Below are 119189 nucleotides of genomic sequence, written 5' to 3'. Positions count from 1 at the left end.
TGTCATATTAATTTTATGTCAGTAAAATTTAAAACGTTTTTCAAAATCTCCTGTACATGAAAAAGTCTACTTGGTCAGAGGGAATTATGCTGCACGTTAACAGATGACAACCACCAGAATCAGGAGGAATCATCCTCTGGAGAGGATGCGCTCACTGACAGCATCGTCAAGCCATGATTGCCTCATGACAGAGGTAAACACAGTGATGTCTGTGATACTGGTCAAATACTGGAAGTCACTCCGTAATGCCTCAGCAAAACCAATCGCACCTCTAGCAGCACGGTGACACTTCCTCAGGATTACAGTTACTCAAGTTGCCTGCGACTTGCTGTCACTTCTACTTTGCACATGATTATTTACGTCAGCCTTCTCATGAACCTGCAGGGAGACTCTTTTGTCTAAGCTTTGACCAGATAGGACATCCTGTTTTATTCAGCGCCAGACAAACATTCAGTTTCACTGCCATCGTACGCCCTGTTTGAGTTCATCCAAACTCAGAACTGTGTGACTTTAAACACAAAGGACATTTTAGTTTCACGCATGCCTTCCTGACAGCACCGCTTCATTTCACTGCACTATTCAAAGCAGCTGTTTGAAAGATTAGGAAGCATTGAGACATTTCTTTGCTGCATCATTACTGGCTAAAAATTTTAAATTCCAAATTGGAAACTGGGCTCAGTACTACATATGAATGACATACTTGCCAAAATATGTCATTGATATTTTAAGGCTGCTGAAAAAAACACTGCCTTTGCTGTAACGTTTTGTCAAAATATATCCAACAAATGAAAAACACCCACATCAAATCCATCTGTAAAGCACATTACCATACATTCTTAAAATAGCCTTGCATATTCACCAGAAAGAAAGAAAGAAAGACAAAAAACTGAAGGGTTGGCCCCGCCCCCTTTAACGCAACATTAGTTATAAAACTCTCCAGCACATGTGCAGTGACCCCCAGCTGCACATGTTCCTCCTCCCAGAATGAGATCATCAAGTTTGTCTCTTTGGTATTGTCTCAAGTTCAAGTTTGAACATTTTAGGGCTCAAACATTAGCATTAAATAATTCATTAAAAATGAAAAACATATTAAGAATATTTAGTTTAGTTTTACTTTGTCAGTAATCATTCAAATGATATCAAGCACATCACTAATGAGTTGCTGATACTTGAATTCAATGAAAAAAATGACACAAGTGCTCCATTCAAGATAAGAGGATTATCAGCCAAATGCATAAAAAGTAACGGAAAAAGTGCTGATAAGCACAAAAACCGGACAGTTTACTTTCATGAATATGTTAATGATGTGTTGCATCTTTGCTTAAAGGTTTACGATCATGTTTTACATGTAAAATGTGAAGTAATTTTAACTCGGGTGTAGTGATAGCTTCTTTTTTCACTGCCTGAAATTACAAATACTAAAAGTAAAAGTACCTTAAAACCACATTTGAGTGCATATGAGAAACGCATCGCGTTACTGTGCAAACTGTTAATCAGAAGCAGCTTTACAGACTCTCCTGTTATTATTGTAAGTACATAAAAAACGCTAAGCAAGAGCACGCAGGCGCGAACGCGCGTAAACAAAGCCTGATGCAGGATGCGCAGCGCAAACACGTGTATGGCCTGAACATTGCTACACAGCACATTTGTACGATTCCTCCCCGCAAAAAGGAGTTGCGACTTACGAGGAAAACCCTCCAGTTTCACTTTACGGGAGGAAGGGGAGTGGGTGCACAGAATCATTACACAGTTCCTAGAAAGAGATGCACCGAGTCGGGCGGGAGTCCCTGCTATGAGGAGAGATCGTCGCCGAGCTTATGAGCAGCACTCTGGTCTAACCCTCCAGCTTCGTGTGTCCGCTCCTGGGTGATTCCGGTGAAAACAAGAGAAGAAACATTTTGGGGGCAGGAAAGAAAAACTTCCATTTCCATCAAAATGCCCCATTCGGTTTCGTTCCTGTTGTATCAAACACGACCCCTCCTCTACTCGTCTCCCTTTCCCTCTGCACATTCCTGCACTAACAAAATAAAAACACTGCCGGATCCCCTAGTGTTGGAATCCCACTCCTCGGGCTGGATGTGGAGAAGAAAAGAAACCTTGTTTTCACGGTCGGGAGACAACAACAGAGGACACGAGCTCCGGAAACACCGACAGAGAGGGAAACATTTACAGTGACAGTATGAAACAATGAGGCATACTGCTAAACTATAAACAAACAGAAACAAATGCACGAAAGCGGCGATAGGCGCACATGTAGATTTCAACCACAGAGAAGTTACTTACGCATAAACTCCAAGCAGGCGAGACATTTCCCCAAAGCGAGCACAGACCCCTGCATGGACATTTCTCACACAGATTACAGATGCTTTTAACTAAGGGGGGTAAATCTAACAAGTTTTGCGTATGTTTAAACCGTTCATCCTGTCCCTGCAGCCCGGTCCTTCCACTCCAAAGTCCCTGCAGCTTCACAGCTTCATGAGCTCTCAGAAAGAGGATTGATTCGGGTCAGCGAAGTTTCCCAACCCCCTTACCCAGCAAAATAAATGGGCCAACACCGATGCCAGCCGCCTGCTGCTGGGGTGGCACTGGCTCTGCTGCCAGGGGATTGGTTATTCTGTGTGCTCGGTCAGTGGTGGGCACTGGGCCTGGGACAGAGAAGAACACAAGAGATGGAAGAAAGAAGAGAACGAATGGCACATGGAGACCTAGTTTGAGAGAGGCCTTGGATAGATTTGCAGAGTTGAGGTGGTTTGGGTCACTCAGGTTCGCTGCAGGGATTTTAGATCTGGAATTTGAGTCTTTGTGTTAAAGTCAGACTCCTACTCAAGTGCAAAAGCTTTAGCATCAAAATATTGTCAAAGTACCTAAAGATCTTAACTATTGATTCACTGTATATCACACTTTTATGTTGCAGCTGGAGTTTTATCTACACTGCTCAACAAATCATGGGAACATCACAGCACAATACAAAGTCAGTTACACTTCAAGGATAGCAGTGATTCCACATCACCTGCTTTGGTGCAAATCAAAGTGTCAACAACAGCAAAACTTGCATACCAGCTTCAGGTTTGAACCTGCCCCAGACATCACGAGCAACGGGTGAATCTGACTGAAAAAAGGAGGACACCACACCTCGTAGGGTAGCCACTCTGAAGCCATACTTTAAATCATTCTGCTTTATAATTCAATAAAAAAAAAAGGGGGCATAATTTATAAAAATTAACATAATATGGTGTTAAATAAGGTTTGAAACTGGTGACAAACTGTTGACCTATCAGAGTGCTCATAAATTGAATAAAAAGTCATTTTCCTAGAGACAATTTGGTTTCTCTTTAAAACAAAACAGTTAATCAAAGTGTTTTTTAAACCACCATCTGTAAAGGAAGTTAATTGAGGAAACAGGTGCTGGTGGATGATTGTGTAGCTTTAACAAAATATAAGTATTGTATCCTTCACAACTGCTGATATTACAGTTACTTTCCAGGCATGTAAAATCCTGAGTTTCACAAACCTGTATGCTGGGTTTTTGCTTCCAAGAAGCCTTTAAATTCGTGGAACCGGTATCCCAAACTAAAACCAGAGTCCTGGATTGTATTTCATGTCTCACAAGTATGTGAAAACAGCTCCACTCCCACACAACCCCAGTGCAGCCCTGTGCTGTTTTTTTTTAATCTAAAAGGCTGTTTAAGAAACCTCCCTTCCCAGCTGCAGGGGACAGAGCTGTCTTCACAGTTTTCGGGTCACGAGGTTTCTGCTTCTCGCCTATTTGACTTATCACTCTAGTGATCTGGTGAAAACAAAAGGTGACATAGGGTCACAGGGGACTGATAAGAAGAAAGAGGTCAACATCGTTGAGAGTTTCTTTTTATTGTTCAATGCATGGCCACACACATATACTGGTTTTCTTTTGCACAGTGCAAGATGGGACAGTCACTATGGAAATGGTGATGTAGATGGGGTACATTTTAGGAGTTTACAGGGGTCCCACCTTCCTCAGGGAAAAGCCAGCTAGCTCCTCTTTTCTTAGCCTCCACAACGACTAGCTACAACATGAGGCCAATCGGCTTCTAGCTACCCTCCTCACACTAACGTTACACCTCGATAAATAGATTCTAGGCTCCTTTTAATTTTCAGAACTGAAGGTTTGTTTACTTGATCCACGCACGACAGCAACCCCTTTCTTTTCCCTTAAACATTCTTGCATATATCATTCAGATTTAGCTTAGAAAAAGCAAAATAAACAACATCATTTGGGTACAAAAATAAAATCCAAATTAAAACCTTTAACAGGGCAACGCCTGTCATGTGTTTTTTTTTCCTTTTCTCATAATGAGATAGCACAATACATAAGTCACTGGTCACAAAAGTACACTGCAAATAAAGAAAAACAAAACCCCAAAAAAAAGCCACATAGGAAAGAAACCGCTCGCAGAGAAGTCTTCCTCAACCCTTCCTAGAGGCTGACGAGCTACGAGATGAGGGCTGGAAGCCTCGAGCGTCAGGTGAACAGAGCACGTTTTCTCTGTCTCGAAGCTGTCGTCATACAGCCTTGACTTTACAAAAAACACAGCCCCACCAGACTCGCACATTCTTGACCCTGCTTCTCAAATACAGACTGAAGGGAAAGGGGAAAAAGGGAACGGAAATCCAAACCACTGCTCTAAATATCTATATGGATTCAGCTTGAATGTGTTTGTGTGCTCGCCGTTTCTCTCAACACGTATGTACTCGTTTGCTAACATATACAGTGTATTCCTGGTTAGGGAGTGAACCAGGGGCACTTAAAATTGTGTAGCGTCATCCCGCCATTTCCTCACCCCGACCACTAGGGGTCACTCTTTATGTTTAGGATTAGGAGTGGGAGATCTGCTGTTTCTTATAGCGTCGTTTCGCCCGCCTTTCTCTTTTTTTAGTTACTTTAAAAAAAAAATTTTTTTAACTCCACTATTCACTTTTCCAACCCTCTAAGCTTTTTAACTCCTCGATCCAGCTTTCTTTTGAGTTGTTTTTTTGCCTTTGGAGACGCAGATACACACAGAGCAAAAGAGTGGGAGAAAGAGAGAGGGAGCAAGTGTTGTGATCGATCAGCTGTTCGCAGCGCCGACAGCTGCTCCCCTTTTGACCTCTCAGCCAATCTCCTTCCACTGACGGTAGAACTCCACGATGTTCTTCAGCTCCATGCCTGCTGAGCCAGCCGCCTGGATCGCCGCCTGGTGGAGACAAACGAGGCACGAAGATAAAAACAAAGTATTTTTCAAATTTGTACATTTTTAAGCTCAGTAGGCAGAACTTGTCCACAGTCTGCAAGCGGTGACAAAACTTGTCACCTTCTCAGACCAAAAATAAACTTCACCCACAGACCCAGTGAGTTAAACACACTCTTGCAAGACAGAGTTTTTCCCCTAAATGTTTGCTTCAAATATGCTGAACCCTTCACTTCTCATTTTAGTATTGCCCAGACTGAGGTAACATCCTATGTGCTTCCTGGATGCAGACTTTTTAATGCATTTCTTTACGTTATCATTTTTTTATGTTCTTTTTCTATTTTTTGTTCAGCTTTTGGTTTTCCTTTGTTTCCTGCACCACCTCTGCTCCATCTGTTAGCAGTGGTAGATGAGGTGAATGTGGGATGGTGGCTTTGAGGTCAAACTTTCCAGACATTTGTAGCAGATGCAACTATAGTATAAATCTTAGGTGACTTCCTTCTCGAATTACCGCATTCACAAGACTTTCAGAAAACTTGACCTCTGACTTGAGGTTGAGTTCACTGAGATTCAAATACATCCGAGATCTTTAGCAGATACACCTTTGGTATCAATTTGAAGCTCCTATGTCATTCTCGAGTTAACGCAATCACAAATGCCGCGTGCCTGCCCACAGAGGTGACGACAATAGCCTTTTATGGCTGAGCGGTAAAAATTACAACCAAGTCAGACTCCTTTGAAGCAGAAATATTTGAAAATTAGGAGTGACTCAAGATTTTTGCACAGTGCTGTACCTTGGAAAATACTGATCCGTGTTTAACAGTGATGAACACGAAGCAGTGAAGACGGCACTGAAGCCAAAAGAGCAGAAACTAAAGGTGGGAAAGCTCCTGAGTGCTCGTGTCTGTGAGATAAAACATACAGCGAGTTACTGACCTTCATCGCTGCTGACCGAGAGCAAAGCTCCTCTACTTCATGGCCTGTAAGAATGGTCACCATACCGGCTGTATCTTCATCTCCGTTGCTCTGGGAGACTGTTAGCTGACGGCAACTATCCACCATCTTGTACAGATGCCTAGAAACAAGAAAACTGGGTCAGTCAAGCTGGAAGTCATATTCACAGGAACAAATAAGGCGTCAGCAGAAGGGAAGTAGAGCTTACCAGGCTTCGATGTCCTGCCGCTTCAGCTTATCTCTCTCAAAACTTCGACCCGACTCCTTCTGGCAGCGGATGTATCTACAGAGGAAGAAAGAAATACGATTTAAAGAGAGTTTTTATTGAGAAATGTTTCATCTCACAACTTAACCCACCTGTTGCCTTTACGAAATTCAGACTCCAGGAAGCGGATTCCATCCCTCGCACCAGCATTTTCCTTCTTTAACCTGTCAAGTCCATCAATCACTAAAAGAAAAGGGGAGTCCAGATTAAACACCTGGGCAAACAGCAACTCCAGCGCTCAGAAGGTCTGGAGCTTGATTCTGACTCGTACGCTTTGAGCAGACGGCGAATCATAAATGAAGCTAGAACTGAGCTCATTTAATTGTTGTTGTATTTTGTCTCTCTGCGAGTCAGTGAACAGCGACGGGGAGTGCACGGGGGTGGTGCCAGGGGAATAATGTGCCGGCCAGAGATGATTTACTCCACGTGGAATGCAGGTATGCACCCAAACCAATCAGTGACTGGGTCACCCCAAACTGGCACATGTGACCGACTGCTGCTGTCTAGTGTCATTAGTCAGGAAGCAGCTCGGTACACACTAAATAAACCAGAGCTGTCATAACCACTAGTGAGGATTTTTTTTTTTTTAGGGCAACAAATAATTATAAAAGAATCAATTTCCTGTTAATAATCAGTTAATTGTTTTAGGCTAGAAGAAGTTATAAAATAGTGAAGATTGCTTGTAATGTTCAAGCGCCTCAAAAATAACAAGACAGGTGACCCAGGTGATTGATATATGCATTTTTTTTTCCTTCTTTTTTTTCTTTTTCTGCCCGTTCTGTTGGTTTTTGGTTTTTGCCCTTCTCCCCCGCCCCTCTTCTCAGCTGTTTCTCTTTCCCTCTTTCTTTCTCCCCTTCTTTCCCCCAGTCAAGTCTGTCCCATATTCAGTAAGTGAAAATAAAATAAACAATAAAAGGTGAATCAAATGGACCATTATGGCAAGGCTGGGATGGTCAATTTGGTAAAGTAAATCCGTTGGGCATCTTTCTTTGCCTTTAGACAACAATTCTGATGGCAAAAGAGCCAAACGGGACAGGCCAAAAAAAAACAAAAAACAAACAAACAAGACAAACCAGCAAATACTGATTTTAGAAGTTGTTTGAAATCTTAAATTGATTTTCACGGTGACTGATAATAGATTTATCAGTTTGTTTCAGCACCACTCATTCCTTTCACAATCTGTGTTACGTTACATGTTACAGCCTGGCTCTAAATTTATGTATTTATCACCTCAAAATTCTACATACAACATCCCATAATGACAAAGTGAAAAAGGTTTGCTTCATGTTGTTGCACACAGTGGCCTTTCTGTACAAAGTCTGTATGGGGAAATAAAAACTCGCCTCCATCTGTGACAAACTTGCCCACAAAAGGGGAAAAAAAGCAACAAGACTGTGTTGAAAATATGTTTAACCTCACTTAGTAAAGAAAGAAAAAAGAAAGAAGAAGAAAGAAAGAAGTGAGGCTTCATTTCCTAAAACTTAAATACATGTTTGCTTATAGAAAAACATGAACACACATCGACTTCTAAGTAAGGTAACACAGACTCTTCGTCTTCACCAACATGTGGATCAGTCGTGTTTATGAGCACAGTCACTATCACAGGCCCGTTTCTGAGCCACAAAAAATCCTCCTCTTAACTTTTGGACTTGATTAACTTTATTAATAACCAATTTAAACTTGCATGTTTGTGCCAATCAGGATTTTCTGCAGGTGTCACCAATATATAGTTTTAAATATGTATTTTCTGCCTAAAAATATTACATTAATACCAAAATATAAAAAGGGATCAGTTCTTTCCTGTATTCCCAGCCGTATGCAGGAATAATTTCCAATAATAACAATAAGAATAACTGAAATGAAAACAATCTAAAGCCATAAGAGAAACAGAAAATGGACGACTAGACTATTTTTAGTTAATTAGTTTTTGTTAAAATCTACGTTTGCCTGTTATCACATTTGAGATACTGACAAAGTCTGGGAAATTAACACTCAAAATACCTACAGCAGGTGAGGGAAAATATTTAAGACTTTGTTTATCGGTACAGAAAAAAAGGTTTCAACTCTTTCCCCCGTAAACACGACATCTGACAACCTTTTTGCTTTGGAAGCCTGAAAACTGGCAGAAACTGTTCAGTTCAGAAAAGAGAAACTAGGATTACCCCTACGAGGGATCTGAGAAGGAAAGCGTTAAGACAACCTGGTATTTTTCCTGCATAATCTTGGCCTCGGGTCCAATTCTAGCGGTGAGTAACATTGTGCGAATTTATGGAGAGGCTTTTAAGACTTATTTTTTTTATAAAGGGTTAGGTTCAGACTGATATTTTGCTCTGTCATCCTATAAAGCACAATCACTGAACAAGAGAAAGATCCCTGTAAATCCATTAATCCCCACCACCTATGTGGGGAAATGGTACAAACAGCGGCTGTGTACCGCTGTTCCAGACAAAAGATGCCACAGTGCACTGACCTGTTCGTGGGATGATGATGATAAAGCAACCGCTACCAGCCAGCTGCCGGATGAGGTTCAGATGCTGGCACAGAGCAGCTGTGTCTGGCACCAGGTAGGGAGACATGGATGACTGGGCTTTAGGCTGCTGAAGGCTGCCCTCTAGCTGTGACACCTCCAACTGCAAGGAGAGGACAGAAGAAAGGAACCCAACTCGTTATGATCTCTAATTAAATTAAGAAGCGTGTAGATTTTATTTTAACATGTATTGTAGTCAGTGATGGATGCTTGTAGTCTAATAAACAATGTCACTCCTTGCAAACTTTCTCTTCTCAAGATTTCTCCAATAAATTTTATGAACATTTTGTCACAGCTGATAAAAGATAATTACATTCTGATGACACTGGTGCACATGGCATTCGATATACTACATAATGTATTTACTATTGCTGCATGTCTCCCCCCGCCCCCTGTTGGTTACCTGTATATCACTAAGCTCTGTGGTCTGGCCTTACAAACTGGAAGCTACCAAACGTGAGCAGGAGGTTGTCTCTCATGGTCTCTCCTGCCTTCAGTTTGTTTTTGTATGATTTAGAGTCATTTCTGATGGACTCAGTGGTCATATTTTCACAACTTTATTTCTATTAGATTTAGATCTAATGTTTGTTTACGCCAGAGACAGGAAATCTGCAGCGGAGTGGTCGGAGTTGCTTCCTTTCTTCTTGTTAACTTTGGCCGGCCAATCAGGCTCATGTTTTATGTTAATGGTGGATTATTGTTAATTACAGCTGTTTTTTTCTTGGTTATCAACACTCTGGTTGATTATGTTGACCCTCTTTTGCAGTAAACCTTTCAGAACACTTTGTGTGTTTTTTTCATCACTAAAGAGGGAGGCTGTTCTCATATCCAGCACTTCTTAGAGACGCACACATTCTCTTTGAGCAGGTCCTATGATGCATAAGCAGCAGCAATACTCTCACTTGCAGACAGTTGTTTTTTAACCTAAAATGAAAACTTATTGATTAAACCAATCATTAACCAATTAGTAAACATCACCATTTCATGATTTGTTAATTGTAAAGAAACTATAATTAACTATATTTATAATACCATAATTAGTCATCAATTTACCGTGTATTAGGGATTGTTATAAAGCGATAACAACACAAAGAGTCAGGGGACAGTAACTAAAATAAAAACCTGTAGTCGAAGCTGGGCCATGTCCCTCATTAATCGATTACGACGAGCCTCCTCTTCAGCCTGGACAAACAAAAACAAACAAACAAAGAAAACGGGGTCAATATGTAAAAAAAAAACAAAAACAAAAAACATGTTGGGTTCCAGGTCATTATATATTTATTTTATAGGTCATAATAGAAAAACACGTACACAACACCACAGGTTTTTTAAAATTTTAAACTGTGTAATGACTAAAATGTCAATCACCATGCGAAACTGGGCCTTGGCCTGCTGCACCAGATTATCCTGTTTGGACTGACTAACGCTGGTGAAGATGCCCGCCTCTGGGTTAAAGTGCAGCACGTTGCCTTGGAGACTTGTCAGGAAGTGGCCGAAGCTGCGAATACAACACACTCGTACCACACACTGAAAGAAACACAAAGACAAAAAAAACAAAACAAAACTTTAATGACGCAAAGATTTAGAACTGAGGTTATCTGATTACACATTTAGACTCCACAGGAGTTTTACTCAAATATTTCCATCTCATTAAATAACTTATTTTGGTTCATCACACTCACACACACACACACACACACACACACACACACGTCCTCGATTCAAATCAACAGTCCAAAGTCTGGAAGTATTTAGGTCAGTATTACATGACACTATTTTTCTGTTAATCAACTATTAAGTAATGCTTTCAGCTCTAATTTCAATTACTGAGCTAATTTCATTAAATGTGTAAATCTTCTAAAATTAAACTCTTATTGCATTTTAAGTGATTAATAAAACCGAATCATGTTTTTGTCTGTATTTATTGTTTTTGTTTGTCTACATTTATTTTTGCAATCTTATGTTGCAATCTTTGTACACTGTACAATGACCATCCCCGCTGAATCTTTGTCTGTGATCTATGATGCATGGCTGCTCCCCTTGGTGGCGTAGTACATTGATCATGTTGATCATGATAACAGCAGGATGACATAACAACAAGCAAATAATCTGTGCTGCAACACCTCAAACTAGAATTTCTTCTTTGTTTTCTTAAATCCATTTCATATGTTGTTTTTTTCCTACAACATGTGTGGGTATTGTGTTGATTTTATGTTGTGCTCTCATTGGCTGGTTTGACAGACACAGGTCAAGGGAGCAGTTACATTGTCAGATGGTAATTCTGGATTCCTCATATTGTCTGAATTTTGTCCCTTTACAACATTTTGAACTTCTCTTTGTAGGACTGTTGTTTGGAGTCACGGCCAAAGATATCAACACCATTCTTTCACATGTGCCATCTTTTTCCCACAATAACCAAAATTTCAGTGTTTACCCAGCTCAAGACAATAAATCAGAGACAGACAATTTCCTTTTGTGCCTTCCAGTGTTTTAGCCTGCACTTAATATGATGTGCATGTATGAGTCTGAGTGCCTGTACCTCTTGTAGGGGACTGAGGGAGGGGTTGCGCCGGGAAAAGTCAAGGCGGCGGTGGGCTACACCAAGAGCAGGCAGGTGTCGCAGAGCCAGATCCTCAGGCAGCAGCAGACTCTGGACCAAATCCGGTCGCTCACACTCATTTAACAACTCTGTCACTTCAGCGTTCAGACTGAGCTCTGCAGCAAGAACACACAAATACAAATTAGTACCGTAAAAGTAGACTCAGAGCACACTCACCAGAGTGTTAAAGTCACACAGGGAGATAACTATTCAGTGCGAGAGCTGAGCGTTACACAGTATTGTCAGTAAAGTGAGTGTACAGTACAGGGATGAGATCAGAGCTCAGATGTAAGCACAACAAGAAAAATCACCTAATTGCATTGAAAATAATGTGTTGTTTTAATAACATGTTTCACCGTGGTGACACCCTCACAACACACCATTTGTTTTACTGCTTTACATCTCCTGAGCAACCAAGTGTTATTTGGTTTGTGTTTCCAAGAAATAATAATAATAAAGTTCAGCTTGAGAAAAAGTCATTTAAGAGATAATTAGGCTAAGAATAAAGAAATGCTCTTGAATGAGGCTCAGAGTGAATAGTAATATCTATAAGATCTAGATTTTAATCTTTAAGGACACAGGAGGAAAAAAATGCCAGAACCTGACTGCCGTTGAGACAAGCAGAAATCTCTGTGCAGTGCAGTAACTCACCAGCCTCGAGCAGCTTGCTGCCATCTGGTAGCAGGTTCAGCAGCACAGACAGTCGGTTCCACAGGCTTTGGGAACTCTGCAGAGAACACAGATGATCAGTTTGTGAAATACAATCCTGAAAAGCCAGCATTTCGTAAACAAAGCAGGAAAAATCTGTCACCTCACCTGCGCACACATGAGGATAATATCGGTATTTGTCCGTAGCCAGTCAAGAAACACCTTAACAACCTGGATTAACCCCTGATTGGTCATAATCTCCAGTTTCTCTAAGAGGGTTTTTTCACTATGTACTGACTCAGTGCTGTGTTGACTTCCTTCCGAATCAGAGTCCAAGTCTGGTGAATTAGGAAAAATGAGCCAAAAGACAAGCTTGATTAGAACACTGTGAACCCTCTGTGATCAGATGACTGAGCATCATAAAGGGAACACTGATTTTATGTTTTATATAAAACTAATGTTAAACATTACCATTTTCACTGGTTCCATTGGCAGTACCAGGGTTCATTTCACAGGGGGAATCTCCAGGAGGAGGAGGAGGAGGAGTCTCTTGGGAGGGGGGAGCTGAGCTGTCAGTAGGGGTTGGAATACTCGGGGAAGACGAAGCATGAGGCCTTAAAAGCATGTTACTGAATGTTGGCGCCAGGCGAAAGCATCTCTTAGCCTGGAAGAGCTGAGAAGACATGGCCTGCAGGTTACTGCTAATGCTGGAGTCACTGGACATGAGAGGCCCATTGGTGGTCGGAGGGGTGTCGGTGGTATCCCTCTCTCCTGCGTCTTCCTTTGGTTGGTCCTCATCTTCATCATCCTGGTGCTCCCGGGCGTGACCCTCTGAGTTTTCCGTGTCCTCTATGTCTTCTAGGTCTGAGCGAGACTCTTGACTGTTCATGTCTGAATCAGTTTCTACATCAAATGCTGTTCCTCCTTCCTCCTCCTCCTCAGAGCCGCTTCCCCAGCTGCCCTCCTCGCCCAAGGCATCTCTCTTGGGCTCCTTCTTCACAGATGACGAGTTGACTGGCGTTCCTGTTGTGGTCCCACCTGTTGAATCAGCACGGACCCCTCTTTCTTCATCGTCATCTTCTTCTTCTTCACTCTCGAAGCCTTCGCTCAAGTCACTTTCATCCTCTCCGTGACCGTCTTTGCGAGCACAGCGGCGACGGCGGAGTCGAGAAAGGCGGCTGTACTTCTTCTTCTGCCTCTGCTTCTCTTCGTTCATCTTGCGTTGTTCTTCTATGCTGCTGTGCTTGTTGGCTGCAACCCTTTCAGAGCCATCTTCATCCTTATCCTCCTCATCCTCTTGCTCCAGGGAACCATTTTGCAAAGGCCTTTCACCAGAGGGATCTGTCGGTGCAGCTGTCAGATCCTTCATGTCCAGATCGTCTAGATAGAGATAAAAACTGCATCTTAATTTCATTCAAGTTCTTTGAGGATGTTTCTCTGGAAAAAAAGAATTACTTTCAACTATATATTTCACTAAACAGTATGTTCAGTATCATTTTGAAACTTCTCCATCTGCCTTTTATGGCTGAGGGGTGTAAGGGTTTACCATTATAAATAAAAACTAAGACAATGTCTTAGGCATTAGGGCAGGATATCTGTTAGCACCTTCTTTATTTATAGCGTGTGATTAAAATAAGATGCAAAGACACGACTTCCTTCCTTTTCTTGGAGTTCTGTTATGTGCATAGTGTCAGTAGTTTTCATCACTTTATAACTGTTTGTTTCTGTCCTACTTTGTGCTGACATATACTGTGTCTGTTAACATGGGCAAATTCTCCATAATGCTGTCCTTATTTAGGTTTTTTAGTTTAGACTCTCAACATTAAAAAGGCTGAATAGTGCCAATGAGCTCCATTAAAGTTATACCCAACATTCATTGTTGGAACGGGGTGTGCGCACAAGCAACAAGGAGAGTACAAGGATGCAAACCCTGGTATGGTTTTAAAGAGTCAGGTTAAGTAACACATCATCATCATCATATATCGACACAGTCTCCAATGAATCTTAAAAAGTCCACATACTCATATAGCCAACAGTTCTTGATACTGTGCTGGTTTATGATGGTTTTTATAGCTAAGAAATAGCTTGCAGGTGCATTTTTATGCCTTTTTCCCAACATACAGGAAAAGAATACATTTCTCTTTCACCTGCAGCGTCAGTCTGAAGTGGAGGCACCTGACTCTCTGCTTCTTCCAGTTCAGCCTGAAGCCGGATGTTGACGTGGTTTACAAGGTGGGAGAAGAGGGCCAGAGTGAATGCTATGGATGCACTGTACTGCTTTGAACCTAAGGACAAAATACACAGAAACACTTAAATAAACACAAGAAAGATTTACTTCTATACCTCTAAAGTTCCAAGTAATTCAGTGCTTTAATAACTAAAACAAATTGAAAATGGTCTGTTTTGACAACAAAGGCTCAGGGTCGAAATTTCATTTTGGGAGCGAACACATCACACGTGCTCTGATTCATAGAGGACATACTGAAAACTTTTTGTTCACTTGTGGTGACGTAATGAAAAATGAATGAACATGAATTCCTTAGAACAGCTTAAATTACACAACCACCTACCTCCTCTCTTAAGGCTGTGCACTACCATCAGACATGTGACCACCATTTTGAAGATTAGGTTGTCAGGCAGCACAGGATAGGAGCTGTCACTGTGCTGCTGCTGCTCCTCCTCTTCCTCGCTAGGGGTGTGGTGAGCACCGCCATGTGTTGGCGGTGGCAGGTAGAACATCACCAAGTTGAAGTCTTCCAGCACCGACTGGCAGAGTGAAGTCAGCTCCGTTTCCATCAGGCTACATAAACCACACAAAATAAAGACTTACTGTAGAAACACGGTAAATGCACTTCAACAATTTAAAACTTCCAAGGATAACATTGATGGTATGTGAAAATATAGTTGTGGACACTGGTTGTACTTTGTGTACATACATTTGCAATCAAAAGTAGCTTTTATGCAAATATACAGTCTCTAAGAAAACAAACACCTCAAGAAGAAGATTTTATTACAGTAATATAATATTCATAGTTCCACTCTGGGTGTAACAGCCTATAGTTGCTCAAAACATATCAACAGATTACAGCATGAAATGGAAAACACACTTATATTTGACATTTAAATGATCTGTGCCACACTTTTGTTGACCATTTCCAAGAACAGTTGGGTGGCACATCACTATGAACTATGGGGTGGTTGCCTCCTTTCCTTTCATATTGGATGGTTCAGAGCATGCTCTGCTATAAAAGGCTGAAGCTCCTTTTCTTAGCACTTAGAAAATCTGAACAGCTCTGATTACGACCACTACACAGATACTTCCAGGTCATTTCAGTAAATTCCTTCCTAAGCAAAACTATCTGACCACTCATAGTGGAACAACAACAAGTGACAAGAACTCAAACTTTTAAAAAGGTGATTTTTAAAATAGTTTGTTTGCGTTTTGTTTGACCAGTCTTAAACATGCCACTTAATTACCTAAATTTACTAGAAATAAAAGCAAATTTAAAATCTTTTTTTCCTTTATTTTAATTTTAGACCTGGCCCAGACAGACCCTGCAGTAATCCTACAACTACATTTTACTCTTAGCCTGGAATCCAACAGATCTGTTTTCAAACTTTAGAATGTTAAATATTTAACTTGACTACCACGTCAGAGGGAAGATGCTATAAACAGATTTGTTAAATATTTACTACATATGAATGTAAAAAGCCTTTATCTGGCATAAACTGAAAGATAAACTGGTTAAGCATTAAAATACACAAAACCAAATGATTTATTTCCACTGTGGACTTTGATTCTAAAACAGTGTGGGTGCAGAGTCACAACACAAACACAAACCTGTTCTTGGGCTGCAGCAGGCTCTGCAGATACATGAAGCTCACCAGGAGCCGCTTAATGTCTTTCGACCTGCAAAAAAGGCCACAGCAAAAATGATCAACTACAGAGTATTAAACACAATAAAAGATCCATTTACTACTTCTATGTTTTGATAAAGAAAAATAAAATGAAATAAAAGCATTTTAAAATGAAAACATCAGTGGTTTTAGAAACATCTGACCTATGACCTCAGTAAAAACAGGAACATGGAAGAGAACATACATACTTTGTTTAATTTTAAATATGGTCATATTGTTTATTTTGTAAAATGTTCATATTGTCTATTCTTATTTAATTCACTTAATGTACAGAATTCTCCTGCTTGCTGCTTACATGCTACTACTGCACATTCACCTAATGTATATAATATATAATATTCTTCTCTCCCCCTTTTGCACAAGTCGAGGAGCGTGTCAGGTTACATTTCACTGCGTGTTATACTTGTATAACTGTGCATGTGACGAATAAAGAATCTTGAATACAAACTTCCAGCAATGTCATTAACAACACCTGTTCACAATATATTCAGCTCCACGCTTTTTAGATTTTGACTCTTACGTGAAAACACAGAGGGATTTAATATAGTACAAGCTGCTTACTGGTCATTTATGTACATGGAATAAGAACAACATTGTTCTCTGTCCAGGTGGGAAAACAATCTTAATCTTGTTTCCCCTCTTACTACCCCCCACCTACTCATTTTAAAACATTGTTCATTTTGTCTATATTTGTCTTTTATTCCAACTGATGCCTGTTACTTTTGTTTCTTCAACAATCTAATTTACCCAGTGGAATCATCAATCATTTAATATCATCTGGAGGGAGATGCTGCTTTATTTCACCAACTTTAGCGCATACGTGATTGAGACAGAGTGCACATAAAGCTGTTAATTAAGTGAAGCCCCAGTAGTCAACTGGGACTGGATTTAAATTACTCTGATGTAAGCAGACTGAAGTCAACATGTTTTACTATAGATACATTGTAAGCAAGCCAGTGAAGGCCATTAATAACACAAACACACACACACACACACACACACACAGAAAGAGGAAAAATTCCAACCAAGAAAAGTAAATTTACCAAAATTGACAAATTCCAGAGGGAAAATGTTTAGTACTACCACAGTAATAACACACTTCATAGACCACAATGACCCTTAAATAGTGTGTAAAACACTGCATGAAGTGTGACTGACTAGCTTTGTTGTAACCCAGCTTTAAAAGGTAGCCCGTGAATGTGCATCACCTTTGTCGAGAGGGAGACAACTTCTTCATTTCCTGTTTCTTTACTTGATGATACATCTTGGCAGCTTTGTCAAACAGGCGCTTCAGGTTGCCGTAGGCGCCCTCAAAGGGGGCATCTGATTGAATGCTGAGCACAGATTACATCTGTTAAGACTTACAACTATACGAGAGAAGTTAAAAACACTGCAAACGTATATAAACATGGCTCACCAGCGTAGGTAGTAGTAAGTTGCTTCAACATTGTAGAACTTGCTCCCTGCCAGTGTGCCCAGTTGGTTAAAAGGCATTCCTGTTGGCAGATAACCAACACAAACCAAGTCAGCATTTATTTTTGAGTTAGTACCCAGAAAACCATGGGGTAATGCTACATTTGTTAAAAAAATAAATTGTAAGTTTCTCAAATAATATTGTAATATAACCCAAAAAATCATTTGAAAAGAACAAGCGTATGTAGGTTTTTATGAAATATCCCAATATCTTTCAACCCTATAAAGTATGAATACAGCTGCATTTAATGTGAACAATGTCTATATAGAGAGGTGGTGGGAGGACATGTTCATAGCAAGTAAGTGATATTTACAGATGTCTTATTGTTTGTCAACTACAAGAAACAACAATTAACAGTTGTTCTCACAAGTATACTGACCACAAATCTTATTTTCCTGAATGAACTTAATGGTTCTTTTTGTATTAGTAGTATCAGTAAGTTTATAATTGTTGTTGTTGTTGTTGTTGTTGTTGTTGTGTACATAAAGAATCCAGTTAAATCAGTTTATCTACAGGCCTTTAAACAAACAAAAACAAAGCAGGAAAATGTTCAGCCGATGCACAATGCTAAGCTTCCCATTTTAACTAAAAAGGTGTTTATGCGCTCCATTTTGACAATAAACACACAAAAGTGTATTGACCTTCTGCGAAAGCGAGTAAGCACATTTCACAATTCTATACTTACAATATAAAAAAGAAAAACAAACAACCAAACCAAAACAACAACAACACTAAACTGGATTTAACATCTGTGTTGTTCTGGCAAGAAAAATAAAACTTTTAAATCACCCCACGTCCCTTCCATGCTGTGTAAGACCACGGGTATGGCAATACAGTACTGTTTGAAAAAACAAACAAACCAAACCCTACATTCTCATCACTCACCTACGTGTGGCATAACTGACAATGCCTGATGGTAAAACCTCTCCGCCAGCTGCTCAGCCTCCACTCCTGCAAGCTCGTTTTGGTAGCGCGCTGAGGAGAAAATGATTTTAAACATCACAGTTAAAGTAAGAAAAAAAAATGCAAATCTATATGATTACAGCATTGTGGCTGAAAAGGTCAAGACTGAAATTGATTATTTCAGAAATGTGCACAAACACAAAGACCTGGAATGGCTTCAGACAAACATGAGAAAAAAAACAAACAAAAACAGCTACAAAGTGAAACATCCTTCATTTTAATGCTACAGCATTCTCACAGTCTTACAAGGATGCTGGACTATCATAAACCAAACAGCTTGAAAACAGTGCCTCTAATAGAATCATGGATCACTGGTCATCCAGTATGAATTTCTTAATTTACAATTTTTACAGGTTTTAGGTTTTAGTCCAATATATTTAATGTGCTTTAAAGTTAATCAGTAATTTTGAAGGGAAATAGGTCATATGTTCTCACTGCAGGAGTCAAAGGTTAAGTGGTGCAGACATTTTTGACCCATACCTGTGGTTCACATAAGTCTAAACCAAGCAAACAGCCTTCAGCCAGCTATACTATATAACCGAGTCAAATTTTCCCACGCTGAATGACACTTGTTCTGTCTCACACCTCTGCAAGCCCGACAGATAGTTGAATTAATTACATATTCTATTATCTTATTATTACCTAGATCTCCAAGGTAGACCAGACAGCGATGACAGGCCATCTGTGCCCACTCCATCTCCTTGGGGGTGGCTGACACTGGTTTCTTTCGCCCTGTTGGGAACAATTACACAACACTTTTTTTTTTTTTTAAATCCATCCAATCCTTTTATCCAAAATGACTTTGACTTATGTAACAACACAGCAAGCTTAAATTCCAACACAGCAACAGGGTAGCACAGAGTCCAAATAAAAGAGCCGGGACCAGATACTCTTGAAGCATCTCTAACGTTAACATTCAAAACTAGTTTTGTTTAAGTTGGATAAGAAGAGGTGATTTACTCGGTAGCCAGGGGCTGGGTTGTGGCATCTTTGCAGTGTTTTTTCACAAAAATAAGAAATATCTTAGAGTCAAAAACAAGTACTTTTACAGAACAGACTATAAACCATCACCTTGCAGGAACATAAAACCTCTCTGGCTGTATTTCCCTGACAACAGGACTGTACAATTACAGTAACAAAAAACCCCAAAAACCTATATTAATGATTATCCATAATCATGAATATTTAATGTGATTAGTCTTTACGATTTCTGTCTTGGGCTTTTTAGTCTTCGTTTTTGACAGTAGAGTAGTCAGGAGTCCTTACCTTCACTACTGATTATTTGTTCAGTGAGTCTAAACTGCATTTAAATATCAGTAGCAAATGAGGTCAGAGTTTCTAGTTTCTAGTACAGGTAATGTATTACATAGATTAACTATCAATAAAGTTTCAACTATCTTCATCAAGTTTTTCCACAAGGACACCAGCTATACTGTCTACAGCAGACATTTACACTTTAAAAGAAGTGTTGTTGTTACAAATAACTCAGTTTTATTCAAGGGTGGTTTAAGGATCCTGAAACAGAAAGACAATTCATTTTATTTTTATGCCTTCATCTGAGAGTGTGAGAATGTGCTGGCTCATCTAACCTATCAGTGGATCTGTCACGTGGGTCCAGTCAATGCAATCCTGCAGCTCCAGCTGGTAATGTGACTGGATGTAGAGCAGCAGGTGTTGGTAGAAACCCACGCCGGCTATAAGGTGAGTTCTGTAGGCACACTCCAGAGCACTGCGACTGTGGATGTGCTGCAGTGAAAGAAAACCCAAATCAAAAGAGAAGTGAGGACTTTAGAGAAAGGAACAGTACACCAATGAGGGTGATCTGCATCAAAATAACAGGCAACTTAAAAAAGAAAATATAACTAATGTAAAATAGACAAGATTACAACTGGCAACTGTGTCGTGTTGTTATAAAGTTGAGTTTCAAGAAGATTTTAAATGTATAAAATAAATGTTTTATAATCCAACGATGCTCATATTAAACCAGCGTTAACCTGCAATAAAGGGTACGCAGGTTTAAAAGCTGAAATTGGCTGTGAACATGACACCAAGATTTCATCACCACAAACTAATTCAAGTATTGACACTATAAATATAGCATTTATTTCGTGTAGTCACCATGTCTGCAGTTTTATAGTGCTATGACAATGAACCAAAACAATAAAGTTGCAGACTGGACTGCTGAAAATGAATGCTTATTGTGAAATTATTATTCTCCTAAACGCTTTTGTGGTCACTGGCATGAATATAAAATAAATTGGAGAGTTCACCTTTTAAGTAAAAGCTGGATTAGCCAGGTAGCAACAGAAAACAAATGCGGTCAGTTTAATATATGCAGCAAGGCCATTTTTCCACAGCTGCAGGGACATTTACCTTCTTGTTGGTCTTGATAACCTGAATGACTTCATAGTAAACCTTTCTCCACAGCAGCTCCTCGGCCTTGCGGCCATAGTCCACTGGATGCAGAAACATCAGTTTCACACAAAGTTCCCTCAGCCTGAAAACAGAAAAAAAGATGCACATGTGCAATGAGAAGACAGCTGGGTTAAAGGACCAATTATTTAAGTGTTTTCACACAAGTTCTGGACCACTGTTGGGTGCATCAGGTTCAGACACTGGTCAGAGTAGTACTTCCGTACATTTAATCCACAGTAAGTGAGACTATTGTAAATGTGATCTCCTGAGGTGAGAGTGCAGCCTCAGTGGAGCATGCAGAAGGCAGGAAAGCTGCTCACTAGCTGTGAATTTGCCAGATTACTACCTGCTCTATTCACAAAAAAAACAAAAAAACAAAAACTGGACACTATGCCAAAAGTTGTAATAAAAAGCTGACAGATTATTGACCGTTTCAACTGTCACATTTGAAATCTCACATCCATCTGTGTTGGGTAGCACCTAGACAACTGCACGTGTGAAAACGGCTTTAATTTCACATGACGTGTAGGGCCCATCAAGGACAGAAATGACTGCATATTGACAACCTTGTCGTGCAGCAGCTTAATAACATTGAGCTGCTTTCATTTTTGAGCATATTTAGACTTTTCTTGACAGATGAGTGCAAACAGTAGGCAGGAAAGTAGGAAGAGAGTGAGGGAGAATGAATTGCAACAACTGGTCAGACCAAACTCAAACCCAAGCCCCTGCAGTAATGACTTAATTGCATTAAGCAAGTACTTAATGCAACTTTATAAATTTGAGATCCCCACAAGCAAGAAAATCTGCTGCTTGTCTAAAATATGTTTTTTCTTGATGACAATGAAATTTTACATACATCCAGCTGCCAGCCAGATAAAATGCATTTAAATAAAACCAACCTTTGTGAAATTTATTTGTGGAAACTGTTTTAGAATGGGATTAAATCAACCTCAATGTTGCATCTGCATGGTCATTAAGGAGGCTGTAGCTTGTAATTCTGTTACTCTAATAAGTGTTTCTATTATTTCATGCACCACATGTAATAAGAGGAAGCTGAATAACAGAAACATGTGTATAATGAAGTACAGTTGGACAGCTGAACATAACATCTGTGACCTCAGCATTCCTACTGGACTGCATATTTCGGTGTTATCCCAAAGTCAGAAACAAGCCTTGAGGTTTCTGACTGGTTGGAGGCCCATTGTATTAACACGACAGTACGTGTCCTACAGGGAAAAAACACAAACAAAATATCAGAAGTGACTTGTGTGACTCATTGGGTCTGATTCAGAAGTTGTTCACAAGAATTTTGTGAAATCTCAGATCTTGTGTGCGGCAAATGACACAATTATGTTAATACTTTAGGCAAGTACATGCTGCATTTCTCTCATTTTATAAAGATGTTTATCAGTGCTTGGTTTTTCATACACTTTAACATCAGAAAAGAACATCAACATGAGCTAATGCTACCAATGACAAATTGCTGGACAGAAAGTCTCATGAATAAATTACTTGTGAATTTAGGTTCTTAAATATGAACATGTTCTGATTTATGTTGTCTTCTTTGACAGTAAACTGAAAGCAATGTTTGGGTTAAGGTCAGACAAAGAATAACACTGGAAGATGTTACCTGCCACGTTAGAAACTTGTACTGAAAAAAAAAGAAGTCATTTTATCCTTTCTAATCATTTTCTGAAACTAATTGACGCAGCAGTGTTTGTTTGTTCTTTAAGTATAAACAAACTGCTTAGTATAGCAGTACAAATGTCCATCTATACCTTAAAAGTACAGCATTGTTCGGTACCAGTCACATTCTTCCATATTTTGATTCTCGTGTCTTCAAGAGTAGGTATGAAATTCGAGAACCATTCCCAGTAGTTTAATTCCTTGGAATCGTTAATCTCATTGCCTATCAATCAGCTGATTTCAGGAACTGTGGCGCAGCCTGCAGTGTGGATATGGACCTTACCTTTAATATTATTGCACAAAGGACGAGAGTGCAACAGTAAAGTGCAAACTGCATGCACAACATTTGATATGACCAAAATCTCATATCCCGATATAAGACCTCTATCGATATAAATAACGATATAAATCACAAAAATTTAACATTTTCTGTAAATTCTGTGAATCTCGGGCAGCTCGACTTGCGTGAAGTGTTTCCAATTTTTAGACATAAGTTGTAACAGCCGCCGTTTTCTTTGTGAGTATTTATTACACAGTGTGCTGCGGCAAAAAGCCTGTTCTATCGTTTGAGTCTAAGGTTTATTTTTTAGCACCTGACGGCTCTTTTTTGCTTCTCATCTGTAAATACTCTGCATACTCTTTCACGTGATTCCGTTTATTTTGAAAAGTCTCAACAAGATCTTGAGCTTTATTGTGAAAGGTTTATGTGGAAAATAAACAAGTGGACACACGATGGTTTTACCGTCGTTGTTGCTAATGACAACGCATAAAAACAGACGCTTGTCTGTCAGTCGTGTGGTTATATAAGAGAAAGAGAACTTTAAGAAATTAATATAGCCACTACAGTGACCATCAAAACGATGAAAAATATTGCCGTAAACTGTTTATTTTGCGACACCGTGAAACAAACGATAGACGTTTTTATGTCGTCATCCGATATATATCGTTATATTGCACAGCCCAAAGCCAGACCCTGAACTTCAACAGGTAACAAACCAATAAGATGTCATGATGCAGACTCCGTCCCTATCGGTTTATGTTTCTAAAATAGAATCACTGTGGCAATAACTCTGAAGTCTCTTAATGTCAGCTTTGTGTTCTTACCTAAATACTAAGAGAAAAAAAAATCATAAATGTGTCCTCATTAGGACAGGGGTTTTTGTTTGTGTTTGGGACTGTGGTCTAAGGTTTACATTGTTAAACAGTAACTATTAGGCAATGGGTTTCAGGTCATTTTACCGAAAAACATGAAAGTAATGTAATGAGTAGTATACATCATTACTGTTAAGAAAATGTTCTGTAACATGTGGAATACATCACTTTTTTGGAGTAACAACCCTGATACTGATCACAACAAAGAGGGGGGATACCTCCAACAAGCACAAACATTTGACCCACAGCATGCAATTAATTTGCAGAATGTGCTGTCTTTGATATGCTGCTTAGAAAAGCTGGTTACTTCCAAAGTGGAGCCAATGAGAATCGACAAGAGAACTGGTAAGGAATCGAACTGATAAGTGATATTGATAATGAAATTGGAATTGCAAATCAATTCCCATCCCTATTCAAGAGTAGCTTTGCATGATTAACAGTACACTTGTTAACTGGGCTTTGGTGAAGTCCCTCATTTCATTCACTGTTTGAAACCAGCAGTTTTTGCCCCTCTCCTTTTAAAGCCTGTGTCGCAACAGAAGGTTTAAACATGGAACAGGTACCAAATTTGACAGATAGCAAAAGCAGAATGAATAAAATTCCACTTGAATCAATTATTAAAATAGCGCCTGGTTGATTTTATAGTCCAACTAATTTACTGGTTTGTTTACTGGCTTCACTGGTAGTCCTCTAGGCCTGTCTAGTTATAGCTTGACAAAACTCCCAGAGCAATCAGAGCAGGATGAGATAACATTTCCCTTATCTTGCTGACTGTTTAGACACCCATCATTATTCCGCCTCCTCAGATAACTTTCCAACTTCCTCTTATTGGTTTTGAGCTTTCTGCCCACAACATCCAGTATACAAATAACAACCATAGTCCTGCTCAAGCTGCATGACCAGTGAGGCTTGCTTTTCATCTTTGTCTGGACAAGGAAAAAAAACAAAAATCAAACTAAACTAAAAAAAAAACAACAACTCCAGCTTAGACTTTGAGATAAAGCCACAGTCAGTGTTTGCAGATGGTCATGCTGGAAATATTAGAAAATAAACATCTGAACTAAATTTAGAAACTAGGAAATGTATGCTCACTGAGATGCTGCATTTACCGCATGTCAGGCATGACAGAGCCTCAATACACACCTGACAGCTAGCAAGACTAGTCAGGACTGAGACTGCATGCAGGCAGTGAGGTTTAAGTCAAATTACAGCCGCCTTCACACAAGCTCCCGAGACACTCGTACTTACTTGTTGCGAAGGCTGATGTTCTCCGGCTTGAAGACTTCTCTGTAGGACGATTTGCTGCCGATGATGACATCTAGCTTGTGCACAGTCTCCACCACAGCCCTGTCGGCATGTTAGGCAACACATAGCATCAGCACGATGACAACGCTGTTAGCCAAATTGCCACAAAATAAGCGTCAGGTGGAAACAGAACAAACGTCGGAATAAACATTGCAAGCAGTCGGGTTAACAGCCCGAGACCTTTCTGTTTCACTTCTCTGTAACAAAGACACGGATGACAAATGCTACCGTGCTCATTAGCCAAGACAAGTTGAAGAGAATGAAGCGCTTCCCATCAAATTTAGCTGATGCTACAAAGAAAAGGTATACGGGAGTGCTGGTTTACTCACTGTGGTGATAAGTTAGAGGATAGCTGGGCTTTCTCTAGTAGTAGCAAGTACTGTCTGACTATTGCTAAGCTAGCCAGCTCAATTAACATTCAATTAGCACCTCGGTTAGCTTTGGCAAAAACGGCCTCGTCAAGGTACCTGTAGAGTCGCTTGATGAGAAGGACTTTGGCCTCTGGCTCACTGTCCTGTCCGGGTCCGCTCATATTAGCGCTTAGCCAGATGTTTGATCACACGCTCCAGCGTTCAACTCCTGTTTCCTTCACCCGTTCCGACGCACGGCTGTCACGACTCCGCGGACTTCTTCCCCGGCAGCGACAACTAGCCAGCTAGTGCTAGCTATAAAGGCAGCGTTAGCGTCCCTCCTCTTCCCTCCGAGTCTCTTTCGTTTCTTTTGTCCTTTGGCAAAACCCCCTCTACCCATCCGTTCTGAAAACCGGGTAGAAGGGGGTGCCCAGTAATTTACGCTGTTCCTGGTCAGCTAAAACGCTCCGGTATGCCGCTTGTGTCGTTCCCCATTCCAGCCATTGCTACGAAGGCAGCCATTATTCCTATCAGGCATTGACCGCCTGAATACCGCGAGAGCACGCAACATACTCACGAGATTACGGAAAAGAGTTGCCAGATAGTCTACAAACCCTCCCTTTAAGAAAATCAGGAGTTCCGAAAGAAAGAAAGAAAAACATATTATGCAGTTTAGGAATAAGATGCATTTACACTTCAAACAAACACTGTACAGCCAGAAAACACTGAAGATAACATCTGATTGATTCATCTGATTCATACTATTGGAGCCACGTTCCTACTACCCTCTGTAAGGGATTTCCGATTGTTTTTGTAAACTGAAGAATACCTTTTATTTTTTTACATATAAATTGTGTAATACAGAACAGAGTCAGACACTTCACGTGAGAAGTCAGAAAAAAAATTAATTATAAAAACATATAAAAAAAAGAAGCTCAAGTTTTTTTGTTTGTGTAGCCACCTGTGAGGATGTTTCCTGGTAATACACAGATAACTTTGGCACATCTAAATTTAATATATATATTTTTTCATTCACTTGTAGAGTTTAATTTCAACAAGGGCACACAGGGTATCCAGGGTATCCAGTCCCTAAATATTTTTATATTTAGGGACTGGATACTAAAGTATAGTCTGTCTAAAGTACAAAAATGTATTAATTCGTTTTTCTGCTCTGAAAAAAACAAAACCCCTTTTGAGTCTTTATATTGATTATTAACATTGAGTCTCAATTGCCCAGCATTGCATTAACGTTTTCAACCAAATGACTTCAAACTTTTTTCAAATATTTCTGAAAGACCAAATACAGTAACACACTCTCAGTGGTTTACTAGCAACAAATAGATATACATACCTTCAGTCTTGTGTCACAGCTGCTTATCCAAATTTCATCCCAATGATGCTCTGCTGCACTGAGATCTGGTGACTCGACGCCATCTGAGTACCGCGTTTTTCGATCTTCTGTTGTCTAATTTTGATGAGTCTGTGCAAAACGTAGCCTCAGTTCCCTGTTCTTAGCTGCCGCATGTAGTCCATCTGCTTCAAGGTTGGATGTGTTTTGCTTTCAGAGATGCTCTTCTGCATAGCTTGTTTGTAACTAGTGGTTATTTGAGTTACTGTTACCTTCTTATCAGCTGTAAGCCCTGAAAATGGCCATGCTGGAAAATCCCAGTACATCAACAATGTCTGAAATACTCACACCAGCCCATCTGACATCAAGAACCATGCCACGTTCAGTCCTCTTGAACTTGTTCAAACTTGACAGGCTGTCTTGACCATGTCTGCATGTCTAAATGATTTGAGTTGCTGCTGATGTGAAAGGCTGATTAGATATTTGGGTTACTGTGATGGGCAGTGAAACAGACGTACCTAATAAAGTGGTTGCTGAATGTATAGCGTGACTTCACTGGACTAAACAGTAATTGGTCCTATGTTCTCAGACTGTATTTTTTTCTGATGCTTTTCTTCATTTCATCAGTTTTGTAAAAAAAACAAAAAAAACCACACACTTTACATTTCATTTTTGTTTCTGAAACGTTTTAATTCATTCATTAGAGCTGAAGTGATTGGCTGATTATTCGTGTTCTGACAAATGTGAAAATGTTTTTGATTGTTGGAGTGTATTTTGCACAGGTGAGTCCGTGTTATGAAAAATGCCCTAACTGTTCTGAGTGGTGGGAAAGACCTTTCTGCTGTGAGAATTGTGCCAAATCGATTGAATAAAAACTGTAACATGTAATCACTAAAATACAAAAATCATCTGAAACCACAACACAGACTACACACACAGTTTTTATGAATACGCTCAGAAGTGTGTGGTCATAGGACAATGTGATCTATCTTCCACTCTGATTATTATAGGACAGTTTGGTAATTTCCATTACCAGAAAAAAATGAAATGCCTTTAGGCAATTTAGGAATTACGTCGCTGCATGGGTTACAGGATTACAGGTCATGTTATATATATATATATATATATGCAAAACCTCATGTTTGTTTTTGTCCCATATTGGCACTAATACCTACAATATTTACATACAATTTATGTTTTGATCCTTACACCATGTTGATCAAAAATGCTGCTTAAAAACTGGGTTTATTAATAGACTAGAATGCACCTCTGTTCTTGTAATTTCAGGTAGATGCCACTAGAGGACTATAAAGCTCATGGATTATTGTACACATCTATAAAACATTTCCATAATTTTAAGTTTTTATGTATCTGCCTACTGTGGAAATGTGACAGAGAGCCAACTGTCTCTCAAAAACACAGATTTTGAACAGTTATTGCAAGCACGTGGGTTTTTTTGTTTGTTTTTTTAATTTCTCAGTGTCGCCTGCAGAATAATTACAAGAGTAGTAATTACAGGTAAGTTGGGGTGGAATTCTCCGCTCTGTTTGTTCAGTTTACACATCATGAACCCTCTGCTTAAGTGCTTTTTCTTCCTTTCTGTCCAAAGTCACAAGTTGCAAACCCCTGAAGGAACTGCAGGCAATTAAGTGTAGGAGGATGAAGATAATTACAAGCTTACTAAATTCAGTCGAATCCCCAGATCCCAAATCTTACCTGCCCTCCTCACTCTGAGTACCGTGTCTGAGGAGCGTGTGAGGGCATGATCTGCTCCACCACAAGTGAAGACTCACAATCCTTAAACGATGATTAAATCACCCACACATGTGTGAACACTATGATGCAACCAAATTCTTCCTGTGAACTGATCACCAACTTCCTTTGTTTTACATGTACACTGAACACACCCTTCTATCTTTAATGTACAGTATTTTTACAAGAGGTTGTCAAGTATAATGTTTTTGTTTTTTTAATTAAATAAATGAGAGTAAATGTGTGACTTCTCTCTTTTACAAACTACATTCATTCAGAAGTTTTTATGTGGAATTAATTAATTATTGACATAGGCTGTGGGAAACTGCTACTATATGTTAATAATATTAATAATATGTTGGCTGTCGAATATTACAAGCTGTGTATGATCAAACATTGTTGGTGGTGGTGTAAATGGGACTGACTCGAGATTTATTGCTAGATCGTATATAAACGATAGGTTGATGCTCAGCAGTGAATTTTGAAGGTAAGCCCTTTGTCAGTCATACACTAGTTAAAAGACACTATTACATATTTCCTCTTGAATTAAACCATAATTTATAAAATGACACAGCGTTAAATTGGCCTTGAGACTAGCATACCAGACCATAAAGTCATCAGGAAAGTGTCTGCAGACATCATAAATCAAAAGCGAAGGGTCATTTTCTACTACAGTCATACAACAAGACTTTTTGCAACCATGAGAACTGCCCCTACTGACCATTAAAAAAAGGAGATTTAAGCATAGACTGTATTTAAAGTCCAGTTCAGTTGCTTAAATTAGCAGATGTGAGGTCTAGGAGCTAAAGCTACATGTACCAGCACATCAGTTAATCAAATAACCACAAGCTTTATCAGTATCCTGAATTTTTTTTTACTCACATTACAACTTTTTGCATTGGCCTGACTATAAAGCTCAAGAGGTACCACTTAGGTTTAATGCAATTTTTATAGTATGGCTCAAAAACGTACATTTGTGCATGGTAACTCACTGTATACCTAATACTATCTGGCTCCAGTGTGTCTGAGTCATCAGAGTAACAAAAAGGCCCAAAAACTCTTGTTCATGTGCATTTGAAAAAAAAAAAAGAGGAATAAGGTTGATTAAACTTTGGATATGCAAATAAAGAAAAAAGTTTTCTACTTTCTACATTCTCTGAAATCATCCAGAGTTGGTCCAGAAAGGTAGAACACACATTTCCACACAAAGTTAAGAATTTAATTATTTGTTTATTTATTAATTTATTTACGTATTTCTATCTCCAGAATCACCCACCCGAAAAATATAAATTCCGGTGTATTCCAAAAAAAAAAAAGAGAAAGGAAAAAAGGAACAATGGCATCTTCATCAACTGGATCAAAGGAATTAATCAACAAAATCAAAGAGGCAATAATTATTATCATTATTACAATAATAATTCAATGATCAGAATATCCACATTCATAACAAATCCATATACAACTGCAATACACTCTTCAACACCACTCTTCCATTAATATACAGAAAATCCCCAAATGTCTGTCCTGTCATAACAACAATAGAGGAGCTTTCAGGGAGGGTGGGGGCTATGGCTTGTCAAAGGGTAATGGAGATGAGCGATCAGCGGAGGTAACGGATCTAAGGTTAGTAAGAGTATAAGGGGGAGGAGGCACACTTATTTAGTAAGGACCTATACAAAAACGAGCAATGGTGAGTAATGACAGTAGACTTTCATGGAAGGGTTTGCCAGTCTAGCCGCACAAAAAGGTTAGACGGTTCCATGAGAAGCAGAATTTGGGGAACAAAATTTCAAGAAATATATAAGGGTTGTCTGAATAAATATATAGCTCTGAATGACAACCGCTGCAAACATATAAGTGAACGCCAGATACGCAAGAACTCAAAACAGGTTGAGAATTTTTAAATAATAATAATAATAATGGATACTTTATTGATCCCCATGGGGAAATTACTTGTTTTTCTCTGCATTTGACCCATTCACTCAGTGAAGCAGTGGGCAGCCCACTAAGCAGGCGCCCGGGGGAGCAGTGTGTAGGGACGGTACCTTGCTCAGGGGTACCTCAGGGTAGCCGTTAAGTGGATTCGAACCGCCGACCTTCCGATCATGGGGCGACCACTTTACCTACTGAGCTATCCCTGCCCCCTAAAGAAATGCAAATGGAGGTTTCTGGGGGGCAAAAAAGGTCTAAGTCTATATATGTACAAACATTGCTTGGTCACCCAAATCTACTTAGAAAAGCTTTTTTAGTTGGTCAGAAAATGAGTGCAAGCTTAATATTACGTGAGTTACTTCTTGTATGAGAGCTTCAAGAATGCAGCTAGAAGTGACAGACCTTGCTGATATTCTAAGTCTGCACAGAAAGTGCCTCTGATAGCTGTCAGTACATGTAAAAACCTTTCCATGCCTCAATATTGGTAACTTGAGAAGACCTATTCATAGAAAGAGAGAGAAACATTAGAGGAAAAAATAGCTGTACACTCTGCATATACAAACAAACTGTATATACACATAGACATACCATATATACACATGTATCCAGTATATACACAAAGATTGAGCCAGTACACACACTTATATACAAACACATTCACTCGTTTCAGCAGGACCTCTAACATGTCTCTCTCTCGTTTCAGTCAAAAGTGGAAATGGCAGGGATTTCAACTCAGATTGGTGTCAGTGGAGTCCATCCATAGAAAGAAAACGGGGAGTTTTACAGCAATTTGACTGCAGAAATGTGGCCACACTGAAACCAAGAGTTCATCCTCTGCTTGGTTAAAACTCTACAGACAGGTAGTCGAAGTGGAGTACAAAACGATAGCTGTAAGAATGTCCTTATCCAATCAATTTCACATCGTCCGTATATGGAGAGCTCCATGGCGACATCTGTCCACTTTATTTCGCTTTTGAACAATAATAACCAAGAGCAAGGAGGGATCAGGTGTCAGCAACGTGCAAACTGTCGTAAGGGGAGTAGGTGAAACACGAGTTCATCCCTTTCGCTGCAGTCTTTTGGGGCAACTCTTCTTTCCAAAAGATTGTCTCAGTAAGAAACTCGGTTCATATAAAATGGGTTATTTATGAACTTCCATTAGATAGAGGCATCTATCTATATCAAGAAATAAATATCTCCTCCGGAAGATTTTAAACGAAGAGTTTTTCTTTAATTGTAAGAATAAGCAGTTTCATCATAGAAATATAAATAATAACATTCTGTCCGGCTTTTCAAAGTCTTCACTGAAGCAAGAGTATTGTTTAGAAGCGGTTTTACGTTATGAATTAGGCTGTGCATATTTAGGTTCCTTTAAAATCAAACGCTGAACGAGATTCAAACGGAAGAGCTAAAAACTACGAGGAGAGAAAAAGATCAAGTGTGTCTAGAACGAAGTAAGACTGAAGTGGTTAAATGATGCTTTTTAAAATCCTAGATGCATAAAGAGTGAATAGATGAAGAGGAATCAAGGGGTAATTTGAAAAGACTACAAGAGAGATAGATAGAGAGAGAGAGGCAAATAAATGCTATGAAAGCAAATCAGCTTGGACTGAAAATTTTAAGAGAAGTCAAGCACCTTTGAAATACATCTTACCCACCCCTCTCTCTCACTTTGAGCATCGCGCCTTCCTTGGCTTTTGTGTTCCTCCGTTCTGCTGATTGATCAGACTGCATAGCTGTTCTTTGCATGCTCGGCAGGCTGACAACAACAATATCTGTCCAGCCTACCTTTTGTTTGTAAGTCAAATGTAGATCCAACCATGAGGCATCAAACATATTAAAAAAAATCCTGTTATCAAATCAGAGAGAGAGGGCCCAGTAAAGTGAAAACAAAAAAGCCAAAAAAACCCAGCATTTCCTTACATGGTCCGCTGGGGCTCTGCACCATCCTTTGAGCAAAGAGAATGGGACCAGTGCCCCAAGTTCTCCCTTTGTCAGCCAATCGCGTCACGAGAGAGGGCTCTGGACATTTGGCCATGCCACCCTGCAGACTGCCGATGGTGCATCAGCCAATTAGGTTCCACATTGTCCTCGATGAAGCTTTGAGAGTGGCTGGGGGAGAAAAAAGGGAGACAGAGAGAGAGAAGAAACGGGGGAGGGTGCTTGATCAGGTGCTATTAAAGCATAGCTATTGACCGAGTATCTGCATGGTGGCAGTCTTTCCAAAGCTGGACTCGTCTCTTTTTATTTTCTATAGTTTTTGTGTTCAGCTCTGAGGCAACTGCTTGTTTACCTGAGTCACTGAGGTATTTTCACAGCAATGTTAATTTCTCAATCACGGATCATATCACGTCTCAGAAAAGACACTGATGTTCATAACCTAGCCCACTTTGAATCCAACATTCACCACACAAGTAAATTCACAAGAAAGAAGTAGCCCTAAATAGACAATCTTTCCCTGCATAAGACTGCTAGCATTATAAACATTTGGTGGTTCAACATTCACTATCATTAGAAGTCTAATCTAAGCTTAACCACTGCAGGCCATTTTGACCTTTGACACGGCAAAAACAAAAATGTTGTGGTCTGTCTAAAGTGAAAAATGGCTGATGTGAAACACTTCTTGAACTTTAAAACAAGCCAAGTTGTTGCAGAGCGACACCGGTGTGTGAGGCTACAAAGACAAAAACAAATTCACATCGAGACAAACCTTACAGCAGACAGTTCATAGACAAAATGAAGGAATATGGATACATGTTGCAAACATTTCAAAGATGTGTTTTCAGCATTGGACACATGAGAAATCAAATCATGAGTTCATTTGCAAAGTACATCAAACAATTGTCTAAATTTTTTATTTTTTTTTTGCTTTGTTTTCAACAACAGGTCTCTTTTCATTTAAAAAAAGAAACCTCAAGTTAAGCAAACTACACACAGTAATATATAAGATAATATAATATATAATAATTTGTAGAATCAGGGATATAATTTATTTTATTGTGTTACGCAAGGCTTTATAAGGTGCATTTGGTTGATGACTAGCTAGTCTACTGGCCAAAGGATACTCAATGCATCTATCCCAGGCACTTAATGGCAGGCTTAGCAAACCTAGAAATGGTCTTTTCACAGATATTTGTAAGGAAACAAAATCCTCTTTGTGTTTGGCAAATTTGAAAGTAAAAATGGGGTAAAATGTAGTGTATGCTCAAACCAACTACAAACCTGTTTTTACTATTTATTTGTTTTGGTGAAAATTGCAAGATAAATTATTAAAGGCTGTGTCTGAAATAAGCAAAATAATCATCTTCTAGAAAAACACAAAGAATCAACATAATTTAAGTGAAAGAAAAACAAACAAACACTGAATACACTTCATTCATCCCTGTCTTTCAAAGTATTAAAATTACTAGTGCTAGTTGTAAACTACAGATAGCCTTTGGAGGCAAAAGTGCAATAGTTGATCCATCAATTCTGAGCCTGGGAGCTGCTTTTATTAAATGTGATTAAAATCAGAGATTGGAGGAGTGCAAAAAAAACCAAAAACAGATATGGAAACCCCAACACCCCCGTTTAAGCATAACACAACATGATGCACAAAGAACAAAGACGGACGCACACGGAACATATTGGGAGGGGGAAAAAAAGTCCTGTCAAAGACAAACTGCAGAAGAGAGAGAGAGAAAAGACAGTGAGTGAACCATGAAAGAGGCAGTGCTATGGCAGACACAGACAGCTGACTTGGAAAATGGCACCATTTGTTTCTGTTTAGCACCAGTTTATCACAAATCGGTTCTGAGATTGAGAAGAGAAAAACTGCACGAGCTCAGTCCAAAAACAAGACGTCCCTTAGATTGAAAAGAAGAAAGAAGTTCCCAGAAATGTCTCTCATCACTCAAACCGCTATGATGCTTGATCTTGTGTCTTTGAATCTCTGTTTTCGGCCCATATATTGTTTCCCTTACTTGCAAAGCCAACTTGATCGCCGTCTGTTAACTGTATTGTAAAACCCTGTTGGAAAAACACTCAAAGGCACTATGAAAGCCAGACCACACTGCCACATTCCTACTAAAACAAACTGTAGCCTGGCGTGTTCAGGATATATTAATGCATCTACATCCATGGGAGTCAAGGGTTACTGTAAGCTAGCTTCTAGCTTCTAGCACTTCTTTGCTAATGGCTACTATGAAGTCTTTGGGGTGCAAGACATTCTATAGTTCTTGATCCTTACATGTTTGTTTCTAGTGGAATCAAAGACAGGCGATGAGTGCACGGAGCACATATTCACATATCTTGGTATGCATGTTAATGCTTTGTTTGACAGATTCAAAGTACGTAAGGTATCATTGTCTTGTCCTGCAAGACTGATACTATCTGAAGCTCCATGTGAGCATCAAGAGAACAAATGTCCATTGAAGAGCCCTTTATGTTGTGTGTTAATGTGTTAAGCACTGTACAGTAGCTGTATGATTACTACTCGTCTCCTGCTCGCTTTTCTTCTCTCTCTTGCCTGGGCAATAAGAACATAAAAGGTGATTTCTTTTCAAAGAACTGTCTTGCTAAATGGGGAAAGGGCAGGGGTGGTGTTTTCCTTTGGGTCATCTCTCTCTGATTTGGCTCAGTGCTGTGTTTGACCTACTCCCCCTTCTTCTGCTATGCCTGTAGTTGCTGCTGCTGTAGTTCCAGTTGTCTGTGAGGTTGTCATTGGGGAAGATGTTTGGCTGCCACGGAGCTCTCCATTCTGACTAGGATGTTGATGAGGAGCGGGTAGAGAGGGAGGATCTATGGTTTGAGGGAGGACTCCATTGTGGGGCGAGCTGACAGAGGAAATGCCCGAGGAAGAGACTCTGAGGCCTTGATCGTTGGTTACTGCTCCACCTCCTCCACCTCCCCCTCCACCTTCAGTTTTCACACCGGGGTCTGCAGAACCCAGGGAGGAAAGCTGGTCCTCCTAGCGAGATAGAGAGAGAAGGGAGGGGAAAGAGGAGTGGGAGCAGGGAGAAATGGTCGTAGGAGAGAGGCCATTCAATGAAAGATGGGAGGGATGTGAGGAGTTGCAATAGGAGATGTCCAATCAAGGCAGACATGTAAAGGGAAAAAATACACGTTGAAGAGGTGTGAAAGTGTGGGAGAAAGGAATAGCAGTGAGATAAGGATGGAAAGAGGATAAAAGAGAAAAATCACCAGAGAAGGACATGATTTGAAGGGAAAAACATCAACAGCGAAAAACAGAAATAACCAGATGGAATGTATACATGTAAAGGCAATGGTCAAAGCAAAGCGAAGGTGCATTTGGAAAATAACAGACGCGTGACAAGGGATTGGAAGAACCACACATAAAGAAGGAGAGACACAGAGAGAGGAGAGAAAGAGCCCAATGAGTTACGAGGTTGATGCGTGACGCACACCAATAGAAATGGTAGCACAAGAAAAGGGACACAGGTAAAGAGGAGATGAAGGGGAATTAAAAATCTTGAGGTCAAAGGATCCTGATCCTCTTGGCATGAGTAAGTGTTTGTCAGGTGTCAGGCAAAGTCAAGAAGTCAAGTGAGTCATCTTCTGACAGTGAGTACAAATAATGCTCAATAACCACTAATTTTCAAAGTAAAAGCGCGTGCTTGAGCAGCTGAAAATATTTTAAATTACAGACTGAAAAAGAGCGCTAGTCTTATGGCTTGAAAGTAAGCTTAACAGCACTCGCTGTAGCATAACATGTTATGCAAAACATGCAAAACTGTCAAGACACATAGAGGTCAGCAGCAACTTTAAAAAGCAAGTCTTAAAGAGTCTGACATGAAATCCAAACCTCTGTCAAATTCACCAACCAAAACATCCAACCCAAAGCCACTGATCACCGCAGCGGGATGTTCCTCCTGGGTTGGAGCTTTTGATTAGACATTCAAACAAAGTTTGGTTTTACTTTTGTTTTTTACTTACATTAGAGCGAAATAACAGCAATGCAATACTAGAGTTTTATTAGTTTATATCAAGGTCTGTTTGCAAGCCTGCACTTCCAGTCTTGTTCACTGATGTCTAAGAGCAGTGGGAAGAGAAAACAATTGGGTTATTATGCCAATAGACAACTATGATGACTCTATTCATACTGCTGCTTAATGTAACAATGCACGACTTCAAGATGATTTGAATACAGAAGCATTTTGAAAGCTGGAATTCACAGTTTTAACATCAGACCTGGGTAGAAACCTCTTGAAATAATTGCACTCGATTTATGGTGCCTGACACATTTGCTGTGTGGTGTCTAGACATAATTACAAAGATTCAGTGACAGTGTAGGACGAGTGCAGCAAGCATCTAAAAGAGCTCGAAGATCTGTGCAGTAATTTAACTTTATATCAAACAGGAAAATGTTCACATATTATACATGTGACAGTAAAAACCACTTTAATGCTCACACACAAGAAGTATGAAACACTGTAATGTGAATGGGATGAAGTGCTGTAGAGGGGAAGACAGGAAGGAGGAGAGATAGTTTGGTCTGCATCCAGTAGAGAAAATGAATCAAAAGCATCAAAAGCAAATAATCTTCGCTTAAACTGTGTCTGATGGGTGTGTCCGCTGTGAGGTGTCTCCATTTCAGTTAAAAAGAGTAAAAAGAAGAAATAATAATTAAAAAAAATTACCCCAGAATTAGATGTGAATTGGCGGGCCTTTTCTCTTCTCAATCAGAACCAAAATGAATGCAAACACTTTCAGTTGCTAACTGGTGCTATGAACAGCTAAAATCTACTATGGTTACAGACAGTTACAGGATGCCAGTAACATGACTCCACTATAGCACTTGTTTTATTAGTCTCCAACACAACCAACAGTGTTGTTTAATATCCATGTGTAGTCCAGTACACATGCCTATTAAACTGGGAAATCAGGCAGCTGAACAAAGACATGGCAAAATGTTTACTGACATCCTTTTTAACTTACCAAACTTGCTTCACTTTGTGGGCTGTAGTGTTTGATTACGTGGTGCATTCAATTACAGCTTGGTGTGAGTGTGTGTTTTTGTATGCTAATGAAAATTGCAGTATTGGAGACAGAAACACAAAACACTTAGTGGAAATGTTAAGTGTACTGTAAATGATGCAGAAAATAAATTATCACACACACACACACACAAATTCTTACCCATCTCCTCCAATCTCCAATCACTCCAATTTGGAACGTGAATGTCTACAACAAACTGTGAAATCTTTCTCACCTTCACATTTCAGACTAAATACCTGCTGTACGTGCTGGTTTTATCACTCTATATATGGGTAAAAAAAACGTAAAAAGAGGGCTGCAAGTCTTGAAAAGCCTAGCTTGATGGGTATTGAGCTTCTGCTTTGATAGAAAGTACAAAAAGAAAACAGCAAAAAGCAAGAACACGGTATGCATGTCGCACATAAAAAGACGCACAATAACAGCTGACCTACGCCACCATTCGGACAAACAATACGCCCAGGTGCCAAACACATACAGAAACACATACATATCAGGAAAAACACGGATTCACTGAAAGACACAGAACACAACACAAAACATGTGCACAATAATCAGTGTTCTTCAGGGAAGGACTGGGTCAGATACGGAGATTTCACATAAATCGTGTCGTTTGTCATAGGGCGTGGCAGGAGGGATGGAAATCTGAATGGAAAATGTGAATTTAAAGTGGTGCTAAAATATGGCACGTTTGAAGAAAAAAAAGGCAATAAAAGAGAATAACACTAATATTTCATTTACTTTCAGACTGATTTATAAGCAAGAATGGTAAAGCCTTGAGAAGCCGTGTTTTCAGTCTGCTTTTGTAAGCTGAAAACAGTTGCAAATATTCAGTTTCTTGCTCACAAATCTAAAGTCTGGAATTATTGCAGCTACTTCTACAATTTCTTTGCATTCAAACTTGTTTTAAAGATACTTTTAGATATCTGTTAGTCAACTTCTATTGACTAAAAACATCATCAAAAGAACGTTAAGAAGATATGAAACGTATGCTGTTTGTAAGTAGCTGATAATTATGGAAATACTTCCTTAAAACTGACTTTAGTTTAATTAAAGCCAAAGAAAAATTACCGTTATATGTAATGAGAAGTGGAATTTTGCAAATGCCAACATATTAAAAGCAGCAGAGAGTAAAAATCAATGATTTCCATTGATTGCTGAATTTCTCTGCATTTCAGCAGCTGATTCAATGCAAAGTAGAGAGTTCTCCGTATATGACTTGAAATTAATTTGTGCATAATAATGTTGGCATGTCTGTGGATTGCTGGTTGTGACTGAATCTTATGTGTGAACAAGCGATGACATTTTCATCTGCAGAGAGCAACAACAGTCACACACAGAGAATTTGAAATGATATTAAAAAAGCTACGGCAGTATTTCTTTAGATTTTTGTCAGGGGATGTCGAATGCTTATTTGTCAACATAAAGAGAAAAAGCAGTCTCAGTTCTGTCTCATCTAATTCAAGTAAACATCCAGGAGGTCTATCACAGAATATTTCCAAGTTAGCAGTGGATAAAATGAGACATGTTAGTGTGTTGGAAGGGTGACAATAAAAAGCACAGCGGGTTACCTCCTCATTCAGCCTGACAAAACAAAGAAAATGTCATTTTTATGTGTGTGTGTTGTGGATGAGAAGCTCACTTCACACAGTGCCAATCATGGCGCTGTGTAAAAATGACACATTTTGTCATCTGTCAGAGTAAAGAGAATTTAAAGCTGCAGCTGTGCATGTAAAAACACATACAAATAAAATACATCTTTCAGCATAAATCGGCAGCAGGACAGGTTTGCCTTCAGGGCTCCCTGCCAGAAAGCCTTCTGACAGAAATATTTCCTTTCTTTTATGTTATTCTCAGCTTGCAGGTTGGTTAGGTTTGAGCAGCAAAACTAGTTGGTGAGGTTGATTTACATTCTATTCCAAGGCAAGATTATGGCTTGGATTAAAATGTAAACCATGTCTCAGAAGAAAGTTCTAAAAGTAATGAAATGAAAGCAATGAAAACATCCTGTTCTGCTAGCTTTTGGATGTCTGCCTTTGTTTGCTAACTAATGAAATGTTAGCAGTGTTGTAGCTAATAAATAGACCTTTACAATTCTACTATAGGTGCCTCAAGTGTAAGTAAAGTTGTTAATAGCAGGAAATGCAGCAAAATAAAGTAGTTTTTCATGAAAAAAGCTAATGAAGGAATATAGTGAGCACAGGTTTCTCATTAGAAAACATTGTGAAAACCTGCTTCTCAAATCATATAAGGATAAAATGCTAACAACGTGTGATGGTATGGTAAAAAATCTTTTTTAAACTGCAGTACCTTGCTGTCAGTTGTTCTAGCTGGTCACTGCAACAAAAATCCCCCACAGCATTTTCACATAGTTTCACAGGAATGACTTATAGTTAGAATTTCTGCATTTCTTTGTTCTCATTCGACTGTGCCTCTGTTTATGTATTCTTGATATTAATATTGCTACAAAAGGCTTGAACCACCCCTCGTTAGTGGAAAAGTATCAGTCATGGACTGGCCTCCCCAGAGACTGAACCTCAAAATTATTGAAGCAGTTTGGGGTCATCTTAACAGAGAACAGAAGAAAAGGCAGCCAACATCCAAAGAAGGCCTTTGAATGTCCTTCAAGAAGCTTGCAGAACTATTCCTGCAGACTGCTTAAAGAAATGACAACAACATTACCTCAAAGCTGTGCTAGAGCTTTAGGCTGTGCTAAAAAATAAAGGTGGTCATTTTGACTCTGAAGCTTTTTAGAATTGCACAGTTATTTCTGCCTTACTTATTGAATTTCCATGTATCTTTGCATGTATCAATACATCACTGCATGTGTGGGTCCTTTATCCTGTCACACACTGCATCCTTTTCCTATTTTCATAACAAAATTTAAAGAAATGCAAGGTGGCTCACGACTTTTACCCTGTACCATAAATATATAAGTAAATACCCCTGAAGCCTTTATTTGCCCCAAAGAAAACATTTGCTAACAAATGCCTATACCGCTGTGATTACATATACTTACAAAAATCACAAAAGCAGTATAAATATGTTGATATTATCTTGCACAACAAAATGTGAGTATTAAAAACTTTAATTTTTGCTGTTTTTTTCAGTTGGCCTAAAAACCCCAGCCTTTATCCCTGCAGCAGAGAACGTGAGGCTGCAGACTTCACATTGTCACTGGAGATTTCATAAGCATGTGTTATCCTTTAGGTTAAAGTATTAATCATATAAGACCATCACTTAATGAAATTTTTCTTATATTGGTAGGTGGACGCAGTGCAGCCTTGCAAAAAGAGCCAATCGGATGTACAAATTGGAGCAGTAGCCAATTCAAAATGAATAGTTATTAAATTTATGAATACAATTTCATGTTCAAAGTGAATCCTTCACAACTGGACTCGTTTTAAAATCAAATTGATTTTCTGTTTCACCAACAGTAATTTGAAGCTTTTGAACAGAGACAATAAAATCTAAGCTTTTAGCTGGAACTGGTTTTCTGCCAAAAAACATTTTGGGTGTTTTAATTAAATTTTGAAAACCTGCTGAATAGAGTCATGATCATTCCCGACTTTAAGGGCTTCAGCTGTGTGTTACTGCTTAGAACATCACCTTCAAGTGTAACTGGACTAAGACGTTAAGTTAGCTGAACATAAGCGAGCCACTCTGCCTGATGACTGGAACAGCTAATTCACACAGTGGTGGTCGTGAAAGCCCTCAGTTTGTCTTATCAATAAAAGATATCCTTTTGTTTTTTTAAAGCATGCCCTCTGCTCAGGATGGTGTGTTCCTATCAATTTTTTATTGAGCCACATTTAAAATTCTGCCTCTCTAGGACATATTATCATGGGGCATAATGTTCACAGGTCAGCCTGGTACTGTGTGCAGTTACTGATATTGCAGTACATGATTTATGGGCAGGAGAGTGCAGATAAGATTTAGATGAACACGACTAACTGCTGAGTTGTTTTGCTCACTTTTAAAAATTTGACATTATTTTGTTGTCACCCTAACACACAGGTGTGCCCCTACGAAACATCAGTCATCTCTGTCCAGACATTCTGTGACAGTCCTCCTTTTTATGAGAAGATAAATGGGAGAGCAAAGTGGGCCTGTCAGTGTGTGGGCCTGCAGTGAGTTCACAGGATGCTGTATAAGGACAGGGACGCACATAGAGAACAGTAGAAGTGGAAAAGAGGCAGCAGTTATGGATGGAGAGTGAGAGTTTGCCGGCTTGTTTATTACCTGGATACTCGGGGTGGGACAGGCGCAAGACGGGGCTGCACTAGGATGGACTGACGCCTCCCCTAAGAGAAATCACCGTATCTCATCAACATAGGAGGAGAGGAGAGGAAACGAGAGGAGAGGAGATGAGAGGAAAAAGGAAAGCAGAGGAGGACTAAAAGCAGGAGGCAGGAAGAGAAAACTGATTGCGAAAATAAATAAAATGAGGGACGACTTGTGCGCAAGTGGGGAGGGTCCAGAAGGACGGTGAGGGTAGAGGAAATCAACAGCCACCCAAACAATACATACAAGGTGCACAACACAACATGAACAGAGAACAAGAACATAAATATACATATAAAATGCTTCCTAAGGCATATTTACATATATAATGGCAACCAGAGACACACAGCAGTGTCAGACACGCAACAGCCTGAAAGCATTAGAGCAGCATGCCATGCAGTGTATCATTAACAGAAATCATGCTTGTAGGATAAGAAAGAAAAAGGCGTTAAATCGTGCTCCGCAAACGCCATCTGCATCTGAAAGCAGCCGAATGTTTCATGTTTCCTGGTTCAGAAAGGTAAGAAGACAGCATAAAGAACATGCTTATATCAAACATGCAGTTATCAATGTTATGAAATATATATACACACTTTGAAAACCCAGAAAGAACCAGTTACATCAACACCATATGCAAAAAAACACAGAAACAACCAAGAATATACTTTTTTAAACAAATTTACTCTAACACACACACACACACACCTCGCTGAAACTCAAAGTTGCAAGAAATGAGCACAGGGAAAGGAAATAAATCTTAAATGAAGGAGACACTGATGTGATTAATGTAACTACAACCTCAGGAAGTATTTTTCTCTTTGAATGCTGATAACTGATCAAAAGAAAGGTTTAGAAAAACCTGAAAAATCTACAAATGATCAGTCCAACACTGTCAAAGACAAACTGTGAATGTTTCAAGTTACAAGACAATGTTATTACCTCTGTAAATTAAGGTAATAACCTTAATGGGTGTGGCTTTTCCAGGTGGAGTTACAGGTGGAATACTTTCAGGTTCTAAAAATGTGTTTTCCCTTCACATGTGTTGCAGTGTTTTAGTTCCCTGTTTGCTGTTCCCTAACTGCTTTACTTTACCTTACAGCTGAATCGTCTTCTCTTTATTGTTTCAGGGCAGCTCTGTGTCCCAATGCATGTTTATGGAGGAGATTTACCCACAAATAAAAACATTATAACTGACTCAATGTTCAATTTCATTATGAATTAATTTGATTTTTGTTAAAACTGACAAAAGAGTTGTGAGCTTCCTAGCAGTAACCACTGCACAGGCGCAAAAAAGGACCTAAAATTTAAAGTCACCGTTTACATTAGGCAAAAAAAAAAAGCATTTAAAATGTGTGTTAAGTGTAAGATTAAAAAAAGAGAGAGAGAGGAATCTCTCGATTGTTTAAATCAAATCTTCTTGGAGTGTTTTTTTTCCTTTTCTTTTTGTAGGCATTAGGACACTCTTGTGGAAAGGATTATGGCATTCTGCACCTGTGATATTATGTGAGGTCTAATTAAGTGTGGAGTGTTGTTTTGGAAGATGGTAGCAGTGGCCTGAGGAAACAACAGCACCATGGCTCATCCCCCTTCTCACTCCCTATTAATTTACTCTCCCACCCCACACTCTCAGCTGCTGCGTGTGCGCCACACATTAAAAGTGAAAGTTATCACACTGGACTGAACTGTCTGCTCATCTTAAATGCTGAGGTGACAAGCACGAGTGCCTAAAGCTGAAATAGAAAACTAAATACTAACTTCTGACAAAACAGCCCAACAAAATGCTCACTCACAGTAATGGCTGTTTTAGCTTCGAGCGGTGCACATTAAAGGAACATTGCAGCAGTATCTTCCTTGTCACATCACATTTTCCCAGGTTTCAGCCATGTACAGCACATTAACATAAACTGGGGGATTATCATCTTTGAAATTACAAAGGTACAATAGAAACCTGGATATTACATAATTTATCAGATTAAACTTTCCTCATCTTTCATTTACATAACACACGCTAACACGGTGAAGAAAGAAATCATCACCCCAGCCTAGCTTTATTATTATAATCATCACTGATATGCTGACATTAGCTTGTAGCTGAAAACATTAATGCTGTCCGAATGGTTTAACTTTACAGATACACTAAATTGACAAAATTACTGGGTCAGCTATATCTACAGGAGTTGCTTGGACGTAAAAACTCATCTCATGAAGCTCCTGGCTCACATTTTTCATGCTGATGTTAATGTCAGAGAAGGTCTGGAGCTCTGCAGTTAGTGCAGGCAACTTTTACACACTGTGGACCTCAGCACTTGTCAATCCCACTCTGTAACTTTACACCGATACTTTTTACCTGAGTTGCTGTTGTTCCTAAACACTTCAGCTTTGTAATAATACCACTTACAGTTGATTTTGGAATATTTAGAAGGGAAGAAAATTTATGAACTGACGCTCAGACTCAGTGAGCTCTTTAGAACGACCCATTGTTTTACAAGTATTTTCAAAGGCACACTGCATTTGATTTTATACACCCATTAAAATGCGACTGTAAACGCCTGAATTTAAAGATTAAAAGGCCTGACCCAATATTTTTGTCAGTGCACCATGGTGAGAGTCATTATCCACAAATACATCATTTTTGGAACAGTGGAGAGCCTTGCCGTAGTGGATCTGGCCTTCTAAAATTACTCCAAGAGTGTGATGACTCATTCAGGAGGACCCAGAACAACATGTGAAGAACTGCAGGCCTCACTTGCCTCAGTTGAGGCAATGATTCAACAATAAGCAAGAAACTGGACAAAAATGGGAGAATTCCAAGGAAAAAACCACTGCTGACCAAAAAGAAGACTTTTGGGGAAATATTCTGTAGACTGACGAGACAAAGGTTTAATGTTTTGGAAGTTGTGACTCGCATTGGTAAGTTCAGGCCCTGAAACTCAAACACACTTGGGTTATGCAACAGGAAAATTATCCCAAAAGGTTTGGAGTTTGCCTAGTCAAAGTCAGAACTTAAATCAGATTAAGATACTTTGTTATGTCCGTGCACAGTCCATTCATGCTGGACACCCCCCATTGTGGCTCAATTAAAACAATTCTGCAAAGAACAGTGGACCAAACTTCCTCCAAGTGATGTGAAAGACTCATTGTCAGTTATCACATTGGAGTTCTTGCTGCCAAGGATGGGACAACAAGTTATTAGGTTTAGACTCAGCCACCACCTCTGCTCTCACTGTCACTCAGCACCAGCTCTCAGCCCATAGGTGTACACCTAGGTGTACACGTACACCCTGTGTACACCTATGACTGTACACCAAACCGACCCAACCAATGTCATTGTCAAGTATGCTGATGACGCTGTGGTTGGGCTCATCTCTGATGCAGATGAGACAGCGTACAGGGCAGAGTTAGAGAACTTGAAGCTGAATGTCCTTAAAACCAAAGGACTCATAATGGACAGGAGGCACAGACAGGTCCACTCGCCCCTGATTATAAATGGAGAACAGCTGGAATTATTCTCCTGGGCGCCCACATCTCTGCTGATCTCACCTGGACCCTCTCCTCCTGCCTGGGTGTTTGGTATACAGGGGCCATGACTGAGAACAGGCAGGCTGTGCAGAGGGTTATTAACACCGCTCCCCCAAAAATCATTGGCTGCCCTCTACTACCCCTGGAGGCCATCGCCAGATCCTCCTGCCTCAGGTAAACCAGGGCCATCACAGGTGACTCCTTGCACCCCACCCACCACCTGTTTGACCTGCTGTTCACTGGTCAGTACCACACGTCCAGACCACGAAACAGCCTCTTCCCCTGTCAACAAACACTATCCCCCCCACACCCCACGGTGAGCCATGGTCTGAGTAACCCCCATCACTCAGGCCACTCACATATGTACTTATACTCAGACCAAGTCCTCTGCACTACTTCCAAGCACTTTGTATATATTCCTGTAGTTTGGAAAGATTTCACCTGTTTGTTATTTATTCTGGTTGTCTTACTATTTATATATTATTCCTGCACAGTTGCCATGGAGCAGCCATAATTTCATTGTACAATGACAATAAAGGGCTATTCTATTCTATTGCATTCTAATATATGATTCTCTGAAATATGTAAGTGTGACCAAAAAAAAGAAATTAAGAAGGGCATAGATACTTTTTTGCAGCGCTGTAAATGTTTAAATATAAGGATAAATTAGAATTTTTAAATTTGAATGAGCTGAATACATGAATACGTTTGCATATTTTTTCTTTCTTTCCTTTTTTTTCTCTTTTGCAGCTTGATTGTAATTCTGTAGTTGTAAGAAAACTTTTCTTGTGATTACAGAAATATAATTTGGTACTTTTAGCAAAATACATCTTTTCTGCTGACAGAGACCATGACTTATCATGATTCATTGTGCTCCTAAAAGTCCTGGGTTTTTCTTTCTTTGTTTTCCTTCTTAATATTTTAAAAAATCTGCAGTAAATCAAATTCTAAATAGTGTTATCCATCTGGCACCAAATTTGGTTTATATGAAACATAACTTCTCCAACACCAGTCCAAACTCACAGGTTTATAAATCCATATAGACATTGAAATACTGTGCTGTATACAGTACATTCTCAGAACATATAACGGTCACATCAGCTGTAATCATGACCACCAGAGTGACACTCGGAGCGTCTGTCAGCTCTTCTCTTTTGGCATATTATTAATTTATTATTATTTTCAACTCTCTGCACCTCGAAAGGTCAACTAGAAACCTACAATGAGGCATTTTTAAAAAATAATTTTTCATGCAGTTAAATGAGTGACAATTCAAAAGTATGACCTAATGAATGAAGGAACATGTCAAGTTGGGTTACTGATTGAAAGGAAATTACTTGGAAATTGGCAAGTAAAGAGTTATTCCTTCATTCAATGATCAGAATAGAATTTAATGCATTTAAATTTATATGTACAGCACCTGAAATTGTAATGCCTTATATAGTTCTTATCATGTTGGATTAGCAACAAAACTCTTGTGTTAAATTACTAAAATTTGAGAATTCATGAAATTTTCTACCTCACAATCCTCCAATTATTTTTAATATATTCTCGTGTATTTCATGTCTTTTTGGAAACTAATAAATTATGTTTTTTTTTTATTTTGACAATTTCAGTGCTCCACAAATGAGTATGCTGCAAATGGGACACAACATTCGCAATTCTTCATATTTTTCATGGTATAATTTCCAGGTTACGTGAGTCACACCAGAGTTCATGGGTGAAGCCACGGCTACGTTAGACATAGTAACACAGAAACCATACAAATCAGTGTCAGACGTGACAATGACTGCTACAGCAGCTGAAGCCAGAACTTTGAGATTTTTATCTGTGAAATTTGCTTTATAAATACATTTTACTTACTTACCTACTACAATGAAAAAATATCTTTACTTTTTCACACTCCATTACATTTAACATATAAAGTATTTTGCATGGTAACAAAACAACTTTTAAATTTCCTGGGCCCTTTATGGGGCTGAATTAGCCTACTTGGTCTCAAATCTCATCTAATTTAATCCCTCTCTGTGAAAGAACTGCCGCTAACTGAATGAATATGATTGTTTACACCTAATATTGCATTTTATTTTTATTGCACTATAGAGGCTGCTGAGAAACATTTCATTTGAGCCTGTGTACTTCTGTAAATAGCATCCGAAATGACAAGAAACACTCTTGAATCTTGAATCTTGCAAAGTAAATAAGTGTAAAAGGTAAGTTCTACGCATGTACCATGTCATACAACTTCATATAAGGTATTAATATATATTACTCAGCTACACTTAATTGATAAATTTACTATAGAATCTAATTTATAAGAGAGATAAGTTGACAAATTATGATGTAATCTCCTTGAGGTGATTACATTGATCCCTGAGGCAAATTTACAAGCTATACAGCAATATATTTACATTTAATTAAATCAGCAAAACTTGTACAGGTCACAGCATTAAAGATAACAACACAGCAAAGATCATGTTCCAATAATATTTCTACATTTGAGTTATATATATATCAACTCATATGACTCATGCTTGAAGGTGGGCTTGCTCAATTTGACAGGATGGCAGGATAAGGAAAGGGGGTGGGTTTGGGGCATGAAATGAGAAGCACTGAGGAAGTAGAGCTCCCGAAGACACAGCACCACCATCACGCAGCGTACAATACAGTAAGACGTGAGCTTCAGCTGTTCAGTAATCTGTGCGAAAGGGAGCCACCAGGAGTTTTAACCCCAACATGCTCGGCAGAAAGGTTTCACAGAAGCAACTACAAAACTGGCAACATCACCACAAACCCAGATACGTTCACAAACCCAGCTAGAGTCAGACATCTTGATAGCTTGAGCTTAAGAATACAAACAACAGCATTCTTTCATCTTTCATCTTCAAAGCCCCCGCGTATGTTGGCAGACGAATGGCAGTCAAACCCAAACAGGACAGGTCAGGGACAGGGCAAGGCAGAGGCAGATCAGAGGGACCACATACACACAGCAAACGAAATCATATCAATAACAGGGGGGGGGGAAGAGAGGTAGGATGGAGAAAGAAGATAGCACGGGCCACCGTACGAACTCGACGACAGAAGAAGCAATCTCACAGACCTGATCAGCGAAAATCCTGGTTTTTGGCTCAAGGATGGCTCCTCCTCTTATCTCATCCTCCACAGCCATGAGTCTTGGAAGCAGAGAAAGAGAGAGGGGGAGAGAGAAAGTAGGGAAGGGGGGGGTGACAGAAGGAGAGGGAGTATTATGAATTCAAAATGATACTTAACAAGATGTTGAGCAGATGCATCTCCAACATCTGGCTCAACGACATCACAGTGATACGATGCTGATCTCCTGTATCTCAAATCTAAATCTCAAATACTGATAGGAAGCACAATCTTTTGAGCCACTGAGCAGCAGGAACGTAAGCCGTGCTTTATGAGGCACTGCCAATTTTCACTGGTGGAGCCTTGTTTTGTCCCCATGGGATTTATCAAAGTATTTGTTCCCAATTTAAGGTGTTTTCAAAGCGCAATTACAGCCAACAGTGGAAAATTACACCCGGTTATGTGACGTGAATGTTCAGTAACTGATCCCCATCATCCCCAGGGAATTTCCCATCTTGCGTAACATGGACTGACCAAGGCACGGGCAGAAAAATCCTTTGACTAATCATTTGAAAGAATCTGCTCGCAGATACGAGCGAGAGTCCGGCTGCAGTTTTCATGAGCCAGCAAACAGTGCAGGTTTCCCAGCTTTCATGATTATTCAAGTGCCAGGGATAGAGTCATTCAATGATATTTCTCTCAAAGCGTTATCTTACACTTACTTGGCCAACTGGCTAGATTGTGGATATTGTCATTTGGTGTAAATGCCAAGTAGAAGTTACCGTGAATAAAGAAAGACCTCTCAACATCATAGACTTCAATGCATTGCCTTCATGATTTTCCATGTTTTACATTTTTTTTAATCGTAGCTGACAGCAGAAGAATAAACATCCTTTATTTTCTTAACATGAAACATGACTGTTGGAATGTTATCCCTTTATAATAGTCAACTATTGAGTAATCTTGCAAACGCATGTCAATTTGTCAAAGTAAAACAAGGTGGAAGATTGTCACTTGTGCATTCATTAAGCCACTAATCCAATCAAATAGTTGACAGGAACATTTAATTGGCGCCATGCAGAAATAAATACACCACAAATCAAGTCGTACTGTGTCACTCAAAGCTAGTCCTCTCCACCACATCCATATCACTTTATTAAGAACACAGAGGCACGTGTTTGACAATAAAGAACGAAAATCCACAGGTGAAGTTTCAAACATAAGCGTTTGGATGTTTTATTCCATAAATAATGTACAATGTTGAGAGTTTGTTTTTTTTTTTTACAAAAGAAGAGAAGAGGAAAAGAAAAGAGTCAATCATAAGCACACACAGAAATATTAGCACTGTCCCAAAAAACAATGGAATGTAACATGGGCATACAGCATTAAGATTCTGACATGACTCCAAAAAGGCAGACAATGATTCATGTGGGTGATATGTTACAAAAAGAAGAGGGAAAAAAAAGAAGTTAAGCTTTATATATCCAGTTGTACTTCAAGTAGTGTGCTTTTGAGGTCAAGTCGTACATTTAGTCAAAACAATGTGTGTATGTAACAACATGAGGTCACAAAGTCTGAATATTTTGCTACAGAGGAAAAAGGCAAAAGACAAAAGGTGTCAAATAGGATGTAAAGTTAATGAAAAGCAAAAGGAAAGACAGACCTGGGTCAAACAGCAGCTGCAGATATGCTCTCTATTTTTTGTAAACTTACCTGATAACATCTAATTTGTGTTGATACAGCAAGTTTAACCCAACCTCGTGACATATTTGAGCTTACTCTGCACTTTAATCGCACATTACAAATCATTTTAACATAAATTAAAGCAATGTCTTTTTGTCAGTCAAACATAAACAAAACAAGCAAACTAAAAGTGTTTTAAATATACAAAAACAACCATGCAATCAACCCAAGTCCCCAGTACAGAACAGCATGTTAATATGCATTTAAAAAACAGTATGTTTGACTTACATTTGACTGACGGATATGCCTCCCATCGAATTTATCACATTGTTTATTTATGTAAAAACTATGCAATCCAAATGGATGCAGTTAAAATGCACATTAAACCAAATTCCTCTTTGAGTGCATTTGTTTAAAATAAACAACGCAACTGTTTGACACAGGTCTATATAAAAGTGAGCAAAAACCCTTGGCTGTTGCTACAAGCCATGTCAATCACACACACATCAAGCCAAAACTCATCACCACTATGAATTCATTTGCAAGATTTAAACATAATTTTTGCTGTTGTACAATCTATACAGCCTATCAATATATTCTTGCTACAAAGAGAGGCAGGTATACTGACACCAGAATATTATCTAAGACTCTGGAGAGGGAAAATAAATAGAAAAGAATATGTTTTTTCCTTTTAATACTTAAATCATATTTTAAGTGCATAAGTTAAATGACAGTCTAACTCTCTTAAACAACTATTCTGATCACCACGTCACCGGACACCACCAATGACGGACTGCAGGTCAAAAACAAAATCATACCAAGCATTTACAGCAAAAATCATACAGAGATGAGAAAGTCAGTTTTGCTTTAATTAATAAATAATATAAATTTCAATCTTTCATTTAAAATGCAGATAAGTTCACAAGCACCATACAGGTCATCAAAAAAAAAAAAAAAAAAGAAAAAGAAAAAACAACCCATAAACAATAGAAAAAAACCCCAACTTAGGATTTAAGAACACATTTTGCAGAACATACTGCTGTCAAAAGCTCACGTCATTGTCGTCATGTTGTCTCTGTGGTGTTTTGCATTTTACAGTATTCCAGGTCTATATTTTGTATGTTTAGATACTGCAGATGGCACCTGGTAAAAGATTTTGGCAGGAAGTCACTGTTTCGTTATCTACACAAGATGCATACAATACACCTCCTCAGGATCCTGCATGTGCATTCGGCACAAACAGCACACGCAGATACATACTGCATCTGTTATTGCGCTTCTCCTGCTAAAAAGTTAGCTATTGCAAGGTTAAAATAGTAATCTCACTCTCAATAGAATTCATATACATCACATTTCTTATACTACTATTATTATGGCTCTTGCATTACTGAATTTACTATGCTATGGGTTATAGTTAAAATAGATTATTACTATGACAGGTGCAATTAAGACCATTAAGTCCCCTCCCCCCTTTCTGCTGCAAATTCAATGCATCTCGTCAATATAAATCTCTTCAGTTCACAGCAAAGAGCTCGGGGAAGATAAATAGTTTCATTCATATTTAAAATTAAAGTATTTTGACAAAAAAATATGAGAGCCTGTAGCCAACTAATGGAATAACTACCCTAAAGAAAAAATAAAAATACAAGTGCTACAGGTAAAGTGGATTCAGTGTTTAACCTAGCATGACCTAAAACTCAATATTCGGCTTTGGTTTAAATTAGATTGTTGAGAACAAAATGTGTACCTGGTCTAATGACATAGGTTGGATTTGCTCTGAGCTTAAAGCAAATTCTATGCACAGAACATTAAGGCTTCTCTGAAAAAAAATATCTCTCAAACTTGAAACATAACGCTGAGTATTTTAGGTCTGCAGATAAAGAGTTGGGTTTTTTTCCAAGCCTACACAGGAGCCATGAAATTAAGGTCACAACTAAGGGCTCCATTAGCAGAACCTGAGCTTGCTTTTGCATCAACATAATATATATGTATATATATATATATATATATGTTTATATATCTGAATGTGAAAATTGAACATAAAACTCAATTTAAGGTGAAACATAACATAAGGCTATGGTTGCACTTGTTATTTCACTGATATTCTGAAGTCCAATCAACAGGACGCCCTCTACATTATTTGCATTGCTCGTGTGTGTGCATTAGATCTGCAATGCTCTGCATGACCTGGGCTGGCTCAGTGAATTGTGTGTAAAATTGACTCGGAAGCATCCAGATCTGCTACTTACTGTAATTCATCCTTGTGTGGTCAGATGATAAAGGTCCCAAAAGTTACAAGTTTAAGCCTTGAAAACAGCAGCTAATAACTGCACGTTGTGCTTCATGTGTACAGCACTCTCCTTAAGCTTTAACTTCAGGGGAGCAGTAATCAAGGGTTTTGCTTTAAGTGCTCTGACAAAGTTTCTGTAGTATAGGGCATAGCTCATTTATGCCTTTATACCTGAATCTTCACCATTCACTGACTGATTCAGGTTTGTCTCTGATGTTCACCCCTCTTCATTTCACATCATGTGTTGTTAAAAGAGGTATTAGTCCCCATGTTCACTCTGGAGAGGTAAAAAAAACCCATCAGCAGTCCTTCAGTGAACATGGTTCACCTTGATTTAAAATGGAAGAGCTAATATTAAACCATGGTCTTCCATAGTCCGGTGCCCGAAGGTCCAAAACAATTCTTTGAGTTGGTTTAAAAAGTGCAGACATGTTTCTGAAGTTTTACAACTCCCCATCCTTTTGTGCTTTTACAGTGCAATCTCGTGGGAGAATCATTTGAAAATTCTGCTAACTGGAATCATCCTGCATGATCCCAAAATCCAGAACTTTGTTCATAAACAAACAGCTGATGGTGAGTGTGACAGCGCAGGATAAAGGAGGACGTTTTAATGGTGGTTATATACAAGGTTAGGCCTTTTAAGATGTTTTTCCATAAAAGACGAGCAGGACTCTCTGTCTTCATTCCAAGTCTTCTTTCCTGGAGTGGATTAGAAGTGGCAATATTCTCTGTCACAGTTATCCACCCTTCAGTTGCAGACCACAGACTATTATAAGATGTAAAAATACTGCAATATTTTCATGTAGTTTTAAGTGTCTTTTCACTGAAAAATAAAAACAAAATTAAATGCAGGGCAGCATTGCTAATATGCGGTCACACGTAAAATGCTCACGGAGTCCTTAAAACCCAGCAAATATTTGGTTTTTGTGCCTGAAAAATACAACTGAGACACGATCAATACTCAACCCTTTTTTCCATGAACTGCTTAATTTGTGAGTGATCAATAAAAGTTAAGACTGCACTGACAATAAAAGCCCCATTACAATTTTGCACAAGCACTCGAGAAATTAGGGCTCAGCTGGAGTTCTCTGCAGTTGTCCAAATATGATGCTCTTGAATAACAAATAAAGCATGTTGTGAGGTTATGACCGCATTTAAATTTGCTACGGCAAGAGCTCAGAGGACAATCAAAGACTCTTTTGTCCAGCTTAACTAAGCTGAAGAAACAACCACCACGGGAACATCTCCTGGATGCTTATCTAAGATAAAGATCTTTGTCTTCTGTATTACAGTCTATTATTTAATTTGCCACTCATTACATGTCTGCAGCTTTGGCTTTCAATATAAAGCTCCCATCCTTTCTCATAGGCTACAGTGCTTTATGAAACGGAAACCAATCTCCTTATCTTGTAATATTCTTTTCAAGATAACAACCTCTGGTAAATAGAGTCTTATTCCGATGTGCAATGTATATATTGCCAGTAACAACTGCTTCATTTTCATGTTTCATCCTGTTAAACAGAATCCAATATGCTAACGCCGTACTGTGGAGTCCTCCGCAGAAGTATAAGAAGTCTTTTTAATTAATGCTAGCAATCATAATTTTATAGAAAAGGTCCTTTTTCCACAAAAACCCTGTAACAGAAGAAAAAGAAAGACTATGGCCCACCAATGGCCTCCTTATACAAGACCACAAGTCTTTTCCCTCCATCCCAACAACAGCTTCCATTTACCTGCTAATTATTCCTTTAATTTGGGAGTCTTTTTCCACTTGCTGCTGCCGCAGCCTCCTCTCACTGTCCTCGAGACGATTCTGGTACTGTAGGAGGATCTTATTGGTCTGCTGCTCCTGCGTGAGGAGCCTCCGTTCATACTCCTCCAGCTTTTTGTGGGACATCATCAAGCGCTCCTTCAGGGAGTTGATCTCCTCCTCGTACTCCCGTACCTGAGGTAGAGATGTGAAAAGAATGCTAAATTAGAGCAGTTTATTGCGACGCTGGTGCGTACATGCCTTGCTTTCTTGGTCACTGCAGTGCCTGGTGGATTTGAGTTCTCTAAACACATTCATGAAAGCATTGGAAACCACCTCCAGATATTCAAAATTAGGCCGGCTGCCTTTATAAAGGATGAGGTACAGTAAATATGCCAAACTGCAGAAAAAGAAAAAGAATGCAAACAAGTTGAACATTTGGCTCATGGCTTTTGTTTCCCACAGTTTGAGACCTCTGGACTTCTGTGTCAAGATCAAATCTGAGTGCCATCTGCTCAGAAATGACAGACATAACTCAATGTTCCTCTGACTTCAACTGAAATGTTAATTAAATAGTTAAGAATTAAACCTACCCTATCCATGCGTGACTCATCCATGCTTTTTGAGTACTCCTTAAGTTTGAATTCCTCACGGTCAATCCGAGAACTTTCAATGTCAGCGGACAGATGAGGCATGTTGGAGACCCAGGCCACCGTCCGCTCATTGGCTGGCGTTGGGGGATTGAGGGTAGATGGAGACTGGGAACCCTGGGAAGAAAGGTCAGCACACTGAATATGAGAACATGAATTTTTAATTGAGTGAAAGTCACTTGCATAAATTTGGTGCACGATGTTACCCAAAATGCCTCAGTGCTACACGAGTTCATACATTTTGAGCATGGCTGAGCCCTGGTGGCTCCCAAGCTCTTAATCTTGAATGTCAGTTTTATCCCCTAGATAAGCTAAACACTGACATCTTACACGTTGTTGTTGAGAAATAGCTGTGAGCACAGGTGCTAAAGAAAAAAAAAATAGGAAAGTTAGATATTAGGAGAGTGTGCAGCAGTTACCTGTTTGCTCATAGTGGGTTTGAGCAGGTGCTGCTGTTGCTGAGGCTGCTGCTGTGGTGACTGTTGAGTGCTCTGACTGGTGGTTCCCTGTGGACTCTGGCTTTCCCTGACAGAGCTCTGCTGGTGGGGCAGGCCCGGGGCAGTGTTGTCTTTGACGGAGAGCTGCCGGGGCCCATGCTGCCTGCCGTAGCCGGATTCTGGCGACTGGAGAAGGTTTCCGCTTTGCGGCCTAGTTTTTGCAGGAGCAGAGGGTGCAGCAGCTGCACTGACGGACAGCTGATGGGAGGTCTGGGATTTGACACGCTGGGTGGGAGGCGGAGCAACAGAACTCTGCCGCATAGGTTGGACTGTGGAGGGAGGCGTGGTGGCCAGGGAGGAATGGGAGGTTCCCGTCTGGGAGGCCATGCCCATCATTTGTTGCTGTTGGAGATTATCCTTGAAAAACACGTGAATGATAAATTAACATTTATACTAATTCACTTATCAAATTGGAAAAAAATTCAGTGGGTTGCCACACTTGGGTAAATTGCCTCAAATACTAATGAGACAATAAAATGTAGTAACAGAAGTTCAGTTCGAATGATGAATTGATGTGTTTCAAGCATTTTGAGATTCAGTCAATGAAGGTGATGTAACAGTAGAAACATGGAGCTATTATTCATCTCTTCCACAGTGTGCCTTTTGCCTTGTCTCCCTCGCCTCCCCCCCAACCAGTCGCAGCAGATGGCTGCACCTCCCTGAGCCTAGTTCTGCTAGACGTTTCTTCCTGTTAAAAGGGAGTTTTTTATTCCCACTGTTGCTAAAGTGCTTGCTCATAGGGGGTCATTTGATTGTTGGAGTTTTCTCTGTATTATTGTAGTATCTTTAATAATAATAATGTATACTTTATTGATCCCTGTGGGGAAATTCCTCTCTGCATTTAACCCATTCACTGTGAAGCAGTGAATGAAGCACTTTACCTTACAATATTACGCACCTTGAGGTGCTCCAGTGCTTTATTCTAGCTCAGTATCTTGCTCAAGCACCCATAGACATACAGACCAGGTGGGCTGAAGATTCATCCACTAACCCTCCAATAAAAGGACAACCCACGTTACCCAATCAAATTCCAGCTTACAGCACCTGGTATCAGCACCAGACACTCAAGGATCCAAGTACTAACCAGGCCTGATTCTGCTTAGCTTCCTAGATTGGATAAAACTGGGAATTGACAGAACCAATGCAGCCCCTTGTCAGATGAGGCCTGCATGGCATTCTAGTTTGATTCAGCTTTTCTGACAGGCAACTTGTGTTTTGGCTTTTTACATTGGTGCTCCTGCAGTGTGATGTGTGATGTAATGTAATGTGATGTAATGCAAAAAGTGAGACACTTTTTCAAGTTTGACCCGGTACGCCATGTTTATGACAGGTTTACGTTGTCCTGGTTAATGTCAAGCTGTCATCACAAAGACATATCAATCAATGTAACTTTGTAATAAAAATGACATTGTGACACTTAATGACAACAATCATAAACATTCACAAAGATTTGTGACTTTGTGACAAGAAGACTTTGTCATGACTTCTTATGATGGCGTCATGTCTTAAGCTCATCCCTAAAAAAAGTGTGTTACCATCACACTAGACAAAGAAAAACTGCAAATCCTCAGAATCAGAATTATATATTATCAATTAATATATATTATATATTCCTAATAAATGTTGGAATAAAGAGATCTTTTTGGTGATTGACTCTTAAAGCTCGGCTCCACTGTCAAAGAAAGGCCCAATTTTTGAGGGTTTCAGTAAACACGTTCAAACGTTTTTGGGCCTAGTTGATAGTTTGGCACTGCTTTGGAGCAAAAGAGGTATGAAGCATACTCACTGAAGGACTTTCACAACAAATTGATTAGAGTGGAATCAAACAATCTTCTGGAACCAATTTAATTATCAATGATTCATAATTTACTGTTTTCAAGTTAGAAAATCTTTGGCGTTTATTTTAGAGCATTTTGGGATTTTTCACAGTCTGGTTTGTACAAAAGAACTGAAGCTCAGGGTATGAGACTGTGATTATATTTTTTTAATCAATGTCTATAACATTGTTCCTTTTTTATCCTTTGTGCATAATGAAAATACTAATTCAACATCTATAGTAATACCATTTCACATGTAAACATTATTACATAGCGAATTTATGACATTACAGAAATACAGTGAGAGTCCATTTACCTGCATATGCATGGACATCTGCCTGCGTCCATAGTCAGCCCTGCTGTAGTCGTCACTGTAGCTATGTGAGTGGATGATGCTGGGTTGTCCCAGGTGACCGTCCCTGGTCCTGAGGGTGGACAGATCCTCACTGCGAGAGAACCCTCCATGGGCGAACTGTGGGATGTAGGACTGGTGAGAGGGTTCGGGCTCTGGGGCCAGGAGAAGGGGTGCGGGGGGTTGAGCCCGGCTGTGCTGGTGATGGAGCTGTTGCTGTTGAGGCCCATCAGCAGTCGCCAGATGAAAGAGGGGATTCTGGAAGGAAAGCGGGTAGCGCATGGCGGCGGCCTGCTGTTGCTGCTGCTGGGATAGCGAGTCGGTGGTGGTGCCCATCTGGCTCAGCTGGCTCAGCCGGAGGCCACCGGACATGCTGGAGCCGCCAGAGCCAGCTGACAACCTCCCACCGGCCCGCAGCTGGCTGCTCAGGCCCGACCCCAGGCCGCCACCGCCTCCGCTGCTCAGCCCGCCGAAGCTGCCCATACCGGCGATGGAGGCCTGGGAGGAGTTGAGCATGTCCACCGACTGCAGGTTAGACACGCTGTTCATTCGGGAATCCTGGAGGTCCATCATAGATACGCTTTTATTGACACTGAGCACCTAAATAATAAGGGATATGAGAGGCTAGTGTGCCCCCTGTTATTGCTTATGTTAGGTGGCCACGGATGATGGGTGAGGGTGGTGCGGGTGTTTTTACCGCGAGGCCTGCCTGGTTATCGGAATGCATCAAAGTATTTCCCAGGAAATACCGCTAGGATGAGTTGCGTGGTGAATCAGTGGGAAAAAAGCAGATGTCATGATATACTAGAGCCTCGATCACACGATGGCAGATTCTTACAGTATGACCAACATGCACGTCATACTAATCTCACCTTGATAAAGGTAAACCTAGCGGATGGGATGGTGATTCCCCGAGTCAGTGTGGTAAAACTCACCTTAGGATCAGGTTCTGTGATATCCGAGCTGCTCGTGCAGTACGCTGGGCTGGATCGGGCCAGGGGAGGGCGTGATACGTAAAACATGTCTTTGGAGGATGCTCGATGAGGATGGTCACGGTCCTGAAAACTCATCTGGGTACGAGATGGCATGACCCCTCCGGTGGATGTAGGGGAAGGCAAACGGGTGATATCTATAGAGCTGGAGAACAGCAGAAACAGGAGGTGAGGAGTCTAACAAACTCTACACTCTTCCCCTATGAACAGTTTATTTAGACACTATATTACTATATTAATATGATTGCAAGTTGAAAGCTAAATACAACAACGCTGGAAGAAGCATCTGAATCGTTTCTTCAGTTGGTTAAAATCAAGACTGAATGCTTCCTCTGTTATTAAACTAGGATGTATCACTCTATCAGGCTTTTATCTATAGCTAAATTCAATGTAACAAGCAAATGTGCGGTGTGTGGAAAGAGCGAGAAGGTCCTTGAACATAGGTACGCTGCCACAATTATATAAACATGAATTAAATATCTTCATTTTGCTCTAGTCATGCCGACTATTTTTACACAGTTTTATGCAGTGTTAAGATAAGTTCAGTGGTTCTGAACATAAAGCTGAAATCCCCTCTATAGAGTCAGTGGAACAATCGGAAGTGGATTAATCTGATTAAAATTACGAGTAAGAGGGTAGGGGAAAGTTCTGCTGCAAAAATCTGTATTTTCTTTCTCTAATTTTAGGCTTTTGGAAAAATTTTGTTGGATGTTGTTAGCTTAAAATGTTATTTAAATGAAACCTTAGTAAGGTGTCTCTCCGAGGAGATCTAGGCAACCGAAAGTTGCCATGTGGCACTAGACAGAAAAAACAAGGCTGCATGCAAAACGGTTCAAGGCCAATTTTCTTAAACAGCGCTCTGCATTTTTAAATAATGACACAGCTTTTTCATTGAAAAAAATTAGCTTAAAAAACAAATCTCCAGCTGTTACATAAATGTAGTGCAGAAAAAAGAGCCACATCTCCCGTAGTATTTTTACCTACTACTGCACAACAAGGAGAAAAGAAGCATTTGTTGAAAGACTTTTTCAAATATGCACTGCAGCCCCAAACTTTCCTAGACTTCACTTGGCAATGGTAACCACAAGAAGGCAAATGTAAGATGCAGTCAGATGATGGATGTCCTTTGCAAAAGTATTTCCAGTAGTGGGAAACTGCATCACTTAAAAAGAACATCTTCTGGATTTTATTCTCTTGACACTCTGTGAAAACAACTCAGGTTTCAGCGTTTGAAACTGTTTAAAGTCTCAAATTCCTACCTATTAAGATCCCTCATCATGAGATTTTGGAACTCAGAAGAGATGCCCCTGTTGAAGCTGGGCCGTGACAGCAGCCTGTCCGACTGTCTACCGGGCTCTCTGTCTGTCTGATGGCTGGGCTGCCTCTGGAGGTGTGGGTTACGCAAGGCCATGCTGATGTCATTCAGGAGACGAGGCAAAGGACCCAGTTTGATGATGGCATCCTGTGGTTGGAGGGAAAACAAAAAGAAATGGCACTTTAGCTACATATTCATTAAAAAACATTTTTGTGTAATCTAATGTAAGTGTTTTTCAGTACGTTCATCTCATTCAACACGCACTGGAAATGTAATCACATGGAGTCTGATTTTGTGAAACATTTGAGGTGAGAAAACAACAAGACATTTTTTTTAGATGCAGCTTTTAAAACCGAGTCCTAACAATACACATCGAATCTCAGCACGGCTTAGTCTGGCTGCACAATGTAAGCGATGTACTGTGTTATCAGAATGTTATCAACTGAACTCTGGCAATTCAATTTAAACTGTAATTATGTTTAGTTTTTAGTTTTACTTCACTTATTTTATGACATTATTTCACTTGCATGTGAGAAAGCACAATGTTGTTTTCCAGTTCCAGAGCAGCATGATTAGGAATGCAGCAGTATTATTACATATGAAACGACTACTTTGATGACTATAGTAGGTTAAATTCAGGATACTGTAGCGATAAATAACCCACTGTGGATTTTTTTGACGTATCATTTGATTTTTACCAGTATGGTTGCAGTTTATAACAACAGATATGATGCTTTGTGTTTACCTTGCTGAGTTGAGCCATGACCTCCCAGAGGAGACTGTGCAGTATAGACAGCTCCCTGCCCAGGTCGATGTAGCCCTCAAAAGCGCCTGCATTGCTGACACTGTCCAGGTTGGAGATCTCGTAGAGGAACTGCTGCATGGAGCCCCACTCCATTTCTAAAAACTCATTCATGAAACACATGTACTCCTCTTTGCTTCCAAACCTGCAGGTGGGAACAAACAGAACAGGGCGGGGAGGACATATGTGTGTGACAGGGAAAGTGGTAGAAAAAGAACTGAAAAATATTTTAGCAGGGAAATTAACTCATTCACTGCCAGCCATTGGCAGTGAATGAGTTAAACCCATTGACTCATTCACTACAATTGACGGCTATAGACGTCAATGGCAGTGAATGAGTTAAATTGTAGCTACACTCATAATCTTTGATTTAATAATAGTTTTTTCAAATAAATGTCATTAATTTCAACTGTTTTTGTATTAAAGCTCAAATCTTTAATAGTTTTGGGCACTGTAAAGAAGAAATATCAAACAATTAAACGCATAAATTCATTTATTTATTTGTTTTTGTCATTGATGGTCAGCTTTTTTCCTTCCCTAAATACATGGATTAAAAAAACAGAATTATTTTCATAAAGTTAAATATATGAATGAAATGAAATAAAACTGACTTGGAGAAGTTAGCCAGGTTTTGCACTACTTTAGCGATGAGGGTGAGTGTGCGTGATGTCTGCTCATCTGGATACTCCTGGGTGAGGTTGAAAAGCGATGGCGACATGATAGCAGGACACAGGAAGCGCAGGAAAAGAGAACCGCTGATGAGGCGGTCAGCGATGTCTTCTCGACCCCTCTCAGCACAGCGCACTCGCCAGGAGGCAAAGACTTCCTTCAGCTCTCGAGGGAACACACTATAAAGCAACATAAAAGGTTTCAGGACAAACTAGGTACATTTAGATATTCCACCGAGAAGCTGTTTAAAAGCCTCATCTATCTTTATTATAGCGAAGAGAAATAAACACAGTCTAGTAAAGGAGTTGCTTTTTTTGCATTATTAACTACTCACCAATGGGAATTAACAATCTTGCAGAGTGCCAATTCACAGCACATTCGAAGATTGGCTTGGTGGTCTGGTAATACAGAGGGTGGTATTCTCATGGGGTCAACTTCACAATTTTCTTCTGACTCATACAAGGCCCTTATGAACTCCCCTGCAAGAGACATTTCATTAGCAACAAGTTTCAGTGTTATTAATAAAGAAAACAACATCCACAACAAGATTAATATGAAAGAAATCAATTATGAGACAACAAACCGAGCATTGCCACACTGCCACACTATGCTGTTTAAGTAGTCGTAGGTGAGGAGCTGTCTTATTGGCCAACAGCAAATTACAACAGTAGTTACTTTTAGCTCAAAGTATTTTCATACCAATATAGCATATAGAAAACAATTCTCAGAAATGGACTGCTGAGCAGAATTCACTGCACTGTATTATTGTGTATTATTATTACGAGCACTTAGCACTTACTGGAAATCTCTGGAGAAACTGTCTGTCCCTTTACACTCCTATGCACTACCTTTATGAACACCAAAGCATTAAATGCACTCAGTGTTAGAAAATTAAGAGAAAACTTTACTGAGAAACAACTGAGAAACTGTTTGTCACGGTACTGGGCCATGAGGCCCAGGGTTTAAGTTCTAATGCATTTTTTGTATCCACATGTGTAGTTTAACACATCTAGTTGTTTTCTAGTTTGCAGTTTAGTCCTTGGTTTCTTAGTCCCTTTTGTCATCTCTCCCTGGTCCGTGTGTCTACCTGTCATGTTTCATGTCTCTTGTTAGGTTAAGTTCATGTTCTATCTCCATGTCTCTGTGTTTCCTGTTTTATTTTGAAAGAGTATGGGGTTCTTTGTTCGTTGTAGTTACTGTTACTCTCCCCTGTATTGTCATTATGTTTCCTTCTAGTCAGCTGTGTTCTCATGTGTCTCCACTTCCCCTGATCACCTCATGTGTGTATTTAAGTCCTCAGTCTTCCTTTGTTCGTCGCCGCGTCGTCTGTTCTACTTCCCCCATGTTACACCAGGTTTCAGGACTCTGTGCTGGCCATGTCCATGTTGCTTACGTGAATATGTTTCATAGTTCTTTGTTGTTCCAGCACAGAGTCCTGTTCATAGTTTTCTCCGTCATGTGCATCATTGTCACCCTGTCTTAGCCTTCCCTGCTGTCTGAGTTAAGTGTCAGTTCTTAGTTTTCCCAGTTCAGTTTCTAGTTTAGTTTTGCCTCAGTGTTTTCTGTTGTTTGCCACGTTAATCAGCCCAAATAAAGGCTCGCTTTTCGTTTCAAGTTCGGTACTGTCTCCTCGTCTGTGTCTGCACCTGGAACCTCACACTCCCACATACGGTCCGCCCACCGCAGACCGTGACACTGTTTATGTTATCCTATATATCATTGTTTACTTGGAGTTAGCTTACCTTTATTTAACTTTTATTTTATGCTGTTTTTTTACCCACCTTTTTAAATTTGATAAAGTTTAAGTTTAATTAGGGCTTAAAGTTATGAAATATTAGATGGACTGTGTTATTTATTGTATTAATTGCCCATTTAAGGTGTCTGTAGCATTATTGAATGAAATGATAGTATTTTATTTGTATGTTACTTATTATTATTTCAAAGTACATCCTGATAATGAAGCCAGCTGGTGTACACTGATCACTTTATTCCACCCTCTTATCTAAATATGATCACTTTTAGCCTGTTAAAAACCAAATGGCCACTGCCATGAAGCTCAAGTTGTCCATAAGACACTGAAGTCTTCATGTTCATCCTACAATCCAGAATAATGATGGCTGAATACAATTATGTTAAATAAGTTCTCGATTTCATATGAACTCAAGCAAACATTCATTAATGAAACCAGGCTAACGATAACAACATATCGAGCTCGTTGCTTCCTCTCAGGAAGTCGTATTTCTCGCCTTTTGAGGAGAGCTGCTTCTTGATCTCACCGCCAACAGACTTGTGCTGAGCTCGGATAATCACATAATATGCACAGTGCAAAAAAGACACAAGTTTGAGTACCACGAAAAAGTTGAAAATAATAAAATTCCCCACACCCAACCAAACTATCTTCTGCATGCAAAAACACTAAGGCATGCTGAGAGAAAGTTGGGTCTCTTAAGTAGGATTTTTCCCCCCCTTTAATTAAAAGTTTGGCTATTTCCCAACTTTCAAAAGTTGATCTGCTGAATTTTAAATTGGTTTGAACACAGGAGCGACTAAGTCAAACACTGCAAACGCTCCGACTCACCTATAGCATCCTTGAGGTACTTATGTCCAATCAGTTTGAGGTACTCTTCTATGGCTTTGGTGGCCAGAGTGTTCTCTCTGAAGATAAGGTGTTCTCGGTCGATGAATCTGTCTACCTCACACATTGCCATGTCCGATAGAAAATCCTGGAGAAAAGGGGAACCGAGTTACTATTTTCCTCCTAAAATAGTGTTTGTCAAGTAGAGGACTCAGTGATCTCATACCTTAGCTTTCCCTGTGCTCTGAAGTATATGCACCAGAGCACAGGCCACTTCCTCTTTGCTCTTGACACTCAGCACAGGCTCCAGCACAGCACACAGGGTGCGGTAGTTATTAGTGACATACTCTGCAAACTCCTTATACAGCTCCATGGGCAGGATGTTCATGGTCTGAAAGCGGGATTTGAGGCGTAGAGATGCATTGATGATCTTCCCTCCTCCGACACCAGCTCCCTTGGTGAGAACGCTGGGCTGGATGACCGGGTACCACTGCTCCACAAACTGACGTCCAGTGATGCTTGAGATGGGGATGCTTACGAGTCCTAAGTATGTGCTCTTTTCCTTAGACGTGAAAAGCAAAAACAAACATTAGCTGTGGTAAAGAAACATTGTTTCTTTCAGTTCTGCATAGAAATATTTTAGAAAACTAATCTGAAAGTCGGAAATGTCAAAAAAAAGTTCATTTTAAGCTTCAGCAATGAATTAATTATGAGCAGCAGGACTAACGCTGGATCCCCGGAGTGCTGTTTGAAGCTAGAGCTTTACTGTGGCAGCGTTACTCTTGTACTGAGCTGAAAATGAGAATGACTGGTTTTGTGACTCAGTATTAAGTCACTTACTTCTTAAGTGCTAATGTTACACCTCACAGTATTACTCATGCATTTGCTTTATCTTTTAAATTGAAGTGTTTTCACTTTTAGTAAGAATCTACCCTGTCACCACAGGTGATTACCTCTTTACCTGTGGTATACCCCAAGGTTCAGTTTTAGGTCCTGCTATATTTTCTATCATATGCTTCTACCAGCTCTTAGTACTGTGCAGCAGATATACAGATATACCTTGCTGGAGACCTCTTGACCCTAAAAGCATAGTTGCTTTTTCAGTTTCACCTCTGTAGCACTGACTGCTCCATAAATAACATGACATCTCAGTCCTACAAACCTTCCATTGTAAAGCCCACTAACAGACATTTGGAAATACCATTTGATTCAGCTTTGACGCACACATCGAGAGCAGCTGTTCAGATCTGTCTGCATCTCAAAAATAAAACCAATGCTCTCACACAATTCATGCATTTATTTTCTCATGGCTGGACTACTTCATCTCCCTCTTTTGGGGCATACATGAAAAGTCACTCTGCCCTGAAACTAGCTCAGAAAGTTCCCTACTGGTTACACGGTCCTGGCTTCTCTCCACTGGCTTCTTGTGCATTTTGCAACTGATTTTAAGAATTTACTGATCACAATTAAAGCACATCTGCGGCCGCAAGCTATGCAGCAAAACAGTTGGCCCAATTTGAACTAGTTCATAGCCTTAGATCCTCAGGTAGGTCCTTCAAGCTGTTCCAAAGTCGAGGCTGAAATCTAAAGGCGACTGTCGGGATTCTTTGACTTTAGAACAACCTGGCTGAGTAAGTACGGCTCAGACAATCAGGGAAATCCTTTAAATTGTGTCCTACAACACTGGCTTGCAGATTTCACTTTATGCGATCTATTTTATTTATATTTTTAGTATTATTTATCCTTTGTTTTTGTCATGGTCCGCGGCCCGGCGTCCGGGGTGCTGCTGGGATGTCCACGCCCACGAGCGTGGCTGCTAACCCCACACCTGCATCCCATCCCAGGCGATCACCAGGTGGACTATTTAATCCTGCCCTACCTGCTGCTCCACGCCAGTCCGTAGTCGCCTCTCAGCGGTAACGTACGCCTGCGGAAAAGAACTCGTATGACAAACTCTCCATCGGACCTAACACTGTTTTTTTTCCCTGTGTACCCAGATCACAACTCGGCGTGTTTTTTTCGAGCCACCTGCCTGTCCACCTGTCCGCCTGAGATTTGGTTCACATTCAGCTTCGCCGTCTCGACCCCTTTTGGAGCTCCACCCCCCTCTGGTTCACTCGGCCCGGCTATCACCGTGAGACGCACACTCCACCTTCCCTCGTATGCTGCCTTTTTTCCGCACCCCAGTAATCTGTCTCTCTTTTTGTTTTACAGCCTCTCACAGCCCCGCTCTCGGCGTTCCCTGTGCGGTCCCTCGGTTTCGTCTGGTTTCATCCGTTGTTTTTCTGGCTACCCTCACGGGACACCTTTAGTTGCAATAAAAATTACTTTCTTTATTCGCTCCTACCCTAGTGTGTGTGTTCTGCTACTGGGTCCTGCCTGCGCTCGGAACTTCGGTTCATGACAGTTTTGTTTGTTTGTTGTTGTTTTTTTTGCCTCACTTGTCTTATTTGGTATCTTTTCAGGACTTTTATTCTTTTATTAGTATCTATATTGACATTTTGCATTTGCATTTCTGTTTCCTGTTTTGTCTTGTTGCTGTTATAACTATTGCATTTAGTTTATCCTGATTTTGCTTTGCTTTGTTATTAATGATGTTATATAAATAAAGCTAGTATAATTAATGTTGTTGATGTAGATGTGATAATAAGAAAATAAAAAAATAAGTCGATAAAATTCAACTTTAGGATATTTCAATTGTATTCGTTTCAACAACTTTAAGTTAATATAAATGACTCATTTTCAGACCTTTATGCTACCCTACAGTTCTCTGTGTCACCTTGCGTCTCTTCTTGTCTGTCTCCTTGTATAGATGAAGGCGTAGGTTGCGGACAGCTGGCAGGTTGTTGAATTCAAAGTGCTCGCCCCAGAAAACGGTGTCGGTGCGGGGCTTGCTGGTGGTGCGTGCATACAGCATGTCGTCCAAACATAGTTCGCAGTAGTATCGTTTCTTTGCTGGAAGCTCGCGGGCCTCTATGATCCACAGTTTGAGCACATTGTCCACCCTCCGGCTGTTGTCCTGTGTGGAGAGAAAGTCAGGTCAAGCAAGGCCAAGCATGTCTGATAAAACATTTAAAAGCTTTACAAAGACAAGATGATACAATGCAGGAGGAAACATGACAGACGGCAAAGAAAAAAAGACGTGGAAGCAGAGAGAGTGTGTGCAAATAAAAGGCGACAGCAGGTCAGCCTGCAGGAGAAAAGAGTAAATGACAGGAAATAAATGTCTGGTGACATGGCGGTTTGGCTACTATGATAGTGGGTTGTACTTGATAAATTGCTCTCAACTCTCATCTTGGATACAGAGACAGAAAACAGCATGAGAAACACACAAGAGAAAGAGAACAGAAAATAATGAAGAATGATTCTTTTTATGGATAAAACAAAGTAATCCCCTTAGACATAGAAAAAACACAAATGACACAATACACATGTGCTGCAAACACAATGGACTAAAAATGCTCCTATGGACTGCTACATTCCCTAATCATGATCACAAAGCCCAGCTATATTTGACATCCCCCATGTTGATTACAGAATGATGTTTCAGTAACTGGGAGTCATTTCAATTGGGCTCAAATGCCACTGTTGATGGCCCCCCTGTTTGCTTCAGACTATTTAAGTCCTAATTTAGACGGCCAAATACGTGAGCATCATCAAGATCAACAGCTCTAACGTCTCCATTTGTATGCTCTTTGATAACCAGCGCCAAACACAAGGCATAATTAATTCCAGACCTCTGAGTTTGAATGTGCTGGGCATCTGGTGGCTCAGTTTGCTAGTGCACATACAGTGCAGCAGAGCCAGCATGCGCTCAAGTCCTCCACCTTGATATTATGTTACACATTCCCTTTTGCCAGTATATTTCAATTGTATTACCAAAAGACTAGTGGAATGTTAAATTAAGGTGTAATAAATACTTTTTTCCTGAAAACCGAGCAATCACGGGCAAAAAAAGGAATTAAAAGACTCTAGAAAATTACAAAGAATAATGATAATCCTTCTCTCTGCAGTTAGTCTTATCGCTTATGGTGCATCTGGTCTGAGAAGAAGAGTGCGTGTTGTTTTGGGGGAGTAGGAGGAGAGATTTTGGAGAAAGCGCCTGTTTGGAGTCCTTGGAGCTCCGTGACTCATCCAGGACCCCTGCGGCCGCAGCATCTGGACGAGGCGTTCAACTCTGGTGATGTTTCATCTCAGTCTCGCTTAATAACCCTTTAGTCTCTGGTTGCCATCTAAGCTGCGTATCTCACATGTCTGCTCACTTTTAACAACACTGAGGGGAAAAATTTAGGGAGAGTTTTACTTTACGATGGAATTTGGATTAAAATTAGGATATTAATTATATATGGAGCGAGCATGAAGGGCGATAAGTCTTTTTTAAGATGTGAAGACGCAAATAACATTATAGTACCTTAAAGCGACACTGGAAACGACTTTCCATATGAAAATACACCATCTTGTAGTGTTTAAAAAATACAAGTATATCATCTGCAAAAACTGGTGTCAGATACAAGCACATGGAAAACGAACCTCATGTTAAAACAACATCATGCATTTAATTAAATTGCTTGATTTAACCTCATAAATGTGTCTGTTGTCCTGTCTTCCTCCTTTACAGACGGCTGCTCCTCCCTGAGCCTAGTTCTGCTGGACGTTTCTTCCTTTTAAAGGGACGTTTTTCATTCCCACTGTTGCCAAGTGCTTGCTCATAGGGGGTCATTTGATTGTTGGGGGGTTTTACCTTACAATATAGAGTGCCTTGTTGTTGTGATTTGACGCTATATAAATAAAAGTTAAATTGAATTTTTCAGGTTCACAAAATAAATGATTATTAGCATAATCAGTCCTGTAGTGGTTAATGCATGTTTTGAGATCAGGAGGAGATAGATAAAGTGCAGCATCCACAGTAAAATATGAGGCCCCATCCATTGTAGCAACTAAGCATGACCAGTGCCCCGAAAATTGACTTTTACTAGCAAGTCTGCCTGCACTGCTTATATTTTCCAAAGGAAAATAAAGGCAGACAACGTTCTCCATAGATGCAATAATGATATAGTCTTAATCAAATATTAATTTGGGAAAGTTGCCTGTCTTACTTATGATAATTTTATGATTAGACAATCCGATTTCAGGTCCAACAAGTGGGGTTTGCTCTGACAACAAGTCTGGACCACTTGAGAAAAACTACCCATAGATTTTTACTGCCACAAATTGTCTTGTGGTTCTTGCATGAGGCCCATTGTCTGTAGAGAGCAACAATAAAAGACCTAGACTCACGAGTGTTAAATCTTTTACTTCCCTATCAAAGTATCACAGACATGCTGTGCAGGTAAACATCAACCCGCTGTGTTCAATTTACTTATCACATTACCTGATTTGTGGTTTTTCAAAACAGCATTTTGGGTCCTCCCACCATCGACATTACCTTGTGCAGCTTTAATATTTTGCTTGTAGAAGCCACTAAATTGTTCAACACAGACACACACAGACACGAGGATGGAGTTCACACAGAGAAATGAAGCGGTGCGCTCTTATTGAAAACACACAACAACGGGAGACGGGGAGGAGAGAGAGAGACACACAGACAGAGGGATCATCCTTTTTTCTTCCTCTACCGCATCCCTTTCTCTCCCCTCACCTTGTTGGGCTTGACAGCTCTCTGCAGGTTCTCGATCCATTTGTCTCTCTCTGCAGCTGAGCGACACGCAAAGCACTTGGTTCCCGATGCCGTAGTCACCTGAGGTTAGCCAATGGTAAATTCAACAACCACAGCCATTAGTCACTATGGAGACTGCAACTAAAGCGCCAAAATAATGACTTGTATTCACTCTCAACCTCTGTCATGTTCCACTAATGAACAGGTGATGGAAAAGCTGAGAGGACTTAGGCTCATTTAAATGTCCTTATTTTCATTTTCACATTTAAAAAGAAAAGAAAAAAAGCAATCCTATTTGCATTGCACATCACTTTCACTTGTCAGGGTGGAAACAACAGTTTTAGTGTCATTTACTGCTCTGTACACTCTGTGGTTGTGTGCGAGTGTGCCGTGGGCTCTCCGCTGAGCAGCTCAGTTCTCACCTCAAAGCAGTACTCCTGTCCCAGGATGCTCGAGTGCACAGGTTTGATGATAGCGTCCTCGTCCAGAGTGAGGTCCAGGGCCTCAGCGGCACTGCTGGGAGAAAGCAGGGACTCATGGGAGTGGGACTCTTTGAAGCTCTGCATCAAACGGGTCCTGGGAGAGCGAGAGTCGTGAGAGTGAGGAGAGTGAGGAGGCTCTTTTATTAAAGGTCGCTTAGACTTCAGTATTCAAGAAACTACAGGCGATTTCTTCTTGTATGCTAATTCTCCAAATGTGTTGCTTCACATTTTCATCTTTATCTTGCATACTGAAAAACAGCCAAACGAGTGCTGCACAACATACTGATAATTTTGGTAATAAGCAGCTTATCAACACATTCATCCATTCTCTTAATCATTTATCAGGGTCACAGGGGGACTGGGGCTTATCCCAGCTGTGATTGGACGAGAGATGGCGCACACCATGTACAGGTCATCAGCCTGTTGCAGGGCTATGACACAGAGACAGACAATCATTCACGCTCATCTGTGGCCAATTTAGAATCACAAATTAACCTAACACGTCCTTGGTATGTGGAAGGAAATCAGGGTACCCCAAAAGAAGCCATGCAAACATGAAAACTCCACACAGAAAGGTCTCCTTTTCTGTGGTCCTGGCTAGCTGGGGTCCTCCTGTGTGGAGTTTGCATTGTCTCCCTGTACCTGGGTGGGTTCTCTCTAAACCTCCTCCCATATATATGTTTGCCAGGTTACTGATAGGCTGGTTAGATAACTGAGTACCCAAAGCATTTTTGTACAACTTGCCTCATTCTCCCATTCATACATTACTTATTCTATGTAAGTGCTTCCTGTCTAACATTCATATTCTGATGGATGCATCAGAGACTGGAGCAGACAGGGATTAGTAGGGGACCTGCTCTACCTTCTGAGCGAGCCCATTTGTGTGCTAGCCCTGTGACAGGTATGTACCCCACCTCTGCCCCACTAATAGCTGGGACAGGCACCAGCCCCACCCAACTGCTTATCAGCAGATCATTTACAAATATATATCAAATATATATCATCATGCTATGGTTTACATATACAGGTGGCCACTTTAACATTTTCTTACACAGCATAATTATAAGAATAGGATATTTTTTGATACGCCTCTCAACACTGATCTACTGTGGCACCTACACATAACAGCTAACCTAGCAAAAAAACAACAATTTTAAATTATTTATTTAGGCACTTTGTTACTATCAGCCTGTCTCAAAAGGACATAATCGGTTCCCAAGAGTTGGCAGTTTGTCTTGTAATCGGAAGGTTGCCGGTTCGAGCCCCGGCTCGGACAGTCTCTGTCATCGTGTCCTTGGGCAAGACACTTCACCTGTTGCCTAATGGTGGTGGTCAGAGGGCCCGGTGGCACCAGTGTCCGACAGCCTCGCCTCTGTCAGTGCGCCCCAGGGCAGCTGTGGCTACAATGTAGCTGCCATCACCAGTGTGTGAATGACTGAATGTAGTGTAAAGCCATACAAATACAGGCCATTTACCATTTCTTTAGTTGAGCCTCTAAAAGATGCCAACACAGTTTGACAGGAATAAAACTGTATTTTTGCACCAAAAAGGTAATAATTTAAAAGCTTGCGTATTTCAGCAAGATATAAGGGGTGACTCAAGACTTTTGCAACTACACACGACCAAGTTTAAATGTCTATATCTGATTTAAGAAGCTGTGGTAAAATGCAGCACACACAGTATTAACACGGTTTTCTTTACAGCTGCATTTATGGCATTTATCCGAAACATTTTAAATAACCAATTAAACAATTCTTAATAAATCATTAATCCTGACACACCTGTGCTCACAGCCCACACTAACAAGCAAAGGAGGTCTGTGCTAAAGCCCATTCATCATCACCTACTCCCACCCACACACACATGTAGAGAAGCAGGTAAAATCATAGACCAACTCAGGAAACAGCCACACAGCCACTGAAACAAACACACGATGGCACAGTGAGTCTAACCAGATAGCCAGGACAGATGGTCAGGTGTGATGAAGCCCTTCAGAGAAGAAAGGGGGACGGTAGATTAGGAAAAAGGAAAGATAGAAAAGAAGCTGTATATCCTGCGCTCTGTGTCCGGTTCTTGGCTTCTCCCCTGTTTGGGCTCAAACTGTTTTTGTCTATGTTCAATCATAACGTTCCACAACAGAGCAGTGATTGCATGTACGGGACTGAGGGGGAGAGAAACATAGAGAGTGAGGGAGAGATAAAAATAGACCCAAAGGAATGAGTCAGATTGAGGGTACCATAGAAGAGACGAGAGAAAGAGTGGGGGAGGTCAGGAGAGGATGTGAGAGAAGGAAAGACTGAGAGAGAAAGGGCTGAGGCCTCAGGGATGGAGGGAGAAGACCTCTCAGTGGAAATCATGTTGATTATGTAAACAGTGGATCCTTTGGAGAGGAAGAAAGTGAGAGTATGGATTAGAGGAATGAAAGAGAAAGGGAAAGGAGGAAGCGCAAGGGTCGGGATGGATGAAAGGATTGAGATGAGAGGAGGAGTGATGGAGGTAAAAAGGAGGTCTATGCAAGGTCTCAGTAGACAGACATAAAAGACGAAACACACACACACACATGCATGCAGACACCTTGCAAATAGTCAGTGCATCACAACTGATGAACTACACACCTGGAAAAAAAAACTCAGGGATTAAAGACTAGGAACAAGGATACTGACATTGGGAAGGTGAGCTGAGCTTTGCTGTAGTGATCTAAAAGAGAACAAACCTGACAACAACCACTTTGCAAAGAAAAGCAACTGAACTGAAGCCACTTTTCAATTTCAAATACTAATTAAGCTCAAGACCCATTTCACTGAATTTGCTGCTTTTGTCTTTTATTAAGCTGAAACAAAATGATTGTTGATCAATAAGGTTAGACAAACACTGGCAAAATACAAACTGAAGGCTAATAGTCAAACTGGGTTGTTTGACTCATAATTACTTATTAGCAATAAAACTTAAGCCTAAGCAACGGCTCTCTTCTTTCTTCCAGGTAAGCCTCCCATTTCTATGAAACAACATTTAATATGTATTTATTGGTTTATTTTTCTAATTCTTAAGAGCAGGAAGGCAAGTATTCTAAAGAGAAGTGCTTCTTTACAGACATTATATAGACATACACTAGATGCTTCATTGATTACTGCTATTTAAAGATGCATCAGCATATTGCAACTGCCATATTTTTACTGGGTCTTCTAATGTGTGTAACTCTATGCACTTGCCAATTAAATATAGTCATAACTCAGTGAAGTTTGCACAGATATTCTGTGGATTTTTGGCTTGTTACATATGCTACAACTGCATTTATTCTTGTTTAAGTTTAAAAATGCAAATTTTCATAACACAACACTTATCTTGTGTTGACTGTAATCACAACAGTCCAGTAATATTATGTTAAAAAATGTTCTACTACTCTGCAGCTGCTTTTTGTGATGTTCTACTATAAAAAAAAAATAGTGTAAACAGTAAAAACTGAAAGGACTGCTCTCATAATTTTTGTAAATGTTGCTGTCCAGTCCTGCCAAGTTTTGATTTGAACTTAAAGCTACAGATGAGCCATGTAACTGCTTCTCCTCAGTGCTGATGTCCATGCTTAAACACAAAAATAGGTGAGTCTGGACAAGGGTTTACAACACTTAATGCTACTGCAACTACAAAATCAGCTACAAACTTACCAGTTATTGCACATTTTGCTTCTCACTCCTAATATATATGTAATAAATAAGTACTTAAGTAAATGCAGTAATAGGTAAAAACTGTAAAACAACCTTTCAACAGAAGTGTTTGTCCTTTTCTAGAAGCATTTCTTTCATTAAAACTTAAACTGAAAGAAAATCCTTGTATTTTATGCAGGGCTGGATCAGAATCCACAGTCAGACCAGCACCCACCCCAGAGGAGCATCTACATGCATATATGTACAGACAATTCTGAAAACATTTAGGGTAGATGTTGGCACAAGTAATGTGGGGTCATGTCAGCGTCTATTGCATCTTAACAGAGAACTTAATGATGGTTCTACAGAAAAAGGCAGCATGTCTCCAAAGATATTAGATTAAATCATTGGGAGGTATAATGTTTGAGATAAAATGTCATGCTATTTAAGAACTGCGATATTCTAGTGTGAAACAAAGAGACATCCCTTGTGCTACATCATGAATATTACTAATAAAAAAGTTTACAGGGTGTGGCTTCGGTAGTGCAAAGACTTCTTTTCTGTTTCCTGTTTTTGATGTTGAATAGATTTGTGTTTATAATTCTTTGGCAGACAAAAAAAGCTATCTCATTACATTATTTAGGCTAAAGATACGCTAATGATGAAGACTTCCACAATTTGAAACCTCAAATATATTAAACAGCTTTAAGAAAAACAAACAAACAAACAACGTTATTTTTCTGCAAGACAGAGTACCCTCTGCGACTACACAGAGTAATCCTATGGGGTACTTATGCTGAAAAATCTGAATGGACTGAAAGATCTGTTAAGTTTGGCTTATTAGTGGGAAGAATACAAAAATTATGTGCAAATATGTGCATCGTTGCAGCTTTTAGAGCCTGTTTGGGAGCTCAGATGCATATTTATGCCTGCATGAAATCCAATCCATGCTGAAAAAAAAGGCAAGCCCTCCCTGGATAAACAAACGTAAAAAAAAAAAATGGAATACAAATGAACAAAGCTGCAGATGTTCACCAGCACCCCTGACAGAAAACACTCAGAGCAAACCAGGAGCTGTGAAAGACGATGGATCAGCCACGAGGGCCTTGGCAAACAACCACGACTTCACATCGCTCTTGACTTTTTTGTCCGTTCAGTCTTCTCAAGTCAGCCGAGGATAATAGACATCCACAAGCTTCCCAAATGAATAAATCATGTGGAAACACACCTTGGCAGACACCTGGCTCTGCAAAGGTGTTAGCACTCTCCTGAGTGTGCTTTTGCCCTCTGTTTGGATTATACAACTGACCTTCACATTTGAAGTTTAAGTTTGCCCTGGGTCTAACTGTCCAGTGGAAGAATACAGAAAAAGTGAATGGACCAAATGAATGCTGAATCAGTCAGTTCATAGATGGTCATTCGTTTTCTGTAAGTATTTTGATTTACTGTTCACTGGGGATGGATTTTAAATATTCAAAGAGTCTGTTATAATTAAAATCAAATGGTTTTTTAGATGCATTTTCTCTTGTTTTTATTGATGGCAGGTACTAGATAATGATACTAAATACTGCCAGAAGGTGGCATTAATGAAACGGGGAGTTTAAAAACATGTAAAACAGAGGAACACTTGACAAACTACCAGATGCTGGTTTTTAAAAACTTGCAGCACAGTAAGAGGAGATGATACTGTAAGCAAGAACTGGAGAAATGTGACAATGAAATTCACAGCTGCTAGAAAAGAGAGGAGGGTGAGTCCTGGGTGTAATCTTTGAGAACATTCGAATAGTTCCTGCTGAATACTGAACAGTATTTTTGCTCAACTCAGTTGCGCACATCAGGCTTTTCAGTTAAAAAAAATGCTGCTTGTCTCCATTTTATGTTTGCACTGAAATGTTTTTGGGATATTGTTTTGCTTTTGGACAAAACAAGCTAGAAGATGTCTGTCACAGTGGACTTTAGACATCTCCGAGAAGAACGCAGAGCTTAATCTACGAAATTATCAGCAGTTATCATTAATGAAAATACAGAAATAGGTTGCAGCCCTTAGCTAAATGCTTTGGATCCTTGCTGTTTATAGGCTGCTTGAAATTAGGCTCAAAACCTTGCACAGTTCCTCATTTATGTTTCTCATATTTGACAAACTAAAAAAATCTGAAGATTTTTGCACTCGAACATCGGTCATGCAACTCCTGTGTTACTGTGTCTGAAGAATTCCAGCACTGCTGCAACTATGTAGATGATACAGAGGAGGTATAATTAAGCAAATCTCCCACTGACTCATTATGGTCTGTACAGCCGCCATATGGCTGTCTGCTGGTTGCTATGGTGAAGCGGGGGATGTTTTTTCATCGGCTCAGCAGAGAAATAGTGAGTGCTGAGTGCAAGCGACAATGCAGTGAGAGAGTAAAATAAACTTAGGACTGTGATAGACATATAAAGGATTACAGAGACGGAGATTAGGCCATACACAGAGAAAGCTGATGCCAAGATACAGATAGAAAGCCAGAGACTGAGCTACTGATAGTGATAGATAAAAAGATTAATAGAGGAAGAGATGACAAGATGGAAAAGAATCAAAAGATGAGATAAAAGACGATAAAGATAGAAATCCATGGAAGCATGCTGATATAGATAGACCCTAATAAATAAATAAATAAATAAAATCTCCCCTTCTAGGCCATCTCTGTGGGTAGAGGTGGCATTGCTTTCACACCAGGCTCCTATTTCTAGAGCGCTCCTTGGAACCACAGAGACCCAATAACTTTTGAGCAACTGGATCTGCTCTGGTAAGCCAAAACACTGACCCTTTAAATTGAATTTATTTTAGGGGATTAAGCGGCAGAGAGTGAAGTATAGCACGGATGTGTGATGAGACTTTTGTGCTGTATGGTTTAAAAAAGGTTTTCAAAAAACCCTGTGTGAGTCGTTAGCAGCAAATGCTCTCTGTCCGCAGCTTCAGGATGTCACAACAGAACTATGAGCTGACAAACTGGGTATGGTGGCAACATTTAGGGTATACAACCTCATGATACAACGTCATGATACAACCTCATGAATGCTGAAAAGAAAACTGACAAGCAGACTTGGTTTTGATGCACTGCCTTCAGGCTAGGACACTGCAGACTTGTCCACTCAGTACTGCTGTTTTGACTGAAACTGAGGGATGTAGCACACTCATACAGTAGTGACTTGACAATAACAAGGTAGCCCTGCCCTAAAACTTACCATGCTTTTCCCATCTTTTTCAAAGATCACAGAACCAAAAGGGGCCATTTCCCTTTGATTTCTACACAACCAGACCTTTTTGCAACCACAGGAGACACCCACTGCTGGCTATTAGTAAGAATGTACTTCTGGAACAGCTTTTTTCATCAGTCACAACCATCCAGAGACTAAGATCTTGTCACCAGTCGACATGAAAGCTCAGTTTGACACACAAGTTGATATTTTCTCTCTGTGGCAGTTTGAGAGGCACGATGAGACAGATCTACAGATGCAGTGCTCAACATTTTCCAAAGAATAATATGCTATAATCTTGCATTTAAGATGATATATCTTGAGATTCTAGTAAACACACGTCCTTTCTAAGCCAAAATCTAATGTGCATTTTTGCCAGACTGACAGAGACTCTCAGTCAGTGTGCAACATGGTCACTAACTGTGCTATCACTGATTATGTAAAAGTAGATACAAAAACAAATAGTGATGTCATGATGGCATCCAAAAAGACAAACAGAATTCATGCATCTGTAAATGCAACAGCAAAATGCAGGACCAAACACAGCCTGTCAGTCCACAAACATCGCATGAAAACGCTCACACACGCTGACTCACTAACCTGTCTTGGTCAGCACTGCGGAAGCGGGGGAGGATCATGTGGCGGAAACTGCTAGTTCGGTCCAGTTTGGGCTGACTCTTGGCCCTCTTGATTGAGCCCTTCAACCTTCTACTGAGGAAACTCTGGAGCGTGGCGGAGGAGGAGAGCGACGACGAAGGCAGACAGATGGAGTGGGAGAGGGAGGAGGAAGTGTGTGGCGCGAAGTTACAGAGACAAAGAAGTGGTTGCCGTGAATCGGAAAAGATGAGAGATTGAGCGGTGATGAGAGGTCGATGTGGTTGGATAGGACAGGAAAGTATGGTATGAATGCGGATGATTTCCGTCATGTCAGCATGGTTTATAACAGATGTATTTGTGTGACGGCAAAATCAAATCGAGAGACAAACACAAATGAAAGACACGATGCATGATGGGGAGAGCACAAGGTACATTTATTATCAACGAGGAATCAACTTGCTACAGAAAATTGCAATGTTGTAACAGATCCTGTGGTGGGCAGTGGTGAACCATTCAGTCCATAAGAACAGCAGAGTCTCACAGTTTGTCCTAAATGAGCTTCCTGGCACGATACAATCAAATATCAGAGAACTGGAACGAGGAATTGTTCATTGATAAGTGTTCGGTACATATTTTACATTTCATTTACAATTATTTTTTGTCTTTCTGGCTGGAAGTGGTTCCATTTTTTGTATATCAGCATAACACTTAAAAACCACCACCCACCAGATTTTGTATCAACAAACTGCATACTGAACCCAGGATCAGAATCTCGTCTACAAGGAGTGTGAGTGTGCAGTTTCCTGTCAATGTGATGGTCATAGAACTAAAAAAAGATGGGACTTTACTTAAGCTTAAAGAAAATGAAAATGAAGACATCATAGAACTAACAGCAAAATCATTTTACAATTAATAATCTGTTTCAAACCTTTTGAAAATAAAATATATGTTTTCTCTGTTTTTAAACCATATATTGTAAATAAACTGTTTTTGGTCGAGACTGTTAGTAATGCAAACAAGCTAGTGAATGAAGTCCCCTTGGACGATTATATCACTTTTTAAAACATTTGTAGACTTCCTGATTTCACACCCTGTGTTTGCAGACCTCAGATGTTAACGTTACACTCATTCCTGTAATAGTAAATTTAAATGTCCCCAAATATGCATGAAATATCATTACATGCTTTTTCTTCCACTGTCCCCTGAAGACGCTTTGCCCATTCAGCTTTTAGGTGCATCCTGAAGTGCTATCATTTCTAAGATAAGATAAGATAAGATAAGATAGAACTTTATTAATCCCTCGGGTGGGTTCCTCTGGGAAATTCGAAATTCTATACCTACAGCATAACGACATTACTCAGCGGGAGAATGACTGGAGGGAAATGACACCTTGTCATGTGGCATGAGTCATATGGCTTTGAAGCCTGTCTTGAGGATGTGACTAAAGACTTGGCTCCATCTGCTGGTTCCAACCTAATAGTCTGCATGACTAAATCTGATTTGATTAGCCGCTCCGTCTGACACGTTAAGTCTCAAAAAGTAGAAAGTCTTTAATTCAAAGAGTGAGAGAAAATCCCGAAAGCACAATAAAGCACAATAAAGAGAGCTAAGAGGAGGCCTGCGCTTTAGCTTCTGTGGCTGTGTTTGCTGTTCTGCACTTTGTTACTGGCTCAGCTTTGGGTTCATTCCAGGTTACTGGTGTCGTTTAGTGTTCCAGCTCATTTGATGCTGCGCATGTTTAATAGCTGTGTGTAATTAGTTATTAATTTTTTAAAACACTAATTGTCAAACATGAAATGGAATTCTGTCTGAGTTGAACAATATGCTCAAAATGGCGACTGATGTCTTAGCAGGAGATTTATTCTGATGCTTACTTTAGCGTTAATGCTATTTTACACTTGTTACAGCTTGGGGATGATTGATGCTAAATTATATTAAATTACCCAATTTATCGGTTTTGTTAGTTTCCTGTGCAACAATAAATGTAATAAGTCCACATCTTCTGCATCTCTAGAACAGATGTGGCAAGTTCAAAGTCAGCATGACCCACGGAGTCATGGAACACAGCAGCATTTAGAGAGAACAAGACAGACTGAACTAAACTGGAATTATCTGTTAAGCAGGCACTTGTCCCCAGGCTAAGTATGTTTTGCCTTAGGTAAGACGTTGCCGTGGGAAAGCATTCTTATACTGCCATTCTGTCACATGCTGCTGGCTTCACAGAGATGCACACAAGGTCTCCCATGGCATCTGTGCCTTGACATGATGGTCAGGGTAATTGTAGATGCTGAGAGGTAATGATCCTCTTCTAAAGAGGAACAAAGTTTGGAGGGGAAGCCGGAAAGCTGGAGTGGTGGTGGAACAACAGAAGAGGGTTGTGGCTTGTGTCCCATTTGCAACTCGATTTACTTGCTTTTTACTTTCACTTTCAGATGCTGGTTATTAGTGTTTAGGAAAAAAATGTGGCTTGAGTTAAATATGCTTAACCAGTGTGTTTAAATGTGACAGTAAAAAGGTTCAGGATTTGATGGTTCAGGAGAGACTGTCACGTGCTTGGCTGCACTTCTGATGAGCAGAATTTGTACTGATAAGAATTTGTGCCTATTTTTAAAGGATACAGTAACAGTTCTGCTAGATTTAACTGCAATAATGATTTTTTTCCCTCCAGGTTTCAAGTGACTTGCATTAAACAAAGTGTGAGTTAAAAATCAGAATGACCTTTTTTGTCACTGCTGAAAAGTTTTGTTTGAATCTTGTGTTTCCAATATGGCATTTATCCTGTCCCTCAGGACTGCTTATCACATCACACAGGATGAAATATTGATACAACAAACACTCATCTCAGCCACTATGAAAAAAATGATGAAATAGAAAAAAACTCTGATCAAGCCCAACTGAGCCTTTACATTTCCTGTAATGGACTATCTTGCTTCTGCAATTTCCAAGTCAGTGGCGGCTATTTTTCATACTGCAGCAGTGAATGGGCAGCAAATAGTTTCCTGTGATGGGAGGAAAACACATCCTGCCGTTCCCAGCTACAGTAACGGTGTGCAAACACCAGCAGAAATAATGGAAAAGGAGATGGGCAACATAGACTGCTGGCACAAACTTAATAAGACACCAGTCAATCCTCTAAGCCCCTTCGCGTTAACATTTGATACCTTGTGATTGAGTTTCTGTTGCCATTAATGAAACAAAAACAGATTATTTGTGCCCGCAGACACAAAATGTTTCGTGTGTCAGCTGCCCGCTTCTTCTCTGACAGACATCGTGTCTGGTTTAAAAAGAGTCACGATGATCCCAGAAATAATAGTGACACAACCTTTTTATGCTGCTCATCTTCATTTGACTTTAATGAATCATAGCAGGCATCTGGTGCATTTTAGCCTATTTACTACGAGTCACATTTACTTTATATCACATTTGCAATGTTTCAGCTCTTTGAAAAACCAGAGCATTTTCTTCTTATTAGTGGATATAGTCTCAGACCCTTGGTACAGATGACATTTAGACTGAGTAGTGTATTTTATTGCAATCTAGCTTTTTAAAAGTATTTAAAAAGCATTCTCTTCTCCTTGATCTCCTTGGCCTTTGCCTGCTGCAGTTTCTGGATTTATTCATTTAAGGTTTACTAATTAATAACAGTTTTAGTTTTGTGAACTGCCTTTGTAGGTCGAATGCAATCTGGAATTTAAATGCATTCCTCTCAGTTTTTCTAAAGATAAACAAAGAACTTAAAAGCCCACATAAAATAACAGAAGCCATTATAAAAGCACAAACAGATTAAACATAAATGTAATGCTAAAAATGAAATAACTCATTTAGAATGATTATTAGAAACATGATTCATTTTCTTATTTTTTTTGTATTGCCTTCTTTTTTTGTATATTTTCATCCATTTATCATCCAGCATTTTTTTTTTGCAATAAGAATGGAGAATAATGCCCATCTGGAATGATGTGAATATAAATATAACATTAGACAAAATATATACCTTCAATTTCAAAATACTTAGTTAAAAGCTTTTAAACAAACTGGTGTTAAGCTTTTAAATGTGCGCCTGCTAACAATAACAGCAGCCTAATTGTGTGAACGTGTTTCTTTCATGCACATTCCTAGCTGTCGGGCCAAAAGCCGCCTGTATGAGTGTCGGTGTAGCATGCAAAAATAGCCAGTGTCTCTGCTTCAGCCATGTTTGTGTCACATACCTCAACAGGGGGCAGTGGTGCAATATATGCTCCTCCCGCCACTGGACTCGAACCGGCAGCCCTCCAGTCTCCGCCCCAGTACAAGAAGGGGGGGGAGGAGGAGGAGGCGGCAGGCGAGTGAGGCAGGGTGAAGGACAGGGAGGGGGAGAGGGGCAGCGAGCGGGGCAAGGGGGGCGTGCCGGAACCTTTCTTGAAGCCCTTTTGCTGCTGCGGCTGCTGCTGGCAAAAGGCGAGGGAGGGGGAGACGGCCAGGGAGAGAGGGTAAGGGTGAGGCGGGGTGCCGCTGGCCCGACGGCCACAGGTGTGCGGTGGACCCAGGGCGGGAGGAGGGAGGAGGGACAGCGAGAGGGATGGAGGCAGCGAGCGAGGCCGGGAACAGTGGGGGTTACTCACGGATTGTCGGAAGGGTTGAAGGGGGGCAGTGGGAGGGACCTCCATGCTGGGCTGCTTCCCGGTGGCTATGCTCTTCCGCCGGGCGCGATGATCTGCGAAAAGGAGAGGAGGTCATTGGGTAAGACACTATTATACATCCGTGGAAGGAAAACATCAATGGTAATATGAGGCCAGGACACAAAAATTGCAGTGCAGGACACAGGTAGAGCCAGAGGATGTGGACAAAGTAATGTGGAAATAAACAGCTGCGGGACAGCCGATATTGACATTCTGCCTGAAGGAACCAAAGAATATGAGAGCTCGATAGAGGTCAAAGGTGAGCGAGACAGAAATAAAACCATGCAAGGTCACACCCATTCACCAGTATCACTGCAGATTCTGCCGCTACACAGAAACTCTTATGCACTTTCATCTGTTGAGAGTGTGGGGGCTGACAAAGTGGAGAGATAGATTTTCTGTCTGGTTGTCAGCTGAGGCAAATGTTAACAGTCTGAATGTTGAGGGGAGGAACCGGGAGATGCATGGGTAGAGAGGCGCGAGCATTAAACAAACAAAACACTTATCGACTTCCGTCTCTGAGTCAGTACATAATGCAGCAAATTGTCCAGTAAAGAAATAAAGTTCTGTCCTACACTTGATGGATGATGGAGAGAGTGTGGATGCACACAGAGAGGAGCAAAAACAAAACACAGGAGGCCAACTAACGGATCAAAAAAACAACAGAAAAAAATTTAAAAAATTTACTCAAAAATTCACTGACTGTGAATTTAAAGTATTGCCTACTTTGATCTTTGTGTCTTTCACTTTTGTCCTCCAACCAAATGCCAATTCTATCTCTGTGTCTCTGCACCAAATGTCCGCACTCTCAATGGGACTTCACAGGATATAATTACATATACACAGTTTTAATTAATTGCTTTTACCTACAAATCAATAAATTGTACATTCATAAGATACATGGAGGATTTTGTTAATTACGTACAAACCCTTTCTTCCAGTGGAAAAAGAAATTATTAAAACCTCATTTTTATTAAGCTCCGTGTGGCTTTCCAAAACTGAGATAATAGTTTACATTTTCAAACAGCTGTTTGTTGGTTTATATGTCAATAGGGCTGCCACAAACGATTATTATGATAGTCGACTAGTCACAGATTATTTTTGCAATTAGTCAACAAATCAGATCATGGACATAAAACGTGCAGCTTATTGCACCAGCAGCATCTGCTCTTATATAACTATCATTAGCTTACAGCTTGAAGTGTTTAAGGTATGTGCTAACTGAACTTTGCAGATTATCTCGGTGGAGTTTAATAAACTTCGCCATCTGCTCCTCGCTCGCTAATACATAGCATGACACTGGAGAAAATTCTCGACCACCTCACACTTGTGTTTAATGAGTTTACTGTTTAACGTTTATTCAGCCGTGTGAAAACTATAACTTTAATCTTAGCCAAACTGATTTACTCAAGAACAAATAAAACACTGAAAAAAGCCAAACAATAATATTTTTAAGTTATCTAAGTGACTTGTATATCATGTTTAACCTGAGTAGCAAAAGACCGCGGGGGGTTTGAAAACGATGTGCTGGGAGTTCGCTGTTCTCGCTGACCTCCCGGTGAGCTATTGAGCTAGTGGCTAACAGATGTTTCCGAAAACGTCGGCGCACTTTTGCAAATATGTGATGTCTTGATAAATCGAGCAGATATTGCCTCGCCTGAAATTATCTTAAAAGTTTATTTTGTGACCAAGAAAGAGTATTATTAAAACTAAGTAGCTGCCGCCATTGTTGGAAAATGGAATTGGTTTGGCCGCGCTATGAATTCTGGGATAGGTTGGGCCACGGACACATCCGACTCTGGGGAAAAAGAGGACGCATTTATTGGCTGCATTTATTGGACGAGTCTTTGAATTTGGACAGCCTTCGATTGCTGTAATGTAATCGGCCTACAAATGCGGCCTCCGAAGGATGTAGCCCCTGAATTTCGACACAGCTACGATACCGCAGACTGCTTCATCTTCTTCTTTGGTGTTTAATGGCAGCTGGCATCCTTGCGTCTTTCAGGATCTTACTAAGCTTCAAACGACCCATCGACTATTAGTGACTATCAAAATCGTTGACGACTAATAGTCTTCGACGATTTTGATAGTTGATATAATCGTGACTAGTCGACTAATCATGGCAGCCCTATAGGCCAATAAAGATTTACAGGAAGAGATCTGCGACATAAGTAAATAAATAAAATCTCCTAAGAGTTAAAGAAGTGATAAGTATCTATATATAATAACATCAATGAATAAAAGACAGGTGAGAATATTGTAAGGATGTGTAGTACTCACTTTCAAATTCAAATTCAAATTTTATTTGTCACACACACACAACCATACACAGTATGACATGGGGGTGAAATGCTTGTAGCTGTACAATGCCCGACCATTAAATGACAGAAGAAAAGTTTTACAATATTTACAATTTACTACAAAAATTTACAAATTAACTTAGGAATTTACAGTAAAGAATGTGCAAATAGCAGAAGAGATTATAAAGATAAGGATTATAAATTATAGGAATTATAGAATTATAGGAAATGTGTGGTGGTGCGTGTGGTGACATGTGTGAGAGTCCAGTCTTATAGTGACGTGTTTGGGAGAGTCCAGTCCTACACCTGGTTCAGGCCCCGAATAGCCTGGGGGAAGAAGCTCCTCTTCATTCACTTATAATTCTGCCTTGAAATTTCTGTGCACTCATTTCTAATTTATACAATTTTGTTTACAACATACCACACAGCTGAATACTGCTGAATACTAGAAAAGTATATTTTTCAGTTGCATGAATGGAGGAAAAAAGCACCATTACAATATGCCAACTAACACATAGCAACTTTTGCTGCTCTAACAGCAGAAACCGGCTAACGATGGTTAGCTAAGTATCTTCATAAACTGTACCACAAGCTAAACCTTTCTAGCAACAGAAAAAAGAATGACTTCCTAACAAATTCAACACAGTTGTAGCGACCTTTCTGTGTTCACTAAGGTAGAGGCATGTTAGAGGCACAACAAGACTTGTTGCAATGCTAACATGCTTACCAGTTATCATCTTAGCTTATGCTAATTAACAGTAAACACAAAGTGCAGCAGAGGCTGTCATTAGTTTGGCAAATCTGATGGTGGTACAAAAGGAAAGCAGTCTCACTGTCTGTCTACATATAGGCTAAAACTGGCGTGTACTTTTATCAGCCTTAATAGCTGCCATGTGCCTATTGACAAGTAGCCACTATTTATCTGTTGTGTCACATCAGTTCTTTGCTGAGTAAAAAAATATTGTAAGAAAGAGAAGAAAGACTTGTGCGGAAAATAACAACCAGATCAAAACACCACTGATATCAGGACTAGCTGGAGGACAAATTATTTTCAATTTGATATGGCGATGAAGGCAAACAGTAAGGGGCGGGGATTAATCAATATATATATTATATTGCCAAAATTATTTACTTACTCATCCAAATCATCACTCTATGACTTCAGGTGTACACAATCAAGCACCTAGTCATGCAGACTGCTTCTACAAACATTTGTGACAGAACGGGTCATTCTCAGGTACCATGACGAGACGCATGGATTTCCTCCCTACTAAATATTCCACAGTCAACTGTTAGAAGTATTATAACAAAGGTGGAACAACAGCAACTCAGACATGAAGTGAAAATAACAGAGCGTGGTCAGCAGATGCTGCACACAGATCCCCAACTTTTTGCAGCCTTAGTCACTATAGGCTTCCAAACTCCAAGTGGCCTTCAGATTAGCCCAAAAACTACGTGCAGAGAGCTTCATGGAATGAAGTTTTCATGGCTGAGCAGCTGGATCCAAGCCTTACATGACCAAGTGCAATGCAAAGGATGCAGTGGTATAAAGCTCGCTGCCACTGGACTCTAGAGCAGTGTTCTCTGGAGTGACAAATCATGCTTCTCCATCTGACAGTTAAATGGACAAGTCTGGGTTTGGCGATTGCTAGTTCAGCGGTACTTGTCTGACTGCATTGTGCTAAGTGTAGTTTTGTTTGGTGTGAAAGAACTTTACTGGCCTGCACAGAGTCCTAACCTCAACCCGATAGAATACCTATGGGATGAATTAGAGTGGAGAGTGTGAAGCAGGTGCTGTAGGTGCATAAATCATTTTAGCTCGTTTTTATCTGACATAGAATCAAACTTTCAGGAGATTTGGTAACTCAGGGGACCTTAAGCTGTGCCCACACTGGAAGTGTTTCGCTTTGAAACTGACATCTGGTCACTTGCTGACATTCCAGGCTCTGGTCGCCAAGGTAACCTTCTAGGTCAAGTGTCAATCAACGTGGCAGTCGGTAACCCCTTCAATTGCTTGTCTAGTAGTTAAGGAAGGTTTATTCCAGGTCCCGCCCACTTCCCGTTGCCAGGAGTTATTTCGCCCATAGTTGCTTGAAAAATCTAAAAATGTCAGTTTCAGTGGTTTTTGGTCACCATGGCGCTGCAAATCACTTGCAATATAGACGCAGCTTAAGATTGGTTGGTCGACTCCTGACGATGAAAGTGCAGAGACAGAGATTGCAGATATTATGGTAATATTAGACATTACCATCTGCAGAGCCAAACCACTGAGATGGCTGAAAAAATTTTAATAAAATCCAGAGCCACGGTAAATATGTAGTTACCACAAGCTACCATGTTTCATCATTCTTAGAAAAGGATCACCATACCAAACCTGCTTAAATCATCACTTTTACTATGCCAAAAACTCATCAGGAAGATGCCTATGAAAGCCTACTTTAATCCTGTTTTAATCAGACATTCTTTGTCCAGTTTTTCCCTTTACTTTCAGCACGGCCCTCTGAAAAGACCTGCAACACGCTAAATGTGATGAATGTGATACTGGTAATAAATTGGTTATATGTGTTGAAATTTCTGGTATTGTTTTCCTGTATTTCAGCCCATCTCACATCTTTTCACATTGATCATGCTAGTATCTGTGCTCTTTCCTTGCTTTCTCCTTCTCTCAGCCTCTTCTGTCACACTCAGACACACACATGCCTCCTCTCTCCCACGCAGCTATTTTACATAATTCAAATAGTGCATTTACCCTGCTACCTCTCCTCAGCCCTTGATCTTTCTCTCTTTCTTTCACCTCCTTGCACCCTCTTGTTCCCTCCCCTTCAGATATGTGCATCATGTAGATGCCCTCCATTTTCTTCATACTTACCTTTATCTGGATTCCTCTTTTATCCTCATCGGCCCTCTGCTCTCATTCTCTGTCATTTACCTGTCCAAATGGCAATCCTTTCACTGTGAGCCTGCCCCTCTTTCTGCCTGCAGTGTTCTCCTACCCACACAAGGTGGGAAAAATAAATGACCATCACGGAGTTTGTCGGAAAACGCACCAAGATCCCTTTCCCCCCAAAATGTACACCTTCAAAATTTACCACCTGTAGGCTGGATGACAGGCAAGTGGAGGAGTCTTAAATCTGTCACAGAAGAAGAGAAAAATCTACAATAAAATGTGACACTTCTGACAGCTGATCATAATTATATAAAAAGTTATTTTGATGGTTATATAACAGCAAACCTTTTTTCAACTGAATAAAATGAAACTGGAGCTTTTACGGAGACTAAAATGAATGAAAGAAAGTAAAGTTTTTTGGTATCTGGTTCTCCTTGATGAATTTAAAGATACTGAAACTATTCCAGGACGTGATCTACTTTAGCTTTCGAGATACTGAATGAGTTCATGAACTTGGAAAGAGTTCTTCAGCTATCTTGTGAAGGAGCCATGGCTCTCTCTCAGTATCACTCACAGTTTCTTAGGTGTTTGTTACTCTGCAAGAGGTGTTAATTATTGGAAATTATCAGGGGTGATGCCCTGTAAATCTGCAAGTTATACTATCAACATTTATGTATCACGACTGCGCCAAACGCAATTAAAAGATCGTAGAACAGGCAGCTTATTGATCCAATTCGGAATTTATCTTTTCCCAAACTAATTAGTGTAACCAGGAGGAGCAGACTGTGCAAATAAGAGAATGGTGATTTAGGATTCAACTGGCAGCAGTATTATGACAGCAAAAACAAAGTTTGGACTGTTTCTGTGGGTTTAGACAGTGAGATCACAAAAACAAGCAGCCTGTGAGTTGGTGTACTATCATAACCCTTAAAGTGTGTGTCTGTGTGTGTGTGTTTTAAGACATTTTGTCCTTTTGGTGCCAGTTTGGAGCCACACAGAGCATGTGTTTTATTACATCCTCCACTGAAGGGTTTTATTCAGGGCAGAAGTCTTTGTCTGCTTTTGGTAGCTGCAGCTGTCATTTTAACCCATGAGAACACCAGTTTTCTATGTTCTAAAGTTTATGTCTTGTGCTTACTGCTGCCGTCCTAACCAGTGATGTGGATCATCAGTGGAAAAACATCAAGTCTAATCTTGTTTTGTCAGCTGGATCAAATGCACCTTTTTATCTTTTTACTGGATCACTGTGCACAGATCAACGTCACAGTACATGCAACGGGATAAAACTCTCACATATGCAGTCTTATTTTATAACAATTAGCTAACTGCAAAACTGAGTGAGAAAAAGCTGATGAAATCACAGTCCAGAGTTACTCTCAGCTCCGGTAGCGATTGGTGTTAGCAAAGCAAACCGAACAACCAAAAATGATGCCAATGTAGAAGTGCAAAAATCCGTTCCAGAAATGGCCACTTCAAAGGCTACAAAGGCAACCCAATCGCCGTGTAAAATTAAACAACTTTAAGCAAAAATGAGCAGAGAAATAAAAACTGTTAAAATTAACTGATGGGTGGCTGCCATTTCACTTGTTCAGTGTTAATTTGTATTAATAGACACTGTAAAAATGGGATTCTAAGTTTGGGTTAATCTCTGCAAAATCAGTGAGCCAGTATATGACTGAGGACAGCACAAAAACATGCGCACAAACACATGGTTCATGTTGGTTTTTATCTTTTCTCAAAGTTACCGCTTGTGACAGCCATTGTTATTATTAACTAGCTGTACTTGTCAGGTTTTCTTTTTTGTGCGTGTAATATACCACAGAAGTCTAACCAAAATTTATGAGCCATCTTATTAATGAAATTAACCAACCGTACAGTCTGTCTAAATATTCTTATGTCCATATTCAAAAACAAACAAACCAACAAACACAATGATGGCAGTCAAAATGCCAGAGTAAAGGCTTCAAAAAAGTATGCAACAAATGAATGATGACACGATGACCATGTCAGTTTATTGTTTAGACCATATGTGAGACCATTTCATCTCTTGATGCCTGGTGTGTCTTGCAGGCATATGTGACTAAGGCTCTCTGGTATGATAAGACCTTTCTACCGAGCTACTACTGAGACTTGTCCCTATTTTTTTACGTTAACTACGATGCTGTGATTTCACATCTTAAACTCTAAACTAGATCTAAATCTTTGTTTTGTTACATGCTCAAAAAGTTTAACAAAAGCAAAAAAAACAAAAACAAAAAAAACATAACCACTTGACAAGTTTAAAGCGGTAATAAGATATGAAATACCTTGCTTTTTATTATTAAAAAAAGATCTCACTTGGAGCACTTCTCATTATATTAGAAACTGCTGAGCAAGAATCCCATGTGCCATGCAAGCATTTACTTTCTATGTCCAAAGAGACTCCGGAGCAGTGTTGCGATTTAAATGCAGTTTGACCTCCAAAACATGATCTTTTTCCAGGCTTTCCCCAGTGTGAGCACTCTGTCTGCTTTTATTCTTATTTATACACATATACAGAAAAAATCTGAAGGGGGAATACTAATCCCTTTCTTGTAATTTGCAGAATTGGTCACAGAGGGCAGATTACAGCTGACTTATAGTACACAGTATATAAATCATGACTGCAATTTAAAGATGCCCCGGTCTGCAACACAATGCCTTAGAGAGGGTATAAGTAGCCAGTTTTAAAGTCCTGCTTGTTCATGTAGCAGGACACTATACACTACAAATGGTGGTAATCACATTAGCACACATACATGTATGTCTGCCAGCAAGCCTGCTCTCCAAATACCAAGAGTCCAACTTGCAATAAGTTAATAGCTAAGCAACCAGCATAAGCAAACTAGCTGATGCTAGAGGGGAGATGATCTAGAAACTTGACCCGATGTATTCAATCCTCACAGTTATGCAGCATGAAAGCTTGAGTGTGCAGTTTCTCTGTGCATTACAAAGAAAATGTTAACCCACAGAAACAACAATCCACTGTAAGAGGACAATATTTCATGGTGGGATTGACAAAAGACAAAATTGTCTTGTCATTTATTACTGATGTTTAATAATTTTATGATAATACTGTTAAAAACATGGAACTTACAAAATAGATTATTAAATTGTATATCTTTTTTTTTTAAATCAACAACTTCAGTACATTTGTAAATCTTTGGCCTTCTGTTAGAGGACTCTTGCAGCATCTTCATGCAAACATCCCAAATTGCTTTTTTACAGAATTGCAGAGCAGAGTGCTGTGAAATTTCTTATAAATATTGTGATTTTTTCACAAATAACAGTTCATTTACTTTGGGCACATGATCGCACTACCACAGATGGCGTGGGGGCAGTGTCAGCAGTGGAAGAAAGATAAACACCTGTATGATGGATTTTAGCACGAAATGCTATTCTAATTGTTTTGTTTTTAGATACTAATTGTGTCTTATTATTTTATCAGTATATGTCTATACAACAAAAAAGAAGAAAAGAAATAAAACGCGCAGTGGGTGCTGATGTCCCCATGTCGACATTAGTGTATATTCTGCTGGTAAAAGTTTGGAAAATGGCTTTGAACTTTCACAAAGAACTAAAAGCTTTCAAGTATTGTGTTCTTAACTGGTATGTGCACATAAAGATGCCAAAAAAGGGTAAGAAAAATCACTTTGTTATATACAAAATGTTATTATATCTGTGGCCTTTAAAAAGTTCAGCATGCCTGAAGCACAATGTTTTGTGCTTTCAAATGATGCATAGTTTGTCAAATACCTTAGAAAAATCACCACCAGAACTTTTATTCACTCGAGTCCTCTTTTATGTGTTTGGAGCACACATCTGGACTCACATTCACACCTACGAGGAATTTAGAATCACCAGTTAACCTAACCCCACAAACTGCATGTCTTTGGACTGTCGGAGGAAGCTGGAGCACCCGGAGGCTACCCACGCAAACGTGGACAGAACATGCAAATTACTAGCTGACTGGGTGATATGTTACATGGTGGCATTTGCAGGTGTGCATGTATATGCCAGTCAATCTGGGATTGCTTTTGATTTAAACCAGACAAAGCGGGCAAAAGGAACGTAAACGAATTAGATGGAACAACACGTGAAATAGTGTACAACCTGTAATGCGTGGTTATGTAGAAGAGGCTATATCTACTGTATCATACAATGCTACATCTCTACTCTACTACATTCACTAGTCAAACAAGTCAGTCATCTCCATTAATGTCCCAAACATTGCGTTTAACAGACATCAGTAGCTTCCAGCTCTGAAAATTAGAATGCCTTAGACCTGCATTCTTCACTGTAGTCAGCAGGGCTGCAAATAGAAGAAAACAACCTTTAGAACTGATCAATGATTTAAAGAACCATTTCCCTGATAGGGTTGTGGTTTCATACTTTAGATATAGCCTTTTTAATTATTGTAATATTGAGGTTATTTATCAGGGACATATTTAAGACAGAATAGAAATTACAATAAAAACGAAATACTTTGTAAATACAGTTGGCTCGCATATGTGCAAACATTCCAAGTCTCAAAAAACATTAGTACCAAAACTTCATCAGGTACAGTACCAGATTACATTTCTTATTGTTAAAGGTTTATTTTTTTAAAATTTCAGTTAACTAATGATTCTTTTCACATCTAGTTTATTCATTTACTTATTTAGGTTTAATAAACTCTAATGATCAATGCTTAGATTGAAGCCTCAGTTCACAAACCAATGGATGACTTCACGTTTCCATCTTTTATCTACAGTTTCTGTTCTCCACTCCATCTCAACACAACTTGAAGACAGTAGGTAGTCCTATTTGGTGCTACTTAGCAAGTGTGATTTACAAGTTATTACCAAATAAAATTCTCAAGGGAGCTAAACATTAATACTGGCACTAATAGTTACAGATTTACATCATATTTGTTCACATGCTCGACCACAGTCCCAGCAGAAAAGACCATAGGACAAGAACAACTACATGTCCCTGGTATTTGCAGTTTGTGCATCCGTAGGTGGTACAGTCCAAGGAAGCAATTCTGAGGAAAAGTATGACCTGCTGTACATTGCAGAAGTTGCATATTTGGATACCTCCTATATTTTTACATAGCTCAGGATTTACTCCAAATGCTACATTATCTATCATTTGGTGAGAAGGGGTGCAAAGAGATTTTTCATTTTGGAAATTGTCCTCTCCAACCTGAATACAGACCAAAATTCACTTCTCAAAAAGAATACACTCTCACTGACCCTTTTTTTACTTTCAGCATGCACGGAGTGGAGAAATGTAGGTGGCGGTGCATGCAAAGACTCATTTAGAGTCCGTATATAAATCGATCCACAGACTTTATGCAAATGATGAGGAAGGATGTGAGATGGGAGAGGTTAGCAGAGCGTATTAAGCAGTGATTAATTTAAAACCAAAACAGGTGGCCTGGTCATCGTCTTTCCTGTCATATTATATATTTTGAGATGCAAATGAGGAGACTTCACTCAGGCAAGTCTGCTGGACCAGACGGAGTGAGTCCCCTTGTCCTCAAGACCTGTGCCCCCCAGCTGTGTGGAGTCTTTCATAAACTGTTTATGCTGAGTCTGAGTCTGCAGAGGGTCCCGGTGATGTGGAAGACATCATGCCTCGTCCCTGTACCAAAGACGCCACGTCCCAGTGGCCCCCAGGATTACAGGCCCGTGGCATTGACCTCCCACATCATGAAGACCCTGGAAAGGCTCATCCTGGACCAGCTGCGACCCATAGTAAGACCACACCTGGATCCCCTTCAGTTCGCTTATCAGCCTCGTCTCGGAACTGAGGACGCCATCATCTACCTGCTCAATCGTGTCTACACCCATCTGGACCAGCCGGCGAGCACTGTGAGGGTCATGTTTTTTGACTTTTCCAGTGCTTTCAACAGCATCAGGCCGACCCTCCTGGGTGATAAGTTAGCAGCGATGCAGGTGGATGCTTCTCTGGTGTCCTGGATTGTTGATTACCTGACAGGAAGACCACAATATGTACGTCTCCCACAGTGTGTGTCTGACAAGGTGATCAGCAACACAGGGGCACCACAGGGGACTGTCCTCTCCCCCTTCCTCTTCACCCTCTACACCACAGACTTCAGCCACTGCACAGAGACATGCCATCTTCAGAAGTTTTCTGATGACTCTGCGGTGGTTGGATGCATCAGCAGGGATGATGAGACAGAGTACCGGGCTGTGGTCGACTCCTTTGTCACGTGGTGTGAGCAGAATCATCTGCAGCTCAACGTGGCAAAGACCAAGGAACTGATCGTGGACTTCAGGAAGACCAGGAAACACTTGACCCCTGTTTCAATTCAGGGGGTCAGTGTTGACATTGTGGAGGACTATAAATACCTTGGAGTACACATTGACAATAAACTGGACTGGGCTAAAAACACCACAGCACTTTACAGGAAGGGCCAGAGTCGTCTCTATTTTTTGAGGCGACTGAGGTCCTTCAACATCTGCCAGAAAATGCTGAGGATTTTCTATGAGTCTGTTGTGGCCAGTGCGATCCTCTATGCTGTTGCATGCTGGGGGAGCAGGCTGAGGGTCGCAGATGCCAACAGACTTAATAAACTAATCCGTAAGGCCAGCAATGTTGTGGGGATGGAGCTGGACTCCCTCAAGGTGGTGTCGGAGAGGCGGATGCTGTCCAAGATAAAGACAATGTTGGATAACACCTCCCACCCACTCCATGACATGCTGGTCAGTCACAGGAGCACGTTCAGTGAGAGACTGAGATTACGGAAAAGCACCACTGAACGACACAGGAAATCATTCCTGCCTGTGGCCATCTCCCTGTACAACGCATCCACTTAACACACTGTTTGCTGCTACAACTACACATGTTTCTTTTCCAACTATTTATTTATGAGTGACTTATGTATGTATGTATGTATGTATGTATGTATGTATGTATGTATGTATGTATGTATATATTGTACTATTCTTAGTTAGTGTATTGTCTGTCTTGTCTTAATGTTGGTTTAAAATGGAGCACTGTAACAAAAAATTATTTCCCCCAGGGATCAATAAAGTATTCTGATTCTGATTCTGATTAGCACACTTGCATTTTCACCTTATCAGCTGTCTAAATTTATCAAAGCTATTCAGCACAGAGTATTAACAAAAAGCATCGGTGTGGATGAAAAAAGTCTGGATAGGTCCATTTAAATCTGTTTCTCACCATTTGTCACTCTGTTTTCAATCCCAATGAAAGCTCTGTGTTTTGTTGCCAAGGCAACGTTATTTTTTCCTCAAGTACCTTACATTTTAGTTTCAGACATACAGTACTCTACAGCAAAAGCTGAGAACTGAGGAGGTGTTTGGATATTACAGCCACACAAAACACAAAAACGTACACACACACACACACACACACACACACACACACACACACACACACACACACACACACACACACAAATCCATACGTACATAGCAAATACTGTATTAAGCAGCCTGGAAAATCACTCAAAAGCTTCATTAGTTCTGGAATCACTCATGATTAATGCAATGTGCTGTTTGATTAAGAGCAGCCTTGAAATGGAAAGCGTGAAGAAATCTGGAGAACTGTTTTGATTTGCTTGTTGGTCTATTTTAAAATGCTATTATGTAACTGTTGTTGAAAGATAATGTAAAGGCTTGAAAAGTAGGCTTTAAAAAAGCAGGCTGGCTCAGGCATCGTCATGTCACTGGGGGGTCTAGCTGGGGGTCATGAGGCTGTTGTTAGATGTGCCTGTCTCTGTTATTTAGCTGCTCAATAAATCATCCGTGTGCATAAATAACATTGTTCAAAGTTTCCCACTCTAACTATTACTGGGCTGAAATCTTGGTTTTGAATGGTAGGCCAGATTCATTAGTACTCTAATACATGATGAAAATAAAAATGGAACACCTTACCTTTTGTGGAATGAATCACACAATATTGAAAGAGCTTACATCTATTTTTTTTTAAATGCAACAGAAAAAAAGAAGAACAACAAAGATGAAAGTTTTGTAATCACTCTTCATCTGCCAGTAAGTTCACAAAATGATGATTAATAAGTCTACCGTGTATCAATATGCTGCTTGCTACAAAATGAGCTCTCGAGTGTAAAATATATAGATGTCAGACTACAGACTGTATAAAAAAGATGGACATAGACAACACGGTAACCCCTTACTTGTTCACTACTATTTTGAAGTTTCAAGGTTAGCATTTGGCTGCTGCTATTTTGGGGGTTTTTTTGGGAGCCAAGAGTGACCAGAAGGTGAAGTTATCATCTTTCCACCAAGGGAGAGATAGACTGTAAAACTGTGCAGCCTAGCCTAAATTAAAGAAAAACTCTTAATCTAACTTACATCCATAAATTGGTGCCTTAATCTTAACTATGATGAACGCCATTAGCAGAGGGTAGATCGTGTGTGCGGTTAGTCCAAAGTCCCACTAGCTATGGCATCCAATTTTAAAAAGTTACAGAGTACATTTGAGCGTGACAGTACTTTCACTTTTAATTTGTTTCATTTGCACAAACACAGGACTCAAAGGTAGATCCGGCCTTCATACATCTATAGGTTTTCTGTTTCAAAATAAGTCTGTACATGTTATTAGATATGTTTTAAAATTAAGTAAACATTTTTCGTTTACTTACGTTATATAATTTCATCTATTCCATTTCTTCCATTTATCAAATTCAATGTAACAGCTGGACTGGAGCCTAACTTAGCAGACATAGGAAAGGGTACATCCTGGACAGATCACCATTTATTGTAGGACTGGTAATTGTTGTTTCAATATTATTTTTATGTTATCATTATTTAAAGAAGAATTATTAGACATAAGTATTACTTAACAAATCAACATTACATATAAGAGTCACCTAAGGTCCTAATATATTTTACAGGATGGTGAGAATTGTTTTTTTCTCGGCTGTATTGTTAAGGTCACCATCCCCTGAATTAACTAAACAACAAATCATATAGTTTTTCAAATGAATAAATTGGGAGTGATCAAAAATGAACACCAACATCACTAGAACATCTGAGCGGTCCACTTCAGTAATTAAAATTAACAAATGTGACCCCTGCAGTAAGCAGATAGCTAATGGTTATTTTTAACCTCTAATTACACCCAACTTTCCCTCATTGTGGCTCAGTCATGCAAAACTTCAAGCTTTAATACAACTAACATGAATAAATAATACACATTTTAAATTTAACATAATATATGGAGGGGTTCACCGCCTTTCACACTTGTTATGAAGCAGTAATTAGCTATAAAGTTCTTAAAAAAGAATACAGCTTAGTGCAAAAAACAAACATGTTTTTACTGTAAAATTTTTAACATGGGAGTCTATGGGGACTGACTCACTACTGGGGCCAGCCTCAAGTGCCATTGCCAAATACAAATATATGCGATTTAAGAAGTTTTAAAATGCATGAAGTCAATGAGTAATAGTGTTAAAATAATCATGATTATGATTTCTACCATAATCCAGCGGCCCTAGTTACAATGCAGCTCACTTTAAAACCACATTTCTCTCACCGAGAGTACATTACGCTGCGTTAATGAGCTTTGGACATACAGTGGGGCAAAAATGTATTTAGTCAGCCACCGATTGTGCAAGTTCCCCCACCTAAAATGATGACAGAGGTCAGTAATTTGCACCAGAGGTACACTTCAACTGTGAGAGACAGAATGTGAAAAAAAAAAATCCATGAATCCACATGGTAGGATTTGTAAAGAATTTATTCGTAAATCAGGGTGGAAAATAAGTATTTGGTCAATAACAAAAATACAACTCAATACTTTGTAACATAACCTTTGTTGGCAATAACAGAGGTCAAACGTTTACTATAGGTCTTTACCAGGTTTGCACACACAGTAGCTGGTATTTTGGCCCATTCCTCCATGCAGATCTTCTCGAGAGCAGTGATGTTTTGGGGCTGTCGCCGAGCAACACGGACTTTCAACTCCCGCCACAGATTTTCTATGGGGTTGAGGTCTGGAGACTGGCTAGGCCACTCCAGGACTTTCAAATGCTTCTTACGGAGCCACTCCTTTGTTGCCCGGGCGGTGTGTTTTGGATCATTGTCATGTTGGAAGACCCAGCCTCGTTTCATCTTCAAAGTTCTCACTGATGGAAGGAGGTTTTGGCTCAAAATCTCACGATACATGGCCCCATTCATTCTGTCCTTAACACGGATCAGTCGTCCTGTCCCCTTGGCAGAAAAACAGCCCCATAGCATGATGTTTCCACCCCCATGCTTCACAGTAGGTATGGTGTTCTTGGGATGCAACTCAGTATTCTTCTTCCTCCAAACACGACGAGTTGAGTTTATACCAAAAAGTTCTACTTTGGTTTCATCTGACCACATGACATTCTCCCAATCCTCTGCTGTATCATCCATGTGCTCTCTGGCAAACTTCAGACGGGCCTGGACATGCACTGGCTTCAGCAGCGGAACACGTCTGGCACTGCGGGATTTGATTCCCTGCCGTTGTAGTGTGTTACTGATGGTGACCTTTGTTACTTTGGTCCCAGCTCTCTGCAGGTCATTCACCAGGTCCCCCCGTGTGGTTCTGGGATCTTTGCTCACCGTTCTCATGATCATTTTGACCCCACGGGATGAGATCTTGCGTGGAGCCCCAGATCGAGGGAGATTATCAGTGGTCTTGTATGTCTTCCATTTTCTGATGATTGCTCCCACAGTTGATTTTTTCACACCAAGCTGCTTGCCTATTGTAGATTCACTCTTCCCAGTCTGGTGCAGGTCTACAATACTTTTCCTGCTGTCCTTCGAAAGCTCTTTGGTCTTGGCCATGGCGGAGTTTGGAGTCTGACTGTTTGAGGCTGTGGACAGGTGTCTTTTATACAGACCATTCATACAGGTAACGAGTGGGGGACAGAAAAGCTTCTTACAGAAGACGTTACAGGTCTGTGAGAGCCAGAGATTTTCCTTGTTTGAGGTGACCAAATACTTATTTTCCACCCTGATTTACGAATAAATTCTTTACAAATCCTACCATGTGGATTCATGGATTTTTTTTTTCACATTCTGTCTCTCACAGTTGAAGTGTACCTCTGGTGCAAATTACTGACCTCTGTCATCATTTTAAGTGGGGGAACTTGCACAATCGGTGGCTGACTAAATACTTTTTTGCCCCACTGTATTTTTGGGCAGAGTCAGGCAAGTGGTTTCTCCCCACGGCCAGCTTGTGCTCCATAGATGTTGTCCAGACGTGAGACTGGTAGTGATCTCTTCAGCTCCCTTTCTTTGCGAAAATATGAATCCTTTAATAATAGATACAAAAATCAGAAAAGTGTTCAGCGTTTTTTGATCATCATATATCAATCATCCATAGTGTATCAGAAAAAACACTCAACATAATATTTCATATCAATTGACTAGTGGATTTAGATCAGTGTGTGTACAGAGATCACAACACCATACGAATCACGTACAGTTCAGTGCGGCACAGGCACGAATGTTCACTTGCTGAAAAATCCAGCTCGTTGGTTCACATGTAAGCCATGTGCTAGGCAACATGAGAAATGCTGCGCTTGTTCATTGTGAATGTAAATCTGATGTCAAGCTGAAAGCTGAAGAGGGAATGTGTGGGTGGCAATCGCTTCCAGCTTAGACCCTCTGAGAGAAGTGAGAGAGACAGAGTTAAAAGAGTGGGAGGGAGGGATGTAGACACACATGAGTAAGAGGTTGGTTTTTTTTTAAAAAAAAAAAGGAAAAGGAACTGTGAGTGTGTGTGTGTGTGTGGGTGGTAGTGGTAAGTGTTCGTGTAGGAGTAGCAGGGACAGCGCAAGAGCAAGACTATATGGAGTGAAGAGAGGATGACAGAAAGAGAGAGAGGCGAACAGAGGGAAAAAGGAAAAGAGCGAAATGGAGGAAATGCATCTGGGGGAGCGGTAACAAGAGAGGGAGGGAGGGAGGGCTGAGAGTTGCACTAAGGAAGGGGGGGTTGGATGGAGAGAGGGAGGGAGCACAAGAGCCAGAGATGGAGGCTGGAGAGGGAGTGGGTGTCTTAATAGCGCTGAAACGCTCAGGGCTTTTTGTATGTTTGCTTTTGTTATGATAGAAAGCTGGTTGGCTCCCTGTTTGCTTTTGATCCATGAACTGTGACTACAAATGCAAGGCAGTCTCTTCTGTACTTAGAGTAGAATGTACAGCAGCTACATGTGGGACCCTCATTACATAATTTAATGTATAAACGCTGTCATCGAGAGGCCAGTGGGTAAAGGAAGGCACTAGCACCGCAATGGGTTCGGTCCCTGCAATTACTATATTTGGATCAGTTGGTCGCTTGCAGCGCTGATGAAAACCTGCAGTGGCTGTTCAATCCTAAAGCTGAAAAGAGCTACATGTGTGCAGATGGAGAGTGACAGAGGCACAGAGTCAGATTTTGATCCCTTATACAGAAGCAGCAGGGACACAGCAGCGTTTCTCTGCAAACGCTGACCTCGCTGACAATGTCCACTCTGCTTTCAAAATTACCAAATGGGTACAGCTACACTATGTGTGTACGATGCATGTGATTTTTAGAGTCCTGCAGTCAGCAGTGTCAGGATCGATTCGCTGAGGTGTCACATACCTTGGTCTACAGTGTTTTTGAGGGTGATGGGAACAGCTGCAAGTGACAATTATTGTAATAATGAATTAGTCTGTGACTTATTGCATGATTAGCTGACAAAACCCTCAAAACCAAACAATATGTAATTCGCAATATACCACATCAAACAAGGAAAAATTGTCAATTCATGAAGTCTGATGAAGTCGGATACAAAATTAAAAGATGAAAAATAAAAAGACTGATCAAATAGCAATATCACTGTCTGAGAGGCTGCAGAGCGTTTGGTTTGGTTCACACAAGTATTTTGTTAGTGCAGGGCGGTACACCAATTTTAACTTTTGTGGACACTTTTCAGCTAGTTTTGATACATTATGGAGATATCATATTATAATACAATTTGTGAATATACACCCTTCTCACTTGTACTTTGAGTCAACTGGTGCAAAAAAAATTATTGCAAGATAAACATTTATTATTCACAAGTTTTTTTAAACAGTACAAAACATCACGGCACACAAAATCTGTGAAACAAAAAGTATTTCTAACAGTAATAACTGCACATTTGCAAAATTACCAAAATTACCATCACCAAACTGCATGCTGGGTAACAGTCTGTTAACAGCTGGAGGGTTTTTTGCCACACTGAAACACAGTGAAAACAGATGGAAGATGAAGAAAAGAGAGCTGTGTCTACTGTTTGGAAGTTTTGGGATTTAAAAAAAAGAAGACTGGTTTTATTTTCTGTATCTTTCCTGACTTTCACTGTGGGTGGAGCTACACATAACAACAGAGAACCAGAAGAGGGAAAGATCGTTCGTTAATCAAGGCTAACAGATGTTCCTAAATGATGACCGAACAATTTGTGACAAAGAGTTTGAAGGAACGAGTCCAAATTATGTTTGTCTCCAAAGCTGCGCCTCACAGCTCTGCTGTGGAATCATCAACACTCACAAGCCAACAAACAACAGTGGTGACAAGTGGATTGTCATCTGCACTGACTCCCAGTGCTAAATGTTCACGTTTTGGGCCATTGTAAAGCAATGCACAACCCAAAATTGTGATTTTTGGGTAAAAAGTAAATAAAAACAGAATGCAATGGTTTGCAAAAGCATATGAAATTTTGAGACATTTTACTATTTCACTGAAAACATGGTAGCAACACATCTCAAAAAAGTAAGTGTTACTACAAAGAAAGAGCTGGAGCAGCTTTTTATAATTAATTAGGTTAACTGGCAACAGGTCAGTAACATGCATCTCAGAGAGGCAGCACAGAAGACCACCACTCTGCAAACACTACACGTTGTAGAACAATTTCAGAACAATTTTCCTCAACATAAAAATTTCAAAAACTTTGAATATTTCATCATCTAAAGTACATAATATCAATGGATTCAGGGAATCTGAAGAAATCTCTGTACAGAAGGGACAAGGCCAGAAATCAGTATTTTTTCTTCAGGCCCTCAGGCGGCACTGCATTAAAAAAAGGCATAATCCTGTCTTTGAAATCACAGCATGGACTCAGGAACATGATCCAGAATGCTTATTTTGATAGTTGACTAACCTGCCAAATTTTTCTTCGATTAGTCGATTAGTTAAAGATTATTTGAGTAACTCAAATCTCCGCGTCTTGTGGGCAAACCTCCTGTTCTAGGCTCCAATACCTCACCTGCTTAAGTCTGCACACCTGTAATTATCACCCTGTTGTCTTGTCCCACAGCAAATAAAAAAAATGACCCAAGAAACATATGAAATAATAAAAATCAAAATAATAATTTTATTTTCCAAGTTTCCAAAGTTTAGAGATGATTAAGTTCATGAATTCAGTTTAACTGATTATATATATATATATATAATTAATTATTGATCTGGTCCAACCCATAGATCAACTACCTAACTTTCGGTGGAAGAGGTTTACTATTCAGAATAAACGCTAAAATTAATGTGAGAAAAAAAATTAAGTAGGGGACAATGTAGCCCCTCCTGTTTAATGGTTTGCTATTGGCTTGGCTCATTAGCTAACAAAGACTGAACTGGTGTTCACTTAGCAAGCAAGAGAAGTTTCCAACAGGTAAGCTAACGTAAACATTACCGTACAAACATTAACATAAACAATGTATCAACGCTTAACTCTCTAAAACTGACCTATTCAGTGTTAACGTCACAGCTCCAAGGTGCAGGCTTTTTAAATACTTGTGCACTGCAGTAGTGCTGTCATGGAAGGACTCCGCTTTGCACAGTCTGCATTTAACTTTGCTTTCTGTAAAATGCTTTCACATTTTCTAAAATCTTGTATTTTCCATCTCTGACTGATCTCTGCATTCCCACATGGAAAAGATATACCGTATTTCCCGGACTACAAAGCGCACCTGAATATTAGCCGCACAAGCTAAAATCAGGGGAAAATCCTGTTTTGTACATACATTAGCCGCACCTGACCAAAAGCCGCAGGTGTTTCAATATTGACTTATCATATGTAAGAGAATATGCACAAAGCGAATTGTCAGGAAAGAGATGGCTGTTTGGAGACACACCCCTTTTATTAATATTTTGAAAATCAAGTTATGGGTACATATTTGCACATGTGCTGTGCTTCATAAATGAGTAACAAATGTAGTACATAACAATAACCTACAGCACACCAGAAAAATAGATTCGGACTACCTTTTAGGCTCAGGTGCAGTGACACGGCTTTAACAAGAAGAAAAGTCAGTCATTCACCACCATCTTCCTGCGCACTAAAACCACCAAAGTCCTCTTCTCCAGTGTCGGAAACGAACAGGCTCAGGATGGCTTCGTCATCCACTCTCAGCTTCTTTCCTTCGTTGTCACTTTCAAAACCAAAGATAATCCTCATTGTCATTGTCAGTGTCAGAGTCGAACACCCTCTGAAGGGCCGTGGCGGTGTCCTCCTCTTCATCATGCAGCAGTCCAGCCCTTCGAAATCCGTTGGTGATCGTGGATGTTTGCACACTTTTCCACGCTGTCAGAATCCACCGGTAGAGTTGAGCACAACTTGCTATTCGCAAGTTTATCGCCGCTCGTCATCCACGACTCCCGCTGAACGCATAGCGCTACTTTGAAGTTTGTTTTTCGCGCTACTTGTACGGCACTATGTTGGCTGGCGGATGGACATGTGACCAACATACCACTCTTGAACCCCGATCCTTCCGCCAGGCAACGTAGTGCCGTACAACAGCGGAACAAACAAAACAAATCGTCTTACGATATCACAAAAATCATGGACAATCTATAGAAAAGCCGCACCTGACTAAAAGCCGCAGGGTTCAAAGCTTGTGCAAAAAGTAGCGGCTTATAGCCCGACAATTACGGTATATAAATCTAAATAAAGTTTGTATCTGTCTTGTGTGAAACTTGTATGAAAAGCATATAAGAGTGAAAACAGATATAAGATCCCTTGAAAAATTATATAATGAAACTTGTATGTTTTGGATACTTACTAAAACAATATATGAAAGTAATGAGAAAGTGGCCACTTTCATGAGTAATCACATATAAGTTTTTACTATTTCTTTTCCATATGGGTTAGTGCTTACTGAACTTGCAGCTTGCAGATCTGGGAAGGCGCCATCATTGCAGGTTTGTAAGGTTTTAGAGCAGGATATGCTTCCATTCAGACAATGCCTTTTTGAGGGAAAGCCTTGCTTATTTCAGCAAGACAATATGAAACAGCATACTGCAACACACAGCATGGGTTTGTAGTAGATGAGTCCCGAACTGGCCTTTCACCAACTAAATGGATTTGGCATGAAACAAAAGATATACCAAATAATACCCAGGGAGTATAAATTATGGGGACAAAAGCTTTGGGAAAAATCACTAAACTTCTAAAATGATTTGTTGATGGATTTGATTGGTGGTTCTTTACGTGCAGCTGTTATGCCTCAGTGATCACTGAAATTAAAGTTATGGCTCTCTCCCTAATCACTGAAAAAATGGGCCTTCAAATATCTGCCTGGATCAAATAGCAGTCAAACTGCAAGACTTCCTTCAGTAAGGGATTTATTCTTGTTGGACTTAATCATCTCATACTTGGTCAGAACACATTCTAAGCACATTTTAAGCACATGGAGCGTACTGCTCCAGATGAGGGAGAATGATGACTAATAAAAATCTGCAGATGAGTGTGTATAATCACATTAACATCCAACTGTAAGCCAAGAGTTTAAGACTTTTCTGGTGTTTTTAAAATTTTTTTTTGCTTAGGCTTAGGCAAACATCTCCTTACTTAATATACCTCACAACAGTGACAGGATCAGCAGGGCACATTTCATGTTTAGGAGCTTAAATCAAGTTTCCTGAAAATGAAATGAGTTGGCTTGAAAAATGAAAAATGTTTATAGTCTAGGACTAGAGTTAATCCAAAAGCTAACTATCTTGCACTATCAATAATTAGGCAAAACATATGCAAAACATTGCATTGGCCATTAAATTTAGATGCATGTGATAAGTTGATCCATCTATTCAGACTTTTTGCCACGACTATACCAAAACACTATTACCTACAGAAGCCCGTTTCCGCCACAAAAAAATAAAAATAAATAAATAAGTATCCATAACTCGAAATTTCGAGTTAATAACTCAAGATTAGCTCTGCCAATCAGTAATCTACGTGAATAAGGTCACTTTCTTGTTACCTGGAAGCAAACGGCGCAGAGGAATGCACACTCAAAACCAGATCGCAACAAATTGGGGCTTTCGCGAGTACGTTTGCTGATAGTAACGCCTGAATGTGATTCAGCTAATAACACAAGGATTTCATCACCTTTGAAGCCACGCTGAAAATAATCAGCAACCTGTGCATTCATGACTGGATGTAATACCGGTAGCTTAGCTGTAGCATTTGTGTCATGGTCTCCGTGCCTGCCCGGTCGGCCCCACAAGGCTACAATTGCTGTTGCTGTTTTCTCCCTCTCTGCCTGGGCGGAGCTCACTGTGGGCTCCCGCCCTTGGCCCACACACACACCTGACAACACTCACCCATCATCACCGGGAGCACTATTTGAGGCTGGAACACAGATCCTCTCGTCGCTGGATGATTGTACCCCTAACGTTAGTGTTCTCACAGCTCTTGTGCTTCATATCCGTGACTTGTGATTAGTTGGTGACCTGCCTTCTCGTCTGCTTCAGATCCCCCCCCGGACCTGCGACCTCCCTGCTGCGGGAAAGTGTGTGAGTGTGAGAGAAGAAGACGTGAGCGAGTTACCCTGTGATTTCCCCCCCGGAGTTTTGGATCCCTTCACTGTACATATATTGCACTGCACTGTAAATAAACCACACCTTGGAGATACCTTACCGCTCTGCGCTTGAATCCCTGTACCAGATCGTGACAGAATCATCCAGCCACGGAAATGGATTCAGCAGACCCAGCGGTCTCGACTCCCACCCTCGCCACTTTGGCCGCGATGCTGGCACGCCACGAGCAGATGTTCATTCACCTTCGAGCAGAGCTCGCGAACCTCACACAGGCCGTGGCTCGGCTAACACCGCTACCGGCCGCTCCTCTGGTCGCCGCTCCTCCGTTGGAGGCGCCAGTTCCAGCTGTAAGTGTCGCGCCACCTGTTCACGTTGACAGATTCCTCCCTACTCCCAGGGCTTTCACGGGAGAGATTGATAAATGTGCTGGTTTTCTCACTCAGTGTGCCCTTCAGTTTCGCCAGCAACCGCAAACCTTTTCTACTGATGGTGCGAAAATCGCTTATATCGTCCAGTTACTCCAGGACCGTGCTCTAACCTGGGCTCAAGCTGCGCTTCAGGCGGAGCCGGACATCACCTTTTCTGACTTTCTTACTAAGTTTAAAGGTGTGTTTGACAGGAAAGCCACAACTGCCACCGCCGGCCAGCGCTTGCTTGCGCTTAAACAAGGCAAACGCAGCATGGCTGATTTTTCTATTGACTTTTCTACCTTGGCTGAACAGGCGAAATGGGGGGAAGAGGCCCTTAAAAGTGCATTGCTCACTAATATTAATGAGGAAATAAAGAATCTTATTCTTCCCAGTTAAATTTACCCTTCATTCTAATTTGTGTTGTACAGTTATTTCATTTTTAACCTTAATTTATATTTTATTCCTTCCTAGTTAAATTTACCCTTTTTAATTTTTCATATTTATTTCCTATCTTATTCATAGCCTTTTCCTTTTTTGTTTTCTTTAGGTCACGAGCAGTTGTCCAAGCATTTCACTACATATCGTACTGTGTATGACTGTGTACGTGACAAATAAAAATTTGAATTTGAATTTGAATTTGAATTTGAATGAACTAATGCTCCGTGAACTGCCTTCCTCCCTGGATGCGCTTCTGGTTTTGTGTATGCGGGTGGACGATCAGGTGCGCGCACATCGGAGCGCACGCGCGCGTTTGGGGCATGCCCCGCTGGACTTTTGTGGGACCCCTACTGCAGCCCATGGGTCGTGTGACGCCGACACCGGGGATGGGGAAGAGCCCATGCAGCTTGGGCGCTCACGGCTGTCGCCCGCGGAGCGCCAGCGCCGTCTTGCCTCCGGTGAGTGCGTTTATTGCAGCCGTAAAGGCCACTCTGTCTCCTCCTGCCCAACGCTGGCAAAAGGGCGCGCTCACCAGTGATCGTGAGGGTGCTGGTGAGCGATCTGTCGAGTGAAAGCCCTCTCCCCAGGCTTCTTTTTCCGGCTACTCTGCGTGTTCGGACTGTTTCTCATTCTCTCTCCGTTCTCATTGACTCTGGGGCTGAGCAGAACTTTATTGACACCTCACTCGCCGCCAAACTGAACATCGCCTTGGAGCCTCTGTCACGCCCCCTCCGCGTTCACGCACTGTCGGGCCAGCGCCTGCCTGACATCACTCATGTTTCTGAATTCCTTTCATTATCTCTCTCTGGCAATCACGCAGAAAGGATTTGTTTTTTTTTCGTTTAAGGCTCCTCTCACTCCGCTGGTTCTGGGTCACCCCTGGCTTGTCCTCCACAACCCGCATATCGACTGGGAGAAGGGTGCCGTACTAGGTTGGAGTGTGGCCTGCCATATGAACTGCCTCCGGGCTGCGGCTTCCCCCGTTTCGCTCCCACCCACGGCCTCGCCGTCGGACGCCCCGGACCTCTCGATGGTTCCGCGGGTTTATCATGATCTGCGGGATGTTTTTTGTAAGGATCGGGCGCGGTCCCTTCCCCCGCACCGCCCGTACGATTGTGCCGTCGATCTTCTTCCTGGAGCTCCGCTGCCGTCTAGCCGCCTGTACAGCCTCTCCCGGCCCGCTATGGAGCGTTACATCTCGGAGTCGCTGGCGGCAGGGTTGATTCGCCCCTCCTCTTCCCCTGTCGCGGCTGGGTTTTTTTTCGTGGATAAGAAGGATGGTTCGCTGCGGCCGTGTATTGACTTTCGGGGCCTTAATCAGATCACTGTTAAGAACAAATACCCTTTGCCGTTGCTTTCCTCCGCCTTTGAACTGCTTCAAGGCATGACCGTCTTTACCAAGCTGGATCTGCGCAACGCTTACCACCTGGTGCGCATCAGGGAGGGGGATGAGTGGAAGACCGTGTTCAATACGCATCGGGGCCACTTTGAGTATCTCGTGATGCCGTTTGGGCTGACTAACGCCCCCGCAGTGTTTCAGGCGATGGTTCATGATGTCCTTCGTGATTTTGTTAACCGTTGTGTATTTGTGTACTTGGATGACATCTTGATCTTTTCTAAGACACTCGAGGAGCACAAGGTCCATGTCCGGCAGGTCCTGCTACGCCTTCTGGAGAACCGGCTCTTTGTGAAGGGGGAGAAGTGCGATTTCCACGTGGTGTCAGTGAGTTTTCTGGGCCACATTATCGAGAAGGGGGACTTGCGGACTGATCCGGAGAAAGTGCGGGCTGTGGTGGAATGGCCTACTCCTCCTGATCGCCGCCAAGTGCAACGTTTTTTGGGATTCGCCAACTTTTACAGACGGTTCATTCGTGATTTCAGCAGAATCGCTCTCCCTCTCACTAAACTCACCTCTCCCAAGGTTCCCTTCCAGTGGGATTCTGCCGCTCAGCGAGCCTTCGCCCTGCTCAAGGACAGGTTCACCACCGCTCCCATACTCCGGCAACCGGACCTTACACGGCAGTTCGTTGTGGAAGTGGACGCGTCGGACTCCGGGGTTGGGGCAGTTCTGTCTCAACAGATGGACGGTAAGCTGCACCCGTGTGCCTTTTATTCTCGCCGTCTCTCCCCAGCAGAGTGTAACTATGACATCGGGGACCGGGAGCTTCTGGCCGTCAAGCTGGCCCTGGAGGAGTGGAGACATTGGTTGGAGGGAGCAGCACAACCATTCATCGTCTGGACGGATCACAAGAATCTGGAGTACCTGCGCTCGGCTAGACGTCTCAATTCCCGGCAAGCCAGGTGGGCACTGTTTTTCGCTCGTTTTGACTTCACTATCACCTACAGGCCAGGAACACGGAACGTAAAGCCAGACGCCCTGTCCAGGCAATTCTCCATCACTGGGGAGGACTCGGACCCTGAGCCTGTCCTCCCGGCCGCCTGCGTAATTGGAGCCATCTCCTGGGAGATCGAGGGGCTCATCCAAGAGGCGCAGGAGACCGAACCGGATCCTGGCACTGGTCCACCTGGTCGCCTCTTCGTTCCTTCAGCCGTCCGCTCTCAGGTTCTCCAGTGGGCTCACACCGCCCGCTTTTCATGCCATCCTGGGGTCCTCCGCACCTGCTCGTTCCTCCGACGTTACTTCTGGTGGCCTGCTATGACTAGGGATGCCAAGGAGTATGTAGCCGCCTGTTCGACCTGCGCCCGGAATAAGCTTTCGAACCGCCCTCCACCGGGTCTTCTGCAGCCTCTCCCTACACCAGCTCGACCATGGTCCCATGTTTCTTTGGACTTTGTCACGGGCCTGCCGCCCTCCGCTGGTAACACCGCCATACTTACCATTATCGATCGTTTCTCCAAAGCTGCACACTTCGTCGCCCTCCCGAAGCTCCCCTCGGCCTTGGAGACGGCCCGGCTCCTCACCTCCCATGTGTTCCGTCTTCACGGGATCCCCGAGGACATCGTCTCGGATAGGGGGCCGCAATTCACGTCCCGTGTTTGGAGGGAGTTCTGCTCCGCACTGGGGGCCAAGGTCAGTCTGTCTTCCGGTTTCCATCCACAGAGTAACGGGCAATCGGAGCGGGCCAACCAGGAGCTGGAAGCTGCCCTCCGCTGTGTCACTTCGCACAACCAATCGACCTGGAGTGAACAGCTTCCATGGATCGAATACGCCCACAACAGCCACACATCCTCCGCCACGGGCAAGTCTCCCTTCGAAGCGTCCCTGGGCTATCAACCACCTTTGCTCCCGGCCATCGAAGGTGAGCACTCCGTTCCTTCTGTACAGGCTCACCTCCGCGGGTGCCGTCGTGCCTGGCGGGCGACTCAGGCTGCCCTGCTCCATACTAAGGAGCGGAACAAGACCCTCGCTGACCGTCACCGGACACCGGCCCCCGTGTACACCATCGGTCAACGAGTATGGCTGGCTACCCGTTTTGTGCCGCTACGGACTGAGTCGAAGAAGCTGTCTCCTCAGTTTATTGGCCCTTTTCCCGTTGAGGCCATTGTGAACCCTGTGTCTGTCCGCCTCAAGCTGCCGCGCAACATGCGCATTCACAATGTCTTTCATGTGTCTCAGGTCAAGCCGGTGCTCTCCAGCCCGTTGTGCCCTCCCTCCAGGGCCCCGCCGCCCCCCCGGCTCGTGGATGGTCAGCTGGTCTACAATATCACCCGCATCATGGACTCCCGGCGCCGGGGTCGGGGTTTTCAGTACCTGGTTGACTGGGAGGGCTACGGGATAGAGGAACACTCCTGGGTGCCTCGAGCTGCTGTCCTGGATGGTGCCATGCTCCGGGACTTCCACCGCAGGCATCCAGGTAAGCCTGGTGGGTCACCGGGAGGCTCCCGTTGAGGGGGGGGTACTGTCATGGTCTCCGTGCCTGCCCGGTCGGCCCCACAAGGCTACAATTGCTGTTGCTGTTTTCTCCCTCTCTGCCTGGGCGGAGCTCACTGTGGGCTCCCGCCCTTGGCCCACACACACACCTGACAACACTCACCCATCATCACCGGGAGCACTATTTGAGGCTGGAACACAGATCCTCTCGTTGCTGGATGATTGTACCCCTAACGTTAGTGTTCTCACAGCTCTTGTGCTTCATATCCGTGACTTGTGATTAGTTGGTGACCTGCCTTCTCGTCTGCTTCAGATCCCCCCCCGGACCTGCGACCTCCCTGCTGCGGGAAAGTGTGTGAGTGTGAGAGAAGAAGACGTGAGCGAGTTACCCTGTGATTTCCCCCCCGGAGTTTTGGATCCCTTCACTGTACATATATTGCACTGCACTGTAAATAAACCACACCTTGGAGATACCTTACCGCTCTGCGCTTGAATCCCTGTACCAGATCGTGACAATTTGTACCTGAGGGTTTCAGCTTCCCGGTAACAAGGAAATGATGTCATCCACGTAGATTACTGATTGGCAGTGCTAACTCGAAATTTCAACTTATTACCTCAAACTTTTGAGAAAAGTAAGTCGAAATTTTGAGTTAATAAGTTGAAATTTTGAGAAAATAACTCAAAATTTTGAGTTGTGGATCCTTTTTTTTTTTTTGTGGCAGAAACAGGCTTCCATAATTACCTCTCATTTGTAACCAAAATCGCTCATAATTATATGGCCAATAAAGGACTTTGTTACATAAGCATACTGTAAGTAACAGAGGTGGGACCAAGTCATTGTTTTGCAAGTCTCAAGTAAGTCTCAAGTCTTTATCCTCAAGTCTCAAGTCAAGTCTCAAGTAATGTCAGGCAAGTCAGAGTCGAGTCTCAAGTCACTGGTGTAAAAGTCCGAGTCAAGTCACAAGTCTGAAACTTTGAATTTCAAGTCCTTTCGAGTCTTTAAAAAAAACAAACGAAAAAATAATGTTGCAGTTATATGCTAAATGTAAATATTAGACCATGTAATTTTAAAATCTGTGTTTTTCTCAACACATACAAAATAGTGAACTTAGAAAATATACACAAATTGTGAAATTGCACCTCTTTAAAATGCAGCTCAATTAAACTTAGCTCCAAGAATAATTTTCACCGACAGTTCTGAGATACGCTGCATGTTATTCTTGGATGCGGTTGTAGGACCAGCTTTAAAATCGCATGACAAAAATATCATACACATTAAAAAAAACTGTATCACCAACGTAGCCTGGAAAACATTTGCTAGTTAGATGAAGTCAGCTATCTCATCTTAGCATATTTATATGCATATTTATAATTATACGGTTCTTGGAGTGAGTGCATACACTCATGAAGTTTAGTAACTTCCGGTCACTGCAACAAGCCCAGGTACAGTTTACCGACGGATGGGTGCAGGACCTTGAAATGCACCGTGTAGAACGAAAGACCATCGTACGTATCATAAGTTTACCAGTCTCACAAATCGTCTTCATAAATACACATTCGTTAACCGTTTATTAATATAACCTTTGAGCTCAACGGTAATTAATTAGTAGTGGAAATAATTTCTGGTAGCATCACAGAAATGTAGCAGTGACAATAATATTGTATGCTGTAATCGTACTGGGCAATTAGTGATACAAAAAACCTGTTTTATCCTGTGAATAAAAGTATATGTTTTTGTCAGTGTACCATAATAACAGAAGCGAAACGCAATATTGTGTCAGGACAATTTACTATTTATGCACAATAAATAAAGGAGCATAGCGCGACAATTTCTGTTCAGCGCCAGACTTGCTTGTAACCTATATCACCAATTATGTTAAGAAAAATGACGCATTAACTACAACAGCAGACTGACCTTTGTGTAAATGCTTGGAGCAGACTAACCTGTGAGCTGGAGTGTTCTAGGACGTTATATTTGATCTTTGAATGGCTGCAATCCAGTCGCCTCTTTGTTACTTCGGAAACATGGCTCGAACAATTTCTCTTCAACGACGTAATCCGATAACAACCGATCTCTTTACCCGTCGGCTTCCCGTGGCTGTCATGCGACCGGCTATTGCAGTTAATAATACAACAGCTTCTTGACATTTTTGTGTTTCTTTTTATCGCTGTGTGACTGATTTTAATTGAAAGCCTGCGTGCGCTAGTACCGCTTGCCACGAGTTCCCAGAATCCTTTGCGGTTCTACCCGTGAATGACGTCACATTTTCAATCTCCATATAATATGCATGTTAAATTTTATATTTGGGGTAAAATATCAAGTCTTTTCAAGTAAACCGGTTCAAGTCCAATTCAAGTCCCAAGTCATTGGTGTAAAAGTCCAAGTCAAGTCACAAGTCTTAGAACATTTTTTCAAGTCAAGTCTAAAGTCATAAAATTAATGACTCGAGTCTGACTCGAGTCCAAGTCATGTGACTCGAGTCCACACCTCTGGTAAGTAACGTCTCTGCAGTTGCTGAATTGGCTGACGGTCTCATCTCTCATTTTGGGAGGACAGTTTTGACAAATAACAGGGACAATTCTACAAATTAAATGCAGCTCGCTTGTCACAAGGAGTACTCAGTTTATGAAAACACTTGACCTCTGTGGCTCAGCTCAGAATTTTATTAATGTTGGGCTTAACTTCTATTTTTCAGAGCACTTGTGTCATAAACAGAAGTAGAGTCTGAAAGATGTTGGCATTTATATGAAGGGAGGGGTGTAACGCTGCTTTTAGGCAGTATTAGCAGAATAGAAAGAGAAGAAAAGTCTCCTGTTATTCCAACTTTGCAGCAAAAACACATTATTCCATGACTGTAGTAGCACCACATTAATATATACATTTCATTTGAAAGTATCATTTGTTTTCCTGCATATTATTGACACTTTTGGGGTTTTAGTTTTTTTTTAAAAAAAATACATACAGATGAAGATACATATAACTAGAAGCCTCTAGTCTTTAACATATAGGCCATAAAGAAGTGCCCTGAAACCTGCATTAATCCAAATGTCCAGCACACTGTGTCTACTTCTTGATTTATAACCTTGCTAAAAAAAAGAAAGAAAGGAAGAAAAACTGAAGAGTTTTTTTTCTCCAGTCACTCGTTTCAAATCTTATTCAGTGCAGCATTAATGTATTCTCTACATTACAGTCCCACTTACAATAAAACAGATGATAAGCAACTCTCTGCTTTAGGAAGTGATTACCAATTTGCTGCTATAGAGACACATTCATTTTTGGGAGATATTGAAAACTTTGTGTAAACAGTTTATGCAGACAGACTCCGCACACACTCGCTCAGAGCAAAACGTTTTTAAGGGACCTAATTTAGGTAATCTGATGACGGTTGACACCACTTATAGCATTTAACTGAACAAACAAGTAAGGATAACATATAGTATATCTTATATGTTGTTGCTATGACGATAATTGCAGCAAAGCCATCCCTCCAAACAAGGCAGTGAAGCCTTGACGATTGAAGCAATGCATACATGTAAACCCTGCTTCAGGGTGCACATCCTGTGAGTTGGTGTTGGAGAAGAGCTAGCAACATGCAGCAAAAGAAGCATGGGCTCTGGGATAGCTTGTTATCCCATAAAGCTGTTGCACACAAAAATCAAGTTGGTTTAGTTACATCCTCTGTACTTAACAACCATAAAGTTCCAGGTTTCACTGGCTCTGACCTTTAGATAGTCCCAGATGACGATTACAAACTCTACATACAATTTTTATTCTGCTTCTTAAATATGATTTTTGAACTGACTTTGACCTGCACCATTGACTCATGACAAACCAATTTAAATTCGTAAGTAGGCAGACCCTTAAATTATCAAAACAAAAGAACAAGCATACAACAAAATCATCCTTTGCAGAACATCCACCCATCTGCTTGGCCCTAGTGTGCATAGTGCCCTTTGGTTCTTGGTCAAATCTGCCCCTCATTCATAACGCCCAGTTTCAAAAGTGTGAGATGGCATGATTAAGGCAAACATCACATAACTTCTTGTAGTCTTGTACAAAAACACAGCCTATGGTGAAAACGTTGCATAATTCATTTCTCATTTCTTTGTCACTGTTGCAGCATTGCTTACTAAATGTGTTCATCACAAGTCCTATAAGTTTACGGATGCAAAGTAATAATATTACCTCTTTAATCTAATAGGTATTCAATCAATCAATACAAAACTTCATATAAAGATGAATCAAAATTCCCAACCTTACATTAAAAAGCATGTTTACAGCCTGCTACACAAAACTATTTGAGCCTCTTTAGATTTTTCCCTGCAGACCAACTCTGAAACGAGTGGGGGTGGATACTGGTTTGACAGCTATCCTGACACAGACAGTTATACCCTGTTGGTGTCAGCTCCACCAATGAGAGTCACTGAACTGGACTTCTCTGTATTCCTGGTGTTGTTGCCTTGTAGAGCACTTTAATAGAATTGTGTGGAAAATGACATGAGATGCCTGCAAAGAAGCTTGTGCTTCAGTTTTGAATTGTTAAATTCTGTTTTTTTATTGGTCTCCCTAATCTAGTGCTAATTAGCAGTTATGTGTATCTTTGCATTGAACCCATACTGCTTATGTATATATAACTTATAACTCAGCACTCCACCCACTTGTCCTAATTTACTCCTAGCTCCAAAAACGAACACTGCAGCTCTCTTCAAGATAATCCAGTGGTCTAGAAACCACTTGCAATGTGATATGTTCATCCTTTATATACAGTCGTACAAAAGTCTGGATGCAAAACCCTGCACAAGTCTAAAATAGAAATAAACTAATTCATACAGAAATAATGTGAACATTACACAGCAGCTGAAATCTGAAAACCAAAAACTCAGATGTGCTGTTAAATAATGGGCCTTTCATGGATCAGTCATTGTAACCAAATCTGAAAAAAATAACACAGAATGGGAAAGAAGCACCAGCCAACAACTGAATAATGACACATTTTCACTGCTGATCACAAGTTTCTCTACTCTACATAAACAGTATGAGCCAAGCTGGCAGTTAACCAAAATTCTGGACAGTCCTTTGTACTCTCAAAGCTGATTTGCTAGGTAAAACGAGTTTCACAATCCACAAACCACTAATATAATATATGGTTTTGTTTCTACCGTTGCTCTTTCTAATGCTTCAGCTCAAGATATTTTATTTTATGTGCTCCCATTATCTAAAACTATCATAGGCAGATTTTTATAAGTTGACATTTTGTTTGAATCAGGCAAATGCAATTCCCCCGCAGGGTTAGAAGAAATGAGTAATATAATGTCAGAGTCCTGGTTTTATTGATAGTGCTATTTCTCTCCTATTTGCCATCACTGTTAATGCTGTGTTTTGGGAATCTGAGGTAAACTTTTGAGCAGGAGAGCTTCATTCAGAGCTGTCACTCAGCTGCCTACCGATTGCTTTTGCCTTCGTGTCTGTGGGAAGTAGAAAGAGGGGTGGGCGATTGTCTTTCTTATTCTCTGCAAACACACCTACTGCAGCTTTAACACAAAGAAATGAAAGGTCTAATTTTGGATCCAGCTTGTGTTTCTTGTGGGAAATATTTGATTTTTAGACCAAAGGGAAGAGAGTACGGTCTGATCTGATTTACCAGGACAATGCTTGTCACAGTACATTATTTACTTCACATGCAATTTTCCCCACAGAGCAATAAAAGAACATCAGGAGCCATCAAACCTTTAAACCCCATAACCCAAACAGCCCTCTCCCATCAAGCAAATTGTTTTAATTGGAATAAAGAGTTAATTAAAGCTAAGAAATATGAACTTTTAGCATTAAATTGAGCAACACAAACACTGTTTTATGCTGGGTTTTTGCTGTATTATTGCACTGCATGTGAGGCAACAGCAGATGGGAAGTGGTGGACTATTTGTGCTCTTGAGCATGACGACAAACCAGCAGAGACACACAGACGAAAGTGATGTCATTGTACAAGAGATGAGTGCAAATAGGGTGAAGATTAGGAGTGCATTTACAGCACACTTGGAAACAGCTTTTTATGCATTTTCATTAAGTAAGTTCACAAAATTATTTCCAAAATTAGACACTTTGAACTGGTAAAACTGAAACACCCTCTCAGAAAAAAGCTCAGATCAGTGCCGTAATCAAGCTTATAATTTCAAAACTGCAGTTCGGCCATAGTGATGTATTTCTGCAGAGAGGACTATTTTAAAATTCAAATTGTACACCTGCATCAGATGTTATAATGAGCTGGATGTGCATATGCAGAGGTTTTAGTGCAACAAATATGAAACAAAAAGATGTCCTACCTAGATCAGGTGGGGCTCTTGTGCTTTGTGTCCAAACTTCTAAAGACAGTGTCTCTGCACTTCCAGTGTACAGTCTGTGACCCCCACAGTCAGCTGCTGCCAGCTGCTATTAAAGATGAGTTCAGCCTGTATTCCTCCAAGTCTCTGCGTCTGACTGAAACTTCTGAAGCTCCGTAGATTGGGTTACATTCCGTCGAGCATCGGCACTTGTTCTGAACTGATACTCCAAAAGCACACAGTGATATTAATGTCTATAAATAACTGAGCGTGTTGGTGTATCTGCAAACAGCATCTGCCATCGAGTGTTAGGACACACATGTGCTTGTCATACTGTTTGATAAGCAGGTGACCATCTTCTGGTGGGTTTATAAGGCTGTGGTCGAGTTCCAGACAGAGGAGTATTGCTAAAAAAGTCAGTGCTCAAATCAGCCTAGGAAAAAAGGAATCAAGAGGACTCGAACTAAAACGAAGCAAGAGAACTTGAAATTGCACTACAAAAGCCCAATACAGCAAAAACACTACCATGTTGGCCTTAAATCATATCATGACTTCTGATAATTCATAGACAGTTCGGTAGGTTAATAAATGATGAATTGCCAACCTCCACTATCAAGGCACCTGGAAACAGGGCTCCTTCAAGGTATCTACATATATGGGAGTACAAAAGGAATTTTAGTGATCTTATAATAAATATAAATACAATACTATTTAATTATCACAGAAAATTATAAACTATGTATTTATATTGGCTATTCTAAAGAAATACTGTATCCTAGTAATATTGAAGAGATAGAAATGACCATTAAGTCCAATATAGCGACTATAAACCCACTACTGAGTATCACAGACACACTAGACGTCCCTTTATAATGATAATAGGATATTCTGTATAGGTCTGACTTATATTACTACAAACACCTTAAACTAATACGAAAAGAAAATCACAAAGTTGAAATTAGTAAAGTGGGAGGATGTCCTTTCAAAAGCCACTGCACAGGTAAATTCACAACTGCAGGCCTTCACTTCAACAAAGTGCTGAATTTACCTTTAAGCTGACCCAAAAGTGTCACACCGGTGAGAGAACGGATGACAGTTATTAAGTAGGCCACTGTTCGTTATCTCGCATCTTCAGACTAATTAGTGAGAGGTAAAATGCAAGAAAACAAACACTCCCAAAGCCAGTTGAGTGTTATAATTTCAGACTGAGGCACTCTTCATCCTCCCCCCGCCTCCCCCTGGCAGCAGCAGCCTGCTTCTTGAGCACGGCAGCAGCGGCTGTTCCGCGGCGGGCAGTCCGGATGAGAGCTCCTCCTCCCCGGCCTCTCCCTGTCCTCTCTCCCCGGTGCCCTCCGCCCCGACCCTGCACTCACAAATCCGGTGACCGACGGGAAATCCGCTGAGGCCAATTTCTCTCATCTTTTAGATGGTTTCTGCGATGGTTTCCTTTAGCGGGTGTCCCCCTTGTGCATATCAGAAAGAACTTGGCAAGGATGGATGGGTGAAAGCTAAACGCTTATCTGTGCTAAGCTCTGGAGTTTAACGGCACTCAGAAGCTAAGGTGTGCACACACAGGGGAACCAGCTGCATGTCTGGAGTTGCAGCCGTGTGTGCACGTGCGTGTGAGCGTGCGCGTCTGAGCCCATGTGCGCGTGAAGGAGCGGTGCGGCGCGCAATAGGTCCGCCTTTCTATATGTGCAAGCTTAGCGAAGGCGCTTCGCTCTCATCGGACAACTCCAACATTGAGCCAGCGAGCAAGCAGAAAGAATTCAAACGGAAGCTTTAGTTTCCAAATGCAGGCGGAAATGTGTGGACAATCACCAAAAACACAGACCGTTATGGAAAGAAAAGAGAGAGAGAGTGGCCAAGAAACAGCTAAGCGCCACTGAATAAAGTAGTCTAAAAGCTGCAGTGCCTACAAACTGAACGTTTGGCAGGAGCTGACAAGCAGCACGCGGAAAAAAAACCCCCCCAAAAAAACGAGGCTGTAATGGCAACTTAGTCCCTCGTATTCCTCCACCAAACGGCGGTTCACCCTTAAGTAATCTGCCTGGCAAACGGTGGATGTTGTAGTGTCTCCTGGCTGCTGGTTGGACGGAGATTATCCCGCACAGGTGGACAGCAGCTCAGTTTAGGCAGGGAGCAGCAGTGCTCTGATGCCCTGCGCTTCAGTCTCTCCCTCTCTCGCTGCCTCTCTCTGTTTCCAGCAGCAAAGAGAATAAAAGAGAGAGAGAGAGAAATAGGAAGAGAGATGTTTAGAAGGGGTGGGGCTGCTTGGTTCCCGACTGGGACCTGGAGTGGTTTCTCTCGCTTCCACACTCCCCTCTTTCTTCCTATCTTCCTTTCCTCTCTCGGTCTATTCTGTTTACCTTTCACCTTCCGCTAACACACACACACACACACACACACACACACACACACACACACAGACACACACACACGTACATGCCAGGGGCAACTGTGTGGGAAGCATGCAATATTATCACTCACATAATATACTGTATAACCACCAGTCCTGTACCAACTGCCCATGCATGCTGTCACACACCCACGGGCAAATCATGACCAATCAAAATTAAAAACTGCACAGCTAATTTCTCTATCCAAGCCACACTTGACCCCTGCTGATTTCCAACAGCATGCTGCTTTTTATAAGTGCATAAACAAAGTCATCCATCCAATTATCTAAATCCATCAGGAGCTTTAATTTACTTCTCAATGTATCTGACTTTGATGTAGGCGACATTAAGTACTTTTTTTATTTCACTGTTAATGACATCTCCATTGATTGGGCTTTCAGTAATGATAAGCAATGAGCACTTTCAGAGGGGGAAAGAGTATCTTAGATCTGTTTCCATGACAACTGTGCGTTTGAAACAACTTTTTAAAGCACCGTTTTATTATGACACTGTACTATTGCTGTACTCACAACGCTAGAGCCCCCTTATCGCTGGTAAGATATAACGGTGGATAAAAATAATATGACCTCCATGCTGTTGATGCTTTTCCCCCCCACCTAAGATATCTTGCAGTTTCATATCAAAGGAAAGATTAACATAAGGCATAAAAGATGTCACAGCATATTCTGCAGCTGCTGTAAGAAGGCGGTTAAACTGGCTTTGTGAGGGTTTAACCTACACGTCATCCCTGTGCAT

The 119189-nt window shown here is 40.7% G+C and overlaps 2 protein-coding genes across 3 annotated transcripts; both read right to left on the bottom strand.

The window, feature by feature from the left end:
• Positions 1–3854: 3854 nt before the first annotated feature.
• On the bottom strand, positions 3855–25991 carry smg5 (SMG5 nonsense mediated mRNA decay factor). Its single transcript, XM_085366684.1, has 22 exons — positions 25578–25991; positions 25054–25152; positions 20926–21049; positions 20142–20298; positions 19195–19284; positions 18475–18564; positions 17533–17611; positions 17324–17449; positions 16039–16107; positions 14768–14997; positions 14345–14482; positions 12669–13577; positions 12366–12535; positions 12201–12276; positions 11490–11665; positions 10319–10477; positions 10073–10132; positions 8894–9053; positions 6516–6606; positions 6367–6441; positions 6141–6279; positions 3855–5210 (listed from the first exon to the last, which is right to left on the bottom strand). Exons 1-22 carry the CDS (start codon positions 25640–25642, stop codon positions 5127–5129), a joined length of 3366 nt encoding a protein of 1121 aa, XP_085222810.1. The 5' UTR covers positions 25643–25991; the 3' UTR covers positions 3855–5126.
• Positions 25992–35107: 9116 nt separating this feature from the next.
• syngap1b (synaptic Ras GTPase activating protein 1b) lies at positions 35108–70002 on the bottom strand. 2 transcript variants are annotated; one of them, XM_085365929.1, is made up of 16 exons: positions 69849–70002; positions 69409–69507; positions 66550–66789; positions 63997–64332; positions 63774–63918; positions 61530–61674; positions 61138–61374; positions 60470–60671; positions 59669–59904; positions 58353–58554; positions 57382–57975; positions 55171–55605; positions 54695–54868; positions 54085–54296; positions 48389–48461; positions 35108–35440 (listed from the first exon to the last, which is right to left on the bottom strand). In XM_085365929.1, the coding sequence occupies exons 1-16, from the start codon at positions 69990–69992 to the stop codon at positions 35108–35110; spliced, it is 3807 nt and encodes a 1268-aa protein (XP_085222055.1). In that variant the 5' UTR covers positions 69993–70002. The 2 variants fall into 2 exon arrangements, with proteins under 2 accessions (XP_085222055.1, XP_085222056.1); XM_085365930.1 differs by lacking the exons at positions 35108–35440; positions 48389–48461 and adding exons at positions 53032–53050; positions 58115–58168 and having other exon boundaries at positions 57382–58017; positions 59669–59871.
• Between the last annotated feature and the right edge of the window lie 49187 nt (positions 70003–119189).

This window comes from Diplotaxodon limnothrissa, linkage group LG11 (assembly GCF_057381915.1).
Source record: "Diplotaxodon limnothrissa isolate DT_005_m linkage group LG11, D_limnothrissa_male_GT1.1, whole genome shotgun sequence".
Taxonomy (NCBI): domain Eukaryota; kingdom Metazoa; phylum Chordata; class Actinopteri; order Cichliformes; family Cichlidae; genus Diplotaxodon; species Diplotaxodon limnothrissa.
Note: the sequence above shows the minus strand (reverse complement) of the source record. Positions and strands in the feature narration are given on the sequence as shown.

What these genes read in the sequence shown, in the direction of transcription:
- smg5 (XM_085366684.1), bottom strand. Translation starts at nt 25,642, where the DNA reads ATGAGCGGACCCGGACAGGACAGTGAGCCAGAGGCCAAAGTCCTTCTC. An exon ending in GGTCTACCTTGGAGATCTAG is followed by an intron (nt 18,565 to 19,194) that starts GTAATAATAAGA and finishes TTTTCTCCTCAG; the next exon opens with CGCGCTACCAAAACGAGCTT. An exon ending in GTCAGTTATGCCACACGTAG is followed by an intron (nt 17,612 to 18,474) that starts GTGAGTGATGAG and finishes ATCTGCCAACAG; the next exon opens with GAATGCCTTTTAACCAACTG.
- syngap1b (XM_085365929.1), bottom strand. Translation starts at nt 69,992, where the DNA reads ATGCAGAGCTTCAAAGAGTCCCACTCCCATGAGTCCCTGCTTTCTCCC. An exon ending in TCATGGCTCAACTCAGCAAG is followed by an intron (nt 59,905 to 60,469) that starts GTAAACACAAAG and finishes ATGTAGCTAAAG; the next exon opens with TGCCATTTCTTTTTGTTTTC. An exon ending in ATTAAAGGAATAATTAGCAG is followed by an intron (nt 48,462 to 54,084) that starts GTAAATGGAAGC and finishes TCTGCTTCCAAG; the next exon opens with ACTCATGGCTGTGGAGGATG.